This window comes from Malus domestica, chromosome 09 (genome assembly GCF_042453785.1).
Source record: "Malus domestica chromosome 09, GDT2T_hap1".
Lineage (NCBI taxonomy): Eukaryota > Viridiplantae > Streptophyta > Magnoliopsida > Rosales > Rosaceae > Malus > Malus domestica.
Window position 1 is genome coordinate 17,173,844 of NC_091669.1, and position 144,179 is coordinate 17,318,022.

The 144,179-nt window shown below is 38.5% G+C and overlaps 8 protein-coding genes and 2 long non-coding RNA genes across 18 annotated transcripts; 6 read left to right on the forward strand and 4 right to left on the reverse strand.

Annotated features, from left to right (window-relative positions):
• The first annotated feature begins 20,164 nt into the window (after positions 1–20,164).
• LOC139187803 (secreted RxLR effector protein 161-like) lies at positions 20,165–20,666 on the forward strand. Its single transcript, XM_070804399.1, has 2 exons — positions 20,165–20,264; positions 20,356–20,666. The coding sequence occupies exons 1-2, from the start codon at positions 20,165–20,167 to the stop codon at positions 20,664–20,666; spliced, it is 411 nt and encodes a 136-aa protein (XP_070660500.1).
• Positions 20,667–25,732: 5,066 nt separating this feature from the next.
• Positions 25,733–27,522, forward strand: LOC114827005 (dof zinc finger protein DOF3.1). The gene is made up of 2 exons (XM_070827384.1): positions 25,733–25,952; positions 26,084–27,522. The coding sequence occupies exon 2, from the start codon at positions 26,389–26,391 to the stop codon at positions 27,052–27,054; it is 666 nt and encodes a 221-aa protein (XP_070683485.1). The 5' UTR covers positions 25,733–25,952; positions 26,084–26,388; the 3' UTR covers positions 27,055–27,522.
• Positions 27,523–30,937: 3,415 nt separating this feature from the next.
• Positions 30,938–39,569, forward strand: LOC139188292 (uncharacterized). Its single transcript, XR_011571648.1, has 3 exons — positions 30,938–31,213; positions 37,170–37,352; positions 38,449–39,569. It is a non-coding gene; the product is annotated as an uncharacterized lncRNA (long non-coding RNA).
• A 1,565-nt stretch (positions 39,570–41,134) lies between these two features.
• Positions 41,135–51,964, reverse strand: LOC103453665 (ubiquitin carboxyl-terminal hydrolase 6). Of its 2 annotated transcripts, none has more exons than XM_029108305.2 (18): positions 51,718–51,964; positions 50,541–50,686; positions 50,328–50,363; positions 50,090–50,197; positions 44,881–44,981; positions 44,662–44,788; positions 44,375–44,434; positions 44,210–44,277; positions 43,925–43,975; positions 43,508–43,616; positions 43,304–43,392; positions 42,631–42,700; positions 42,335–42,415; positions 42,132–42,227; positions 41,988–42,036; positions 41,773–41,871; positions 41,613–41,687; positions 41,135–41,366 (listed from the first exon to the last, which is right to left on the reverse strand). In XM_029108305.2, exons 1-18 carry the CDS (start codon positions 51,725–51,727, stop codon positions 41,311–41,313), a joined length of 1,431 nt encoding a protein of 476 aa, XP_028964138.1. In that variant the 5' UTR covers positions 51,728–51,964; the 3' UTR covers positions 41,135–41,310. The 2 variants fall into 2 exon arrangements, with proteins under 2 accessions (XP_028964138.1, XP_028964139.1); XM_029108306.2 differs by having other exon boundaries at positions 41,773–41,877; positions 51,718–51,927.
• A 5,706-nt stretch (positions 51,965–57,670) lies between these two features.
• On the reverse strand, positions 57,671–58,177 carry LOC103414781 (phosphoglycerate kinase, chloroplastic-like). Its single transcript, XM_008353153.3, has one exon. The coding sequence runs from the start codon at positions 58,175–58,177 to the stop codon at positions 57,671–57,673; it is 507 nt and encodes a 168-aa protein (XP_008351375.3).
• Positions 58,178–73,057: 14,880 nt separating this feature from the next.
• On the forward strand, positions 73,058–83,197 carry LOC103424144 (uncharacterized). Its single transcript, XM_008362221.4, has 12 exons — positions 73,058–73,572; positions 74,286–74,512; positions 75,035–75,099; positions 75,671–75,745; positions 76,192–76,538; positions 77,746–77,814; positions 77,895–77,983; positions 79,043–81,208; positions 81,334–81,411; positions 81,545–81,653; positions 82,560–82,610; positions 82,761–83,197. Exons 1-12 carry the CDS (start codon positions 73,207–73,209, stop codon positions 82,806–82,808), a joined length of 3,690 nt encoding a protein of 1,229 aa, XP_008360443.3. The 5' UTR covers positions 73,058–73,206; the 3' UTR covers positions 82,809–83,197.
• A 34,064-nt stretch (positions 83,198–117,261) lies between these two features.
• LOC139187804 (uncharacterized) lies at positions 117,262–118,761 on the reverse strand. Its single transcript, XM_070804400.1, has one exon. It carries the CDS (start codon positions 118,759–118,761, stop codon positions 117,262–117,264), a length of 1,500 nt encoding a protein of 499 aa, XP_070660501.1.
• A 7,252-nt stretch (positions 118,762–126,013) lies between these two features.
• On the forward strand, positions 126,014–133,307 carry LOC103424141 (uncharacterized). Of its 8 annotated transcripts, none has more exons than XM_008362215.4 (16): positions 126,014–126,279; positions 127,090–127,684; positions 128,107–128,236; positions 128,344–128,545; positions 128,769–128,855; positions 128,939–128,998; positions 129,100–129,201; positions 129,749–129,820; positions 130,000–130,055; positions 130,309–130,394; positions 131,081–131,171; positions 131,261–131,418; positions 131,532–131,623; positions 132,304–132,387; positions 132,597–132,670; positions 132,831–133,307. In XM_008362215.4, exons 2-16 carry the CDS (start codon positions 127,123–127,125, stop codon positions 132,904–132,906), a joined length of 1,932 nt encoding a protein of 643 aa, XP_008360437.1. In that variant the 5' UTR covers positions 126,014–126,279; positions 127,090–127,122; the 3' UTR covers positions 132,907–133,307. The 8 variants fall into 8 exon arrangements, 7 of the variants coding, with proteins under 7 accessions (XP_008360437.1, XP_028964141.1, XP_008360439.1 ...); XM_029108308.2 differs by having other exon boundaries at positions 132,612–132,670; XM_008362217.4 differs by having other exon boundaries at positions 132,307–132,387.
• Positions 133,308–133,646: 339 nt separating this feature from the next.
• Positions 133,647–138,892, reverse strand: LOC103424142 (uncharacterized). The gene is made up of 11 exons (XM_008362220.4): positions 138,730–138,892; positions 138,227–138,292; positions 138,034–138,101; positions 137,874–137,907; positions 137,618–137,687; positions 137,230–137,287; positions 136,926–137,054; positions 136,276–136,367; positions 134,483–134,567; positions 134,169–134,247; positions 133,647–134,030 (listed from the first exon to the last, which is right to left on the reverse strand). Exons 1-11 carry the CDS (start codon positions 138,734–138,736, stop codon positions 133,948–133,950), a joined length of 771 nt encoding a protein of 256 aa, XP_008360442.1. The 5' UTR covers positions 138,737–138,892; the 3' UTR covers positions 133,647–133,947.
• A 1,107-nt stretch (positions 138,893–139,999) lies between these two features.
• Positions 140,000–142,179, forward strand: LOC103424143 (uncharacterized). The gene is made up of 5 exons (XR_527734.2): positions 140,000–140,138; positions 140,222–140,381; positions 140,487–140,555; positions 140,905–140,973; positions 141,959–142,179. It is a non-coding gene; the product is annotated as an uncharacterized lncRNA (long non-coding RNA).
• Positions 142,180–144,179: the final 2,000 nt, after the last annotated feature.

The window sequence follows — 144,179 nt, forward strand, 5'->3', positions numbered from 1 at the left end:
TAAAAATCATAATTTTTAGGGACGGATCGTTACAAAAAACACAAGCACAAGGTTTGAATAAAACCCTCATCGCCCAGATTCAACAACCCTTTTTCCTAGTTTTTTATTTTTTATTTTTTATTTTGGCATTAGATAGATAATCAATTGGAACCAAAAGCTTTTGTAATAGAGAGCATCTAACAACTTGTCCTAATTTTATCAGAACAAAGGGGGTATTTTCATTAAATTTCACCTTGGGCTAGGTCTTTTTCTTTTAAATTTGGTTTTGGGGTCTTAATTTGAGCCTAAGGGGTCCACCTCCTGATTTGTCCCCCAGTTCCCTTCCCATTTTTCTTTCTTTTTTTGATTTTTATAACTCTTTCTCTCTTTCCTCTCTTCTCTCCCCGTAACCTTATTTTTCTCTCCCTCTTCTTCTGCTCTCCTTCACTCTCCCGTGTGACTCCCGAACTTCTCTCTCCTCTGTGATCTCTCCATCTCTTCTCAAGTGTGTCACTCACATATGCAACAACAACCTCAAACCCACACCACTGGATGTAGGAACCTAGGGAAAACTCAAGCAAACCTTCATGGAACCCCAACAGTGACGGTGTCATTGTTCATCATCTTCTCTAACGTGTTTTGTGTTTTTCCGACATTGGTAAGCTTCTAGAAACCCTTGGGTTATGTTTTAGTGTTAGATCAAAGGTTGTTTTAAGTGGTGTACATTGTCCCTTTTGAGGCAACTTTCGGCCAAACCATGATGAGTGGGCCAATGTGCAAGGTATCAATCTCTTTGTCTCGTTGATTACTACAACTTTCCTTTTTGAATCACCCAATTTAGTTGAGTATTGAAGAAGTTATGTTCATTTGAATCTTACCCAGTTTTCGGTGACCTCCAAGGCTTTCGAGCCATTTTCCAGCCAAAACACAGCGAGTTAGCCATCTTGCAAGGTACCATTCTCTTCGTCTCATCGAGAACTATGACTTTTGTTTTTGAATCACTTGATTTGATTGAGTAACGAAGAAGTTATGAGCCTTGGAAAATCAACCCAGAAACCGGCCAAAAGCTTGGCCTAAAAACGGGTCAACCCAACCCATTTGCCTTGAAACCCAAACCCATTTGGGCTGAGACCTAGCCCAATTACCCCAAACCCAAATCCTTTTAAGTCTAGGCCTTGAGCCAGATTACCCAAGCCCAACCCAATTATTTCTATTTATTTAGTTTTTTGTTTTAAAACCCAAAAACCTTTAGGCCAGGCTTTCAAGCCCCAAACCCTTTAAACCCTTTAACCCAAAACCCCTTTAAGCTCTAACCCATCAACCTAACTTTTAACCCTAGCCCAAGTCCTTACTAAACACTAAACCCTAAACCCTAACCGGTCCAAACCCTTTATGGGGAATATTCAATCAGGGAATATTCTAGGAATATTTTATTGACTTTTACAAAATTTACCCGGGACCCTTCTTAGGGTAATTCGATGTCCTAAATCCATTTCTAATGTCCATTTTCCCAAATTCAATTGTTATAATATAATTTTATTAATTGGACCCTTTATGTGCTTATGGGCAATTATTTGTGATGATTCCGTGTTTGCTACTTTGCGTGGCTCTTCGGCGGCTAAGTATCTATGAGTGAACCTCTTCTAAAAATGCATGTTTTAATAGTAGAAATGCATACATGAAAAGCATGATTTAATGATTACGTTTTATGAAACGTTTTATGAGATAACATGCTTATTGGAGCTAGTTTGAATTATTATTACTTTTACTATAACCTGTGTTCTTTATAGAATATCTGATGGATGACGATATAATATTTAGAACATGTTTCGAACACCTCTTTATAGTATAGATGATGGATGACTTTATACTATGAAGTTGCTTTTCATATATATATATTCAATGGTTTTGTACTTACCTAGTGGTCCCTATTCCGCTACGAGGTGAGGGATAGATTCCGTCACGAGCGAGGTTACGGTGTTGGCATAGGGCCTGAAGGTGATTTTCCTCTGGTATTTGGCACATGGACGGGGAGCTAGCATGGAGCCTGAAGGTGATTTTCCTCTGGCAATTGGCACATGGACAGGGAGCTGGCACGGGGCCTGGAGGGATATTGGACATTCACTAGTGATTACGATATATATGAGATATGTTTTAAGACATTGCACAACATGTTAGGTTTCGGAAAACCTATTTTGATCATGATATATGTGCTTTCATAAAATCTGGGGGTTAGTATATTGATAACGGTTTTATTATATCTATATCAACTTGGTCCACTCATGTTTGTTTTGCGCCCCCTTCAAGACTAGAATCGAGGCATACAATCCCGGCGTCAAGGCACTTCTGCATCGACATCTTCGAGTCCTCTCGATGTAGGACCCATCTCTTTGTTCATTCAATTTTATTTTAATTCATTTAACGTTCTAGATTAGATTTGTACTCTGAACACGTTCCTCATTTGCATATTAATTATATTTAAATTTTTTTATCTTATTCATATTTTAGTCCTCATGCATTCAATAAATGGCTTTCGTCACCCTCGGGTGTCGACCAACACATGCCTATCCTGGTGTTCGAAGAATATCGGGATCGGGGTGTGTCAGAGCAGATGTCAACACCATGCGTGGGGTGTCCTGGAAGGGAAGTCAACCCTATCACCTTGATTGAGTCCTATCATGATGCAATATCTTTGTATTTGAACCTTTAGATGATTCTCTTAGATTAGCTGCAATTATTTTAGACTCCACAATTCTTACCTAACTAGGACTCTTAATTTACTCGAATTGCACATCACTAAATAATCAAATGATTTGTTCCTCAAGTAAACCAATTATCACACATTGCCATTCACAGAACTTTACATACGCATCTATCTTTTTCATCAGTTAGTTTATGTCACAGTGATACCTAAAGATTATAACATAGGTCAGTATCAAAATGCTGAAACGAACAAAAGTTGGAAATCAAACACTGAAAAACACGCATGAATGAACAAAATCCTGCCCACCCTAATTTTCATGACATGATGTAGAGGGAGAGACGTGGAAGAAGGCAGTGTAATAATTTAATTTTGTTTTTACATTTTAAATTAGTACATAGTTAATACTATTTTTTTTTTGTTTACGAATGTAAATAAATTAGGCCTTGCATGTACGTGAAGTGGTTTAAGCATTCATGCATGCACTTCAAAAGAAGCTTAAATAAATAAATAAACCAAATTTGGGATGAATCCAAATCGACCTTCCGTCAAATTGCTGAGCTATAAGATAACTCTTAAAAATTGGTGAGTATATAACCAAGATAATATAATTTATTATCCATTCTTCACTGACTTATATATACTTGTATGTTAAGAGAAATGTTTTCAGCACTCTTCTTGTAGCGGTTTGCACTCTTTTACTTGTTTTGTGTTAATTTACTGTCAATTCATTCAGTGATGGGGTTATAACAAATCGATTCATTCAGTGATGGGGTTATGACAAATCGATTAACAGAAATCGAAAAACAATTGAAGGATGCATAAAAAATGCATAAGAGTGTAAAAATTAACTCTCATTAATTAATTTTGCCACTTAGTATTAAGGTCTGATGATATTTTTCTTTACTTGTAAGTAAGAGGTTGTAAGTTCAAATCTCGTGAATGACAAATTTGATACCAAATTAGATTGTTCATTGTGTGACTTAGCTGGCTTGGTTTAAATTAGTGGGATGTGTATACACCAGGACTATATGATTAATTATCTACTTGCTGATATGTTTGTTTGTCTCTCCGGATAATGTCATTTATTGTCCACTAGTAGCAGCCTGATGATAAACGAATTCCTTCGTAGAAAGACAAATTAGAAAGTATTCATAAATAATTAGACACCGCCAAACAAATGAAAGGGAGCATGAACCAAAAGGGAATTCATCAGCAATGAGAGGGGAAGAAGTTCCAATGGACAGTGTCTGCTGGTCCATTTTGTCCCACTAGTACACTCCAGTTTGGATTCTTCGAACAACTTACTAATTTCAAATCTTAATAGAACTTTGAGTCCCAAATATAATAAACAAAACCGACTACACTAAGCCAAATTTGTTTACAATTCGAACAACGAACTATCAAAAATGATTTTCGCATGCATTTTTTTTATCTAAATGATGATAAAAGAAAATATACAAAAGTAGATAAAAGCAGTGTGCAACCAGAGAAAGAAGGATATTGATAAATCATTATTCATTTGAAAAACCTCACTGTCAACTACTTTGTTTATAAAACCATGTTATCGTTAATTAGACGTGTGACAGATTCTTGGTCTTTGATGGACCTGGAAAGGTCGTAGTATCCAATTTCTTTTCAATAAACAAGACAATAAGAGTCTAGCTTGAATAGTACAATTATATAATTTATTGTTAAATTTGATAATTATATCTTCAATTATCCTAAATACAGTTCAGTAAATTAGCACACTCTTGCCAAAAACTAAGGAACTAAAGGATCGTGGAGGAGGCTTTCTTCTAAATCATCAAGGGCTTTCAATTATTTTCTAGGTTCTTTTAAAATAAATTAAGATATTTGAAACGACCTTGAAGCATGAAAACATTCCCTATGATGCATGAACCCCCTATATTTATATTTTCCTTTCAATTATATATGTTGCATATGTGTTCATATATTTTGTCAATATATATATTTGTTCATGCAATACGCAATTATGCTATATGGAATTTGTGAGTCAAAGCATCGAAAATAATTTAGAAGCACTTAGGGTTTTTAACCCTAGAATTCGAAAAAAAATCTAGGAATTAATGTGGCATAAGCTGCGGCTCACCACCATGCCACTGTTGGCATCACTGCCGTTGAGCACCTTGGGACGACGTCGTTAGACATCTGGACAACACAGCAACAACCCTTTAGGCTTTGCTGCGCATGCATGACACCCAGGCCCTTAGCCTGGTTAGGGTTTTGAAACGGGCCTATAACCTTAGCCCACTCCAACAAGCCTGCATTTAGCTAAAAAGATTATAAATGTTGCAGTCCTATTAGATTAGGAATGTGATTGTGTAAATCCTAGTGTATCTAAGGATATCTTGGAATATTTCATTTAGTAGTTAATATCCTAGTAGAATTGTAATCTTAAAACGGTAAGGATTTAACCTATCCTACTACTATAAATAAAGGCACAATAGGATGATATAACACACACACCTCAGAATTACATCTCTCTCTTCTCTCTCTCTTGCCGTCGACCCTCTCCCTCTCTAGTCCCAAATACAATTCAGTAAATTAGGCTTACAACACGTCATCAGCACACTCTTGCCAGAAGCTAAGGAACTAAAGGATCATGGATGAGGTTTTCTTGTGCAACATCAAAGGCTTTCAATTATTTTCTGCCAATCAAGTTCTTTTAAAATAAATTAAGTTATTTGGAATGACCTTTGTTTGTACTATACTTAGGGCATCCGTATTTAGCCCTCGTATAAATACTCGGGGGACTCAAATGTAAGTATGTAATAAAGGAAAGGGCAAATACGTAATAAGTGATGAGCCCTTATTCTATAAAAGGACTCCTCACTCTCCTCATTAAAGGAGGCCAATTCCTAGGCCATGAGAGAAGCCCTATCACCCTCTCAAAGCTCTTATATTCAGAGCAAGCCCTTTCACCCTCTCAAAGCCTCACTCTCACATTACATAGGCTCTCTCCCTCACAATCCTCTCAGAGAAATACAATATCAGTGTGGACGTAGCCCAAACATTAGGGTGAACCACGATACATCTTGTGTTCTTTACTTTCTTGCAGATTCACGGTCGGATTTACGTTGTTCCAAGACCCCTCCAGTTTTGTGCATCAACATTTGGTGCCGTCTGTGGGAAACGACACAAAAAGCTATGTCGGTTCTCTTTCATTTTTTCATCTCACCACTGTGAAACAACCACCATTGTCCACCGTGATATCTGCAAAACCGAGGAACCAAAACAAAAAGAAATCCAAAAAAAATATGACAGTCCCCACTCTCTCTCCCCCCTCTGTTCAACGAGTTCAACCTGGACCAACTAAAAGCAGAAAAACAAAGAGATAGAGAGGTACACACAGAGCTTCAAAACCCTCGTATCAATGGCAGAGGTCGACGAGGCTGAGGACTTCGGAGACTTCAAGTTCGTTACCACCGTCGATCCCAAGAAATTGCTTTTGCTGCTGCTGCCTCTTCCTATTTTTTCTGGGCTTTTTTTCTGCTCAAAACCCAACTCCAACACCTCCTCATGTGCCGCTATCACCGCTGCTGACCTCGAGAGACTCGAAGTCCTTAGCCATGGAAACGGCGGCACCGTCTACAAGGTCTGCCACAAGTGGACTTCAGCCTGTTTTGCAGTCTTGGAATTACATTATGTACCAACTTTGTCGGAGATTACGTTGTTTTCCAGTGTCTTCACAGACAAACGTAATGTCCTGAGCTCCAAGGTTTCTAGCATATCAGCTGCACCTGCACTTCTTCCAGCCTAGTCGCCGTGTTGAGAATGGACAAGGCGGTACTGCTGTCTGATGTCGTTTCGTACATCAACGAGCTGAAAAGCAAGGTGGACAAGGTGGGGTCGCAGGTGTAGAAAGAAAGTGAAAGTGGGTCTAAGGATTAGGCAAGTGAGCTGGAGCCGCATGGAGTTTAAGATCCACCATGTGAGCTAGTCGTGCATGAACAAGCTCATGCTGCAGGATGTTATGGTGAAGGCCATGCACCCAAACTTCACCCAGCTCGTCGGTCGCAGGTGTAGATAGAGTCCAAGAAAGTGAAAGTGGGTCCAGGGATTGGGCAAGTGAGCTGGGGTCGCATGGAGTTTGAGATCCACCATGTGAGCTTGTCGTGCATGAAGAGCTCATGCTGCACGATGTTATGGTGAAGACCATGCACCTAAACTTCACCCAACTCATCGGCTTTCTCACCCTTCTCGTCTCCGACGCCATTCTCCTCCTCATTACCAGATCGAGAAAGCGGTACATGAAGCAGCTGGTGAAAGCACGGCAAGCTTTGTTGAGAAAATATTTCAGAAAAAGAAAAAATGAAGAAATGAGTAGAAATGAGAAGTGACAGGAATAAAAGAAGAAAATAAAAGTAATGTTTGATGGTGGGGCAAACACATAAATGTATTCTAGATCTCACAGAAGTGGGCGCGCCATTGACCACCCACATGCAAAAGCAAAGAATAAACATCCACACTGCAAAAGCAAGGAATAAACACCCCACCAGAATGATGTGATTTACTTTTCTTGTTTTTGAATAATGTGATTTATTTTTCTTATCTTTCGGAGACATCTGTATAAACCTCATCAGAGGGTAATAATAATAATAATAAATAAATAAAAACGGCAAGCCCAAAATAATGGGCTGGATTGTTATGTGGAGGGCGAAGGCCCATATGCCCAAAAGAGCTAAGCCCTTTATTATCACCAACCAGGTGACCAAAAGTACGTCCACTACTACAAAAAATTATTCGGCAGCCTGCTGCTATTATCACCAACCAGGTGATCAAAAGTACATCCAGTACTCCAAAATTATACATGAGCACTACTCATGTCAATCATACATAAACATTCATAAGGATCACTCATGTCAATCATACATAAACATTCATAAGGATCACTCATGTCAACATTCATGAGCATCACTCGTGTCAATCAGCTTCAAAAACTTCATTTACAGAGCTCTAGCTTCGAAAGCTTCATTTACAAAGTTCCAACTTCAAAGCTTCATTTACAGAGTTCTAGCTTCAAAACTTCATTTACAAAAGCTCCACCTTCAAAGCTTCATTTTCAAAGCTTCACCTACAAAGCTTCAGTGCATGGTATACAAAGGTCGCCTCCGAACAACCGCCATTTCGGCCCATACATGGATTAAATTTAAAGTCTCCAGCCAACAGCCTCTATTGACTGAAGACTTGGGGGACTACACTATGTACCATATATTGGGCCTCATGAAAAATACTTGAGGGACTTAACCCATTATTCATGTATTGAGGAGCGAGTCTATAAAATGGACTCTCTCACCATCATTAAAAAGTATCGCCGCCTGTTGAGCAACCGCCTCGCCGTTATGTATTGAGGAGCGAGCCCTTATTCTATAAAAATGACTCTTTTACCATCATTAAAGAGCATCGCCGCCTGCTGAGCAATCGCCTCGCCGCGAGCATCACTCCTAACCCATCACTTATGTATTGAGGAGCGAGCCCTTATTCTATAAAAGGGACTCCCTCACCTTTAACGCCACAAGCCGAGCCAGCCAAGGCAACATAAGCCACAAGAAGAGCAGCCTCGTAAAATGTGCTACTTCTGTTTGAGCAACATTTCAGATTGGGCACCGCCTCATATCGAGTATCAATTCTAGACGACATCTAGTTACTTCGGCCCACACATGGACTGAATTTCAAGTCTCCAGCCAAAAGACTCTCTTGACTGAAGACTTGGGGGACTACTGTTTGTACCATACTTAGGGCCTCCATATTTAGACCTCGTATAAATACTCGGGGGACTCAAATGTAATTATGTAATAAAGAAAAGGGCAAATATGTAATAAGTGAGGAGCCATTATTCTATAAAAGGACTCCTCACTCTCCTCATTAAGGGAGCAAGCCCTCTCACCCTCTCAAAGCCTCACTCTCACATTACAGAAGCTCTCTCCCTCATAATCCTCTCAGAGAAATACAATATCAGTGTGGACGTAGCCCAAACATTGGGGTGAACCACGATACATCTTGTGTTCTTTACTTTCTTGCAGATTCACGGTTAGATATACGTTATTCTAAGACCCCTCCGGTTTTGTGCATCAACAACCTTAAAGCATGAAAACATTCCCCATGATGCATGAACCCCTATATTTATATTTTCCAGTCAATTATATATATTGCATATGTGTTTATATATTTTGTCAATATATATATTTGTTCATGCAATACGCAATTATGCTATGTGGAATTTGTAAGTCAAAGCATCGAAATTAATTTAAAAGCACTTAGAGTTTTTAACCTTAGAATTCGAAGAAAAAAATATGGGAATTAATGCGGCATAAGTCGTGGCTCACCGCCACACCATTGTTGGCATCATCGCCGCCGAGCACCGTCGTTGGCTTGTAGCCTAGTTGCATGGAGCATATTGGGACAACGTCATTGGACGTATGGACAACACAGCAATAGCTCTTTGGGCTTTGCTGGGCACAAATGACATTGGTTAGGATTTTGAAATGGGCATGCAGCCCTAGCCCACTCCAACATGCAGCTCTGCTGGGCTAGCTCATGTGCCCTTGGCTCATCTTTAGCAAGCCCAATGTTTGATGGGCTCGTCCCCTTCGCCACCTGCAGCAAACCTGTTTAGTTGTTGAGTCCCCATGCCTCGGCCTACGATCCGAAACCAGCCTTTTGGCTGGACTTCTTGCACCCAAGCCTAAACTGAAGCCAGCTTTTGCTGGGCTTTGTAAGCACCCCACACCCAAGCCAGCCCCCATATTGGGCTTGTACTTCTCGCGCCAATTTTGTGGACCAAAGTCAGCAGCTTAGCTCCCAGGCCCGGCCCGTGGCCTGCAGCCATGATTGGGCTGCATTGTATCCAACTCGTGGCCCACTAAGCCCCTTTTTAAAGCCTTGCCTTGCACGCGGCATCCAAGCCCACCAGGATTGGGCTATAATTTTAACCTGAATGTTATTATTATTTTTGTTTCTACGATCAAACCTAAATGGTTACGATCTATTGAATTAATTAAAGTGACCAGCAGTCTATTAATCTGATAATTAATCCAAAATTATTGACCTGAATTTCACTTTTTGGCAATTAACGATTCAATAAATTATTTTGTTTCTTTGAACTGTTGACTATCTTTCGTAGTCCCGATGCACTCACACTTGGGTTCCTGAAGCAATCCACAAACTCACTACACTTTATTGTATATTGTCTTATGTGTTCTTGTAGGTACCCCTATTTATGAATCGAACGTTCATAACTAAATCGAACCTGTAGTTTCGAATTTCATGTGTTTGAAACCCACAGTTTTCATTCAAAACTTACCAAATGCAGCCCATAGCTTTCATGCTTAAATTAAACCAATACATGTCTATAGAACTCGCATGTTTTATGATATATATCTATGGCTTTCTATATGACTAACCATGTTTTTTGTACCCTCTGTTTTAGGGCCATGTCAAGCTTGAACAAGCTCGATTTCACCGCTCTGGAATTCTCTGGAAGAAACTACCTAAAGTGGGTTCAAGACATTAAGCTTCATCTTACTGTAAAAATTCTTAGAGCTACTATCGAGGAACCTATCGGTGACAAACACGTCGACGAAGCTCAGAAAGCTACTGTTATGATCTGCATCCGTATACACATTTATGATGCACTACAGACTGAGTACCTCACAGAGGAGGATCCACATAGTTTGTAAGTGAATACAACTCTGAAGTTTGTAGAATCCGATCACTGCTTAAGTTCTGTAAAGATGACTTCACCAAACAGGATCTCCTAGAGAAGACCTATTCGGCCTTCAATGCCATTAATATTGTGCTGCAGTGTAACGTCCCGTATTTTTAGTTGTATTGGTGGATATTATTATTATTTCTAATTAGAATGGACCTAAAAATAAGCTTTGTTCACGTGTTAAACCTAATAGTGAGAGGTGTCATTACTATTTTTTTTGGACGTGGCATAATTTGGAGCAATTTAGGTTAGCAGTTGTCAAACCCATGGCATGGAGGTATGAAGATTAGCAGGAGGTGGCATATTGATTTCATGCAATTAGCTTGAGGTGGAGCTTTTCAGCCAATACACATATGTTAGAGCTTCTTGGTGTCACCTTAGTAGATAGTATTCATACGAGGCCAACAGACAGCAGCTTAGGTGCTTTAGGTGTCAACTTGCGAATTAGCTGACTCATCACCTTTATACATTATCATATTAACCTTTGATGTTATCTCATGTAGTTTTGCCGCCATCCTTTGACTATATATATAGGACTTTAGTTCTTTGTTTTGAGATAGGTTGGTGATGCATGCGCTGCATGCAGAGCGCATATATAGAGAGAGAGATAGCGAGCTAAGGTTAGAGAGTTTGAGGTGTGTGGAGATATTAGTTGGGTTGTTTTGCCAAAGCTTGGATTATCGAGGTGAGTGGTTTATGTAATGTGTTTTAAAATATTCTTATTTTCGATAAATGAAAACCACGAACTATTGTGGGTTTTATCTATTTATAAATTTGTATCTTTTTCAAGTCAAGCATGTTGGATTTGTTGAAATGTTTCGGAGTTATTATGTATCGTGATATGTGGATTATTTGGAAATGTTCATGGAGCATGAGAACTTTGGTGTTGCATTAATCCGAGGGATAAATGTAAACTGCACACGGGGACATTAGGGCAGATGGCCAATAGGGGTCACGTGGTGAGTTACAATTTATAAAGGATATAATGAACACGTGAAGGGATGATGTGATATGGCATTATGTGTATAATGATTGGATATTATTATCCTATTTTATAGTATGATTAAAATGGCAAGCTTGGCTGGCATATTATATATTCTACTCACTGAGCGACGGTGGTTGTTGCTCACTCCTCCCCTATTATTTTACAGATGAGTTATTTGGCAAGACAGGTGTTAGAAGAGCTGAGGTTGTGATTGAGGAGAAGTTTAAGGATTTTAATTTATTACTTTTGTACACCCTGTAAGGATTACGGAGTTATTTTAATAAGATGATTTCATTTTTCAACCCGTGTCAATTCTCTTTTATTTATTTTTACTTTTACTCGCGTTTCGAACGCGGGGTCTTATTTTACTACCTGACCTCAGGTTCGGGGCGTGACATGCAGCAACAATATAGGGCACAAAAGTTCACCAAATTTTTGGATTTGATATCTGTTTTACTTATCGCTGAAAAGCAGAACTACCTTTTCATGAAGAAGAATCAAGCTCGACCCACAGGCTTGAACACTCATCCTGAAGCGCATGTGACTAATTCTAGCAGCCATAACCGACAGAAACCCCATCGTGGCCATGGAAATGGGTGTCAAGCCCCACCAAGGGCCCAAGGTCAACCAAATAGAGGTCCACCCAAGGGAGGAAATTTGACTCGGAAGCGCCAACCCCTTGTCCCTAAGGCCCTAACTTCAAGAACAAGGGCAAAGCTACCGTTTAATTGGCCTCCACTGAACTAGACATGTTATCACTGTGGATCAAAGGATCGTTGGTCATGCGTATGCTGAGCTAAACCCGAGGCTATTGCCAAGTATCATTCCTGTCGTGAGACCAACTTTGTGCATGTAGAACATCCCAAAGAAACTACTACAACTCAGGAGGCTTTAGATATTTAGGAGGCATCCACTCCCATGGAAGAAAAAAGTTTTATTATGCGAAGACATGTTAGGGTGTTTTACATCCCTAGTGGTTGAACCCACAAGAAGTGATCGAACCCCTCCCCTAAATTTTAGGTCTATGGTTTAATTTTTGGACAATTTTTCTAAGTTTTTGGAATTATTTGTTTGGTTTTGGTTTGTTTTGAATTATGAATATTATTTCTCGAATGATTAATTAAATGAATGGAATTATATTTATGCATGTGACCAATTCAATTAATTTATTTCTAGGTATGACAAGTGGAGAAGTTAGTTGTTTGGCTGATAGTGCCACTACGCAGACCATATTGCGTGAGAAACACTATTTTACTAACTTTGTACCTAAAAATGCACCTCTGACACCCTCTCAGGACCATCCAACCTTATAGAAAGATACGGAAAGGCCCGTATTACGTTGTCCAATGGTATTGAATTAACCATTAAAGAGGCACTCTATTCTCCACGTTCCAGCAGAACATTGCTGAGTTTTAGAGATATTCGAGATAATCAATATCATGTTGAAACCACTGAAGAGAATGGTTCAGAATTTCTTTGTATAACTTCTTAGGAATATGGCCAGAAACGTATACACGAGAAGCTGGAACGTCTCCCAAGTGGGTTGCACATAACAACCATTCGATCCGTGGAGACCCATGACGTGGCCAGCCCTATGATTGGGTTCCAGAACACTCTCCTACTTTGGCATGATCAAATAAAACACCCTGGACGAGATATGATGCACTGTATCCTCAAAGTATTTCACGAGCATCACTTAAAATCTTGTCCCGACCATCCACTTTGCAAAGCATACTCCCTAGGGAAGTTGAACATTCAACCCTCACTTACAAAGATTCTTCAAGACCTCCCTAAGTTTCTTCAGATGATTCAAGGGGATATTTATGGACCTATCCAACCAACATGCAGACCATTTAGATACTTCATGGTGTTGGTTGATGCATCAACACAATGGTCACATGTCTGCTTATTGTCTACACGCAATGCTGCATTTGCAAAACTCCTAGCACAAATTATTAAGCTTAAGGCTTACCACCCTGATTATCCAATCACGTCGATTCGACTAGATAATGCTGAAGAGTTTACGTCACAGACTTTTGACGATTATTGCATATCTGTTAGGATTCAAGTTGAACATCTTGTACCCCATGTTCACACATAAAACGGCCTGGTAGAAGCTTTCAAAAGTGCCTTCAAACGATAGCTCGGACTTTGGTTATGCAAACCAACTTGCCAATATATGCCTGAGGCCATGCAATATTGCACGTAGCTATATTGGTCCGCCTGAGGCCCACTGCTACCCAACCTCATTCACCATAACAGTTGGTTACTGGATACGAGCATGACGTCTCGCATTTACATATGTTTATGTGTGCAGTCTATGTGTCAATAGCGCCGCCACTACGTACCAAAATGGGTCCTCAAAGAAAAATAGGAATCTATGTCAATTATGATTCGCCATCGATTATTCACTACATAGAGCCCTTGACAGGAGATCTCTTTTGTAATACCTTGAAAATTTAAATATATGAATTAGATATTCATAATTATGAATATGTGGAGAAAATAAAAAATCAATCGATTTATTGTTATGAAACTTTAATATAGAAATTTTAAAATTTGGTTATGGGAAATTATTATAATTTACGTCGTAAAATTTATCGATAAGTGGAAAAGACGAAAATGACCCTATTGTATTAAACGGGATTCTTCATGGACATATTTGATCCTTTCATGATTTTTTAGATTTCTTTGCATATTTGGGTAGTACTCGTCGATACAAACGTGTGAGTGTAAATAGAATGTAATTTGGAGTTATAATGAATAGATTAGAGACGTTTTAGTTGAAAAAAAATTGAAAAAAAAAAAAGAAGAAGAAGAAACTGCTAGATGGCAACAGGAGAGAGGGGAAAAGAGAGAGTTGCGAGAGAGAAAAGGAGAAGGGAGGGCCAATCAAGAAGGGGGAAATTAAGGGAAATGAGCGAGAAGAGGAATAAACCGGATTCCCTTTTGACCCACAGACCGACCCGACCGTATCTCCCTCATCCGACTTCCGTTTTGGGTAATCTTGGTGTCCATGGAAAGCTCTCGGTGAGCCCAACATCCCTATGGTGTTAGATTTCTAAATTTCTAACCCACGTTTACAAATCGAAGCCATAAAGTTCCAGTTTGTCTGGTGGGTTTCACCCTTTTTTGGTGATTCCGACAACGATTACCGTCGATCCCCACCACCAATAGACTCCTCCTCAATCCTAAAAGAAAGGCCCAAGCATTGGTTGTAGCGTTGAAGTTCGTTTTGGCGTTGAATCAAGAACACCCATTTCTAGGGTTTCCAATGGTGCGAGGCCAATTTCAGGTCCTTCCCTGCCGAATTGAACTTCGGTCCAGGTATGCAAGTTATTCCCCTCATTGAGCTCTAACTTCTTGTAAAATTTGGTAATTTTTAGAGTTAGTCCGAAAAAATGGATTTCTGGCAGGTTGAGGCAATTTCCGACGTCTTCCCGACCAAATTGGACTTCGACACAAGTATGAAAGTTGTTCCCTTTGTCGTTTTCTACAAGTTTGTAAAATTTGGTAACTTTTGGAGTTCGTCGGAAAATTGGATTTCCGTTCGCTGGAAACCACCACATGCGGCGAGGCATGGCCAGTGGCCGATGCTACCTTTGTACATAGATTTCGATATTCTGAATTTTTTTTTGGGTATCCATTTGATGTGTTTCAATTTCTAAATATGGTATTGAATATTTCCTCCACTTGAATATTTTAGGAAATGGATTAAAAATGAAAGATGAACTACGAATGGCTTGATCCCTATTCAGGGTACGTAGGCAGTCTAACAAGAATTTAGATGTAACCATAAAATAGCTGAGATTAATCTTTTATTAAAAATTTGTCTAAGAAATGGAATTGGGTGATTAATAAAAATAAATCTTAGGGTTTACTTTCTTTGGGCCTACCATAGTAATTATCTTCCGAATTAAGAAATTGGGTCATTACAAATGGTATCAGAGCAAATGATACCACTTTACAATGTGAGATAATATTGATGGTTGTGGATGTGAATTGTGAATTGTATTGATATTGCACTATTTCATAAGTTCTCGACTAATGATGAATTTATGTGAAATGCATATATTGTGAATCACTATGAAGTTAATTGAATTAAGAAGGAGAAGAAATTTTTAAAATGTCATATTTTACGTATAGCTTTAAGAATGAGTGTTTGGTTTAAAGTTCCGGATTAATCTTGAATGGAGTTGATATTATGTTATGTATTACGAAAAATTTGAATGTTAGGATGATTGTGAAATTGAGACAAGTAGAAGGAAAAGTCGTATTATACTTGTGCAATTGAGAAATATTGATTTGGGCGGAAATGGCCCAAGGATGATGAATTGGACGGAAATGACCTGAGGATGATGAATTTGGTGAAAAGGCTCATGGATGTTGATTAGGGCAAAAAAGGCCTGTGAATGTTGACTTTGGTGAAAAGGCCAGTGGATGTCGATTTGGGCATGATGACCCGTGGAATGGGAGGAATGTCTAATTGGGCAAAATGGCCCGTGGATGTGGAATTGGGCGGAATGACCCATAAAATGTGGAAAAGTGGTTGAATGGGCATAAAGACCCAGTGTTTCCAGGAGAAAAGCTCTATGTGTGGCCTGTGAGAATGAGTTATCAATGGGATGTGTGGGAAGGTATAATTGCCGAGTATATTACAACTCTTTCCAGACTGCTAGTCACTTGTTGGAACAGAAAGAAAATCGTGGTAAAATCTTTGCTTGACCAATGATGATTATGCTTAGGAATTCTTTATATTTGTATGGCCAATGATAATGTTGGATGGACATTTTAATATTTATGAAAGTCATAGTGGTTTATCGAATGGGAATGAAATTATAAACTGCGGTTATGGTTTGACCATTATAATTGGAATGGCGAAAAGACCATGAAGAATTTTTTTCATTTATTATTGGTAGACATGAATGAAAATATGGAATGAGATTTTGAGTTCGTTTAATATAAACGTTTTCCCAATTGAGTTTTATGTTTGATGAAAAGAATTGATGAGGAAAGTTTATGATTACAAATTTGATTGGTTTGGTTGCCATACTTATGAGTTGTCATTGTTGGATTTGATATTACGAACAAAATTGATGACGAGCACATATTCTCGTGGCTTTGTGATTATTAAGGTTTAGTTTTGTTGGCCAATGGAGTTGTAATATATTTAAATTTCTCTTGTTTGGTTGATGAAATGTGAATAGTACTTTGGAAGTGCGAGTCACTCATTTATTCGATCTTTAGCTGCACTGTGAAGCAATTTAAAAGAGAATCAATTGAAAGAAAGATTTGAAAAAAATAATTCTGATGTTTGGTATCGCCCATGAGTGCAGTTAGAAATTTTGAGGTAGAATTGTTGTAACAGCAATGTATAGCCAATGATGGTACGTGGTTTACCAATGATTGTGGTAATTATGCTAGTATTTATCAAGCCAACGGTATATGTGGTTTGAGATTCAGGTATTTATTTAGCCAATGAGAATTATGGCTTGATGTTAGATATTATTTTTGCCAATGTGTACAGCTAGAAATTCTGATATTTATTCTGCCAATGAATGTGCTGGGAATCTAAGAATGTGGGGGAGAATCACGATTATTATTCGTTGGTTGCTTATTTTTGGACCCTAAATAAAATCGTAGACTGAGATTATGATTTTATTCATCATTAAAGGAATGGTGGGAATGGTTCTAATTCCTTTTCATAACTCGATGGTTGAAATCTCGGGGATGAGATTTATTTTAACGGGGGGTGAATGTAATACCCTGAAAATTTAAATATATGAATTAGATATTCATAATTATGAAAATGTGGAGAAAATAAAAAATCAATCGACTTATGGTTATGAAAAATTTAATCGAGAAATTTTAAAATTTTGTTATGGGAAATTATTATAATTTACATCGTAAAATTTATCAATAAGTAGAAAAGACAAAAATGGCCCTATTGTATTAAACGGGATTCTTCGTGGACATTTTTAATCCTTTCATGATTTTTCAGATTTCTTTACATATTTGGGTAGTACTCGTCGATACGAACGCATGGACGAAAACAGAATGCAATTTGGAGTTATAATAAATAAATTAGAGACATTTTAGTTGGAAAAAAAAAGAAAAAAAAAGAAGCTCCCAGATGGTAGCAGGAGAGAGGAGAAAAGAGAGAGTTGCGAGAGAGAAAATGAGAGGGGAGGGCCAATCAAGAAGAGGGGAAATGAGGGGGAAGTGAGGGAGAAGAGGAATAAACCGGATTCACTTTTGACCCGTCGACCCGACCCGGCCTTATTTCCCTCATCCGACTTTCGTTTTGGGTGATCTTGGTGTCCATGGAAAGATCTCGGCAAGCCCAACATCCCTATGGTGTTAGATTTCTAAATTTCTAACCAACGTTAACAAATCCAAGCCACAAAGTTCCGATTTGTTCGGTAGGTTTCACCTTTTTTCGGTGATTCTGACAATGATTACCATCGATCCCCACCACCAATAGACTCCCCCTCAATCCCAGGAGAAAGGCCCAAGCATTGGTTGTAGCGTCGAAGTTTGTTTTGGCGTTGAATCAAGAACACCCATTTCTAAGGTTTCTGATGGTGCGAGGCCAATTTCAGGTACTTTCCGGACGAATTGAACTTTGGCCAAAGTATAAAAGTTGTTCCCCTCATTGAGCTCTAACTGCCTGTAAACTTTGGTAATTTTTAGAGTTAGTTCAAAAAACTGGATTTACGGCAGGTTGAGGTGATTTCGAACATCTTCCCAACCGAATTGGACTTCGGCCCAAGTATGAAAGTTGTTCCCCTTGTTGTTTTCTACAAGTCTGTAAAATTTGGCAATTTTTGGAGTTCGTCGAAAAATTGGGTTTCCGTTCGCCTGAAACCACCACCTATGGCGAGGTGTGGCCAGTGGGCCGATGCTACCTTTTTTCACATATTTCGATATTCTGAATTCGTTTTTGGGTATCCATTTGATGTGTTTCAATTTCTAAATATGGTATTGAATATTTCCTCCACTTGAATATTTTAGGAAATGGATTAAAAATGAAAGATGAACTACGAATGGTTTGATCCCTATTAAAGGTACGTAGGCAGTCTAACAAGTTAGAAGCAGCCATAAAATAACTGAGATTAATCTTTTAATGAAAATTTTTCTAAGAAAATGAATTGGGTGATTAGTTTAAAAATAAATCTTAGGGTTTAATTTCTTTGGTCTACCATAGTAATTATCTTCCGAATTAAGAAATTGGGTCGTTACATCTTTACTGCACGTTTTACAGATTGTCACTTTAATGAGACAGTCTTCCCGTTGTTAAGGGGAGATAAGATCACTAACGTTCTTGTAGAATGCCGCAAATTATTATGGATTACTCCCACTATGTCCCATTTAAATCCCCGCACCCCGTAGTCTGAGACTGAAGTGTGACGTATTCTAGATCTTCAGAGCATCACTCAAAGCATGCCGGATGCTTTTACTGATCTAGCAAAGGTGAGGAGATCACATATACCTGCTACAAACGCACCTGCAAGGATGGACTTACTCAACGTACACAGTATCACCGCCTTGGAAGGCCGGACCATCCTCGAGGGTGGGGCGGCCGTACCTCCCCCACAGCTCAGTACATTGACGGCTAACCAATCACCCGCTCCTACCCTGAAGCGTGGCAAACCCCCTAGTTCAAAGGGTTCACAACCACGGAAAAGGAAAACATCACAATGTAGTAACACTAGTCTGAATCCGACCATTGCTTAATCATCTGTTCTAACACATAAGGTTATTCTAGATTATGGTGATGTCTTAGACGAGACATTTCGACCTCCCGAGAATCATGAGATTTTGATCCATTACGTAATATTGGATAAGGTTTGGAATCAGAATGAGATGATTGTCGATTATGCATTTGTGTATACATTTGTTTCCGACGTCATGCTTAGCAATGACATTGAACCACGTTTCATTGATGCATGTCAACATACATTGAATTGGTCAAACTGGAAACAAGCAATCTAGGTCAAACTCGATTCGCTTGCGAAAAATAAGGTGTTTGGGCCTGTAGCTCATACTCTATCACATGTGAAGCCCGTGGGCTACAAGTGGGTTTTCGTGAGGAAGCGTAATGAGAAGAATGAAATAGTGCGATACAAAGCATGCCTCATAATGCAAAGCTTCTCTCAACGCCCTGGGATTGATCACGACGAGACATATTCCCCCGTAATGGACGTCAGAACGTTCCGCTACCTTATTAGTTTTGTAGTTTCCGAAAAAACTGAATATGCAGCTTATAGACGTGGTAACCTCGTATCTCTATGCAAATCTAGATACAGAAATCTACATGAAAGTTCCAAAAGGACTTCCATTGACTGGTTCAAATAGTTCTAGACCATGGAACACTATCTCGATTAGATTGAGGAGATCACTTTATAAATTGAAACAATCCGGGCGGATGTGGTATAACCGTCTGAGTGAATATTTGACAAGTCAGGGTTATGTGAACAACGAACTATGCTCATGCGTGTTCATCAAGAAGTCACATTCCAAATTTTTAATCGTTGCAGTTTATGTCGATGACTTGAACCTCATTGGAACTTCCACAAAGCTTGAGGAAATTGTCGTTCACTTGAAATTGGAATTTGAGATGAAAGATCTTGGGAAAACTCAATATTGTCTCGGCCTGGAGATCGAGCATTGTTCGTATGGAATCCGAGTACATTAATCGAACTACACCTAAAAGGTATTGCAACGTTTTAATGAGGATAAAGCAAAGCCTTTGAGTACTCATATGGTCGTTCGGACTCTAGATGCTAAACGAGATCCCTTTCGTTCCAATGAGGATGAGGAGGAGATTTCGGAGCTTGAAGTTCCATACCTTAGTGCAATTGGTGCTTTATTATACTTGGCTCAATGCATTAGACTCGACATCTCCTTTGTTGTTAATATTTTGGCTAGATTCAATAATGCGCCTACACGCAGACACTGGAATGGTGTTAAAGATATTTTTTCGCTACCTCAAGGGTATGACGGATTTGGGCTTGTTTTACACCTATGAATCCTTGAGAGGAGTCACAGTCCCTCTCGGTCCTCAGGTTAATTCTCGCCTCGTTAGTTACACAAATGCTGGTTATATGTCTGACCCATATAGAGTAAGTTCTCAAACGGGCTATGTCTTTACCATTAGAGACACCGCTACATCTTGGAGGTCTACCAAGCAAACACTAGTTGCGACTTCTTCGAACCATGCTGAGATTCTCGCCTTGCATGAAGTATCATGTGAGTGCTTTTAGTTGAGAGCAGTCATGGAACATATTCGAAGCACTAGTGGTCTTACTTCTGTCCTATGACGATCTTTGAAGACAATGCAGCATGTATCAAGCAGTTAAAGAAGGGATACATCGAGGGAGACAACACCAAGCACATAACACCAAAGTTCTTTTATTCTCACTAGCAACAACAGCATCAAAACATTAAAGTCAAGCAAATCCGTTCCCAGGACAACCTGGCCGATCTCTTAACCAAGTCATTGCCCAAGTCTACTTTTCAGAAGCTCGTCCAAGGAATCTGTATGTGTAAATTATCTAAGTTGAACTGCTTGTAGTTCTCTTATTTGGAAGTTTATGTCTAACTCAGGGGGAGTATCTTGAAGCATACTCACTTGATCTTAATATACTCTTTTTCCTACAATTATGAGCATTTTTCTCACTGAGTTTTTGTTGCCTAATGAGGTTTTAATGAGGCACCCATCCTGGGATGATCATACTCCATTGAGTTCACTACTTTCGTCGTGTTTGACGTTTGTTTTAGACATTATGCATACTTCTCACTTTTCTTCTTAGTCTATGGGTTTTTCATCTGTCACAAGTCTTACCATAGCGAGGTTTTGTGAGTTTTACTACCCATGCATACTTTCTTTTAAATTTGAGATTCGCATGCACTCGTTGTGTCGACGACTTCATCAACTGTTCTGCCTTTTCTACTAAAGATCTGATGCGATGTTTTGTTTGAGTATTTACACACTCAAGGGAGAGTATTGCAGTCCTATTAGATTAGGAATATTTCTTTTAGTAATTAATATCCTATTAGAGTTGTAATCCTAAAGGGGTCAGAATTTAACTCATCCTACTACTATAAATAAATGCATAATCATTAATTGGCCAAATCCCATGAAAAATATGTAAGAAAAAATAATTAAAAGAAGAATAAAATAAGAGTATAAAAGTATTCGCAAGTGGATGGAGAGTGATAAAATTTTGCTCATATTTGTTGCTACTTTTTTAGTGGGACCTACTGTTTTTTGTGATTAGATATAGTCCAATTTTATGCTACTCAATAAAAGAAGTTGCTAGCTCAAATGATGAATTTAACCCTATTTTGTGGTTCATTAAAGATGAAATTTCTCATTAAAACTTAAAATGTAGTAATCTCTTTAAAAATAAAACCTGATTGAGGATGCACTAATGGACAGTGAATAAGGGGCGCGAGTGAATAATGAGTAGAGTGGGGTTTACGTTGGTGGATTCATGATTCAAGGGTTTAGAGGAAGAGACGAAAGGGCACGCCAATCCAGCCGTGTCGCACTCTGAACCGGCAAAGAAAGGACATGTCCATGCGTGTCACTCCCCCACCACCACTATCGCCACTTCCCCCCACCATCAAATCCCATCATACTTTTTGGCTTCAACATATATTAACAGTTTGATTGCTTGTCGCTTGCAGCTGCAAGTCTCCACCGACCTAACTCATTACTCGTGCATGGTTTTCTTCTGCGGGACCCACCCTCAACAATTTCCCTCCATTCATCACAACCCCATAGAAACCGTGCACTCCCGTGCTCTTGCGTGTGCATTAATTACTAACCCTAGATATTATACATTGCCTTATTCTCCGTGTTTCCTTCTCTTGCTACGTTGGAACTTAAGCTAGAGGTCATGAGGTCCTACAACTTAAGGAGTGAACGAACTACAGCTAATTTTAATGCAAATATGTGTGCTTCGACAAAGAATAGTTATCAATTGTATTTGTATCATCTTAGTTGATATTTCAGAATATCAACCTTCTTGATTTTATCTCTATAAAAAAAATGATATAATAAACGGTTAGTTAAGAGGGTACGTATTCATAGTAAATTTATTTCTTTTAAAAAATTGTTGAATCATAGGTTAGTTAGATAAGAAACAAAAATGATTGGTTTCATGTTGCAACTGTAGTCGCTATTTGATAATCGTCCATTGGATTCTCTTGTTTTAGCTTAATTATAGAGATTTTCTCTCAAGAAAACAACAATATGAACTATGATATGTCTACAAGGATAATAAATTCTAGATGATAGTTTGGAAAGTTATAGTTTGACATAGGACAAATATTTGATTATTTTGAATTGAATAAACAAAAAAATGGCGCTTAATCGAAAAAAATAATTGAAGAAGAGACAATTCAAGAAAAGAGGCGCTAATTGTGTTTAATTTTATTGCATCTAAAATAATCAAATTTTTGTTTTATGTTATAATCTTTCTTTTGATTTGACAGACTTCTACCTGGGTATTTTTTTTTTTTTTTGGGGAAAACTCCCTGGTTTTTATACAACTGTAATTTTACATTAAAATGTGAGGAGATTTGAGCTAAGCAACAAAATAAAACTGTAATAATAATACTGTATCAATTGTTATAAATTTCTTATTTAAGTGTGATTGTGTTCCCTCATTCTTAGTATAGATAATATCGTTTGTTAAAAAATATGATTATATAAATCGTAGATTAAATTTAATTATAGTTATTCTTCCCTATTAGGATTTCTATTCTTTGAAGGAGAATGATTTCTTCTCTTATTACTATAAATAAAGGCAATACGTAGGGACAATAACACATCATCTATACAACCCTACAAACACATCTCTCTCATAGTTTCTCTTTGCCGCCGACCCCTCTTCCTGACAGTTAAATATAGGCCACAACAATCATTATTCATGATAATTGACTTGAAATATCTCACTTACAAATAAAAACAATTATCGTTATTCAAAGTGGCAAATTTGTTATGCTCATCAATACCTCCCTTGACTTAGGGACCCAATTAAGCCTGCTGCCCCAACACGAAGGAAATGAGTATATTGTCCATGTATTCACAATATATGCTAATCATATCCCTCTAGCAATTCTTGCATTTTTGCATGAATTTGGTGAGAATCGAATTTAAGATCTTTCGATTACAAGTGAAAAGAAATATCATTAGATCATAATACTAAGTGGTCGATCGGTGCTTAATTAGACGAACGGTTTGAACAGGGTATTTGGTGTTAGAGTCTATTTATATTGTTACACGTCTATTTTTTTTTTAACAAGCGATATTATCAAACATTAAGAGGATGGAAGAGTGGGAAAATGGGCTAAGCCTTGCAATAGATTAGCAATAACATGGTTCAACTTTGCCTTTAAAAAGAATCGAACATAAGACCTTTCATTTATCAGTAAAGAAAAATATTGTTAAATTGTAATTTTAATTGGATACTATCTGACAATCTAACGCGGAAGTTTCTCGTCGACAACAATACATGACTAAAGTCACACAAATGGCAAAAGGGGGCTTTAGACCAATGATCGGCCATGATGTCATTCTACTTTCACAGTCAAACTATCAGAGCCGTCGCTCTATATTTGAATCGGTAGGACCAGATACTTAAACGACCCACAATGATCAGTCAACAAAGCCAGTTTTGGGGACCATTTTCCTTGGTGAGGGGAAGCTTTCGCAACTTCGTTTCTTAGTAGACTGGGATTTGAATTGGAGGAAACTGATCAATCCAAATCCAATCAAATTATAAGTCAAGCAAATACATATATACTTTCTTAATACGAATTAAAAGTTAAGCAGAGGTAGATGGAAGTGAAGATGTTATATACAATATTTTAGAGATTTTGTCATGTTAAATAACAAATACTAGTCAACTATACCTCGATTTATTTTATTGATAGCGCCAAATTACTCGTCGTTACCAAAACCATTAGTTGTTTATGTTCACAGATTTCATATGCTTTTAACTTGACAATGTACGTGACAAAAGTTTTGTAATTTACAAGAATATATATGGTTTAATATAAAGAACAAGTGAGAAGTAATACCAAACAAATACTTTTTTTTTTCTCTATAAATATTCCTGATACAAGTTTTTGAGGATGATATTTTTTATATATGTAACTGACTTTTCCTTGATGAGTTTGGGAAAATTTTATTAGACACATTTGTTTTATTCCTACACTCAACTTTTTTTTTTTTTTGAACAAAATTTCTACACTCAACTTAAAATTTCTTTAATGGAATTCCAACTTTGTCATTAAAAAAAATGATTTGTTAAAAAAAATATGAATGGTCACTTAGTACTACAATTTAATGGTATTTCTCTTTACTCGTAAGTAAGATGTCTTAGATTCGATTCCTCGCCAAAAACGAATATGAACTACATTATTGCTAGCTCATTGTGAGATTTGGCATACATCACTCCTTTAATGTAAATAATATCATTTTTCATAAAAAAAAATTGAAAAAAAAAAGAACGGAAATGAGTCACCAACTCTAGCGCTAGGGTTAGGATAAAGATATCTCACTAGAATTTGATGCCATCGTTAGTTAACACATGAAGCGTCGCGATGCTGCCACCTCAAGAATTGGCTGCAAAGGTTTGATGATAAATTCATCACTGCTTCCACGCTTTGTTTGCACGCAAGCTTTTTTCAAGGCTTGGACTCGGCTTGGCTTAATGCTCTCATTACAAGCATATTACTAGCATAATTAGATAACTAATATCTTGCTCTTAAGTTGAAGCTACATTGGCATAGTTATTTGTTCTGTTTTTTAACACAAGCGATATTATTGAACAAAAAATTGAACTGCAAACACGTTCAATTCTAAAATGATCTCACGTAGAAAAAAAATAATCTTAAACGTTTGAATTGCAAACAATTTCAATCCTAACATAACTTTAATCATAATTCTGACATGATCCCACAAAAAAATAACTACTCTTATTAAATGTTTGAACTGCAAACAATTTCAACTCTGACATGACTTTAATCATACGTGACAAATACAGAATATAAGACTTTGAGGATTTCATTTCAACTATAATTTTTTTTCTTTTTTATTTTCAAATATGGCTAATCATTCCAACTGCTTAATATATTCACATGTTTAAGGTTAATGAGAGCATTTTAATCATGGAGGTTGACTTTGGTTTAAGAATGTTTGCAATGTAGCATTTCCCTAAAATCATTGACAAAACAAAGTTTCGCATGCTTCCCAAAGAATGAGAATAATTAGAATAAAAAATACTCTTAATTAACTAAGTGATTAGTGGAAGAAGCTGTGGGGCTGAACTACAATATATGGCCACTGTCTGATCGTCACTCCCACGCGGACGCACTGACAGACAGACAGATTTTCTTTCTCCTTCCTCCTCCATCTTTCACTCTTTGATTTCACACCCATGAGAACATTTCCCAGCTGAAAAACTCGGGCTTTCTGAATTCTGCGTTAAAATTTCAAAAATCCAATCTCTTTGGGTTTTCTGCTTTGTTTTTTAGTATGGTTTTTCTCACTCTCTCTCTCTCTCCACCCAACATGAAAGTTCGAAGATTGTAATTTTTGGATGTTTTCAATGAAAGCTCATATCTGGGTCTGAGAAAATATCCCACCTTTCTGTCTTCTTTTCAGGTTTCTGCGGATTTCTCTGCTGTTTTTATTTAGCCTCTTGACAGTCTCAAAGGTATCACGTATCAAGGCTCTGAAAACCCCAGTTCAGATCCCCACTAACCTTCTGGTTTTCAGTTCCCACCATCCAATCTCAACCAAACCCTCCAAATTCCACAAACTTCATTCTCTTTTGGTCTCTAATCAGACTTCGCAATCTGATATCTGATCCAAAAACTCCGAATTTGTTTCTATAAACAAAACCCAGATCATCAAATCTTCCATTTTTCTAGACTTTGGTTGACAATAGGAACTTGGGGTCTCAAAAAATGCAGGACCCTGCAACTTTTCAGCCCATGAAACCCCAATTTCCAGAGCAAGAGCAGCTGAAATGTCCGCGCTGCGAGTCCTCCAACACCAAGTTTTGCTACTACAACAACTACAACCTCTCGCAGCCGCGCCACTTCTGCAAGAACTGCAAGCGGTACTGGACCAAAGGCGGCGCTCTGAGAAACATCCCCGTCGGCGGCGGAAGCAGGAAGAACACGAAGAAATCGTCCTCGTCAGCTTCGAAACGCTCCTCATCGTCACTGTCGAGCTCATCAGCAGCAGCAGTTCAAAACCCGGATCCGCAGCCTGACCGGACCCGGGTCTGTGCCCCGAAAGTCGACCAAGACCGCGGGGTGATGGATATCTCAGGGAGCTTCAGCTCACTCCTGGCTTCAAATGGGCAATTTGGATCGCTTCTGGAGGGTCTGAATCCAAATGGGTCGGGTCTGAAACTGATGCAAATGGGTGATTATGGGGAGAACTTGGATGCTGCAGGTAATGGGTTGGATTCGGATCCGGGTCTGGGTTTGGAGGGCCAGGGCAATGGAAATCCAGAGAGCTATATGGGGTTGCAAAATGGTGATTCTTCAACCTCGAGCTGTTGGAATGGGGGCAATGGGTGGCCTGACCTTGCCATTTATACACCAGGTTCAAGTTTTCAGTAGATATATTAAATAGATGATTATGCTGCTCGTAATCTGCTTTTCTTAATGATAAATTTGGTACTTGTGATGACAAGTGGAGCTGAATTATGTCTCTAAATAGGCTTATTTACTAAGCTAAAAGCAGCTTCCCAAAAGCTGATTTATAATTTATTGATGTCGTAAGAGTGTTGGAGAAAAACATCACGGAGCCATACCATTAGCATTCCAATGTGTAATGGTTGCTACTTTTCACTTGGGTGTGTGTGCGTGCGTGCGTGTGGTTTTTTATTTTATTTTTTTATGTGTATCTGGAGTTATAGCCTCTAGTATTATTGATTTTGCGGGTTTTTCGCGAGATAGATTCTACCGTGTAACCGAGCACAAATGAGAGAGAGAGAGAGAGAGAGAGAGAGAGAGAGAGAGAGAGATTTTTACAAAATCATACCATGTGCTTGTTATAATAATTGTGCTAGGAGTTTGTTGTATGCATGTGCTGTGATTGTTTGGATTCCATTGGATTTCGGTAGTTCTGGCTTCAAGTCAGTTTAATTGCAATTTGCAACCGCAATATCTCGTTAGAAGACATTTCGACGGCTCCCCGCATCATTCTCATTTTTAAGCTAAAATGAGGGTCCTGTTATATAAATAAATAGGAAGCTTTTAAGACTTACTCCAACCCTTGAGTAAGTCTTAAAAGCTCAGATTTTAAGTTTTAAATTAATTGCAAGTTCTCTAATCCTTGAGCCAAATGTGGGTTTTGACACAAAATTCATTTTTAGCCCATATTTAGGCTAGAATTTTTCCCTGAATACGGTTGGTCTATTATATATATGTATTTTTTTTAATTTTATATTTATAAATTCATTAACGCAACGATTAAAATCTACTATATCAAATTCAATGGTAACGAAAAAAGTCTAACACGGGGAAATAATTATAAAAATTCTCTATGTTTCTTATTCTTTTAGTATTTCAAGAATTTCATGGTGTCGGTTTAGTGAATTTTAATTTATTGGATTCGAAATATTATTAAGTAAAATGTGCATAAAATTAAATTAAGATTATCTACATAATGTTTTTTTTTAAATAAATTACTTTAAGAAAAATTATTCTAAATTCATTCTTTAATAATTGCGGGTTAAAAATTTAATCAATAAGGGTCGAAGCAGAAAAATTGTTCTTGGTTAAAAACTAAATTTTTTAGGTTAAAAATTTTAGATTTTAACTCAAAGGTTGCAGATGGTCTAAGAAAATGGATCTTTTTTTTTTATTTATTTATGAAAATGGGATTAGTTATGGGGCCTACATCACAATGTATTTTAACGATCTGAATCGTCTATTTTTAAGTTACACCTTATAGATTATTCTAGCAAAATATTAGACAAATTGGAAATATTTGATGCAACTAATTAAGTTCAAAGAAATTAATGAATACTTTGTGCTCTATAAGACATTGAAATCTCATCATAATAATTAAATAGGCAAAAGATTTTGAATTAAAATGAATTTTTGCGAGAATAATCTATAAATCGAGACTCACAAAATAGACGGTCGGTTCGGATCGTTGAAGTTTGATGTGGAGTAGGTCTCACAATTAATCCCTATTTTTTGAAAAAGATGGGAAATCTCTTTTCTTAAGGAGCCTATAAACAGGCAGAGAATAATATGTATAAAGATAAATAACACTGTAATTATGAATTGGAATAAACAAAGATGAAGTAAAGGATAAGTAAAGATTCCAATTAACAACGTCTAATCTTGTTTTAATTTTTTTTTATTAAGTTTATAAACAGGCAAGGAATATACGTATAAAGATAATAAAAAAATCACTATAATTAAGAATTGGAATGACAAAGATGAAATAAAGGATAAGGAAAGATCGCAATTAAAGATGATAAAATAGGCATAAAGTAGAGAAGAATAAAACAAACTCACATTAATTTATTCATCATCAAGGTTACAGGGACGCAGTCATCTTCATTATCATCACCGAAATCTTCATCCATATTGTGCTGGAATGATGCGGCTTTAGACTCTATTTCCTTGTCATCTAATTCGTCGAGTTCAAGAATTTTAAGAACTTTATCTTTCAGATCTTTTTTTTTTTTTTTTTTTTTTAGCAAGAAGGGTTGGACTTGATCAAAGACTTAAGCTTTTCAGTCTTTGAAAATAATTCAGAGGTTGAGTAAGGTAGTTCAGCTACAACTTGCCTATGAGGCAAGATTCTTCTGGCTTTCAAAATTGTTGGCTTGAGATGATTAAGGTGGAATTTATCCCATCAACGAATAAAAACATTTCTTTCAAGTTGGTGGACAAAATCCCAAGCACCATCATCGTCTACGAAATCATAATTCCATTTCAGGATCCACGGAAGTTCATAAATTATCATGAAACAAAGAAAAAACTTCATCTTTTCAGGATAATCATATTTCTCTTTTCTAAAGTTTTATGGAAAATAATCAATTATTGATTGAGGCAAGTAATCCATATTAGGACCCCCAAACAATGAATCACGTTCTGAACCAATTTGGTTCCTCTTTCAAAGATCTAAGGCGGAATTGGATAAACCAAATATGGGAATAGCAGATGTTTTGAAAACATAGAATTACATCCCATGTTTTTTGGTAATCTCAGAAATTATAGCATGTAGGACTCCAAAGAGGTTCTCCTTCATCCTCCCATCCAAAGTTCAAATCCAATTTCGACTGCTCTCCCTTATAATAAAGGCAGGGAGAAGGCCATCGTTGACAAACCTTTCAAGTGGACCATGGCAATTTCTCTGATAAACATAAACGATTCAGACTTATTAATATCTTCCAGACAAGTTGGTAAAAACACCATTGTGATCATATCCGTCATTTTCACAAGCCAAGACACTCGTATGAACGATTTCTGATAGAAACAGAATCAGTTGATATTGTCACAGATGTTGAAGTGAAACAAATAATATAATTGCATTCTCAAAAATTACGACACTAAAACTTATTTCTCTAGAAGAATGGGGAAATAGCCCCTACCACATGCGATTACACTCTAGCCCTGTTATGAGAGGCTATAATTTTTGGGATTACCAAAAAGTATGGGATATAGTTCCATGTTTTAAGAAATCCGCCATTCCCATACTTCGTTTCTCCAATTCCGTCTTAGATCTCTAAAAAGAGGTTCTAAATTGGTTCAGAACATGGTTTTTTATTTGGGGTCCTAATATGGATTACTTACCTCAATCAATAATTGATTCTTTTGTAGAAAACTTTAGAAAAGAGAATTCTGATTAACTTGAAAAGATGAAGCTTTTTCTTTGGTTCATCATAATTTATGAACTTCCATGGATTCTGAAATGGGATTATGGTTTTGTAGAAGATGATGATGGTGCTTGGGAATTTGTCCCCCAACTTGAAAGAAATGTTTTTATTTGCTGGTGGGATAAAGTCCACCTTGATCATCTCAAGCCAACATCTTTTAAAGCCAGAAGAATCTTGTCTTATAGGCAGGTTGTAGCTGAACTACCCTGCTCAACCACTGAATCATCTTCAAAGTCTAAAAAGAATAAGTCTTTGATTGAGTCTGGCCCTTCTTGCTCCAAGAACGATCTGAAAGATAAAGTTCTTAAAATTCTTGAACTTGACAGATTAGATGACGAGTAAATGGAATCTAAAGCCGCATCATCTCAGCACAATAGAGATGAAGATTTCAGTGATGAAAATGAAGATAGCTGCTATGGAATTTGTCCTCCAATCCGTCTAAAGAAGTAAAGCATGAAATGATTTTTCTTTGTTTAAAGAGAAAGTGTTAAAGAAAAGAAAAGATGTTGTTTGATATCGAAACGCCAACAATTATTCTTTTCCTGAATAGTTGTCATTTGTTCTCGTAGCTATTTGTCGGTGTGCTTCTATTTCAAGAATCTTTCTATGAAACCATGTGAAGCTGAGTCAATGCCATTTCATAAAGTGAAGATGCCTCCCAATGTTGTAGGCTACTTTATGTTGCTCCTCTGCCTGTGCGACACCTGGTCCTTCAGTTTGCTTTTGATTTTTATTTAAAGAGCTATCTAGCTCAGATGTATGTACACTTAAGAATTTCACTTTGTAAATCACTATGTTGAGTGTTTTCTTTTTCAGTGCTATTCTTGTATCCAAACTTTGGAGTGCTTCCCTATAACCTTGAAGATCAATAAATTAATGTGAGTTTGCTTTATTCTTCTCTACTTCATGTCTATTTTATCATCTTTAATTGCAATCTTTACTTATCCTTTACTTCATCTTTGTTTATTCCAATTCATAATTATAGTGTCTTTATCTTTATACATATATTCGCTGTCTGTTTATAGGTTTATAAAAAAATTAAAGCAAGATTAGACGTTTTTAATTACTCTGACGTCTATAGGGCCATATTTGGTCTTGCTCATACGAGCTTGATTCAGATGTTGTTTTTCTTCGTTCTGAAAAGTTTAGACCTAAGGGAGTCGACACTCGTTCGGGGACATAAACATAACAAGGGGCCAATTTATTTTAATTGTTACCTGAACTTTTCAATGTCGTTATCCGACCCCAAAATTTTGAAAACCCCTTACCTTAAGCATGGATGCCCAAGGGTATAATATAGACATGTGTTGATGATTTGATATTTTGTTTGTCCATCAATGTTCCATTCAATAATGGATCGTCCATCATAATGCACCTTTTCACCTGTATCATTATCCTCGAAATGAAGATCCACTTGAGTTGGCCTAGGATAATAATTTTTTAAAATGGGTGTTCTTGTGACTCTATGTCCTTATTTTATCCTATTCACTTGTGGGTCTAAGGTTGAATCGGCAAATTGCTCTTCCAAATCAACAATTTATGCCTCCGTAATGACTAAGACACTTAACTCAGTTAACTTCATTAAGCTCAATCTTTTTGCCAAAGCATCAACAAAATTATCATCTGTTAGGGGTTTTCCTAGCTTATATATATTTTTTACAAAGTGAAAATTAAACGTACAAACAACTGAGCTAAGAAGCCTTATAAATAGAAAACTAAAAGCAAACTGAAAAACCAGATGTCGCAAAAGATGAAGGGCACTATAATGCAACCTTGCACATTAGGTGGCATCTTCACTTTATGAAGTGGATCTGACTCAGCTTCATGGGGTTGAACATAAAGATTCTGAAAATGCAGCACACCGAAAAAAATCTACAGGAATCAAAGACATTATTCAAAGAATGAATAATTGTTGACATCTAGATATTAGACAGCGTATTAACTTTTCTTTATCATTCTCTTTTATCAGAGAACCACTTTCACTTTTATCAAAGAAAAGCATTTCATACTTTATTTCTTTGGACGGATAAGAGGATAGATTCCAAAACAGTCGTCTTCGTTGTCATTTCTGAAGTCTTCATCCATGTGATTCTGGGATGCAACTTCTGACTCTATATCCTCATCATCTAAGTCGTCGAGTTCAAGAATTTTCAAAAACTTTTCCTTCAGATCTTTTTTAGAATAGGAAGGGCTGTATTTGATTAAAGACTTAGGTTTTTCAGTCTTTTTAAATGAGTTAGGGGTAGAACAAGGTAATTCAACTACAAGCTACTTATCAAGCAGGATTCTCTGGGCTTTGAAAGATGATGGCTTCAAATGATTGGAATTTATCCCACCAGTGAATAAATAATTTTCTTTCAAGCAATGGAACAAAATCCTAAGCATTTTCATCATCGTCAACAAAACCATAATGCTATTTCAAGATTCAAGGAAGTTCATATATCATCATGAACCATAGAAAATGTTTCCTTTGCTCAGGATAATCAGAGTTTTCTTTTATAAAATGATCTAGAAAAGAATCAATATTTGTCTGAGGCAAGTAATCAACATTAGAACCTCAAACAATAAACCAAGTTCAAAACCAATTTGGGACCTTTTTCAGAGATCCGAGACGGAACTAGATAAACCAAGTGTGAGAGTAGCAAATGTTTTGGAAACATAAAACTATGTTTCACGCCTTTTGGTAATCCTAAAAGTTGTAGGCTCTATGACTCATATCAGTACTAGAGTGCAGGTGAATGTAATTGGGGTTATTTCCCCATTCTTTTCAAGGAGATGGCTTTCAGTATCTAAATTTTGGAGAAAGTAATCATGTTGTTGGATTCCCTTCTATATCTATGAACAATATCATCTGATTCAGATTCAATCAAAATTCTCTCATACTATTATCTTGACTTATAAAAAGGACGAATATGATCATGGTTCACCAACTTGCATAGGAGATAAAGATAAATATGAATCCTCTATGTCTGTTAGAGCAATGGCTTTTCCTTGCCTTTGTTATAAGGAAGAGCAGTTGAAATAGGGTTTTGATTTGCCTGGGAGGAAAAAGAAGAACGCTTCTTAATAGAGGCGGAACTTCTTCTAAAGAGATCTAGGACTTGCTCCTTCTTCTTCATGTTTGCCCTGTTAAAATTCACGCGTTAAAAAGTCAAGCAAAGATTTTAATTCATCCTTAATATATTCAATAACAAAATCAAATAATGACAAGATTCCTTGTTATCTAGCAAATATTTGTTTTGATGCTAAGATTTTAAAATCTTTTGACTAAATATCATTGGCAACCTTATAATCCACGTTAATCAAGAAACGCTTGTTAAGAAGATGACTTTCAAATTTAATGGTTGCATGAACGATCGATAAAAGTTTCTTCTTAACAGTAGAATAATTTTTTTGAGCTAACTTCCAAACTCTAGAAGTAAAAATGAACTAAGGATTCGCTGCCATCTTGGGTCATTTGCATCAAGACTCCTCCATAACCTTCGTCAGAAGCATTAGTTTCAACAATCTTGAAAGCTTTTGGATTTGCTAAAGCTAGATACAGTAGTTCTTTGACTCTTTTTTTTCAAAAGTCTCACTGCTCGAGTTTGTTGGTCAATTGCACTTTGCAGGCATTGAGAAGTTTTGAGAAGTATTTGGTGGGTACAACTCCTTCATTTATATACATTAGGTCTGCTCCAGAATTAATGAGTGTTTATATTGAAAACCTAAAAGTCTTGTTAACAACAAAAGTAATCATAGAAAACCATTTTTGAGAAATTACCTTGTCAATGCTGCTACATATTTCAAGTGTTGAGATGCTATTGTTTGGATCGATTGGTTTCAAGACTAGTTGATACTCTGGAGGCTTATACTTCTTCCTTTCTACAAGGTCATCTATTAGATGTTGAAACTCGCTTTCCGTTTTAGTTTTATTGTCTTGACTCTGAACATAAAGGCCAAACATCATCTAAAAAATCTTTTAGGAAAACCAAGAAATTTCACAAAAAATATTCGAAAAATATTCCAGGAAAACCAAGAAATTTCACAAAAAATATTCGAAAAATATTCCACATAGATCCTTAAAACCTTATAGGACATTTCGCAAACGAAAAATCCATCATAGTAAACAAGAAGGAGTGAAGAAATGATTGGATCAAGAGCCCCTTGTTTGATATAAGTGTAGAAAGTTGGACATATGAGACGTCAATGTCAGATGAAAGAAAAGATTAATGATCTAAATCTCAATGAAGGTCTAAAGAGACAATCGTTCCAGTTAATGCTAAAATCTTTTGATTCTGAAGAAAACGAAAATAAAGTTGCAGTTCTTGAAGATGAACTGTTTACATCAACAACCGAAGCCAGCAGTTCTAACTCAAATGAAGAACAAACTTAAGCAATAAGACTTTTGAAAATAAAAGTCAAAGAACTACTATGTCTAGCTTTAGCAAATCCAGAAGCTTTCAAGATTGTTGAAACTATGCTTCTGGCGAAGACTATAGAGGAGTTATGAAGCAAAGGACCCAATACGGCAGATAATCCTTAGTTCGTTTTACTTTTAGAGTCTAGAAGTCAGCTTAGAAAAACTATTATACTGTTTATAAAGAATTTTTATTGATAGTTCATACAGTCACAAAATTTGAAAGTGACCTTAACAAGCGTTTCCTGATTAGGGTGGATTGTAAGGCCCCAAAGATATTTTGTTGAAAGATGTTAAAAACTTAGTATCAAAACAAATATTTGTTAGATGGCAAACAATCTTGTCAGCATTTGATTTTGATATTAAATATATTAAGGGTGAATCAAACTCTTTGCCTGACTTTTTAGTGTGTAAATTTTTGCAAGGCAAACATGAAAAAGAAGGAGCAAACCCTAGCACTCTCTAGAAGTTATGCCTCTAAAGGGTTCTTCTTCTTCCTCTCAGTCAAATCCAAACATATTTCAATTGCTTTCCTTTATAACAAGGGCAGGGAGAAAGCCATTGCTAACAATTCTTTCACCTAGTCAATGGCAATTCCTCTTATGAATATAGAGGATTCAGATTTATCTTTATCTCCAAGGCAAGTTGGTGAAAAATATCATCGTGACCACATTCATCCTTTTTATAAGCCAAGATATTGGCATGGGAGAATTTTGATTAAATTTGAATCAGTTGATATTATTCATAGATACATAAGTGAATTTAACAACATGATTGCTTTCTCCAAAATTCAGATATTGAAAATCATCTACTTGGAAAAATGGAAAAATAGATCTTACCACATTCAACGGCACTCTAACCCTGATATGAGTCCTAAAGGCTACAATTTTTTGGATTACCAAAAGGCGTGGGACATAGTTCTATGTTTCCAAAACATTCGCTACTCTCACACTTGGTATATCCAGCTCCGCCTCAGATCTCTGAAAGAGATCACAAATTAGTTTCGAACTTGGTTTATTATTTGGGTATCTAATGTTGATTACTTGCCTCAAACAATTTTTTATTCTTTTTAAGAAATTTTAGAAAAGTAAACTTTGATTATCCTAAACAAATGAAACTTTTTCTATGGTTCATGATAATATATCAACTTCCTTGGATCTTGAAATGGGATTGTAATTTTGTCGACGATGATGAAAATGCTTGGGATTTTGTTTCACAGCTTAAAAGAAAAATATTTATTTGCTGGTGGGATAAATTTCATCTTGATCATTTAAAGCCATCATCTTTCAAAGCCTAGAGAATCCTGCCTAATAGGCAGCCTATAGCTAAGTTACCTTATTCTACCTTTGATTCATCCAAAAGACTGAAAAACTTAAGTCTTTAATTGAAACCACCCCTTCCTTCCTGTTCTAAAAAAATTCTGAAGGAAAAAGTTTTGAAAACTCTTGAACTCGATGGCTTAGATGATGAGGATATGGAGTCAGAAGCCACGTCATCCCATCATCACATGGGTGAAGACTCCAAAGGTGACAACGAAGGCAACTTTTTTGGAATCTGTGATCCTATTCGTCCAAAGAAATAAAGCATGAAATGTTTTTCTCTGATTCAGTGATTCTCTGATAAAAGAGAAAGTGATAAAGAAAAGTTAAGATGCTATCTAATATCTAAACCCTCAACAATTATTCTTTTCTTGAATAGTTGTCCTTGGTTCTTGTAGATTTTTGTCAGTGTGTTTCTTTTTCAGAATCTTTATGTTCAACCTCATGAAGCTGAGTCTCCACTTCATAAAGTGAAGATGCCACCCAATGTGCAAGGCTGCTTTATGGTGCCCTTCTGTTTTTACAACACCGTGTTTCAATTTGCCTTTAGTTTTCAGTTTATAGAGCTTCTTGGCTCAATTGTTTGTACACTTAATTTTCATTGTGTAAAATATTCTCTTTGAGTGCTTCCTTTGTTGAGTGCTATCTTTGTACCAAAACTCTGAAGTGCTTCCCTGTAAGTTTGGGGATCAATAAATAAAGGAAATTTTTATTTTAACTCAAATAATCTTTTTCTATACCCAGCTTACTCTCTACACCAATATTATTTTTTACTAAACTAAAAATACCTCTTTAAACCTAAACTTATTACCTAAACTTCACTCACAAACCCAATTCAATATATAAATTTATATTTACACCCATTCAAAAATAAAAAACCACATAAATTCATTAAACTTTTAAACTTTCCGGGCTGAAATATTTACTTATGCAGTAATGTACCTAAGAACGATTTCTCATACACCGAGTGATATTATCAATCAAAATAACCTTTTGGATTATTTGTCTCAATGCAGTAGATCCTCATAACCATATATATGTCGTAAAGTTCAACAATTTTTATTTGAAAATGATGGTTCAACCTATAATAGTCTATTAACAAGATGTTTGGCTCAGTTGAAACCTCTGAAACTGTGTCTCCAATAATAAAGGATCCAAGGGAAGTAGGAACTTCACTTGTAGAATACCAGCTAGAGGTGCATGATGAAATGACTAAGTCAATGAATGTTGTTCTTGCAAATGCGATATCTGGCCAATTGTACAATCAGGATTTGCGAATGAAGTACCGAAGACTTTGAGGTAACACATTATTTTCTATCGTTAATCCATTGACAATTTGTTTTCCCTAAAACATGAGAGAATAGACAAAATAAAACACAATTTTGGTAGGGGTGGAAAAAAATACCGAAAATCCGAAACCATACCGAAACCAAACCGAAAAAAAAACCATACCAAAAATCCCGAAAATTTTGGTACCGAAACCAAACCGATCCCGAATTTTTCGGTATGGGATTCGGTCTCACACTTAAAATTGTTCGGTATTCCCATCCCGAACCGAACTTTAAACCCTATTGTTATATATATGTTGGAATATATGTATATGGCCTATTTATATTATTAGAATAACTTAAGTGTGGGGATAAGGATCTGATTGTGTGCCTGGCGCTTGAAGTTTTATCAAAGCACATGGGTGCTGTCTGCTGCTCTCTCTCTCTCTCTCTCTCTCTCTCTCTCTCTCTCTCTCTCTCCATCTGCTTTGCAACCCAGAAAGGCGAAGCCACCAAAACATTCCTTCAACTCAATTCAAACCCAAGCCGACACATCCATACTCACTCTCTCTCATTTCTCATCTTTGGCCTCTCAGATTCTCTCTGTCTCTCCTTCTCGAATTCGAAGCCTAGCAGCCACCACCCTCTCACAGTCTCACTCCGACGAACTCTCTCCCCTCCAGCCACCACCACACATCACGGCTTCATCCCCACCTCCGATTCTCTCCATTGATTCTCTATGTGGGGTTTCAAATTAGGGTTTCGAATTGGGGCTTAGGGTTTCGAATTAGGGGCTCGGGTCAGGAGGAGGACGAACTATCTCTTCACTCTGTTTCTCTATCTCCCATCAATCTTCACTGATTCACTGTCACTTCTCTGATTTCATTTTGGGTTTTTCATGCAGGTTCGAATGTTTTCGATTTCAATTAGTTGATTTGGATTTCAATGCAAGTTCGGTTTCGGGAAATCCCGAAATACCGAAATTTTTTTGGGAATACCGAAATTCGGGAATCCCGAAGTTTCGGTTTGGGATCGGTCCTCTTATTCTCGTCCCGAAAATTTTCGGTTCGGGATTTGGTATGTCATTTTCGGTTCGGTATCCCATACCGAACCAGCCCTAGTTATAGGGATCATCAGGCCTGCTTTGCATGTGTAGATGGAAAACCGGGTAATGCGGCTGAGTTGTTTGAGAGGGTTTCACAAAAAATAAAGGTGAATCATTATAGTGAGGCACATAATGATCTTACGCCACTATAGAGGCACACCCAAAACTATTAGAAGCATATTATCGGTCATCTGTTATTCGTTAGATCGATATGCAGATACTTTTTAAATAATTACCATTCTAACAAAATAAATTTGGTTTCGTTGAAAACTGTTCCATCATCTGTAATTTCTATTTGAAGTTTTGGAGAAAATTAGAATGTTACAAGTAATTATTGACTTTATCAAATTTACGAAAACAAAACTTGCATAAATTGATTTATAGCTTAGTTTGAGGATTCAAAACTTCAAAATCATCATCCATCAGTCAACAAAAGCTTGTTTTTCTCTATAAGAGCGTCTTAGGGTTTTAGGTCCGAGTGAATGGAGGATAAAGGTTGTATGAGGGTAGAGTTTGATTATTGGGTGGGTTTATTGCTAAATTTTAGTTTTGTTGTTAATTTGATCTTGTATTTGATGGTAATTATGCAATAGGTTAAAGAAGATAATTCACATTTAAAATTTAAGTTGGATGTAGAGAAAAGTTATATGGGTTCAAATAAAATTTCTCATAAATAAATGTGAGTTTGCTTTATCTATATCTACTTTATGCCTATTTTATCTTTTCTAATCGCAGTTTTTAATTATCCTTTACTTCACCTTCCTTTGTTTGTTCCAAGTTTTTTTACCTTCCTCGTCCCTCAGAGTTTAAATGTTGAGTTGGAAATAATTAGGACCAGTACAAAAGAAATAACAATCAATATTCGTAGCCAAATGTTTGCATAAGTTACATCGAAAATCGAAGAGAAGTATGTACCCTACACCTGCGAGGAGCTTCCAATGTTTTGCCAAGATTGTCTGAACACTGATGAAGGAATATACAATTGCCAAGGTATATGATCGACTGCGAGGAGCTTCCAATGCTTAATAGAGGGAGAAGGAGTTGTGTCTTGTTTGGTTTGATTGCTTCGAACCGCTTTGTTCCTCAACATATCAAATTGTGTCCTTTTGATTTTTTTGTCAATACCATAAATCCTTTAGTTCATGTTGACGTCTAGCTTTAACATCTGCAGATTGCCAAACACCTATGAAAATCAATTCCCTAAGTATGGACATGTTTGCTAATGATTTGCCCATAAGCGCTTTAATATATAAGAACGTCGAAATTTAGCCAAAAAATCAAGCGCTTCTTGAAAAAAGTACTTGGAAAAAGAGTTTCCATCGAAAGCAATTGTTAGTTCTTTGCTTCTCAAACATATAAGCACTATTAAGGCTATATTAGGGTGAAGGATTTCCAAGTTTCGATGGATTGAAACCAAATTAGTTAGTAAGAAATTGACTATAAAAAGTTTGATAGAGGAACTATAAAAGACAATCATGAGGACTTTTATCTAACCCGGTCTGTAAAACATTTTGTAGTCTATTCCTTACTAGCTTATCCTCAATCACTTGAGACTTGGAAGTCCGTCATCCAAACACATTCGTTTTGCGAAACCCGTAAAAAAGAATTCGATTTTTTAAAACGCTTTGTATCCTTTATATATACATACAATACAATCCCTTGAAGAGCAAGAAAATGTATATTATATATATTATAATACTTATGGAACAAGGAATCCTAAAGAAGTATTTTACCACGCTGAGGCCCAGAGAAGTATTTATCAACTTTTTTTATATGCAACGATATATGGAATTTGATATCGAACTCACCATCCATGTGATTCAAACCTAAAACATGTCAAAAGAAAGCCACTAAATGGCTTCTTTATATAACTTTAGCATATAGAGGCCACTAATACGATAGAATCTTTCTGATATTGTTTTTGTTACGTATTAGTATTCCTAGATGTCTAATTTTTCTCTTACGCTTGCGTGTCTTTAAAATATAAGTTATATAACATAGAGACAGGAGGTAGATTGCAGTCAAAACTATCAAAAACATCGTCTTCTCGATCATCATCGAATTAGATGAATGCTAGTAATTTTGGCGATTTCCCTGACGATTTGTTAACGGAAATTCTTTGTCAGCTTCCAAGCAGTTGATTCGTTTTTCAATGTGTGTGTCCAAGTGATAAGCTTAGAAGGGGAAGACTGACATCGTTGTCGTTAACAAATGTGCTACTGCTAGCTCCACTGTTTGAAAGACGAGTTTCCACGATTGAAAGAAGATCCAGTTGTGGCAGGGACATATAATGACTTGGTTTTGTGCCGCAAAACCAAATATTTCCCACATGCTTACTACATAAGCAATCCACACACCTTGAGCTAGGTTGTGTGATGATTTACTTCATGGGTGAGGTCTCTGGTTCAAGTCCAAGATGGCCCAGCTGCGCCAAGGAAATGAATAGAAGAAGCATTTGACTCCCTCATGCATGCTCCACTTGGCTCGGGGGGATAGCGTTTCCCCCAACCCCTATCCGAAGCCACAGCCACAGGTTCAGAGTCGCAGAGTGGGATTCGTCTGCGATATGCCCTACTATAACCATGAGGAAGCTGATAAGAAAGGACAACGTGTCGTGCAGCTTAATTCGACTTTCACCGTCGCTATTTTGTTACAGTAAATCGAGCATTCCGGCAAAACATGCAACACATTTAGGACAAACTTCAACGTAAACCAAATAAATTTGCTTACATAATTAAAAACACGTCTAAAATTCCTGAATTTTTCCTTGGAACACACAGTGGGGACAAATTTCAATTGCACACGATGCAGTTGTGTAGAATCTAATCCCTGTGAAATGTAAACTGGAAAAGTGTTTCAATTTCAATTGAGGTAAAGGAAAATATCACATGCGGATGGTACGGGCCTTGTACAAGCAGATATAGGCCATATGCCAATCACCTGACACAAGCAAAAACGATTAGAGTGACGGCAATATTAAGGTAACCAGATAGATGCCAAAGCGGCGGGGTGCAAGCAGAAAGAGTGTTGCCCAAGACATCAGTAAGTAGGTTTAGGCACTGCTAATTGACAAGTTCACGGGTGAGCCGCTCGGCTGTTAGAGATCTATATATGCTATAAGATACATAATGGCATCACATGGATTTTTATCAACTTTCTCGTAAGAAGAATTTTCAGCAATCATACCTCCTCCAGAGAGTTTGGTGATGTCTTCCTCCTTCTGTGGGTAGGGATTGTCATCGTCATATTGGATCCATTTCCCTTGACCCAACAAAATAATTCCATGAGTTAAAAGGTTTGAATTTATCACATGCAGACAAACTAGCAGTTATTCCAGAAAACTTACCACTTTCTTGCTTGACCCAGGCAACATAATGGCCAGAGTCTGCACTACGACCCTTGTGTGTCAGCACAGCAACCAAATCATAAATTCCAGTCATAGCACCTGCAGCTAATGGACGGCGAAATAAGTGCTAACTAAGGACTCAAACAACCAGAGTGAAAGAAAAAAAGAAGAAAAAAATAACAAGGTTGAACTTATGAAGGTTGATTGATTTTTACCTTCATCTGATGTAGGATTAGATGATTCTCCCCTTCTGTTTGAGGATCCCTGCACGCAGAGAAGAGGGTGATGCTTTATACGTAATCAAATAGGCAGTTCATGAGGTTTCTGAGAAAAAGTGTATAGCTAGGTTGTATAATCACCTCCACATCAGACATCTCGATATCCTTGTCTTTTGAATCAGAGCTCTTTTCACTGGGTTTCAAACCAAGTTTTTTACCTTCCTCATCCCTCAGTCTCTGAAAGTTGAGGTTGGAAATAATTAGGACCAGTACAACAGAATAACAGTCAATGTTTTTTACCAAATGTTAACATAAGTTCATCAAAATCAAAGAGAAGTATATACCTGACGAGGAGCTTCCAATGTTTTGCGAAGATCATCTGAACACAGATCAAAAATATCCAATTGCAAAGGGTAATCGACTTTCTAAGACAAGAGAAAACAGTTTATTAGGCAGTGTTGCTAATAACAGTTTCATAATAAGATAGCACTGCAGTAAACTTGCAAAAACAAAAACTGTAAAGCATACTCAACACATACGCAGAAACTCTTTAAGGAAATAACTTCTTTTTCCACCTAAAATGATATGGAAGGAGACAAACGACAAATTTGTACATCGGAAGGAAAAAAAAAGGCATTACCCGCAAAATCTTGGCCTTCTGATTTGATTCCCTCTTCCAGAAAAAACGTACAAACTGAATGGTCAGGTACCTAGACGGAAAAAAAAAACTAACTGTAAGATTCCCCTTTTGTAATATTTTTTTGAGTTAAAAGTCAAAGGGGGCAGACTACACACAATTAGCCACCCATCCAGAACTTGGGGCCTGTTTGATAACCATATCGATTTTAGCTCATATTTTTTATTTTTTGTGCTAGAAATAGAAATAAAGCATAGGGAAGAATGAGGAATGGAAAGGGATGAATGGAGGTGGTGGGAAGGAGAGAGAAATGAAGATTGTATGAAAACAAAAACATGAAAGTGAAAACAACTTGGAATTATTTCCAGTTTTTGGTTGTTTAGTTTTCATTTTGTGTGTGTATGGACTCCTATGGAGCATTTCATATATATTCCTTTTTGCATTTCTTCCACCATACTTCCTTTACCGTTCTTTATTCCACCTTTCTCCTACATTCTTTTCCTCTCTCCATAGCACAAAAAATGAAAACTAAAACCGAAATGATTATCAATAAGAACCTTAAATAAGCGCACAAGATACTAAACGGACTACATAATAGTGCAAATCATTACATGTTGGTGACTAACAGGTTAGAATCAAGAATAATGCATTAATATACATATAGTCATTTTTGTACCTTGGAAGGCCATTGATAAGAGACTCCTTGACATAGATGGCGCTACGCCCCAAGGAAGGAGAATTTTTTTCCAGTTCTGATTTTAAACCCTGCATGAAGCAGTGTAATATATGAGGACCCTGTAATTACTATCGAGTATCTTGATAATATCATCACACGTTCTAGCACGCGCACACAAAATGAAATGAAGAAGATTATTCTTACATGTTTTAACCCTTCATGCAAATGGTTCACCTCATGTGATATGTGGCACTTCAGAGAATAAACTGACTCTGCTTCTGAGCTCTCTTCCCCACTTTCTACGCAGTGCACCCTAGCAGTCCACCACATCAATAAATATAACAAATGGTAGAAAAATTTCAGCTTCATTAAACTTATAACTCATAAATGAAATATGAACTTCAACAAGCCAGTAATATATCAAGCCAGCAAGAAGAAACTGAACAAATTATGCAAACGTTAACTGTTAAACAAAATTTAAGCCAGTCATCCAGAAAACTTAAGTATGTATTATTAATTTCATAATTACAATGAAACATGTTAGGTAATCTCAGACTGCAACTGAGTGTTAGTCAATATCTAATTAGAATACAGTAAATTGATAAGTTGCAGATGTCTAACCTGCTAACAAGTTCAATTCCGAAAAGTGCTTTAACAGAGTCTGGACTTTCACTGCAAGAGAACATTATTCAGTATAATTTCCAATATATGTATGGCAGAACAAAGACTGGCAACCAAAACAAAGAGAACAAAAATTGCTACTGGACCAAAAAGAACTTAGGAGTTCAAAGAAAACAAAGACAAAAATTGCTTACTCATTAGTTTAAGCCTAAGGTCATTAAACCACTCTCAGTTCCTAACTTCCTACACATATCTAAAACCAGAAAAATAAAATAAAAAACACACCTAGAACCGGACGATCTTAGAGATTGAGAAAGGGTGTATAAAAGCTGTGACCAACATTCTTCAGCATCCTGTTATGCATTAAGAACAAAAAAATCAATAAACTACCAAAGTAGCTAGACCGAAAAAACGCAGCCTTACAACAGGATAAAAACCCAAATTGAAAACCTGTTGCATGAAGGTACCATTATGCTGCTGACCAAATTGAGGATATTTTTTGCGCAATACCTGCAGATATAACAAAAAACCAACTTGTTATTTGTTCGGCCTGTACTAGTAAGAAACTACCAATACACTAATGATTATTAGGCTCCATGACATAGTTTCTACGCAAAAGTAAAATGCAAAAGTAAAATGCAAGAATTAAGAATATACAGTACAAGTTTCTCAAGCTTCATGGACAGATGAAAAGTGGTTCAAGAATTTAATTAAAACAGTGAAGAAAGATAACAAACCATCCAAAATTGCATGGGTGCCACAGCCTTGACACTTTTATCCAGTTCACTAAATAAACCACGAGTTGCAATAGTCAACATATGAGAGGTCTGATCCACATCATTGCTTCTTTCAGAATGTGAATACCTGAAGAAATAATACATTGTCATCACTAGTCTGATAGGAAAAACAATTGTAAGAAATTGAAATGCATTCTTTAACTGAAGAAGCTAACTTACTTGATCAAAGCTGATTTCAACTCTGGAACAGAATGCAGACATTGTATGGTGGAGTTCATATAGCAGGTGTTTCCCAAGTTAAATAGACCAGCACCATAACCCTGGAAATAAAAGTAACATAGGTCAAAATAATTTATACACATGGCAAAAAGAAAAGGAAAAAATATTGAAACCCAAAATAAAATCATGAAATTCAGAAACACATAAAAAGTCTACAACAACAACAACAACAACAACAAAGCCTTTCCCCACTAAGTAGGGTCGGCTATATGAATCCTAGAACGCCATTGCGCTCGGTTTTGTGTCATGTCCTCCGTTAGATCCAAGTACTCAAGTCTTTTCCTAGGGTCTATTCCAAAGTTTTCCTAGGTCTTCCTCTACCCCTTCGGCCCTGAACCTCTGTCCCGTAGTCACATTTTCGAACCGGAGCGTCAGTAGGCCTTCTTTGCACATGTCCAAACCACCGGAACCGATTTTCTCTCATATTTCCTTCAATTTTGGCTACTCCTACTTTACCTCGGATATCCTCATTCTCAATCTTATCCTTTCTCGTGTGCCCATACCTCCCACGAAGCATCCTCATCTCCGCTACACCCATTTTGTGTACGTGTTGATGCTTCACCGCCCAACATTCTGTGCCATACAACATCGCGGCCTTATTGCCGTCCTATAAAATTTTCCCTTGAGCTTCAGTGGCCTACGACGGTCACACAAACACGCCGGATGCACTCTTACACTTCATCCATCCAGCTTGTATTCTATGGTTGAGATCTCCATCTAAGTCTCCGTTCTCTTGCAAGATAGATCGTAGGTAGCGAAAACGGTCACTTTTTGTGATCTTCGCTAGATTGCTCCGGTCATTAGTGTGGATAAGTATATAAATGGATAGAGATAGGAAAGCAAACACAAGATGTACGTGGTTCACCCAGATTGGCTACGTCCACGGAATAGATGAGTTCTCATTAATTGTGAAGGGTTTACACAAGTACATAGGTTCAAGCTCTCCTTTAGTGAGTACAAGTGAATGATTTAGTACAAATGACATTAGGAAATATTGTGGGAGAATGATCTCGTAACCACGAAACTTCTAAGTACCGGAGTGTGGTATCGTCTTGACTTGCCTTATCTGTCTCATAGGTAGATGTGACATCTTCTCTGGAAGTACTCTTCCTCCATCCAGGGGTGGTATCTGTAACTGGTGGAGATGGACAAGGTAATGTATCAATTTCACTTGAAGCTTACTTGTAGTTTCAGGCTTGGTCAAGCGCGATACAAACCATGTAGTAGGAGTCCCCCAAGTCGCCGAGCTAGGGGATCTGCTGAAAGAGGTGACAGACAAGGTAAGCAATCAGAGCTCTGGCTGATTGTTCACATTCTCCCTATCTTGCCGGCAGCATGAAGGATAAAGAGAAGAAAAATGAGAAGAGATGATATGGGATACTTTTGCTTTTGAAGAAGTAACTTTCCACAGGCTTATTCTTGAACTGGGCTGGAGGGTTTTCTGGTTTCCTCCAGAGTATAAGGCCGACTGAAGAATTTGAGGGTCAAAACAAGTCCATCAAATCTAGAGTACGTTCGACCCTGCTGATATGGGATACTTTTGCTTTTGACAGAGTAGTGGATGTATCGGCACGTGTGCTGTTACGCTTGTCTCCACATGCTTCCTTGTATCCTTCTCACTTGCCCTATCTGTTCCTCAGGCAGATGCGGTATCTTCCCTGGAAGCATAAGATGTTGAAGATGAGTACTCGAGAGCAATGCCAGGTAAGCAATCAGGTAAGGGGTTCCAGGCAGTCAGTTCCTGGCTGGAAGCTTGATTCCAAGTGCTGACTGATTGCTCTTATTCTCCTTGTCTTGCAGGTAAGAACAAGGCCAAAGGAAAAGACAGGGAAAAAGCATGATATGGGATACTCTTGCTTTTAACCCTGATGATATGAGATATTCTTGCTCTAGTATAGCTTGTTTACAGAGGTGTTATCGGGGGGAAAGAAAGCTGAATATTTCGAAAGGCTTCGTTGGGAGTGCCCTCTCAGATAAGAGGAAGGGTTGAGCATTTTTGCAGGTCTGCCTGTCCGTTGAGGATGGAGGTCGACATATATAGGAGTCTCCCTAACATCAAGTAATAATGCTATTCCTTTACCCTGCTTGGTCATAGCACGGTAGTGGGAGCTGCCAGCTTCACATGTTTTAACTCTGTCAGAGCACTTTGAAAAAGTGGTCTGTAGTATCTGGAAAGCTGATGTTGCGTGTGAAGATTACAGACAAGCTTTATCCAAGGAGATCCAGCTCTTGAAGTTGGGAAAGTGGTGCCTCTTCGGTTTTTGAATAAGCAATCCTGTCGGGGATCTAGCTCTCGAGATTCGGAGAACGATGCCTTTCGATTTTTGAGAAAGCAATCTTGCTGGGGGTCTGGCTCTCGAGATTCGGAGAGCGGTGTCTCTTCGATTTTTGAGAAAGTAATCATGTTGGGAGTCTGGCTCTCGAGATTCGGAGGGCGGTGCCTTTTCGATTTTGGAGCAAGCAATCTTGTTGGGAGTGTTTTCTCGAATGTGAGTAAAGGTTGGGCATGTTTGCTAGTCTACCTTGCCACGAAGCACAGAGGTTGACACACAGGGACTTTCCAATTATCCAGCAGTGGTACTGTTCCTTTACCCTCTCTTCGATTTTTTAGAAAGTAATCATGTTGGAAGTCTGGCTCTCGAGATTCGGAGGGCGGTGCCTCTTCGATTTTGGAGCAAGCAATCTTGTTGGGAGTGTTTTCTCGAATATGAGTAAAGGTTGGACATGTTTGCTAAAGGTTGACACACCGGGACTTTCCAATTATCCAGCAGTGGTACTGTTCCTTTACCCTTGTGGGTAATAATATGGTAGCTAGACCTTCAAAATTTATGTGTCTAAACTTTGTTAGTGTTGTTTCTTTGCTATTCTTTTACCCTTCTTGGTCAGAGCGATGTAGTGGGAGCTGCAAGCTTCACGTGTCTCAACTTTGTCAGAGAACTTTGGCAAAGTTATCTATGGTACCCATGAGCTACTGTTGCGTGTGGGAAGTGGGTGATTGAACAGTACGATTCATGTACTTTCTACTTCGCCAGAAATCTTCGACAGAATGCCCATAATTTCCGCAAAGTTGAGTGTGCGTGTGACAGGTGCTGACAAGGCTGGAAAAGTAGGTGCCTCTTCGATTTCTGAGATTGGCCCTCGTGGTCTCTGAGCAGCCCAGCTTTTGAGAAAGCAAGCCTCTTCGATTTCTGAGATCGACCCTCGTGGTCTCTGAGCAGCCCAGCTTTTAAGAAAGCAAACGCCTCTTCGATTTCTGAGCAGGCGCCTCTTCGATTTCTGAAGCTTCGTCGAGTGCAGATTTTTATAGGGGCTGGCATTAAGTTCCAAAGCACACTTGAATATCCACCAGTAGAAGCTCCATTCTTGCACTTCTAAGATCTTGATTTGTCCGACCTCTTCTCTCTTCAAGACCCTTGAAAATGTCTGGCCCCTCCGACCGTCGTTTTGACTTGAACCTTGTTGAAGAGGCAGCCTCGCCTTCTCCAGACAACATATGGCGCCCATCCTTCGTCTCCCCTACTGGTCCTCTTACCATTGGGGATTCCGTGATGAAGAATGATATGACCGCTGCGGTAGTGGCCAGGAACCTTCTCACTCCCAAAGATAACAGACTACTTTCCAAACGGTCTGATGAGTTGGCTGTTAAGGATTCTCTGGCTCTCAGTGTTCAGTGTGCAGGTTCTGTGTCTAATATGGCCCAACGCCTATTTGCTCGAACCCGCCAAGTTGAATCATTGGCGGCTGAAGTGATGAGTCTCAAACAGGAGATTAGAGGGCTCAAGCATAAGAATAAACAGTTGCACCGGCTCGCACATGACTATGCTACAAACATGAAGAGGAAGCTTGACCAGATGAAGGAATCTGATGGTCAGGTTTTACTTGATCATCAGAGATTTGTGGGTTTGTTCCAAAGGCATTTATTGCCTTCGTCTTCTGGGGCTGTACCGCTTAATGAAGCTCCAAATGATCAACCTCTGATGCCTCCTCCTTCTAGGGTTCTGTCCAGTACTGAGGCTCCGAATGATCCCCCTCCGGTGCCTTCTCTTTCTGGGGCTCTACCGACTGCTGAGACTTCTCCTAAGCAACCTTTGTGAAGGCTCCCTTTTGTTTGTTTATTTTGACTCAAGTATATGTAGATATTTGTAACTTATCGGGGATATCAATAAATAAGCTTTCCTTCATTTCAACGTATTGTGTTAAATACACCAAAGCCTTCTTCGCTAAGTTCTTTGAATTTTCTTTTGTTGAAGCTTGTATGTTGAAGCTTTGTGAGTGGAGCATGTAGGTTGAGGTAGTGTTCCCTTAATTTCCCGAGTGAGGAAAACTTCTCGGTTGGAGACTTGGAAAATCCAAGTCACTGAGTGGGATCGGCTTCTGGGGCTCTACCGACTGCTGAGACTTCTCCTAAGCAACCTTTGTGAAGGCTCCCTCTTGTTTGTTTATTTTGACTCAAGTATATGTACATATTTGTAACTTATCGGGGATATCAATAAATAAGCTTTCCTTCATTTCAACGTATTGTGTTAAATACACCAAAGCCTTCTTCGCTAAGTTCTTTGAATTTTCTTTTGTTGAAGCTTGTATGTTGAAGCTTTGTGAGTAGAGCATGTAGGTTGAGGTAGTGTTCCCTTAATTTCCCGAGTGAGGAAAACTTCTCGGTTGGAGACTTGGAAAATCCAAGTCACTGAGTGGGATCGTCTAACAAGTTAAAATTACTGAAATAAAAAGAGAAAAAGACACAAAAGTTCATTTTACGACTGAACCTTCAAACATATAAAAGTGGCATAATTGAGAATGCTCTGAAGCCATTATTTCTGATAATGATTCACATGCAAATGAGAATAAAATAATGTGTTGGCACTACTAGCCAACAAGGAAACTTACCAGAAGAGTCCAACACAAAATCCTAATTAATGTCAAACTCACAAAAAAGTAAGAAAAAAAATCAAAATGTTACAGAGTTACCAGCATATCATAATAACAGCACAAGGTCAAATTAAAAAGATAACAGAAATTTGCAAAACTCTAAATGAAAGAGATGGGAGAAGTTTGCAGAAAAATATCACACATGTCATAATAACAGCACAAGGTCCACTAAGAAGAAAAGACAGCTTTTTAAATCTGCAAAACACAACTGCATAGTACTTACCAAGTGAAGAGCTTGTTCTTCTTCTGGGAGATCTTCTGCAAATACAATAGCCTTCTCTGGAGCCTTGACAACCTCATCTGCTGTCCCCATCATCATCAATTTTTGACCCTACAAAATGTATTTATTATCGATCATTTCTTTTTCTTGTAGGAAACATTAAAGATTTGTGATTAAAGAAACAATAAATAAGAAGAAGATATATATAATACTAATTGTGATTCGCTTAACAAAAACCCACATCTTTTACTCCTAGAGTCGACCAGTCTGCATCATCCTACATTTAAAAAACATACAAACACAAAAAAGGTTAGGCATATAATATCCAAATTCATCTTTATACAGGAAGTTCTAATTGGTGTGTGAAAAAGGATTTACTTGACAATTCCAGCATCAAGAACAAGACATATATGTATATATGGACAAAATCACTACGCCTGAGCGATCTATTTACCTTCAATAAACCACCTTTAACCATTATCTTCTGTCTTTCAGGAGGTACCCCTGTTAAGTCGTATAGTTGGCATTTAAATACATAAGGTGGCTGAGTAGTATCAATTTCCACAGCTTTCAACAGCTCCTTTTGCCATTTTACACTCACTGCAAATGAGTCACAAATCACAATTGTCAATAACAGAATCTACAAACCCAAGTAACAAGTTACAAATCTGCAGGACAACATATCTTATAAGAATCCATCTATACCATTCTCAGATTAAGCTAATAGCATCTGGAAAGAATAAAAAAAAATTCAGTACCGAACTAAGACTAGTTCATTCGAATCTAACAAGAGTCTGGAGTCTAGTAGCGTGGGCTTGTAATGAAATGGGGCATTAAAGCAGTTGCGTTCTTGATGGAACTTAAACCGGATGGGTAAAGGTGTTGCGATCTGTTCACTGTGAAGTCGTATAAGCATGCCCTATGCCACTCAGGTTAGTACAGCACCACACCCTTAATGTTTGGTTGGTAACCAAAACACACGCGGAATGTTTAATTAAAAAAAAAAAAGTCTGGAGTCTTGTAAAACTTGTTTTCAGCAACACCTTAGATTCTTCACTAGTATGCTATGCAACATTGTTGCATAAGATGAATACAGCAAAGAGAAACCAAAATTAACTGAGAAATTTATATGTGCAACTGAACCGGTCCACTTGATATTAAAAAAAAGCCCACTTGAGAAATCCCAGATTCGGATAAGTTAAAACTAGTTAATCCTCTAATGGGATTCTTCGATTGTATGTTATGAACATTGTTGCATAAGATGAAATAGCAAACACACCTAATTGACAGAGAAATTTATATGCGTAACTGAACCACTCCACTTAAACACGAAAACCCACATCAGAAAACCCAAAACTACAAAGACCCAGATCCTAATTTCCAAATACAACCTACAAATCGAGCTCAAATTACTCAAAAAAAAAGACGGACGAACAAACTGCTTAGGCGCATCAAACACCACAAATCTCCGGTAACCTAGATCACAGAACTGAATGAAAACCCCTAAGTTCGCCGCCAAAGTGAAACATTACACGCCAGAAATGCTCGAAATTAAAAACAATCATAAATACCAATTTGAAATACAGATAAAATCAATAAAATATAAAATTAAGCTCGAGCAGCGCTCTTACCGTTAAGCATGGCGGAAAAGGTTTGGAGCTTCGAAGATCGGTGAGCAACGGAGGTTCGGGTTTTTGCAGAGTTGATTAGCTTGTAGAACAGGCAAAGAGAAATGTGCTTCAATGTTTCAGGCTTTCTGGCTTTTGTCTTGTAGAGGGCCAGTCCGACCCGACTTTTCGACTCCGTATAGGTAAAAAAATACCTAACAGCATCTCCAATGTGAAGACAAACTTAAGTGGAAATGTCACTACCTATCTAACATAGAAAATTCTTTCAACCGAAATGTTATTTGCTGACAAAATTGAAATCTTTATGAATATGAATTATTTGACGTCGATGTCCATTCATTTTTTATTGGTTTAATGATGGATTTCCTATTTCACTAGCATTTCAGCTAATAAAAATTTTGTTTCAATGACAATTTAGTTGGAGAAACCAAGGAAGAAAATATCAGTAATATCGGAAATATCGGTAGTCCGAAAACACGGAAATATCGATGGAAATATCGGTAAAATATCGATATCGATAAAAATTACATGGAAACCACGGAAATTGTAAGAAAAACTTGGAAATTTTAATTGAAACTTTGCAAGATGTTTATTTAGTCAATTATCTATTAGTTTATCACAAAAAATTGGAAGGAAATGCATTGCATGATGGATTTAACATTATCAAGTTGATTATATAGCGAGCTGACAAACATTGTGAATATAGAAAATATGTAGTAATTAATGAAAGAAGTTTAAACACACCCAAAAGATTTTGTAAATTCGCATTTTTTCCCCCAAAAGGTTTATTAAATTTTGCATTTTAGTCCCATATCTTCATCCAATCAAAATCTCCTTTTCAGATTTTCTAAACCTGTCCTCCTATCAGTGCTTGCCACGTGGCAAGCACTCACCTATCTCTCTCTTCTCCCCGTACCAACTCTCATTTCTCTCTCTCAAGTCTCAGCTAACTCACATCTCTCTCTCGTCGATCGAACCCACACCCACACACCGAGGTACCAGAGCCACCCCGACGACGGCGCAATAGCACCACCACACGCACAGAGACTCTCAAAACTCTCATCTCTCTCCGTCCTTTCTCTCTGCAGTCTGCACCGAGAGTCCGAGAGTCCGAGATTCACACATGCTTCAGGAATACACCCCACCCGCTTCGACGACGGCTTCGTCCCACACCCTCACCACCACGACGCCAGCGAGAAGCGAACATCGGCACCCATTCTCCTCCTCCCCCCGGAGCCTGCCCCGCCGGCGCCGCGCTCGCCTCCGTCTCTGTTCCGCATCTGCTTCAACCCAAGATCAGCCAGATCCCTCTTCGTTTCCTCTTACTCATTCTCCCTCCGCCGCCTCCCTTCCTCCTCTTCCTCCTTCGGCTTCATCACCATCGTCACCGAGATCAGCCAGATCGGCATCGTTGAGGCGCAGATCTTGGGTTTGAGCATGGATTGCAGAGAGATCTGGGCAACTGGGGGGACGACGCAGCCTCGGCTGCCTTTCCGACGACGGATCAACGACGATTTTTTCGATAATATCAAAAATATCGCGATATTATCGATATTATCGATAATATCGCGATATTTTGACGATAATGAGACGGATACCTCAGAAAATATCGGAACCTCAGAAAAACGATAATATCGGCGAAATATCGCCGATATTATCGATATTTAATTCCATGGGAGAAACACAAAATTTAACATAGGATTTCAGATTGCCACATTAACTATCAATTGAAATTTGACTACTTAATTTGACATTTCCATTGAAAGTGATCTAATGAGATTTTTTTTTTTTTTTTTTTTTTTTTTTTGGTTTCAAAAAGTTTAGGTGAGAGGAGGCTGGAACCTATTAGGCTAAAAGAGTAATTGATATTTTTGAACAAACTATATTATCTACACTAAGAGGTGAGAAAGTGGAATAAGTCTCACAACGGATTAGTAATAATGTGATTCAAATTCACAATTAATAAAAATCAAACCTAAAACTTTTCACTTATAAATAAATCAGTAATGAATTTGTCTTTATTAACAATAACATGGCCTATGGATAGTTTGGTTTGGTTTGATTTTGACCATACCACTATTGAAACCAAACCAAACAAGTCATTATTAATCAGTTTGGTTTGGTTGGTTTAAACCTATTCCAACACATCAATTAAAATGTCCAGTATTTTATATTTTTAATTTTCTGAAATTCAAACATCTCAAGCATTCCAATTCAATCAAAATATTAAGTTTTTGAAACATAAAATTTACATCAAATCAACAAGACTAAGTTTTAGCTAAATTAAATTTCACGTTAGCAAACAATTTTGTTAGTTGCAATCTCATATAAGCATAAAATGCAGACAAATCTCTAATTGTTACAGGTCATTACAACTTGTAATATGTGCATGACAACACATCAAAATAACCTACGTACATTGACATTTGTATAATAAATAAAACAAATAATTACAAGAGATATGATAGGTTCGGTTTAGTTTTGATCAGTTTTAAAAGTATAAAAATCGAACCAAACTAAAAATAAATCGGTTCGGTGTGGATTTAAATTGTTTGACTTTTCTATTAGTCAAAATCAAACCAAACCGACCAAAATGATTCTAATTTGTTAGTTTAGTTGCTTCGGTGCCCACCCATAATTTATTTGTTCAAAAAAGCACTTACATATTGTGTGTTTTGAGCTTAGATGTGCTCATTGTTGGAATTTTTATTTATTTATTTATTACTTACATGTTAAGGCTCACGTGGTTTGATGGTGTCAACGCTAATTTTAGTGATGGAAAGGGCGGACACTGGATAACGCGGTTCAATATGGGGTTGGAATCACAGTTGGTATCGAAAATTTTGATGCAATTTTGGTCGGAAAGTTTCCTGAAATTGACGATAGTTTCTTGTGATTAATAATTCTAATTTCACTTAAGATAAACACCACATCTTAAGGTTTGCATGGTTTTTTAAAGGGTTTTCACAAAACATAATGAGCCTCTCATGTTCATATTTGATCCAAACATCGGAACGAATTGTATATTAGATATACATTCTATGTTGGAGGTTCCAAGTATAATATATATTAGGAAAAACATATGACTGCTAGGTGATGGCGGAACCTAGTGCTTTTATAAATTGGTATTTAAAAACTCTTTTCTTTTATTAATTTTGGGCGAATTTACTATTTTTTTAATTAAAATTCGTTTTTAATATTACATGTCACAGCCAGTCCTGAATTATTTTTATCGGTGGTGTGAAAAGTCTAAAATGCCGTTGAGCGTTGGGTTGTGTTTGTGAATTAAGCTAAGGTTTTGGACCAATTAAGTTCATTTCCTAACTGATTAGACCCAATTAGATTTTTTTTAAGTTATTTGTCTTTGGTTGGGGACCAATCTGGACCACACACACATACCCTTACCCTATCCTGTTGACTCTCTCTCCTCCCTCTCGCATTTTCTACCATTCCCGTACAATTGTACAGACAAACCTTGAACCTTCACTTCCATCCTTAGATCGAACCTATGGAGACCATTTTTAAGTTCCTTGTGAGGCCAGGAACCCATTGATACTATTATTTGGACGTGAAGCCTTTATTTTCCTGAAAAACCATAATCTATGATTTGAGCACTCTTGATCCACAAAACGGAAGGTCTTTGAACAACGTAAATCCGACCGTGAATCTGCAAGAAATGTAAATAACACAAGATGTATCGTGGTTCACCCCAAGGTTTGGACTACGTCCACACTGATATTGTATTTATCTGAGAGGTGAGGGAGAGAACCTCTGTAATGTGAGAGGGGATGTAAGGAGGCTTCTGAGGGTGAGAGGGCCTAGGAATTAGCCTCTCTTAATTGTGAGGGTGATGAGTCCTTTTATAGAATAAGGGCTCCTCACTTATTACATATTTACTCATTCCTTTATTACATAATTACATTTAAGTCCCCCAAGTATTTGTACGAGATCTAAATACGGAGGCCCTAAGTATGGTATAAACAGTAGTCCCCCAAGTCTTCAGTCAAGAGAGTCTTTTGGCTGGAGACTTGAAATTCAGTCCATGTGTGGACCGAAGTAACTAGATGTTATCTTGAACTGATGATCGATATGAGGCGGTGCTTAATCTGAAATGATGCTCAACAAGAAGTAGCACATGCTGCGAGGCTGCTCGGCTCGTGGCTTATGTTGCCTTGGTTGGCTCGGCTTGTGGTGTTGAAGGTGAGGGAGTCTCTTTTATAGAATAAGGGTTCGCTCTTCAATACATGAATGATGGGCTAAAGTTGATGCTTTCTAATGATGGTGAGGGAGTCCCTTTTATAGAATAAGGGCTCGCTCTTCAATACATAAATGATGGGCTAGAGTTTATGCTCGCGGCAATGCGTTTGCTCAGTAGGCGGTGATGCTCTCTAATGAAAGTGAGGGAGTCCCTTTTATAAAATAAGGGATCGCTCCTGAATACATAAATAATGGGCTAGAGTCCCCCAAGTATTTTTCATGAGGCCTAGTTGAGGCCCAATATATGGTACATAATGTAGTCCTCTAAGTCTTCGGTCAATAGAGTCTGTTGGCTGGAGTCTTCAAATTAAATCCATGTATGGGCCGAAATGGCGGTTGTTCGGAGGCGGTATTTGTATACCCTGCACTGAAGCTTTGTAGGTGAAGCTTTGCAAGTGAAGCTTTGAAGCTAGAGCTTTGTAAATGAAGCTTTTGAAGTTAGAGCTCTGTAAATGAAGCTTTTGAAGTTAGAGCTCTGTAAAGCTTTTGAAGCTAGAGCTCTGTAAATGAAGCTTTCGAAACTAGAGCTCTGTAAATAAAGTTTTTGAAGCTAGAGCTTTGTAAATGAAGCTTTTGAAGTTAGAGCTCTGTAAATGAAGTTTTTGAAGCTAGAGCTCTATAAATGAAGCTTTCGAAGTTAGAGCTTTGTAAATGAAGCTTTTGAAGCTAGAGCTTTGTAAATGAAGTTTTCGAAGCTAGAGCTCTATAAATGAAGCTTTTGAAGCTGATTGACATGAGTGATGCTTATGAATGTTTATGTTGATTGACATGAGTGATGCTCATGGATGTTGTCATGAGTGATGCTTCTGAATGTTGACATGAGTGATGCTCATGAATGTTGACATGAATGATGCTCATGAATGTTTATGTATGATTGATATGAGTGATGCTCATGAATGTTTATGTATGATTGACATGAGTAGTGCTCATGTATAATTTTTGAAGTACTGGGCGTACTTTTGATCACATGGTTGGTGATAATAGCGGCAGGCTGCCGAATAATTTGGAGTACTGGCGTACTTTTGATCACCTGGTTGGCGATAATAGCGGCGGGGTGCCAAATAATTTTTTATAGTACTAAGCGTACTTTTGGTCACTTGGTTGGTGATAATAGCGGCGGGGTGCCGAATAATTTTTTTGTGGTACTGGACGTACTTTGGTCACCTGGTTGATGATAATAGCGGCATGGTGCCGAATATTTTTTTGTGGTACTGGACGTACTTTGGTTCACCTAGTTAGTGCTATTTTGGGCTTATGGGCCTTCGCCCTCCACACAACATTCCAACCCATTTATTTTGGGCTTTGCCGTTTTTTTTTTAAACCCTCTGATGGGGTTTATAGGGATATCTCTGAAAGATAAGAAAAATAATTTACATCATTCAGAAACAAGAAAAGTAAATCACATCATTCTGGTAGGATGTTTATTCCTCACTTTTGCTTTCTCTTTTTGCTTTTTCTTTTCTGCTTTTGTTTTTGGTTTCGTTTTCTCTTTTCTTTTATGCTTTTGTTTCTTTTCCTCAGGCTTTACTAGTGGTCTCCCCGCTCCTTGCTTTTGCTTTCTGTATTCCTTTTTTGACAGCACTTGCTTTTCTTGCTTTTGAGATCCACCTTGACCAGAGCATCAAATGCATTGAAATGAGTCATGGTCCCGCCCTTCACATGGTTCAGGGACAATGATTACTTCACATGGTCTCGCTCTTCACATGTTTTTCTTGCTTTTCTTCCCATTTTTGTGGTTGAATGATTTTTCTTCACCAAACATACAGGGTGAGAATGCCGAACTGTCAATCACTCCGATCTTGGATGAGACCTTTGAACCACTAACAATGGCAGCAAATGGCCTTTTGGGGCTTGATACTGCCCCAACGAGATAGTCGAGTTCCTTCTGCAAAAGGAAATCGGCTACAGATGGCCTCAAGAATTTTGTGATTCCCTTAGTTGAGGCATGAGCTCTATGTGCAGTCCCAAATGCATCGTTAACATAAAGATCTGCTAAAACGACAAGCTTTTTTGCATGCTCAGGATCATTCTTCTCTTCTTCCTTGTAAAACCTCACATTTTCAAGAAGAAAAACACCACCTTTAAGAAGTGAAGCCATCAGCTTCTCTACTTCTGGACTAATAGAATCCTCAGCGTCGCCTTCGTCGTCCTCGTCGTTATCGTCGAGAAGCTGTTTCTCCAACTCTTGCAGCTTTTTGCTAAACATCTTCTCGGAGTCCACACCTCGGGTCTGAACCGGGTTGTTCTAAACCGGATTGTTGGGAACCAGATTGTTAACATATGACATCGCCGGTGGTGCTGGCTGGTTAATGGGCTGAGGTCGGAGCTGCTGAGGCATAGGCAACCCGAGTATTTGTACAAGATCTAAATACGGAGGCCCTAAGTATGGTATAAACAAGCACTGTTTATGCAATCGTAAATGTGAAGTTTTTAGGAAATTTTAAGCTGCCAGGAAGCTTTAGGACGTCTTCGCGAAGCTCGAAGAAGAAAAATGAAGTGTTTTGGACGTCGGGAAGTTGAGTTTGGCAAGTTTCAAGTTTGGTCGGAATATCGAGGCTTCTTCAGCGAAATCCTGTGGATTTCAGGGCTTAAAATTGGTAAGGTTTTGTTTTACTCGTTGTAAGCTTCATTTTGGTACAAATAATTTTGGTTGAGAAATGAAGAAGATATTGAAGTTCTAAGATTTTCCAGTTTCCAGCGATCGCAGTGGCACCGACGAACCAAGGAAGAAAGAGGAGAATATTCCGTCAAGACGGAATATTCTAATGCTGTCAGGTATAATTAACAGTATATTCTAGTTGTTAACGGAATATTCCCTAACAGCGTTAACTATTCTGTCCCATGTGCCAGGCACGTGCCTGCGCGTGGGCCGTTCGTTTGGCCGTGCCTTGGTTAGCGCGTGGGGTCACGAAATTATTTTCTAAAAATATGGGGATGTTCCTGAGGTTGAGTAGGTCATGGTGGTATATTCAAATACCTCATTTGAGCAATGTATGATAAGTTATTTCCTAGTTTTGTGTATGTGCTTTAAATAACGTTTATTCAGTTATTTTTTTCATATAGGTGAGACCTATCCTGAGGACAAGCGCCATTAATCGAGGCTCGGGGGCTACGACCCTTCGACATATTAGTGAGTGGGCTTTTGGTTTTCAGTATATACTTATATACTTGGTATTTTTTCCAGAAAATGTGTTTAAATGAAATTGCGTTTTGAAATGCCATGCAAAGTATCTGTTTATTTTATTATGCATTAGTAGTTGCATATACTTATGATTGGTGCTGCGGATGCACAGGTAAGTTCATAAATTAAAGATATGAGATTGCTTCAGTTATGCAAGATATGATGTTGTTGGAAGTATGCCCACAAAGCCACTCATTTGATGTAATAGCTTTTTGGAATACTTATTGTGTTAAACTTTTATATGTTTAATGGGGGGCAAATCTTATTGTTAATCACTATTTATTGTATCATGTGTTTAAGCAATAAGGGAATCCAAGGAATGTATTTGTTCTAAGAGATAAGTGATCTAATGAGTTAGATTATCGAGACCTTTCTCTTATGTTCATTCCTAAAATGTTCCTAGCCATAGGATTGCTAATTGGGCATTGACAATCCGCTAAGGCTAGTATGTGTTATGTTGACTCAATCGTGAGTATAACTAGTCTCAAGTCATTTGGTGTTGGACACTAAGACAAACATATAGGTGCTCAAAAGAGTACTCGAGTTCACTGAACTACGATCAAAAGAGAGTTCGAACATACATGTCATGTATGAACTCTAAGGTTGCAATATGCAAATTAGTCCTTTGACCTGAGGCATCATAGATGTCTAATGGTTAGGTCCTTGATCTTTGATCATGTCAACGGCATTCCTTTGGAGTGTCCACGGCATTGTTGGGGTCAAGCTATCTAGTCATGTAGGCATATGAATGTACAACAAGGGATCTCTAACCTTCCATGGTGGAGGGAGAATACTCTGAGATATGATTCTAAAGTCTTTGGCCAAAGCAAATGAATATGACTTAGGAAGTTTGTTCCAAATCATATTCAAGGGAATCATATAGGAAAGTATCACATTGGATAGTAGACATGAAACAAACTATCACTTAAACAATGTGATTAAGAGTATTGTATTAGAGAAGGACCGTATTGCATTGTAGTTGTAACTGGATAGGTTCTCCAACCAATTCTGCTTAGCTTGGGTAACCATGATATGCTGCTAGGCGTCACTCATGGTTTGTGGAAGCCCTAATGGTTAGCAAACACTAATCAACAAAAAAAAAAGGGAGAATTGAAATGTGGTTTCAATTCACAATCGATCGTTAAGAGTAACATCGCCCACTGCCTCACTAATTGGAACCTAATGGATCGTACACCGAGTAAGGATGTATGTGAAGAAATTATATGAAATGGATAAGCAATTAAATGGTTTAATTGAAGAATGGTAAAGATTAATTAATTAGTTAATTAATTATACGAAAGGTTCGTATTGGGCTTATATGTTGGTTTTGGGTTACGGGGCCCAAAAGCGTTTTGGTCCAAAAGGCCCATTATGTTTAAGTTGTATGACAACTAAAACAAAATGGGCAAATTAGCCCAATAACAAAGAATGGCCGGCCATTTAGGGTGAATGGGCAAGTTTGCTTAATTGCAAGTTTGCCACTCACCAAAGAAATGAAGTATAAAAGGAATTTTATAGCTTTATTTTTATTAAGGGGTTTTCTAGTTGAAATTGGGGGAAACGTTTACTCCATTTTCTTCCAAGAGGCCAGCCACTAAAGGAAGGGACATCTAGCAATCTCTTCTTCCTTAAGTCATCCATATCATCTTCACAAAATACATCCTTGGTGTAGAGACTTAGAGACATCAAGCTTTTGGTGTTTTGGAGAACAAATCCTTATTTCCTCAAATCTTCAAAGGAGCACTAAAGGGAGGAAAACACAAGGAGGATTCAAGGAGCTTGGAGGTGACTTGAAGGCCCTCCACTTGGGTGAATCCCTTGTGTAAACAAGGATGAGCTTCAAGGGTAAAGAAACTCTAAATCTTTACTTCTCTTTAATGTTGTTAAAGAGTTTATTTTGGTTCACCATATACTAGGCTTTGAAAGTCATGGGTTTTATGAATTGTTTTTGGATGCATGACTACTTTAAAGTGTTAATTGCTAGCATATGTATTCAAATGTTCATACTTGTTCTTAGCTAGGACAAAATATTTCCTTCAAGTGGTATCAGAGCCTAGGCCTAGTTTATGGTGAATCCTTTTGGGTTTTGTGATGTTCATATTTTGTGAAATGTTGTAAATGTTACAAGCTTTGTTCTTGCTTTTGAATATATAAATTTTGCTAGAAAATTTAGCATCTCAAATGTTGTAGATGTATTTCATTTAAGCATGAATATTGGAACTAAAATTTGGTGCCATGTGTTTTGGGAAATTCGGCCAAATCCAAAGGGTGATTTTTTGGGTTCATGTTTGTCTTGTTAAAATGGTTTTAAAGTGACTTATGGAACCCCTAAGTACCCTAGGATATAAGCCCTCTTTTGAGTGGTGAAAAATTGAGTTTTGGTGAGTGAAAACATTCATGGAGCTATTATGAGTTTTCATGGTGTTCTTCAATGTTCATGAAGTTCTTGCCAAGAACATAAAGTTTTGAAGTTTTGATTCAAAAGTTTTATGTTTTTCATAAAGTTTTGGTTTATAATTGATGGGTGATGATTATTGATGAAGGATAATATATAACTTAATTGTTAGACAAAATTTCATTATTGTTTGACAAAAATTTCTTACAAACTTATCCTTATCACATTTACATCACCTAATAAAATCAACTTGCAAAACTTTTTAGAAAATTTTCATTTATCCTATCCTTGGCCGGCCAACCTTGCAAGTGGGGTATTTTTGGGCCTTTTGTGCAATTACATAAAGTTTTGATACTTTTGTGTATTTGCATTTTGGCCCAAAAGTTTACGTTTTTACGTTAAGGCCCAAAAACTCTAAAGGACAAATTGTTTTGATCCTTTAATGATGGTTTTGCATTATTAAAATTTTGGGATCTAGTTGTAATTACATGAAGTTGTGGACTATTGTGTTTTTACAAAGTGACCCCAAAAGTTTTTGTATTTGCATTATGGCCCAATTGTTGTGGTCATAGTTTCCTATTGGCCCAAAAGGATGAGAACAAAATTGTTTTGTCTCTTTAATGAGAATTGGATTTTCATTTCATATTAGTTCCATTTAAATCAATTCTATGGATCCAAAAACCAATTGTTTAAAGTTGTTTTCTTAGTTAATATGATTGATTAAGAAAAGGGTGATTATGAACCAAAGGCCACGATAATTGAGCTATGTGATTGGCCGATAAACATTATGAATGTTTGGGTTTTAGTAGTGTAGATTTGAATGTAATTTGATTAATTCAAGTTGTTGTAAATGGACATAAGTCCATTATTTGATTTGTGTTGTAAAAGGGCATAAGCCCTTATTATTATTTCATGTATTCCTTTTGTTTATTTGTATGCAAAATGGAATAGTTGGGTCCAACGCCCAATAGGAAATAACGGTTTAATTGGATTAAACGCGAAACTAAAATCAACAACTATCTACCTTAAACCCAAGGTCCAACACAAGGCTCGTGTTGGATCAAATCGAACGGTTCATAATCATCCTAAAACCTAATATGACTATATAGTCCATATGAGGATGCAATGCATTCGTTAGTAGTTCCATATAGTCTCGCTTGTTTCAACGAAACAGTGGGAGTATTATATGCTACTAATTCATATTAACTTGGACCAATGGTTGTGATAGGCCCAAGTTCTTTTAATGTGATTAAAATGTTTTGATGTAGCCCAAAACTACTCCCTCGACAAACGAATATTAAGTTGATAAGCGAGAGATGTTTTGAACATCTCTTCATAGGCCTTCCACCGTGGTGGGCTTCAATCGTTTGTGACTCATACACCGTATTCGTCCAGTTCTGGGGTATGCAAAGTATGTGCTTACATTCAGGAGAAGCCCATAAACATATGATGAAGTGAAAATAGGCAACGAGTATGGCCAATATGGAGTTCTTCTGAGGTCAGTCTTGAACCCCTACTTGAACTAGCATGGTGGGAATAACTTAACTAAGTGCAATGGTGCTAATATGGAGTTCTTCTGAGGCATCATTCTCTAGAGGCCAAAATAGATGGGTAATTACAAAAGTTGTAAATGGATAATGCGTTATCCTCTCATCATTATTGTTGCTAGCCAATATGGAGTTCTTCTGAGGTGGGCTTGGTAATGGTGAGTCTCCCATAACCCGCTAAGAGTTCAATATAACTCTCGAATTCTATTGAGGGATGTGGAATTCGCCAAAAATAGTGGGTGGTACTATTTGATTCAAAGACCCAATCAAATAGTTTTAAACAAACAATCTAATACGATTTCTGTTATGTTATGTAGTGAACGACATGCCTAAAATTATACCCACCATTATACTTGACAAAAGGGGCCTTAAGGGCCATCGTTTCCTTGCTTGGTATCGCCATATTGAGAATGTCTCAAAGGTGATAGACATATTGTATGTGCTTAAGCAATCCCCTCCTCATGTACCTCCTACGAAACTAGCTTCAAAGGAGGAGTGTCAAAATTATGTTAGACACTATGAGGATGACTTACAAGCCAAATGCTTAATCCTTACTTCACTTAGTGAGGAGCTTATGAAGCTACATAAGCACATGGACACTTCTTGTGCCATGGTTGAAAGTTTGCATAAGATGCATGACATTGAGACTAGTAATGTACGATTCTCAAATGTTTGTAGTCTAATGAATGCCAAGATGGCAAATGGGACATCGGTCCATGAACATGGACAAAAGATGGAAAAGATATTTAAAGATCTTAAAAGTTTAGGAACTTCCATCGATGGGAAAATGGCCCAAGACTTTTTCCTTGCGTCTCTCTCGGATGATTTCACTAAGTTTATTGTAAACTATAAAGTGAATAGATTCGATCATTCTTTGAAAGAGATGATTGACATGTGCTGTAGATTTGAAAAAGGTTTCAAAATGGACAGTGGAAGTGAGAATGCAAACATAAGGAAAAGGTTGCATAAGAAGAAGGCAAAGAAATCCAAAGGAACATGCTTTCATTGTGGAAAGGATGAACATTGGAAGAAGAAATACAGGGTGCGCATTGCGAGCCTCATGACAAGAACTTTTGAAGAGACTATTTCTGTCATAGAGAGTTCTTTTACAGTGAGCTCCAATTCCTGGATATTTGATTCAGGCGCTAGTCAACATATATGTAATACGATGCAGGGACTAGTAGGGAGCAAGTCACTGAGCAATAGGGAGATAATTGTGCGAGTTGGGAACGGCACTAAAATCTCTGCAAAAGCAATAGGCACCTACATGCTTAACCTACCCTCTGGGGAAGTCCTGGAACTTAAAAATTGTTTATATTTTCCTTCATGTATAAAGAATTTGATTTCCATCTCTAAGCTTTTACGAGATGGGCACTCAGTATTGTTTGACAAAATGAGTTGCACTTTATACTTGAACGGTCGTATTATCTCTCATGGTAATATGATAGAGGGACTTTTTCACCTAGAGACGAATAGTGGGTTGCACTGTATTGAAAGCAGAAATACCTCAAAACCCAAAAGGGCTAGAGAAGAAGTTAACCAAGAAAAGATGTGGCATCTTAGACTTGGACATGTGAACCTTGATAAGATTCGCAAGATGTCGAAAGACGGATATATCCGCCCATTAGGTAATGACCAAATGGGTACTTGTGAATGTTGCTTGAAAGGGAAGATGACCAAATCTCCATTTACTGGAAAAGGAGAGCGTGCCACTGAAATTCTAGGGTTAATCCACACTGACGTATGTGGACCTATGTCTACTACGTCGAGAGGAGGCTTCTCATACTATATCACATTCACCGACGATCACTCTCGATTTGGCTATGTGTATCTTATGAAGTACAAGTCAGAATCCTTTGAAAGGTTCAAAGAATTCAAGAATGAAGTTGAGAAGCAAACTGGGAAACAGATAAAGACCCTAAGATCGGATCGAGGGGGTGAATATCTGAGTAATGAGTTCCTAGATTATCTCAAAGAGTGTGGAATTGTATCACAGTGGACTCCACCAGGAACTCCTCAGCATAACGGAGTTTCTGAACGGAGAAATCGAACCTTGATGAACATGGTTCGTTCTATGATGAGTTCTGCTAAACTACCAGTATCATTCTGGGGATACGCTCTATACACAGCAGCTTACTTGCTTAATAGAGTACCTTCCAAGTCAGTTTCACAAACGCCATATGAGATATGGCATGGCAAAGGCACAAATCTTAATCATATTAGGATTTGGGGTTGTCCGGCTTACGTTAAAAGGCTTGAAGCTGACAAGCTTGAAGCAAGATCTGTTAAGTGCTATTTTGTAGGGTATTCCAAACAGACTTTGGGATACGAATTCTATCACCCTGACGACCAGAAAGTCTTTGTCGCCAGAACTGCTATATTCATGGAGGATGAATTTGTTCTTAATAGAACTAGCAAGATAGAATTGAAAGAAATTAATGAGATTAATGATGAACCACAAACCAGCACTCGACAAGTTGACAACCCTGTTCCTGAACCCCTAGCTCCACGTAGATCTGAACGGGTTAGTAAGCCACCTAAGAGGTATGGCTTAGACAATGACTTTGATGAATTGTACCTTCTAGGTGACAATGAAACAAAGGAGGACCCTAGAGACTACATTGAAGCAATGTCCGACATTGATTCAAAGAGATGGCAAGAGGCCATGAAATCCGAGATGGATTCCATGTATCAAAATCAGGTCTGGACTCTTGTAGACCCTCCAGAAGGTATTGTACCTGTTGGAAACAAATGGGTCTTCAAGAGGAAGATAGGCGTTGATGGGAACGTGGAGACTTATAAGGCTAGACTAGTAGCCAAGGGTTACAGGCAAAGAGAAGGGATTGACTATGAAGAAACCTTCTCTCCTGTAGCCATGATTAAGTCCATTCGGATTTTGCTTGCGATAGCTGCGTACCATGATTATGAGATATGGCAAATGGACGTGAAGACGGCCTTTCTGAATGGCTACCTAGAGGAAGAGCTCTATATGACTCAACCCGAGGGTTTCGTGTCCAAGTCTGAAAAGACTAAGGTATGCAAGCTTCAAAGGTCCATTTATGGACTTAAGCAAGCCTCCAGGAGCTGGAACATTCGTTTCGACACTGAGATCAAAACGTTTGGTTTTACTCAAAACGAAGACGACAATTGTGTTTATCAAAAGGTCGTTGGGGATGCAGTTGTATTCCTAGTGTTATATGTAGATGACATATTACTATTCGGGAATGACACTGCAGTACTTTCTTCTGTAAAAGTGTGGTTGTCCAAAACCTTCCACATGAAAGATTTAGGAGATGCATCTTATGTACTTGGGATAAAGCTCTATCGTGATAGATCCAGAAAATTAATTGGATTATCCCAATCTATGTACATTGATAAGGTGCTAAGTAGGTTCCAGATGGAACAATCTAAGAAAGGTTTTCTTCCTGTTGGACATGGAATTCACCTTTCTAAATCCATGGAACCTAAAACTCCTGAAGAGATACGGCAAATGAGTTGTGTTCCTTATGCTTCAGCCATAGGAAGTCTCATGTATGCCATGATATGCACAAGGCCAGATATTGCATATGCTGTGAGCATTACTAGTCGATATCAATCTAACCCAGGATCAGAACACTGGGGAGCTGTCAAGACGGTCCTTAAGTACTTAAGAAGAACTAAGGACATGTTCCTCGTGTATGGAGGAGCATCAGAGTTGCGAGTGGAAGGCTATACAGATGCAGATTTCCAATCTGACGTCGATGATAGAAGTTCCAACTCCGGATATGTATTCACTCTGAATGGTGGGGCTGTCAGTTGGAAAAGCAAGAAGCAAAGTGTAATTGCTGATTCCACGACAGAGGCTGAATATGTCGCTGCAGCTGAAGCCGGCAAAGAAGCGTTCTGGATGAAGAAGTTCATCGCTGAACTTGGGGTGGTTCCAACCATTACATCATCAGTAACTTTGTACTGTGATAATAGTGGGGCGATAGCTCAAGCCAAGGAACCCAGGGCACATCAAAAGAACAAGCATATTGACAGACGCTTTAATATCATTAGAAGATATGCTGCCGAGGGGAAAATCAATATCCTCAAAGTTGCTTCAGCCGATAACATAGCAGATCCACTGACAAAGCCAATGTCTCAAAACCAGCTTGACCGTCATATGGAAAAGATGGGTATTAGATACATGGGAAGGTGGCTTTGAGTGCAAGTGGGAGATTGTTGGAAGTATGCCCACAAAGCCACTCATTTGATGTAATAGCTTTTTGGAATACTTATTGTGTTAAACTTTTATATGTTTAATGGAGGGCAAATCTTATTGTTAATCACTATTTATTGTATCATGTGTTTAAGCAATAAGGGAATCCAAGGAATGTATTTGTTCTAAGAGATAAGTGATCTAATGAGTTAGATTATCGAGACCTTTCTCTTATGTTCATTCCTAAAATGTTCCTAGCCATAGGATTGCTAATTGGGCATTGACAATCCGCTAAGGCTAGTATGTGTTATGTTGACTCAATCGTGAGTATAACTAGTCTCAAGTCATTTGGTGTTGGACACTAAGACAAACACATAGGTGCTCGAAAGAGTACTCGAGTTCACTGAACTACGATCAAAAGAGAGTTCGAACATACATGTCATGTATGAACTCTAAGGTTGCAATATGCAAATTAGTCCTTTGACCTGAGGCATCATAGATGTCTAATGGTTAGGTCCTTGATCTTTGATCATGTCAACGGCATTCCTTTGGAGTGTCCACGGCATTGTTGGGGTCAAGCTATCTAGTCATGTAGGCATATGAATGTACAACAAGGGATCTCTAACCTTCCATGGTGGAGGGAGAATACTCTGAGATATGATTCTAAAGTCTTTGGCCAAAGCAAATGAATATGACTTAGGAAGTTTGTTCCAAATCATATTCAAGGGAATCATATAGGAAAGTATCACATTGGATAGTAGACATGAAACAAACTATCACTTAAACAATGTGATTAAGAGTATTGTATTAGAGAAGGACCGTATTGCATTGTAGTTGTAACTGGATAGGTTCTCCAACCAATTCTGCTTAGCTTGGGTAACCATGATATGCTGCTAGGCGTCACTCATGGTTTGTGGAAGCCCTAATGGTTAGCAAACACTAATCAACAAAAAAAAAAGGGAGAATTGAAATGTGGTTTCAATTCACAATCGATCGTTAAGAGTAACATCGCCCACTGCCTCGCTAATTGGAACCTAATGGATCGTACACCGAGTAAGGATGTATGTGAAGAAATTATATGAAATGGATAAGCAATTAAATGGTTTAATTGAAGAATGGTAAAGATTAATTAATTAGTTAATTAATTATACGAAAGGTTCGTATTGGGCTTATATGTTGGTTTTGGGTTACGGGACCCAAAAGCGTTTTGGTCCAAAAGGCCCATTATGTTTAAGTTGTATGACAACTAAAACAAAATGGGCAAATTAGCCCAATAACAAAGAATGGCCGGCCATTTAGGGTGAATGGGCAAGTTTGCTTAATTGCAAGTTTGCCACTCACCAAAGAAATGAAGTATAAAAGGAATTTTATAGCTTTATTTTTATTAAGGGGTTTTCTAGTTGAAATTGGGGGAAACGTTTACTCCATTTTCTTCCAAGAGGCCAGCCACTAAAGGAAGGGACATCTAGCAATCTCTTCTTCTTTAAGTCATCCATATCATCTTCACAAAATACATCCTTGGTGTAGAGACTTAGAGACATCAAGCTTTTGGTGTTTTGGAGAACAAATCCTTATTTCCTCAAATCTTCAAAGGAGCACTAAAGGGAGGAAAACACAAGGAGGATTCAAGGAGCTTGGAGGTGACTTGAAGGCCCTCCACTTGGGTGAATCCCTTGTGTAAACAAGGATGAGCTTCAAGGGTAAAGAAACTCTAAATCTTTACTTCTCTTTAATGTTGTTAAAGAGTTTATTTTGGTTCACCATATACTAGGCTTTGAAAGTCATGGGTTTTATGAATTGTTTTTGGATGCATGACTACTTTAAAGTGTTAATTGCTAGCATATGTATTCAAATGTTCATACTTGTTCTTAGCTAGGACACAATATTTCCTTCAGATGTGATGTATTGAGAGCTCATAAACCTGCACCCTGGTGTTAGTGCTCCCGCCTAGAGTTAGGGCACAATCCTTCACATGATGTTCACCTCCCGCACCATATGCTCACCTTGGATTCAAGTTAGGTGCACATGCTTGTCGTACAAACCACTTTAGGTGGTTCCGACTCGTAGGTGACCCGCGATTATTCGCACAATCTTCACGTGATCGTAGCACTAGAGAATATTTATTTTACACCTAGTCTTGTCGTACAGACCACTTTAGGTGGTTCCAACTCGTGTGCATGATTTGATTTGATATGATTGAGATTGGTTATGAGCTATATACTCAGCCGTATAGGTCAAGTTAGGTAGATCCGGCTGTTATGATATCTGGCATTGATATATCTTAACTGGGTTACTTATGACATTTCATTGAGATACTTTGGCACGATATATTTCTATGGATTTCATCTTGAGCATGAATTCTGATATAGCATATATTATATTTTTCTAGGAAAATTATACAGGTTTTACGGCGAGGGGTTATAACTTTTGAGAAATGAAATGATTTTGAAAAGCTTTGTTTTTGCCCATTCACACTTTCTGTTTTGCGCCCTTCCAGGTTTTAGGTAGAAGTGCTTTGCTGGATCACGAGGATTTCGACGAAGGTTCTGACAGAACATCACAATGTAGGATCACCCTTGGGTGTTGTATAATTAGTATTTGTCCTGCTTGACTGCACTTAGGCTATTTATGCTCTGATTGTGTATTTCGCACTTAATCTTGCACTTACACCTTATCTTATCTAGTACTCTAGTTGATTTGTTTTTTGTTTATTCATAATTCCTTATATCTTTATTGCTTCCGCACTGTGCACATGGTTACGTCACCCTCACGTGACGGCCAGCATACCCTGATTTAGGTCAGAGTGTGTCATTACCCAATTTCCAAATCATACTACTAAATTTTTAGTTTTAAGTAGTTAATTAGGATTGTTTTTACATAAATTATTTAAATAATCCTTGTGGAGAATGACCTTGCATTAGCATTTATACTACAACATTCTTGTACTCTTGCAAGTATTTTGTGTGATTTTAACCTTCTTTTCGTAGGTACTAAAAATCATAAACGACGACGTAGGGATCATAAACACGTCTGATTAACTAGGAGAGCAACATACTTCTAATTTAAGGGTGGTGCTATCTGTATACTATCCTTTTTTTTTCTGAACAAACACTAGTATCTACACTAAGGGAATGAGGTGGACATAGCTTTACAATGAGTTAGCAATAATATGGTTCAAATTCGCCTTTTGATGAGAGTCCGAGAGTCGAACCTAACATATTTCACTTGCAAGTGAATAGGAATACCACTAGACCGTAGTATTAAGTTGCATCTGTATACAATCTTTTAGCTTCCACATATACCATCAATTTTGAGTATCAAAATTTTTAAATATTTTGTCATCAAATTGAATGAATTGAAAAATTATAAAAATTAAAAATAAATTAAAGGGAGTTGTCTTTATGTGAAAAAAAGCACTACCCTTAATTTTTTAGAAAAATTATTGAAAAGAGCTTGGAAACTGAGCTCACTAATCAATGAATCTGGACCGTTGAAATTTGATCAAATGGCTGCAATTATTATAACTTTTAGAGGGGCTCCTGTTTGTAGCCGTTGGATCAAATTTCAACGATCCAAATTCATTGATTAGTGGGCTCAGTTTATTGGGATTTGGTTTCGGGCAAAGGAACTAGATCCCCTCCGGATCAAAGAAAAATTGAGCCTACTAATCAATGAATCCAGACCGTTGAAATTTGATCCAACGGCTACAATTATTATAACTTTTAGAGGGGCCCCCTGTTTGTAGCTGTTGGATCAAATTTCAACGTCCCAAATTCATTGATTAATGGGCTTAGTTTATTGGGATCCAGTTCCTTGGGCAAAATAGAAGTCTGCCATCGAACGTGTGGAATACATTTGTGTTTCCAAGTCGACAACTTGAAGGTAATTTCATAAAAATAATAAACAACTTGGAAGTAACTCCAAAGTTATTGAGGACTTGTTTTTGAAATTGAACCAAAATAACCTACATTATTTTTGAAACTGAACAAAAATAATTCACATTATTTCTGAAACTACAGCAAAATGATACACTATTTCTAAAATTGAACAAAAATAGCCCGCACTATTTCTTAAATTACAGCAACATAAAGCACACTATTTTTGAAAATGAATCAAAATAACCCACACCTATTTTTGGAAGTGAACCAAATAAACATTATTTCTGAAACTACAGCAAAATAACCCACATTATTTCTGAAACTGAACCAAAATAACCACACTATTTCTGGAACTACAATAAAATAACACACATAATTTTTTAAATTGAACCACAATAACCCATACTATTTCTGGAACTACAGCAAAATAAACCATATTATTTCTAGAACTATAGCAAAATAACCACACTATTTCATAAACTGAACTAAAATAATCCACACTATTTGTGGAAGTGAACAAAATAAACACTATTTCTAAAAATACAACAAAATAAGAACGATGTTGAATGACAAACACCCAAAACAAATCCAAACAAAAAATCCTTTTCTTTCCCAAAACTAGAAACAAAAAGAAAATTAATTACCAAATAACTGTTAATGTGCCAAATGTAGAGAGAAAGAGAGATTAATTGGGAAAATTCTATTTCCAGAAAATTGTTGCAAAAATATATATAATTTGAGAATTTAATTAATTAAAAAAGTTGGGAGGAGTTGGAGAGAATTAGAAGCTTCCAGGTGTTGCCACACAAAAAGAAATGGCCTAATCAGATAAACGGTCCCGTGGTGATAAGGTAATCGGAAAGTAGCCCCCGTGGTAAAAAAAATTAAGATTTAAACCCTCGTGGTGTAGTCTGTTAGCAAATTTAGTCCAAAATTGATTTTTCCATTAAATATCTGTTATATGCAAGGGTAAAAATGTACATTTTACCCTACTGCATTGGCACCCATGTCTTTGAGCTTCTTCATGGTCAGATTCACCAACTGGAACTTACTCAGACCTTACCTCTGGAAAATCCTAACAAACTACCCCTATTCCTAGTGATGCTAACCACCTGCTTAACCCGCCAGCTTTATGAAGCTTCCTCTCAAGATTCATAGCTCTCAGCTTTTGATTCCGTAGCATTCTCTGATTAAGGAAAATACTCGGGCCATGTCGTAATTTTCTTGGCTGAATGATGGCTTTTGAGGTTTTAAATACTCCTGGTGTTCTATGAGACTATGAAGAAGAAGACACACATCAATGTACATTTTTACCCTTGCATATAACAGACTTTTAATGAAAAAATTACTTTTGGACTAAATTTGCTAACGGACTACACCACGAAGGTTTAAATCCTAATTTTTTTACCATTGGGACTACTTTTCGATTACCTTATCACTACAGAACCGTTTATCCGATTAGGCCAAAAGAAATAAACAGAAAAGAGACCCTTGTGCAATAAAAACCCAGATCAAATTCCAAAACCTCCTCCCACCACTCCACCTCCATCTCCGTGCGTAAAATTACAAGTTCCATGCTACTTTCTGTCCTGCCTAGTGTCAGTTTATTGTAATTCCCCCACCTCTTCCTAGAGCTAATTGAAATGCGTATGGCTGCGAACAAACCCAATGGTACCTTTTACCCAATTGAAAACCGATAAGAAAAAAAAGGTGAGTCGCTAGTTAGTTAAGGATAATTATGGAAAAAGAAACATTTTATTGCAGGTTGGGCTTTAATTCGGTCCGTATTTTTAATGTTTGTAGGGCCGGTATATAAATAATTGTGTTCTTATGGTTGAATCTCAAATCCTTTTAATTAAATAAAAATTTAAGATGATTTTTTATTAAAAAAAAAGTTGCCCCAACCCTTGTTCATTAAAACTCCCTAGTTTTTTAAATTCCACTTGGTTCGCTCTGTTTGTGACTCGAAAAATTCACAACAAGAATCCCAATTCCACGCCAATTCCAAATTCCAAATCCAATTCCACGTCCCGTCTTCCCTAAACCTCTCACCAATGTACTCATCCAAGTCCGGCCGAGTTGGCGGCGGCGGCGGCTCAGGCCGCGGACCCGGAGCCGGCAAGCTTGGCCGACCCTCCTTCCCTCCACCCCACCGCTCCTCCGCCCACACCACCAGCCGCCTCTCCCTCGGCGGCGGCTCCAATCCGAGAGGCCGCAACTCAGGCCCCCCCACGGCATCAGCCGCCGCCCCGCCGGCCGTGGAAGAGCAGTTCAGTTTAGTCCCCGGCCGCAACCCACTTGCTTTCTCCGTGATCATTCGTATGGCGCCGGACTTGGTCGAAGAAATCAAGCGCGTCGAGGACCAAGGTGGGGCGCCCCGCATCAAGTTTGGTCCGTTGCCTAATAACCCAATGGGCAATGTGAGTTTCTTGTATTTGAACTGGGAATTGCTTAAATTTTGCTAATTTTGTTGGGTTTTGGATTTCATATTGTTTGTAGTTTGCTTGTGTGTGTCTCTGGGTTGTGTTTCAATTGTTCATTGCTCAAGTTTTTCAGTATCGTGTCAGTTTTTTTAAATCTTGTTGCTTTATGAAGTTTCATAGAGAAGAAATTTTGGGCATTGCTTAATTTCTTCAATTTTTCATTAGGTTCTGTACATTCTGGTTTGTGGGAATACTATTCATTTTTTTTCATGAGCTTATACTTGGTTTGTGTTCTTCTTAGTTAGTCTTCAATTGGGTTTTGCATAAATCAGTTTTATACTTTTTCGTTTGGGTGTATTGTGGTTTTTTTTTTTTACTTTGAAGTTATTCTTATATTTATTTCTTGGGAACTTTGAGTTCTCTTGTGGAAGTTGTACATTCGGGTTGGCATTGCTTATATAGGTGAAATGTTGTTCCTTTTTGGGGTTATTTGTTACTCCTATGCAGAATTATTACTTTGAAGTTATTCTTTTGGCAAGGTTGATGTTTTGCAGAGTTTTTGCTTTAGTTTTGTCATGGCCACATAACAAAATTTGAATGCTTTTAATTCTCTCCATTGGAATATGGAAATTTTGTTAATACTTGTTAATCTAGATGTGGCAATTAATCTTAATGTTTTTATTGCTTTGAATGGTTCAATATTGCTTCAGGTTATTGATCTGGGTGGGAAGGAATTTACATTTACATGGGACAAGGAATTGGGTGACCTCTGTGACATTTATGAAGAGCGTGAAAGTGGTGAAGGCGGAAATCGTTTGCTAGTTGAATCAGGATGTGCATGGCGCAAAATTAATGTGCAGCGTATCTTAGATGAGTCAACCAAGAACCGTGTTAAACAGTGGTCAGAGGAAGCTGAGCGCAAGAATAAATCCCGCAAGTATGTAGTCTGATTGTTACTGTGGAGTTCCTTCGCTTTTTGATTATTCAGTAGTTTTATGCATTTTCATTCTTCAGTTTCTTTTACTTTGGCACTATTAATTTTTTTTAACTGCATCTGCTTTGGTTGCTTCTAGAGGTTGCAATATAGAACACTATTTTTGGTGGTACTTAGGTGCTAATACTATCATTATAACTGCCTTTAACATCCAAAATTCCTCTACACCCATTCCAAATGATAGAACAACTTGTTTTTCATCCATTTCAGAAGATTTTTCCTAGCACATCTTCAAAATCTATCTTCAATTGCCATCATTCTTGTGTAGTTCTGGTTACCAATTAGTTGCGTTTTTTTCTAGAAGTAATTTGATGATTTTAGTTTCATGACTAGTTTTAAGACTTATTTTAGTACAATTATCAGAAGGTTGAAGTCTTTTGTTTTGCAACCGTCAACTGTGTTTTGCCTTTGAGTTGTTCCGACAGGTGTCTTATCCCTTTAATTTGTTTTTGTTTCTGAAAACAGAGCCATTGTGCTAGAACAATGTAAAGCTCCAACAAATCAGTTAAAGCAATATGATACTACAGCAGGTAAGGTTTTCAATCTGAGTTTCATATATTTCCATATTTTTTAATAAACTACAGTCATTTTCTGATTTTAGTAGAAGTTAATAGTTTAGTGCAAAGTAGGAAAACACTGAGCTTGAGATGTGCAGTTAATGTAAATTTTTCCGCTATAGTCTACATTGCCTTATAAGCAAATCAGATTGAACTAGCTAGAAATGCAGTGTCATTAGGACTGATAAATTTTTAGCCCCAGTCTAAATTGAAGAACATTCATAAAAATGTTATATATGTTAATGAAAAATTTTTAAATTTTTTTTCTACTGGTTGTTGTTGGTTTTGTTTAAATGACTGCTGATCATGTATGTTCAGTTAACTATTATTTATTGGTTTTAATTTGGGAACAGTTATTTGCACTCCAAAAATCTCATTTTGCACTCCTCTCAAGTGTGTTTTTCTTTCTAAATATAGAAAGTTTGGAGTGCAAAATGAGAATTTTGGAGTGTCAATAACAATTCCCTTTCATTTTTATGGAAAGATTACAATTGAAGCCACTGAACTACATAACTGATGCATCTGATACCTCACTTATTTCCAGCTAATCAACCATGGAGGAATTTCAAACATAAAATAGAGCCTCCATTTAAGAAGCAGAAAGTTGAACTGCCTCAAGGTGAGTGGAGCCTTGTAGAAGCTTTCGTTTTCTAACCCTTTTTTTTTTCTGTTGGGGTGGTGGTTGGCTGTTTCTTGTGCCTTCATGCACATGATGCTGTGATTCTCTAATGCCATACCTCTACTACCTAAATGATCCACCATTTACACTTATCTTGTGCCACTGTCCGTACAAGAAAAACTATTTCGTCCGAACACCCTAATTCAATCTTCTAGGATTCCTCTTCTACTTCCCCAATTAGCTCATCATAATAAACTTTCGCCGAAAATTTCTCTTACAACTGTCCCTTATATTGAACCTTGTCTCTATCTCCGGCCAAAGTAAACCTTGTAACTATCCCTCTTCCCTCCTTTTCACTATTTTATATTCTTCCAGGCTTACAGCTGTAAAATTGTTTTATTTGAGTTTAAATTTTCATTGAAGAAGTCTATTATTTGAATTTTCAGCTCCCCCTAAAACTACATTTAAAACTGGAACGTCATCAGCAACTACTGCAAAGGGCAGGTACTCATCGTCACCTCTTCCAACTCTACCTGAGCAATCTGGGGCTCTATCATCTCCATTAAAAACTGGAAATAGTTTGAAGAGTCATGCAAGTGCAGAAGATGTTATACCCTTTCAAGTGACTAGAAAAGATAAGCCTGCTCCGAGCTCTGATAAAGAAATCCCAATCAGGAACAGTACTGCACCACGACAAACAGTGGGCAAAGACAATAGTGGAGCTAACCCTACAGATTTGCAGAGTATGTTGATTGTTTTGCTCACGGAGAATTCCAAGGGGATGAGAATAAAGGTATGCTCTAAAAAAAATGACATTTAATGTATTTGGTATTGGCCATATCTCTACTTTTAAATCGTCCAATCTTATAAGGTTGTTTTATCTTGATTTATTTTAGACATAATATACTCCAAGTGGACAAATGCCACTGTAAATGATATATTCCCAAAAAGGACATATGACTCATCCCACCACTTCACACAAGATGAGTGGATGAGAATTCTAGCCTGCCTGATGCAGGATATCGATGGGAACCCCCTGGGCTTTGCCACAAAAGCTGCACATACATTACATATTTTTTATGTAGTTGCTGTTCTTAAGTACCTAAAACCCGACTTTATCTCAATAAATGGAAAATAAGTTTTCCCTAAACAGTTCTGAAACCATCAGATATCCATTTCATAAATTTGACTATGATGCCTGCACTGCATGTTTATTTCATTTCAAGCTATAACTAAAACAGTTTTATTCTTATGACAAACAATTATTTCTCAACCTGTTTGAACAAAACCACTTTAAAACCTTTTTTCAGAAGAAAAAAAACCAATACACATCTTCAAACAGATTTCTCAACACTTTGAATCACATGCTTTGTAAATAAAATCTATTGAAGAATATTGTTTCAAATATCTATTGAAGAATATCCTTTAGAAAACATGCTTCCAACTAGATTCTTTGCCATGCATGAACTATTGTTTTCATGCATAATAATAGATAATCATATCATGAAACTACTATCCAAGAACGAGTATGAGTTCCCATACTTTATTCCAAACACATTTTTATCAAAGCACGTGGTAGCTATTTTCCTATTTCCAACTGCACAGCCAAATGTTAGTTTCGTACTGCATTTGTTACTGTTTTAGCAGGGGGTACTAAAATCTGATACACTTTTATATTGTCTGATTGTGTTACAGATATTTGTAAAAGGCAAAATGATAGACTAAGTATTGAATTTAAAGGGATCCTTTGAGTGGAGCATAAGAATGAATGCCAGTTGTTGGGGAGGGTGTAAGAATGCAGATAAGAGAGACAGAATTTAAAACTTTTTTCTCCAAGCAAAATTATGTTAAATAGAAATGGGAAGGGAAACAATCAAATGACTTTGGACATTGTGATAGTTCATCTGGAATTCTACAGTATCCAACTGTGTTATAAATTCAGACAATGTCTTGTTTTCTTCTCCTGCTACTTATCTATCTCAATCTTGCTTTTTTAATAGGATTTAGAGAAAGCTATTGCAGATTCATATCCAAACTCTATAAAGAAAATTGAGCCTATTATTAAGAAGGTAAGTGACGAAAATCCTTGATGCTATTATTTGAATATCATTAAGTGATATTATATCTTCTCATTCAATTTTGACATCAGATTGCTAATTATCAAGCTCCAGGGAGATATGTTTTGAAATCAGGAGTGGAGTTAGAAAGCTCAAAGAAACCTTTGTCTGAAAGTGGAAGGTAATCTAATTCTTTTCCCTAAGGCTTAGTCTGCATGATCAAGTCAATTAGTGGCAAACTTGTTTTCCTGTTATTCTTTGTCTTTTAACTTGTACCGATATTGGTCAAGAAATAGATGACTTGACACTACAATAAACCAAAATATCTAAGAAATATAGAAGGAATGAATGTATTCCTGATACACAATAGTATTAAAGTTAATTTGTAGAAATATAGGAGGAAAATGGGCATAGTTTATGCTGTTCATATTCCCTTCGAGCTTGCATAGTATTATTAGAGATGCTCTACGAGTTATCTCCATGAATTGTCACACAGTTTATTTATATCTTGCTTGCATGCTAACTCCAATCATTCAGATTTGAATATCTAAGTTTTATGAATCTGAGTGGTTTTCAATTCTTAATTCGAAAATTGTAGTTAAGGGTTTTGAATTTAATATCCTTATGCGATCTCTTTTTTCCTATTTAAGGATTTTTAGTGCCTTCCAAGTTTTGTACAATTTGTTCGACACATTCTTATCCCAAACTACTTTACCAAGTATCCTTTAGAATATCTCAAAAGTACATTCTTTTTTATTTACTTTGATGGCTTAACCTTTTAACAATAAATATCCGCAGACTGTGGTTTTTCTTTATAGTCTATTGTGGTTGTACTTGTATCTTCTTTTGTAAAAACTGATTATAGTCTATTGCGATCTCTTTTTTCCTATTTAAGGATTTTTAGTGCCTTCCAAGTTTTGTACAATTTGTTCGACACATTCTTATCCCAAACTACTTTACCAAGTATCCTTTAGAATATCTCAAAAGTACATTCTTTTTTATTTACTTTGATGGCTTAACCTTTTAACAATAAATATCCGCAGACTATGGCTTTTCTTTATAGTCTATTGTGGTTGTACTTGTATCTTCTTTTGTAAAAACTGATTATCAGTGGATCAAGCAAGGATTCCCTACCATAGATATTGATGCAAGTTACATCACGGTGTATTATATAATCATCACTCTTGTGGAATTATATATCGTTCTCTATCTGTCATAATGTGCATTTGTTTATTTTCAGTTCTCCCGAGGAGAAACTTCACCAGGAACCTGCTCCTGATGGTAATCGTGATCAAATGCCTGTTCAAGCACCACACTTTGAGGAGAAAGTTTCTCCTAATGGGTTGGAGGAGCAGGTTCACGAACAATTGAATGCTACAGTTGGTCAGGATTCAAGTGTATTGATTAAAATTGATAACCAACAGCATTCCCTTGATTTGTTTGGTGAAAAAAGGGGCTCCGACAATAATGAAGCGCTAGTAGGAAGCTCTAGCGATACTGGGAGTGACAGTGACAGTGATAGTGACACTAGCGATACCGGAAGTGACAGTGGCAGTCATAGCAGAAGCAAAAGTAAAAGTCCAGCACGAAATGGGAGTGGGAGTAGTAGTGATAGTGAAAGTGATGCATCTTCTAATAGCAAGGAAGGTTTTGATGAGGATGTGGATATTATGGCAAGTGACGATGACAAAGAACTGAAGCATCAATTGCAAGACTCTGAACCAGGGTTTTCTACTTTGCCCGTCCCATGGAGAACTCTTGATGGCAAAGCTGTGCAGAGTGGGAATGATGAGAAGCAAGATGATCATGAAGTTGACGCAGTTGAGATTGAAAAACAGTTGCTTGATGCCGATCAGGTTACTGAATTGGCTCCAGTTAGTAACTCTAATCATAATAAAAGTGAACCTCGAGAAGAAACAAAACCCTTTTCACCTGAGCATGGTGAGCTGCAAGACCACCAAAGTTTGGTAGATCCTTTGTATGGAGGGGAGAGTACAGCCAAGGATGACTTTAGGTATGAGCAGTCTGACAGCTCTGAGAGGATATCTAAAGGTACATCCAAAATGGCATCTGGGATAAAGCACTCTGATGAGAAATCTGAACGCAAAAATAGATTAAAAACAGACGTATCACAGCAACCTTCTCACAGTTTGTCTCCTGATAGACTTTTTGAAGGCTCTCATAAGGACCCTGTCTCTCAAACGATTAGTAGAGATGATAGGGATGGGAATATTGAATCTGGATCCCTAAAGGCTTGCAACCAAGCATTTTCTGGCAGATATACTTCAGAGTTTAAACAATCAAGTCGGAAGTCTTTTGATCATAATTTACAGACAAAAGTTCCTGATTCAGCAGAAAGACCAGATAGATATGCTGATAACTTAGGGCATGGCGGGAAGTACTCTGAAAAGAGCTCTCAAATGCATGAAGGTTTCCTCCTGCAAAAAGATAAACTTCATAGAGATACTCAAAATGAGGATGGTTATGCTAATGAGAGAAAGGTTCCAAGAAATTCGAAGGAAGGTGGTACCCGAGGCAAACAGTCAGTGCCCTTGGATCCTCATTACCAGAAAGACGGTGATGTGGCTGGAAAGATGAAGGGGAATGCACAAGTTTCCAGCCTGTTACTGGGGAGTTCACCAAAGGATAACAGCAGAAATGGTGCAGACACATCCCCTGTTGTTCATGGCAGAGGCAGTAAACTCCAAAGAGAGTTTTCAGACTTGGAGTTGGGCGAACTTCGTGAGCCCTTGCTTGAGGAAACGACAGTTAAGAAGCAATTTGAGAGGAAAAGTTCTTTTAAGCAGTCAGATAACAAAACAAGCACTTCAGAGAACAGGGTTTCTGAATTCAGTAAAGTGCAACCTGCAGGAAAGGCAAATTTTGATTTGGGAAGGCCATCCCCTCCAGATAAGCTTCCAAGTAATCAGGAAGGCTTGAATAAAAAGAGGAACTATGAAGATCGCATTGAGGATTTAACAAGGTCGCAACAGAGAGCTGTGCAGTCTCAGTCGCAACACCCATCACGAGTAGATCATCCTGATGTGGGGCGTTCGTTTAGCAAAACAGTGGATCTTACTAGTAAATCTCGACAGAATGAAGCTGGAGGCAGACAAGCAATTGGTGTGGCTGGACATGGAGAAAGCAATAAGAAAGCAACCTCAAGTGCTCCTCAGCAGCTTGACTCAAAGCGAAGGCTAGTTTCCCACCCCATACAAGAAAGTAAAAGAGATGCATTCAATATAATGGTGGATTCAACTGATGTACCAAAGAAATCAATGGTGGCAGAGGGCATTGACAGTGATAGAAAAAAGAGGGATTCTTCTTCAGATGAGAATAGTTGTTCTTATTCTAAGTATGAGAAAAATAAGCCCGAGTTCAAGGGACCAATAAAAGATTTCTCTCAGTAAGTGAACATATTAAAGCTTTTACAATAGTGAAAACCATCGAACCAGGTTTTGGGTGTGTTGTATTTAATCCTGGTTTTTGACATCTGATTTACTTTATACATTTTTCCTTTTCTTATCTTAGGTACAAAGAGTATGTGCAAGAATATCGTGATAAGTATGATAGCTATTGCTCGTTGAACAAGACCCTAGAGAGTTACAGGTCATTTGAAGATTCCTTTCACTTCTTTTAAGGCAATATTTTTTTATTTTTATTTTAGTACTTGTTTGATTAATTGCTTTCTATTTTTTTTATCCAAAATTGTGTCAAAACAATTTATTCATGCTCAATGTAGAAATGAGTTTGAAAAGCTAGGAAAGGACCTTGATTATGCTACTAAAGGCACAGAGAAATATGAAAACATCCTGAGGCAGCTGAAGGATTCATATCGTCAATGTGGAACGGTATGCTCTGTTCTTGATTTTCTATGAAGTGTGTAGATGATTGAACTGTGAAGTAATTCAGCAAGACATTCTCACTGTTTTCTTGGTCAGATGCATTTTGATTATGTATCAGTTGTACATACTTCTGTTTTCATGATTCCCTTATAACTTAACAAATCAATTGTTGTTTGCTACCTAGCCATGGTGGATAGGGTTTGCCCTGTGGGCTTAGGGCCAAACTTAGCCGCCACCCTCCACAAGGACCACAACGAATCACTTTAATGCACTGCTTAGTATGATAGACTTATTGGCTTCCGATTTGGCTTGATAGATATAACAGTGAAAATTTAATAGATGAACGCACCTTTTAACTTCATCCGCATGGCATATGTGAATTCCAGGGGTTTGCTGATGTTGAAGATGCTTAATGAGGCTGAGCCAATAAGATCATATTATAAATATACACTTGCATATGTCTTGGTGGAGTCCAATTATTTACACGTGCTTGCTAACATGTAGAAACTTTAAATTCGTTCTTGAATTTGTAGACGTTTTGAAGTTCGGGTACCCAGCTCACCAGATAAGCTCAGTAGTGCATGTGTTTGGATTAATCCTGTATTTGATGAATAAGGAAAAATTTGAGACAAATACTATGATCATATATGAATAGCTAACATCGTGTTGCTAGTGATGTGGTGTTGGTAACTATTATTTTAAACAGAAAATTTAGGTGCTTAAATTATGTGTATTTCTGTTTTGTTTTTCTGGAGTATTTACAATACATAAAGTGTAAAGTGCTTCAGAATCATTCTTGATTTTGTTACCGATAACTTTAAACTTAACTCTTACGGTTTAATTTTTATTTGTCAAATAACTAATATGATGTTGAGCTTTTTGGTTTGACTCAAGTAATATTGTTGCTTGCAGAGACATAAGAGGCTGAAAAGAATATTTATGGTACTTCATGAAGAATTGAAGGTGATTCATTCTATCCTCGTCAACCACCATCTTTGAATTAATGCCGTTATGTGTTGGAGTTAGTCATAGGAATTATCTACTTTGCAATTATCATTTGAGTTTTAAATTTTTTGTAGTGAGTGTTGTGAATATTTTCGCGTCTTTCTGCAGCACCTTAAGCAAAGGATTAAGGACTTTGCAGTCTCATACATGGACTGAAAGAGGGAATCTCATCCTCGTCATTCACTATAATTGAAACCTCTTCCTTCAGGCCCGAGGGTGTGACTAGGAAGTTATATGTTGAAAACAGCACAACAGAGTCCTCTCTCTCTGAAGATGAACGCTCATGTCACAATGAGAGAGCATCCGCAGTTTTGCCGTGCCCGCCCAGTTTACCCGTAAATAGCATTTAACTCGTATGTACATTAGTTTTGTATTCAGGTCAGGCCTTTTGTTCTTGTTTTGCCTGACCAGTTCAGCCTATCCAGTTTATTCGGGCTTCTTGACATTGTGCTCTTTGTGCATATAGTTGTATATCATAACACAGATGGTAGGAAGAACTCAAAGAGTTGATCAAATAAGACTAAATCATTGATACCATTCATGCAGATATTGCCTTCTGTGAAACTCACCTTTTGTGGAGGGTGAGATTCAAATTCTGTTATTCATTGAGATTGGCTCCCTTGGCTATATATAGCGGAGGGAGTTCTGAATCTGGGACGCACGGGTAGATACTCAACGTCTTATCCATCAAGATATTGGATCACGCGCAAATGGTTTTTTTTTTTCTTCCGTAATTTATTTTAGCTTTTCATACAATGATTTTGTCACACTGTTTTTCTCCTCCTACACTCTTGTTTATTTATGTTCTTTAGTGATTTATTCAAGGGAAAAAAACTTTATAAAAAGATGTGTAGGGAGAAAAAAGAGACGTGAAAACCACTTTCCGAAGATTAATGATGTTAATATCGGTTTTTAAACGCTACACTTTTGTATTCACTATTTACCAACCCACTAGTTGTACTTCTTTTTTATCCAACGATATTTTACTCTGGCAGCGTATGATAAAGCCCCATAATGTGAGTTGCACCCTTCCTTACTTTGTTAGCTCCACATAAAGAGTTGCATTAAAGTTTGCAACTTTTTACATTTTTGTAATACGATATTTTAAACTACTCTAATTCACTGAAGGGTATTAGAAGTTGAATATAAGAAGGTGCGGTGTGAATATTGCCTTGACCAACTAGTCCGGTCCTATTTTTTTCACATTAAGAAAGCTAACCCAATTGAGAATTCAAGGTAACCCATTTCACCTTAAAGAGCAAAGCTTTTTTGAACATAGCATATCCATACAAACTTTTCTTAGGCCTTTTTCAATCACATTAAGGCCCCGTTTGTGATTGAGGTGATTTTAAAAAAAACCACTGTGAAAAAAAGCTGAGGGTCATTTTTGTGTTTGGTAAACTGAAAAAAAAGGGCTTATTTTGGAAGCTGCTGTGAGAATAAGCTGAAAATCAAAGGAAAAGCTGAAGCTGCTATTTGCTACTTTGAAAAAAAGCCAGTTTTTTCAAAGCACACGGAGCTACAGTGCTCCTTTAATGAAAAGACACACTATCATCCTGCTTTTTTTTTCCCAAAAGCACTTTCACAAAAAATTTTACCAAACACTCTACTGGCTTTATTTCACAGCCGCTTATTCTCACAGCAGCTTTTTTTCAAAGCACAGCAATACCAAACCAGCCCTAAGAATGCTACTCAAAATTTCACTCCAACATGACTTTATATGATTTTTCATCTACCTTGGCTGAACTGGTGCTTTGTTGAGCCTTATAGAGCTCTTACCAGAAAGTTTATTCACGACAAGAATTTAACGCTTTTTGACATCATTTTGTGACTATACACAATTCAACTTTTGTTTGGGCTGAATATATTAACTAGTTTTGTTTGTAAAGGGTTATGTTTTATTTTCTTTGCTACTTTTTTTCTTTGATTTATTAAGTTGTTTTGGTTGTCCTAACAAAGAATAGAAAAATAAAAGAAGAAATTATTTAGTGGAGCTTCTTCCACATAAAAACATAAAGTTAACATATTTGCAGTTTCCAGAGACATAAACATTATTGCTCTTTGAGAATAATAAATATGTGAAATTCACCTCCGATGTATAATTAACAGTCTCCCCGCACCCAAAAATATAAATAGGGAAGATTTTACGGTACCTTATTAAAAAAAAAAGAAAAAGGTATCGGTGGTATTTAATTTAATAAAAATTACATTTTAAAGTCACATAATTATGATAAGGTTCGAGTTAATAATAAGAGTGACGTGATTATTTCAATAGCAAGGTTAATAGCCACATTGTGTACGTTGTGTTATATTATCAAGGTAGGTGTTAAATTATCTATGTTTAGTATTACCCCCAATGAACGTACTGTTAAAATAGAGACGAACTTTATGAACTTACATATCATCGTAAACATACGATGATCCTGAGTCAGACGTACAATAAGCCTAGTATAGGCATAGGCCCAATTCCAATCACTCATCTTAAACTAAGTTTAACATCTTATTTTATAAATAAAAAAAATCAATAACTCTTAAAATCAAAATATAAAGTCTGATTTAGTTTTATCAAAAAATATTCTCTCACGTTGTCCAAGCAAAGAATAATAAACTTTGAGTTTTTCCTCCTTTCCTGTTTTTTTCTTTGAACAAATATGATATATTATCTATACTAAGGGGTGGGGGAGTAGGCTAAACTTTACAATGGAGTAGCAATAATATTGTTCAAATTTGTCTTTGGAAAGAATCGATCTTAATACCTATCGCTTACAAGTGAAAAGAATACCACTATACCATAGTACTATGATGCCCATAAGGCACATTAGGCACATACAGCTGAACATGTTGGTTATGAGGCCTCTGTGCCCCATGAAGCACATGACCCTGAATTGGTGACTCACTGCCTGGTGGAAGAGCATCATCACATTGTTCACCTTCATCCTCATTAGCATTGGCATTCACTTTTTCCCCTTGTTTTTCTTCTTATTACCCCCATTGCCACTACCACCACTAGCTTTAGCTGGTGCACCACCACCTTCATTGGATTTGTCCATATTACCACCGTCCACCTTCTTACTAGTGCTACCACCTTCGTTATTGTTCTTCTTAGCAAAGTCCTAAACTTAAACAACTTCAACTTTAACTGTCTTTTTCTCATTATCACCACTAGCAACACCAACACCATGGTTGCTTTCCTCAGAGCTTTCATCCTATCTTTAATTTTTTTTATTAATTACTCTCTATATTGACTTGATATTGGAATGCTAATTTAAACATGAAAAAAAGCATTTAGCACCTCAAAAAATCTAATTTGCTCACAATTCCAAGCATATATTCTACTATCTTATAAATATTGTTTTTTAACATTTATGTGAGGCCCCTCCTCACGTAAAATCTTTACTCCACCACTGACAAAGTTTAAAGTAGGGTTGGGCAATTAAGAAAAAAAAACCAACTAAACCTACCAAACCGCACCGACGGTTTGTTTGTTTTTTGTTTTGTTTTGTTTTGTTTTTTTTTTTCCGGTGAGTAAACTTGAACCGCACCGACTAAGGTTGGTTTGACGAGTGGTTTCTATATTCTTGGACATCGGTTAACCGAACCGACCCGCGTGTTTGCTTTTATTTGTTTTAATCATAATAGATATACCATGTACCCACCACAGCAAAACAAAACGTGGTAGTTTTGCTAACTTTTGTGCAAAGCTTATGCTTTTGTGTTTACATAATTATTACATGGGTAGATTGTTGGAGTGTAGGAAGTGCTGGGAAAGTTATTTGAGGCTTGGAAGTATGGAACTTTTGGAACTTTTTGATCTTTTAGAAGTTTTGGGACTTCAATTCTTAATTATTTATATGTAATGCTTTCTCCAGTAGAACTTTTGAACTTTAAGAATGCCTTAATGTCATATTTAAGTATCTATATGTAATGCCTTCTCCAATAGATCTTTTGGACTTTGGAACTTTTGGATTGTAATATTTTGAAAAATTGGAGCTTTGATGAATTTCTTTTTTGTAACTTTAAGAATGTTTGAATGTTAAACTTTGAATTTACCTAGTCTTCACACAAACCGAAAACAGACTCAAACCAACTTGCCATTATCGGTTAATCGACATGATCGGTTTTAGACCTGGCTTGATCGGTTTCGATTTGCAATTTTGGCTCCATCGACTAGGTCGGTTTGGTTTCGATTTTGGCCCAAAACCGACCCAACCCAACCTGCACCCACCCTTAGTTTGAAGGATAAATTAGGTTCTCATTTTTTTTTTCTTCTTCTCATTAATTGAAACCTTATTCCTTTTGCATTTTTTATCATGGTCCCTTGACTTTTCTCCATAACACTATTTAGATATTAAATTATTTACATGTCATTATATTGTCAATTTTAAAAATAAAAAACTTATTAATCATTTTAAAAAATATATTTTTAGTATTTTTTTTTCCATTTATAAAATTAAAAAAATATGTATTTATTTATAAATATTAATATATTTTTTAATTTATACCAATATGCTTTTTAGTTTTGGTTTGTACACATAATTTTGAATTTTAATATGTACCCATAAATTTTTAATTTTAATATGTATCCATATTTTTTTTTATGAATGTACCCATGCTGATTATATGTATTTGTTTTTTGTTTAAAATATATCAATAGTTATTTCTTAAACTATATTAATAATTACGTGGGCACAGTAAGTTTTTGCTAGAATTATGTGAAGAACAATATTACTCTATTATTTATTTTTAAAGTTATTGTTATAGTGTTAAAATATTATTTGAATTTGTTTAAATTTCATAATTTGTGGATATTGAATGCATAAATGACACATCCCGACCGAGATTGAGGCATGCTAGCCGTCACGTGAGGGTGACGTAGCCATATGCCTTGTGCAGAAGCATTAACAATAATGGAGAATACCAATAAATAAGAATCAACTCAAAAGAGTACTAGCTAAGATAAGTGTTAGGGTAAGAGTGAAAATACAATCAGAGCGTAAGTAGCCTAAGTTCAGTCCATAAAACAAATATTAAACAAACGACACCCAAAGATTTCATACATTGTGATAGTCTATCAGAACTTCCGTTCAATCCTCGTGAACCACCAACGAACAAGCTTACTTAAAACCTGGAGGGGCGCAAAATAGAAAGTGTGAGTGGGCAAAAACAAAGCTTTTCAAAACCATTTCATTTATCAAATGCTCTAACCCTTCATCGTAAAACATGTATAATTTTCCCAGAAATGTAATAAAAAAAAAATATATATATATATATATATATATATATATATATTTCAAATCATGCTTCACATATCCATATTCATAAGTATACCATGCCAAATATATAACAGAATGAGTAACTCAGGTGAAAATAAGTTCATGGAAAACGTCATATTAGCCGAAACCCCTGCAGAGGTCTGTACATCTTAATTCATAGCTCATTGAACAAATCTAGCCGGAGTCACCGAAGGTGACCTGTACGGCACTACATCTGCACACGAGTCGGAACCATCTGTAGTAGTCTGTACTACAAGACTGAGTGTAATACAGTTATGCTCAATGCTACGCTCTCATGATAGCTGTGCGATAAATCGCTAATCACCTACGAGTCGGAACCACCTATAGTAGTTTGTACGACAAGACTGTGCACCTAAATTGGATCTAATGTGAGCATATGCTGCGGGAGGTGACATTCTATACAAACATGTTGTCACAACCCTTCCCGGAAATGTACATTATTTTGTTATCGTTGATGTGAAAATACTAAAATGCCCTTGAACGTTTGTGGCATCGTGGGACTAAGTGTGGTTGTGGTTAAGGACCAATGTATTAAGTCCCTACTAATTTGGACCCAATTGGAAGTAAGAAATTTTTTTGTTGTGATTGGTGTACACTTTGGAACCACACACTCACATCCATACCCTTTCTCTCTCCTCTCTCTCGTACTCTCTCTCAGACTCACTCTTTCTTTCTTCCCTCTCCTCCGTACGGACAAGGTCGAACCAAGCCAAATCATCACGGATCGAAGAAGAAATTGGTACCATTGTGTTCGTGAGGACCATACGAGTACAAATGTACCCATTTCAGGGAAGAACTCATTCGATTTCACTTTGAAAACTCAAGCTCCGAATTGAGCACTATTCATGAACTTTCGAATGGTTGTATTTTAGGACAATCCAAGCTCATAGCAAGCTTAGTGAGGTCCCAAGGAAGCTTAGAGTGCTTCGTTTGAAGGTTTTGGACGTCGGGATCACGAGGTTCGAAGGTGGCCGGTTTTGGTGAGATTTTTCCGACGTGTTTTCGAAGGATTTGAGGCTCCAAAGAGGTATAACCTTCTTCAAATTTGTGACATTTGGGTGAAGATTTCATAGAAAATGGTGCAAAAATGAGAGAGAAATGGGCAGTTGCAGGTCTGCCCAGAATCCAGCGTCGATGGCACTATTCCGGCGTCTGGAGGTTGAAGGTGATGCGCGTGAGGGCGTGTGAGCTATAGGAAATTTTTTCTAAAAATATCACAATGTTCAGGAGGTTGTGTAGGTCGCGTTGGTATATTTAAATACCAAAATTGAGCAATGTATGAGAAGTTATTAGCTGGTTTTGTATATGTGCTTTAAAATAACGTTTTTATGGTTAATTCGCATATAGGTGAGACTTATCCCGAGGATGAGCGTATCCACGGGCGACTCAGGGGCTACGACCCTTCGACATACTAGTGAGTGGGCTTTTGTTTTCAGTATATACTTATATACTTGATATATTTCCCAGAAATGCATTTTTAAGGAAAGTATGCTTAGAAATAATATGCCAAATGCTTCTATATTTTGAATATGCATTGCATGGTTGCATATATATATATATATATATATATATATATATATGAATGTGGTGCTGTGGAGGCACATGTGAGTTCAGGTAGGTTATGTTTGGTTGGTGAATCATCGATGATGTGATATGTGATTAAGTAATGTTGAGCTCAAAAGCTGCACCTAGGGTGATTGTGAATTAGCCAGAGATATGAATTACAGGACTGTTTATTTACGTCACCTCCCGCACTATATGGTTATATTGGATCCAACTTAAGTGCACAGTCTTGTCATACAGACCTTATTCATGGTTCCGACTCGTAGGTGACTAGCAATTTATCGCTTGACTATTATGAGAGAATAGAGTTGAGCATAATTATATTACACCCAACCTTGTCGTACAGACCCTGTCTAGGTGTTCCGACTTATGTGCAGTACATTGCCGTATAGGTCATAGTAGTGACTTTCGCTAGATTGAGTTTGAGCTATGAATTCAGCCGTACAGACTACCATAGAAGTTCTGGCTAACATATCATATTTCTCTGAAATTATTATTACCTGGATTGTTTACTTTGTTACATTTTGGCATGGCATACATATGAATATGATTATGTGAAGCATGAACTGAATTGATATAATTTCAGATATATATATATATATATATGTATATGCTTATATTTTGATTATGGGAAAATAATACATGTTTTACAGCGAGGGGTTAGTATATTGATAAATGAAATGATTTTTGTAAAACATTTGTTTTTGCCCACTCACATTTTCTGTTTTGCACCCCTCCAGGTTCTAAGTAAGCTTGCTGTTGATGGCTCGGGATCGTCGGCAGTTCTGACCTATTGAATAATAGTAGGACATTTCTGGTACTGTGTAACTAGTACTTGTCCTACTGAACTGCACCTAGACTTTTGATGCTCTGATTAGGAGTGTTTACGGTTGTAACTAACTCCTATCACTCCCTGCTAGTAGTGCACTATATTAATTTGATTTTTTAATTATTCATAGATTTGCTACCTTTATCGCTTCTGCACTGTGCACATGGCTACGTCACTCTCACCGCCTTGACCTCGGTCGGGGTGTGTCACCTGTGCCATATCTCTAGCTAAATCACTAACACCGGGGTGCAGGTTTATGAGCTCAAGGTTTCTCAATTAATCATCACCGTTATTCACATTCACAATTCATAAACTCACTTGGGACTTACCTGAGCGTCCACAACACCACAATTATATATATATATATATATACACACACACATATACATATATACTGAAAACCAAAAGCCCACTCACTGATTTGTCGAAGGTTCGTAGCCCCCAAGTCGTCATTGACTGCGCTTGCCCTCGGCATAGGTCTCCCCTAGATGCGAAACAACTATAAATACGTTAATTTAAAGCACATAAACGAAACTAACTAATAACTTCTCAAACATTGCTCAGATGGGATGTTTGAATATACTATCGTGATCTACTCAACCTCACAAACATCCCCATATTTTTAGAAAAATTTTCCAACCACCCATGCGTTGGCCAAGGCACGGCCAGACGCGCTGCCCATGTGCCAGGCACACTGACGGAACAGTTAACGCCTTTAGGGAATATTCCGTTAAAAGTAGCATATTCTGTTAAAACTAACCTGGCGCCGTTAGAATATTTCGTCAAGTTTGACGAAATATTCTCTGTCTTCTTCCTTCGAACTCCAGTGACCGTTGTCGTTGTCGGAAAACTGGGAAATTTTCAAAACTTAATATCCCAGTCCATACACAACCAAAATCCATGAAATTTGTACCAAAATGAAGCTTACAACGAGTAGAACAAAACCTTACCTTTCAAAAGTCCTAAAACCGACGGAAATTCACCGGAAAATCCCTCGATAATCTGGCTAAACCTGCAACTCGTCGAAACTCAACTTCCTGACGTCCAAATCACTTTATTTTTCTTTTCCGAGCTTTGTGAAGACAATCTAAAGCTTCCTATAACCTTAGAATCTTCCAAAAACTCCACGTTTACGTGTGCATGAGCAGTACCTCGAATATGGGTTTCTGGTTCTCGGGTTTTCCGACGGCTTCGCGTCCTAAAAATGGTACCACTTGACTCCTAAGCTTGTAAGGAGTCTAAAGACACCAACCAAAACCTCGATCCGCTATTGGTTGAAGGGTTTTGAGGTTGACCATACGGTTTGTACGGAAATGGAAGGAAATCCTAGAAGGAGAAAAAAAAAGGGCCAACGGGTGTGTTTGTGTGGGTGTGTGTGTGGTTCAGTTTGGGTCACCAACCAAAAACAAAAGAAAACTTAGTCCTAATTGGGTCCAAACAATTAGGACTTAAGATAATTGGCCCATTTCACACACTCACAATCCAACACTCAAGGGCAAAATCGACATTTCACGCCATCGATAAAAAATAATTCTGGACGGGTTGTCACAATCTACCCCCTGAAGGAAATTTCGTCCTCGAAATTTATACACAACAATACATCAATAACCATAAAACAATCGTGGATACATCACTCTCATCTGATCTCTGTCTCCCATGTAGCATCTTCCACTGAATGATTTCTCCATAGAACTTTCACCAGGTGCACGGTTTTATTTCTCAAAATTTTATCTTTCCAATCCAAAATAGTCACTGGCTCCTCGTCGTAAGTCAAATCCGGATTAATTTCCAATGGTTGAGGAGGTATCACATGCGAAGAATCTAAGACATAATGTCGAAACATAGAAACATGAAACACATCATGCACTTTAGACAATTCTGGAGGCAATTCAAGCCTGTAAGTAACTTCACCGACTCGCTCGGTGATCCGATACGGTCTGATGTACCTAGGACTCAGCTTACCTTTCTTCCCGAACCATACAATACCTCTCCACGGTGATAACTTTAAAAATACCCAATCACCAACTTTATATACTCTATCAGTAGCATGCTTATCTGCTAGACTCTTCTGACGATCCTGGGCCACTTTCAGGTTAGATTTAATCACCTGAATATTCTGAGTAGTTTCATCCACAATCTCTGGCCCCACCAAAACTCTTTCACCAACTTCTGACTAGCTTAATGGCGTTTGACAAGACTTTCCATAGAGTGCCTCAAAAGGTGTCATACCAATACTTGAATGGTAACTGTTGTTGTAGGTGAATTCCATCAAATCCAAACAATCATGCCAACCATCGCCAAATTGCAGCACTGAAGATCTCAGCATATCCTAACGTCTGAATAGTCCTCTCAGATTGCCCATCTGTCTGAGGATGATATGTCGTACTATAAAGTAATCTCGTACCAAGAGCTTCCTGGAATGCTACCCAGAACTTAGAAGTGAATCTAGGATCCCGATCCGAGATAATATCAACTGGAACACCATGGTACTTCACAATCTTCGATATGAATAACTTAGCTAATCGGCTTAATGAGTATTTTTCCCTAACTAGAATAAAGTGTGCTGACTTAGTAAGCTGATCAACTATCACCCAGATTCCATCATAACCATTTTGTGTACGAGGAAGCTTATACACAAAATCCATGATAATATTTTCCCATTTCCACTGTGGAATGGGAAATGGCTACATCAACCCAAATGGCTTCTTCCTTTCAGCTTTAACCTGCTGGCAAATGGCACACCTACTCACATACTCAACAATTTCTCTTTTCATACCTAGCCAATAATAAAATGGTCAAATGGTAAGATATATCTTGGTACCTCCTAGATGCATTGCATATGCCGAAATATGCACTTCATCAATGATTTCTTTCTTTAACTCTGCATTATTTGGCACATACATTTTGTTCTCTTGCATAAGCATGTCATCAGTTTCTTGAATTCTGAAATCTTTCTTCCTGCCTCGACTTTTTGCCTGAATTATTTCCTGGGTCTTTCATCATCCATCTGAGCCTCGAGTATTTGATCAATTAATATGGGTCTGATTTGGAAATTAACTAATAAAGCTTTATCTTTATCTTCCAATCCTAACCTCACTCTAGTGGACCTCAAATCTACCAGAAGAAGAACATGACAAGCATAAACGGCATTAAGCCTAATTGGAGTCTTCCTACTAAGTGCATTTGTTACCACATTTGCACGACCAGGGTGATACTCAATCGTGCAATCATAATCACTTAGTAATTTTATGCATCTTCGCTGACGAAGATTAAGATCTCTCTGGGTAAAATGATACTGAAGACTCTTATGATCTGTGAAGATCTTACATTTCTCACCATAAAGGTAATGTCTCCAAATCTTCAAAGCAAAGATGATCGCCGCTAGTTCAAGATCATGAGTAGGATAATTTATCTCATGAGGTTTCAATTGGCGTGATGCATAAGCAATCACCCTACCTTGTTGCATTAATACACAACCCAAACCATTCAATGAAGCATCACTATAGACTTCAAAATCACCACTATCGTCAGGAAACATCAAAACAGGTGCATGAGTGAGACAATACTTTAATTGCTAAAAACTTTGTTCACAATTATCATCCCACTCAAACTTAACATCCTTCCTGGTTAACCTCGTCAAGGGTAATACAGTAACTGAGAAATCTTTAACGAACCATCTGTAATAGCATGCTAAGCCAAGAAAACACCGTACCTCAGTGACGGTTCGTGGTTTTTCCCAATTCTCCACAGCTGCTGTCTTTTGAGGATCTACTTGAATACCTTGAGCTGATATAACATGTCCCAAAAATGCTACTTGGTTTAACCAGAATTGGCATTTGCTAAACTTAGCATACAACTGGTGTTTCCTCAATCTCTTCAACACCAGAGTAAGATGTCGAACATGCTTTGCTTTAGACTTAGAGTAAACCAGAATATCGTCAATGAAAACAATGACAAACATGTCTATATATGGCTGGAATACTCGAATCATTAGATCCATAAAAGCCGCTGGAGCATTAGTCAACCTGAATGGCATCACAAGAAACTCATTATGATCATATCGAGTCATGAATGCTGTTTTCGGGACATCTTCACTTTTAATCTTCAATTGGTAGTAACCAGACCTCAAATTAATCTTAGAAAACACACAGGCTCCTCGAAACTGATTAAATAAATCATCTATACGCGGTAATGGATAACGGTTCTTAATTGTTACCCGATTTAATTGCCTATAATCAATGCATAGCCTCAAAGTCCCGTCTTTCTTTCTTACGAATAAAACTGGAGCTCCCCAGGGTGAAGTACTAGGCTGAATAAAACCTTTATCCATTAATTCCTGCAACTGAACTTTCAATTCCTTCAATTCAGCAGAAGCCATTCTATAAGGAGTCAAAGGTATATGATCTATACCTGGAAGCAAATCAATAGTGAACTCTACGTCTCTATCTGGCGGCAATTCAGGCAAATCATCAGGGAACACATCCGGAAAATGCTTGACCAAACATACATCCTCCACACTACTAGGAGCATTATCATTCAACACCACATGAGCCAAATATCCCTGACAACCTTTTGTTAACAACCTTTTCGCTCTCACAGCCGAAATAATGCCATGCCTCACCCTACTACGCTCGCCCACAAAAGTAACCTTAGGTAATCCAGCACGATGAAAAGTGACTGTCTTTCCATAACAATTTATCATGGCATGATTGTAGTGTAACCAATCGGTGCCCAAAATCACATCAAAATCAACAATGTCTAACGAAATAAGGTTAGCTGGCATAACTATATCCTCTACCATCATTGGACATCCTAGATATACTCGATTAACATAACATATCTCCCCTCTAGGCATAGAAAACTCTAAATCATATCCTAGAGGTGTAGGATGATGTTGTGTCACTTAAACAAATGTATGAGAAATAACATAATGCGTAGCACCACAATCAATTAATATTGTTCATGCACAAAATCAGTGAGGACTTTGGTACAATAGAAAGTGTTAAGTTTGTGACCTTCGCTAGATTGCTCCGGTCACTAGTGTGGATAAATATGTAAATGGATAAGGACAGGGAAGCAAACACAAGATGTACGTGGTTCACCCAGATTGGCTACGTCCACGAAGTAGAGGAGTTCTCATTAATTGTGAAGGGTTTACACAAGTACATAGGTTCAAGCTCTCCTTTAGTGAGTATAAGTGAATGATTTAGTACAAATGACATTCGGAAATATTATGAGAGAATGATCTCTATTTATAGAAGAGAGATTCTAGTTTCATTCTGACATTGACACGTTTCGTGTTGTGATTGGCTTTTGATGTTGACACGTGTCGCGCTATGATTGGCTTCTGATGTCGACACATGTCGCGCTGTGATTGGCTTCCTGGTTGAAGGGAAACTCTTCTAGGTCCTTGACGGTATAACGTTGACCGGTGCTTAGTAGTTTCGGGATTGGTCAAGTATGGTACAAACAGTGCTCTCTTAAGTTTTCGAGTAAGGGAAGTTCCTTGGTTGGGGACTTGCAAGATCCAAGCCATTGAGTAATCACGAAACTTCTAAGTACCGAAGTGTGGTATCATTTTCACTTGCCTTATCTGTCTCATATGTAGATGTGGCATCTTCTCTGGAAGTACTTTTCCTCAATCCAAGGGTGGTATCTTTAACCGATGAAGATGCACAAGGTAATGTATCAATTTCACTTGAAGCTTACTTGTAGTTTCGGAGCTTGGTCAAGTGCGATACAAACCCTATAGTAGGAGTCCCCCAAGTTGTCGAGCTAGGAGATTTACCGAAGGAGGTAACAGACAAGGTAAGCAATCAGACTTCCAAGCAAGCAACCTGGATCGGAGGTTCGACTTCGACTTCCGGTTGATTGTTTTCCTTCTCCTTGTGTCGTAAACAGCAACAAGGATAAGGAAAAGAAAATGGAGAAGAGATGATATGAGATACTTTTATTTTTAAAGAAGTAACTTTCCACAGGCTTATTCTTGAACTGGGCTGGAGGGTTTTCTGGTTTCTTTCAGAGTATAAGGACGACTCACGAATTTGAGGGTCAAAATAAGTCCATCAAATCTAGAGTACGTTCGACCCTAGTGATATGGGATACTTTTGCTATTGACAAAGTAGTGGATGTATCGGGACGTGTTCTGTTTCGCTTTTCTCCACATGCTTCCTTGTATCCTTCTCACTTGCCCTATCTGTTCCTCAGGCAGATGTGGTATCTTCTCTGGAAGCATAAGATGATGAAGATGAGTACTCGAGAGCAATGCCAGATAAGTAATCAGGCAAGGGGTTCTAGGCAGTCAGTTCCTGACTGGAAGCTTGATTCCAAATGCTTACTGATTGCTCTCTTTCTCCTTGTCTTGCAGGTAAGAACAAGGCTAAAGGAAAAGACAGGGAAAAACATGATATGGGATACTCTTGCTTTTAACCCTGATGATATGAGATACTCTTGCTTTGGTGTGGCTTGTTTACAAAGGTATTATCGGGAAGAAAAGAAGCTGAGTATTTCGAGAGACTCTGCTGAGAGTGCCCTCTCGGATGTGAAGAAAAGTTGAGCATTTTGTTTTATTTGCAGGTCTACCTGGCTGTGGAGGATGAAGGTCGACATATATAAGAGTCTCCCTAACAACAAGTAGTAGTGCTATTCTTTTACCCTTCTTGGTCATTGCAATGTAGTGGGAACTGCAAGCTTCACGTTTTTTAACTTTGTCAGAGCACTTTGAAAAAGTGGTATGCGGTATCTAGAAAGCTGATGTTGCGTGTGAAGATTGCAGACAAGCTTTATCTAAGGAAATCTGGCTCTCGAAGTTCAGAGAGCAATGTCTCTTCGGTTTTCGAACAAGCAATCTTGTCGGGGATCTGGTTCTCGAGATTTAGATAACGGTGCCTCTTCGATTTTTGAGAAAGCAATCTTATTAGGAGTCTGACTCTTGAGATTTGGATAGCAGTGTTTCTTCGATTTTTGAGAAAGTAATCCTGTTGGGAGTCTGGCTCTCGAGATTCGGAGGGCGGTGCCTCTTCGATTTTTGAGCACGTAATCCTGTTGGAAGTCTGGCTCTCGAGATTCGGAGAGCAGTGTCTCTTTGATTTTTGAGAAATTAATCCTGTTTGGAGTCTGGCTCTCGAGATTTGAAGGGCGGTCCTCTTCGATTTTTGAGCACGTAATCCTGTTGGGAGTCTGACTCTTGAGATTCCGAGAGCGGTACCTCTTTGGTTTTTGAGCAAGCAATCTTTTGGGAGTGTTTTCTCGAATGTGAGTAAAGATTGGGCATTTTTGCCAATCTGCCTTGCCACGAAGCACGAAGGTTGACACACATTGGGATTTTCTAGTTATCAAGCAGTGGTGCTGTTCATTTACCCTTGTGGGTAATAGTAGGGTAGCTGGACCTTCAAAATTTATGTGTCTAAACTTTGTCAGAGATCTTTGGCAAAGATATCTGTGGTACCCGAGGAGCTGATGTTGCATGTGGAAAGTGGTGCCTCTTCAATTTTTGAACCAACGGCCCTGTTGCCTTTTCTTTTATAAAGGCACCAATTATGTGCAAGAAGTACATTCAGAGAGTTATTGCTTGTAGGAATTTTCCCCTTGGGCGAAGGGTCAAAGGCAAGCCAAAGCATCTACATGATTGTTTGCCGCTCGAGGAATTTGGGTGATCTGGTAGTGGAAGTGCTTGAGCAAAAATTGTGTTTGTGCCAGATATGCTGTCATGGAGCTATCCTTAGCGTCAAAGTTGTTGGTGACCTAGTTAACCACCAGTTGGGAGTCACTGAAGATATCAATTCGTTTAACCCCAAGGTGTTTGGCCAAACGTAAGCCTGCTAGGAGGGCTTCATATTCGGCCTCATTGCTCGACGCCTTGAATTTAAAACGAAGAGCATACTCCATCGCCACTTTATCAAGGGTCGTAAGGACTAGTCCTGCTCCACAACCTTGTTGGTTGGATGAGCCATCAACATATAGACTCCATACTGTGGCTGTTGGTTTTATTTTCTGAGCTTTCGAGGGTAATGAAACCACTTCTTTAGGAGTAGAAACAATGTCAACAGGATATGTGAAGTCAGCAATGAAGTCTACCACTACTTGGCTCTTCTCAGCTAGCTTTGGTTGGTAGGAGATGTCAAACTCACCTAATGCTATCGACCATTTGATCATTCGCCCAGAAGTGTCAGGACTTTGGAGTATCTGTCGAAGATGATGATTGGTAAGCATGATGATGAAGTGTGCTTGGAAGTAAAGGCGAAGTTTTCGAGCAGACATGACCAATGCTAGAGCCAATTTCTCAATGTTGGAGTATCGTGTCTCCGTATCTTGTAAGGCTTTGCTAGCGTAGTAAACAGGCCGTTCGACATTACCATCATTTCGAATGAGAACGGAACTTACTGCTGAAGTCGATACCGACAGATAGATAATGAGAGTGTCACCAACCTCAGGTTTGGAGAGCAGAAGGGCTTACTCATGTAGTCTTTGAGGTTCTTGAATGCCTCAGCACATTCATCAGTCCATGTAATGTACTTCTTACTTCCCTTAAGTGCTTTAAAGAAATGAGCACATCTGTCTGTGGCCTTAGAGATGAACCTAGTTAAGGCTGCCACCTTGCTAGTAAGGCTCTGGATGTCTTTTGAAGTTACCAGTTCCTTCATGTCGAGGATTACTTTGATCTTCTCGGGATTAGCCTCAATGCCTCGTTGGCTTATCATGAAGCCTAAGAATTTGCCAGAGCCTACGCCAAAGGCACATTTGTTGGGGTTCAACCTCATCGATACCTCTTCAGAATGGTGAAAGTTTCAGATAGGTTGGTGATGTGTTGGTCATCATGTTTGCTTTTGACTAGCATATCATCAATGTAAACTTCCATGCTCTTCCTAATCTGTTCGGCGAACATTGAATTGACCAGTCTCTGATAAGTCGCTCCTGCATTCTTTAGGGCGAAGGGCATGACTTTATAGCAATATAGTCATCTGTCAGTATTGAAGGCTGTGTGTTCTTGGTCTGGAGGTTTCATGAGGATTTGGTTGTATCCTGAGTAAGCATCCATGAAGCTCAGGAGTTCACACCCTGCCGTAGAGTCTATAAGTCTGTCCATAAAAGGAAGAGGAAGCTATTCTTCGGGCATCCTTTGTTTAGGTCGGTGTAATCGACACACATTCTCCACAAGATCTTTTGGAGCATGAGACTTTCATTGGTCGGATTCTTCTTAACAAGGACAACATTTGCTACCCACGTTGGATAATTGACTTCGCGGACGAAGCCTATGCCTTTGAGTTTTTCAACTTCTGCCTTCATTGCCTTGTACCGTTCAGCGTCATAAGATTTTCGCTTCTGTCTCACTGGCTTGGTCTTGGGGTCAATACTTAAGTGATGACAGATGATATCGGGAGAGATGCCTAGCATGTCCTTGTATGACCAGGCGAAGACCTCAGTGTTCTGTTGTAAAAAAGAGATCAATGCCAACTGAATGAGTGGTGACAAGGTGGTGCCAATCTTTACCATGCGATCCAAATAATCTTTTGAGATAAAGACCTTCTCCAACTCTTCAGCGGGTTGTGCTTGCTAGGTGAAAGAGTTATCTCGAGGATCATTAGGTTGACTGTTGCCACCGTGAAGATCCAAGTTGGCTTCGTCTAGGCTGGTCTTTATGACTTGGTCATGTATAGAAAAGGTTTCCTTGGGCACAGGCAGGTGCTGTTGCTTGACCAAAATGTTGTAACATAATCGTGCACTAAGTTGATCTTCTTTGATGTAACCATTGTCATAGGGGGTTGGAAATTTCATCAACAACATATGAGTGGATACCATGGCCTTGAGATCATTGATGCATATGCGTCCGAATATGACATTGTATGCCGTTAGGCATTCAACCACTAGGAAGTTAGTGGTAATGGTAGTTGTGTAAGGGCTTGTACCAATGGTAAAAGGTAAGTGTATGCTCCCCAAAGGTTGCACGATATCACCGGAAAAGCTTATCAGAGGGGAAATCGAGCGATCGAGCAAGTGTTCAGCTACATTAAGTGCCCTGAAAGCTTCAACAAACATAATATTGACCGAAGCCCCCGTGTCTACCAGGATTCGTCGTACTTCAAAGTTGGCTATGTGAGCTTCCACGATCAGTGGGTCGTTGTGAGGGTAGATGATACCTCTTTCTTCCTCAGGGTAGAAACATATTGGATCCCAGTTAGGCTTTTGATACTTACATCCCCTGATGTCTTCCATGTGAAACACTTGGTGGCAAGACCTTAAAGCTCGTTCATTATTTTTCATGGCCCTGTTGGAAGATTTAGATATGGGTGTGCCACCACTTATGGAATATATCACATTTACCTGGCGTTGGTTACAGTTACCCCTTAGAGGGTGAAAGAGGAATTGATTAATTTTTCCTTCATGTGCCAAAGCTTCAATATGATCACGAAGGGTGATACATTTCTCACCGTCATGGCCGTTATGCTCGTGGTAGCAGCAAAACGTGCCCGTGTTCTTCGTGGACTTGTAATCCGGGTGCCTCGGCTTTGGCTTCGGTATCAAGTGTGCTATGCTGGGGTAAATGGCCACGCATGTGGCATTCAAAGGTGTGTATGCCTCATACCTCGGGGTAGGGGCTATCCTGACACATGCTTGACCCACTGTGTTGACTACCTGGGGTTGGGGATTATCATGGCAATACCCTTGGTTATCGCGGTAGTGTCCCTTACTTCTTTTAATAAAATGAGACTGGTGAGGATGGAAATCTTTCCTTTTGCCCTGAGATTGATATGTCTGTTGACTTGGCAAAGTATTAAGTAAGGCAGGGGGAGGCACCGCTGCCGTTTGGAAGGTCGAGGTCTTCTCATTTGGTTGGATCTGGCTTCCACTCCCTACTTGCTGATAATGGGTGGCTATAGGGGGTTTCACTTGATATGTCATTGCCTCGGTAGAGGCATGGTTGTAAGCATGTGCCATCACCTCAGAGTAAGTCTTCCAAGTGTTGGCATTGATCATGTACTTGAAGAAACAGTCACGTAGGCCTGCCGTGAAGGCTTTGAGAGCAGTCTTGTCATATGCCTCGGCACAATAGGAATACTCATGGTTGAAATGGCCAGCATACATACGTAATGACTCGTCTAGCTTCTGGCGAATATTGTACAAGTCATCTGCAGGGTGCAAGCGATTGGTCTGGAAAATGTGTTGAGAAATAAACAATTTCCTCGATTCCTCAAATGAGTCTACCGTCTTAGGTGGAAGATGGCAATACCAGCTTAGAGCTCCACCAGAGAGGGTGGAGGGGAAGAGAAGACATCGCTCTTCGTCGGTATGCATCCGGTATGCCATAGTGGATTCAAAAAGGTTAAGGTGTTCAATCGGGTCCTCATTTCCAGTATAAAGTTGCAAGCCAAGCTTCTACTTTGTTTTTTCTTGAAGGGGGTGTCGAGGATCCTCCTTGTAAGAGGGCCAGGCCTAGGTTGGTTCCAATCAGGTATCTCAGCTTGTCGTTAGACCTTCAACTTGTTTACTTCTTTAAGAAGTTGTAGGATAAGAGGATCCTGAGTAGAGTTATGTACCACTGAAGCTTTCTTTCGTAAATCTCCATCTCCTCTTCGAAGTATAAAGGTTTGATCAAGAGCATGTGATTTTTCCCTGGACTCGCCGTACTAACTTCCAAGGTATGTCTGTCGGAACATCTCTGAGTCCCCTATACCTTCGTGTTTCTCTAGGACTTGTTGCCCCTTCCCCAAATTGGTAGTCGGCCTAGGACATGGGAGGGGACCGAGTTTTTTTAGAGACCCTTGGGTCATTGATCTTCGAGCTTACATGGATGAGATTGTCTCGACGTTGCTTTAGGAAATCTCGACAGTCGCGAAAGACGGCTTTCAATCTTTCCATTCCTTCTGTAAGGAGGTGTCTTCCTCCACTTCTCCTACTTCGGGTCGAAGCAGCTGGGTTGAGAGAAGTCTTATATTGATCAATGTTTTGATGATTAGCTCACTCCTTATCAGGGATACCCATGTCGAAGGAAGGTGACCCTTCGTGTTGTGGGGCACCCAGATGATGGTTGATGTCAACAGAGGTAACGAGCTCGCGTGTTTGAGTACGCCTAGTTTCGTGGAGCGTCTCAAAGAGCTTTTCATACTGTTCCTAAATGACCTCATTCTTCATTGTTATCTTGGTGTTCTGAGCTTCTAGCTCATCGACTTTAGCTTGAAGAGCAGCCCCCTTTCATTTTTTCTTTCGTTGCCTCGCACCAAGTGCAAGAGGAGTGTCATTCTGCGTGATGTGGCTTCCTTCGTTCCCCATGTTGGAGAGGAATGCCTGGTCAAAAGAGAGTGTACGAATGGTGGAAACCAGCTTAACAAAGCTGAAGAGAGTGGGAATAAGTGTCGTTTCCCACAGACGGCGCCAAATGTTGATGCACAAAATCAGTGAGGACTTTGGTACAACAGAAAATGTTAAGTTTGTGACCTTTGCTAGATTGCTCCGGTCACTAGTGTGGATAAGTATGTAAATGGATGAGGACAGTGAAGCAAACATAAGATGTACGTGGTTCACCCAGATTGGCTACGTCCACGGAGTAGAGGAGTTCTCATTAATTGTGAAGGGTTTACACAAGTACATAGGTTCAAGCTCTCCTTTAGTGAGTACAAGTGAATGATTTAGTACAAATGACATTCGGAAATATTGTGAGAGAATGATCTTTATTTATAGAAGAGAGTTTTTAGTTTCATTCTGACATTGACACGTGTCGTGTTATGATTGGCTTCTGATGTTGACATGTGTCGCCCTATGATTGGCTTCTGATGTCGACACATGTCGCGCTGTGATTGGCTTCCTAGTTGGAGGGAAACTCTTCTGGGTCATTGACGGTATAACATTGACCGGTGCTTAGTAGCTTCGGGATTGGTCAAGTATGGTACAAACAAATACTCTAACAAAATGACCAAGAATGTTCAACGTACCTATAATTAAATCAGGATTGTTCTGAGCATCATGCAATGTCATATTGTGGATACGTCCCTAGCCTGTTGTCGTCCACCACGACCTCTGTTAGCATGAATACCTCGTCCTTATCTTGGCTGACCAGATTGCCTCGAAGATCCCACATTGCTAGCAACAATCTTTACCTGCTGGGGCTGTCCCTCTGGTACCACTGGGATCTATCTGTTGAATGTGGCTGAGATGGCATAGAACCTCCCAGATACTGTGGGTAACCACCCTGATAATGAGGGTCATACGAATACTGATACTACCATGTAGCATAAGGAGTGGCGTCCACCTGATAATGATAAGCACCACCACGACCAGTCTGAGCATAACCACTAGGTCATGAAGCTTGTTGGATCGGCGCAGGCGGTGGTAAGAAAGGCTGTTGGGGCCTCTGCTGATTCTGAGGGCAATGTGCAACCCTATGCCCTACCTGTCCATAAGTATAGCATCCATTGCTGTATCTCCTACACTCCTCAAAATGCTTATTATTACGTCTACGGCATAAATGAGCACTTGAACCACCAAAATCCCTTTGCCTCTGAAATCTAGGGCTTCCAGAAAATCTACCACCTCTCATATGTGCATTAGAGCTCAAACCTCCACTAGAAGAGCTGGAACTGACATCATTTCTCTTAAAACTCTTAGTTTTACAAGGTCTCTGAGATAATGGACCTTTACTTTTATCATCATTTCTCTGATTTCCATCTTTTTCTTCTTCTTCCTCACTCTCATTGGGCATATTCTCTGAATCCTCAATCCATAGTAAAACCTCATAAAACTCTTGGTAAGTGGCACAGGGAGTCGATGTCGCTATAGAACGCCATTTCTTTTTAGTACCCAACCTAAAGCGACGAAGCATCTCAACCGAATTAGCAGCAACCTCCGTCTCATAACGAGATAAATCAGTAAATCTCCTGTAATATTCATTCGCTGTCATCTTTCCTTGTTTCAGATGCGTAAATTCTTGTTTATTGCGATCTATATACTCTTGAGGAACGAATCTTTTCTGAAACAACTGCTTAAACACTTCCCAATCAGCTGCTACTTCTGGTGACATCTGATAAGACTTCTGTCTCCACCAAGATGCAAGTTGCTCTCCTAAAAACCAAGTAGTTGTCTCAACCCACCTACGTGGAAAGCTCCCCTGACTCTACATCATAAGAAAAGTCTTCTCGACATGATTAAGCCAGTTCTCCGCTCCCTCATGTCCTTCATTACCTATGAAATGATTCAACTTCAGATTATACACATTCTCAAGAGATGTCATTTGAGGAGGACGGAGCGAAGGCTGAATGACATTAGCTATAGCTTCCCCTAACTGAGCAATATTAGGGAAACTAGGCTCAGCTGAGTGACGTGGCTCTCTACGAGATGGCATAGTTCTGACAGAAGACACCACAATGATTAGAATATTCACGAGTTATACATGACTGCTAAATCTAGACCCTGATACCAAATTGACACACCCCGACCGAGATCGAGGCATGCTGGCCATCACGTGAGGGTGACGTAGCCATGTGCACTATGCGGAATCACTAACAATAATGGAGAATACGAATAAATAAGAACCAACTCAAAAGAGTACTAGCTAAGATAAGTGTTAGGGTAAGAGTGAAAATACAATCATAGCGTAAGTAGCCTAAGTTCAGTCCATAAAACAAGTATTAAACAAACGACACCCAAAGATGTCATACATTGTAATACTCTATCAGAACCTCTGTTTAATCCTCGTGAACCACCAACGAACAAGCTTACCTAAAACCTGGAGGGGCGCAAAACAGAAAGTGTGAGTGGGTAAAAACAAAGCTTTTCATAAGCATTTCATTTATCAAATGCTCTAACCCCTCGTCGTAAAACATGTATAATTTTCCCAGAAATGTAATAATATATATATATATATATATTTTTTTTTAAATCATGCTTCACATATCCATATTCATAAGTATACCATGCCAAATATATAACAGAATGAGTAACTCAGGTGAAAATAAGTTCATGGAAAACATCTTATTAGTCGGAACCCTTGCAGAGGTCTGTACAGTTTAATTCATAGCTCATTGAATAAATCTAGCTGGAGTCACCAAAGGTGACCTGTACAGCACTACATCTGCACACGAGTTGGAACCACCTGTAGTAGTATGTACGACAAGATTGGGTGTAATATAGTTATGCTCAATGCTATGCTCTCATGATAGTTGTGCGATAAATCGCTAATCACTTACGAGTCGGAACCACCTATAGTAGTTTGTATGACAAGACTGTGCACCTAAATTGGATCCAACGTGAGCATGGTGCAGGAGGTGACATTATATACAGGCCTGTGCCATATCTCTGGCTAAATCACTAACACCGGGGTGCAGGTTTATGAGCTCAAGGTTTCTCAATTAATCACAATCGTTATTCAAATTCACAATTCATAAACTCACCTGGGACTTACCTGAGCGTCCACAACACCACAATTATATATATATATATATATATATATATATATATATATGCAAACATCATATGCATATTCTAAATGTAAAACATTTGGCTTGGCAATTCAAATCATAACTCATTTGAATGCATTTTCTAGGAAAGATACCAAGCATATACATATATACTGAAAACCAAAAGCCTACTCACTGGTATGTCGAAGGGTTGTAGCCCTCGAGCTGCCCTTGACTGCGCTTGTCCTCGGGATAGGTCTCCCCTATATGCAAAACAACTATAAATACATTAATTTAAAGCACATAAATGAAACTAACTAATAACTTCTCAAACATTGCTCAAATGAGATGTTTGAATATACTATCGTGATCTACTCAACCTCACAAACATCCCCATATTTTTAGAAAAAAATTTCGACCACCCATGCGCCATCACTCGCCTGCCAAGGCACAGCCAGATGCGCCACCCACACGCGGGCAAGTGCCAGGCACACTGATGGAACAGTTAACGTTGTTAGGGAATATTCCGTCAAAAGTAGCATATTCTGTTAAAACTAACCTGACGTCATTAGAATATTCCGTTAAGTTTGACAGAATATTCTCTGTCTTCTTCCTTCGAACTCCGATGATCGTCGCCGTCGCCGGAAAATTGTGAAATTTTCAAACCTTAATATCTCAGTCCATACACAACCAAAATCCATGAAATTTGTACCAAAATGAAGCTTACAACGAGTAGAACAAAACCTTACCTTTCAAAAGTCCTAAAACTGATGGAAATTCGCTGGAAAATACCTCGATAATCCGGCTAAACTTGCAACTCATCGAAACTCAACTTCCCGACGTCCAAATCACTTCATTTTTCTTCTCCGAGCTTCGTGAAGACGATCTAAAGCTTCCTATAACATTAGAATCTTCCAAAAACTCCATATTTACGTGTGTATAAATAGTACCTCGAATCTTGGTTTCTAGTTCTCGGGTTTTCCAACGGCTTCGCGTCCTAAAAATGGTACCACTCGACTCCTAAGCTTATAAGGAGTCCAAAGACACCAACCAAAACCTCGATCCGCGACTGGTTGAAGGGTTTTAAGGTTGACCGTACGGTTTGTACAGAAATGGAAGGAAATCCGAGAGGGAGAGAGAGAAAGGGTCAACGGGTGTGTTTGTGTGGGTGTGTGTGTGGGTCACCAACCAAAAACAAAAGAAAACTTAGTCTTAATTGGGTCCAAACAATTAGGACTTAATTTCACACTCACAATCCAACACTCAAGGGCAAAATCGACATTTCACGCCATCGATAAAAATAATTCGGGACGGGCTATCACAATAAATTTATGAGTTAAATTCTTTGAATAATGTCAGGGACCTCGATAAAACTATTCAAACAAATAAGATTTCATTCTAACAATTAGGTTGACTAAGGAACGAAACCAAAATGACCTTAGTTTAAAATTACACTCGAAAGTTACATATAATTGTAATCGTTGTCATCTACGGTGTGGACTTTAGATTACACTATTAAATTAGTATATTAAAGTTGAACTTTATGTTATTACAATATTAACGTTCAAATTAAATGGTATAGATCCTTTTTTTCTTTTTTAATAAAGTATTGTACATGGATTATCAAAATAATAAAATTTAGGGTAAATTACATTTGCACCCTCAAGTATGGGTGTAATTATAACATCATACATCATCTTTAAAACATTACAATTTGATGCACCAAATATGATTTTGTTGCAATTTCATACAATCCGTTACATAATCAGTTAGATTGGTTGTTAAGTGATGATGTAGCAGATATGGGACCCATGTTTTAATGAGGTGATGTAGCATATTTGGTGCCATGTGGATAAAAAAATTAAAAAAAATTAAAAAATATATTATTAAAATATTTAATAAATTATTACAATATCCAAAAAAAACATTAATCACCCCCCACCCCACTCCACACACACCCATACTAGACCCCTCTTCCCTCTCCGATCCGTCATCCAGCATCATAACACATCTTCTCCCTCTTATCAACCCCATCTTCCATAACCACAAACAACTTGTCTCTCTGTCACCATTAACCCTCAACACCACACCCTCACCCATGACCAAATTGCAGTAATTGATACCCATCAATTCAAATATGATGTGGTTTGAAATTAGGAATTTTTTGAATCCATCAAAATCAAAAGCCTTCGTTGTTGAAATTTAATGGGTCTGGTTGTGAATCGACGGAGAAGGTAGCGGTGGCTCTGCCATGGTGACAACTCTAAGATGGGTGGGTTCTTCTTGTCCTTTAATGGGGAACCCATCTGGAACCATATGGTGTTGGTTTTTTTCCCCCACCTTTACACATCCCACTCTAGATTCGTTGATCTCCATCCCAGAATCCCAAAAATGAAAATTTATAGGGTGGGGTAGAGAGTGATGGGTTGTGAGTTGGTTTGGGGAGATGTTGCAACGAGGAATTTAGATTTGGATTTGCTGGGTTTTATTAATCACAGGGATTTGTAGTGTGTTAGGCGAGGCGAGGGAGAAGGAAGAAGGGGTTGAAGATTTATAGGGTGGGGCCCACTATTTTTTAGAAGAAAAAAAATCATATTTTAGGTTTTCTTTCTTAGAATTACATTTCTAAAAAAAAATTATTTTTTGTTTGTCCCATGTGGCATATTATTGACTGCCAAGTCAGCAAAATAGTGGGACTTGTAATTGCCACATAGTTACTTAACGGTCAAACTAACAATTTGACTAAAAGATGTATAATATTGAAATAAAATCATAAATAACGTATGAGATTCAAATGTTTTAAAGATGTTGTATGAGGTTGCAATTATACTCAAACTAGAAGGTTGGAATGGTCTTAGCTCCTGAATGGTCATCAAACAATAAAGAAAAAAAATGATTGAGACAGTTATGACTTCCATTATTGAATTTCCTTTACTTGATTGAACAACCCAAAATTCAGTTATTTCAACTACATCAAGTGATTTTTCAAATTGGTCAAGACTCTCCAGTTTATGGCTGCTTCTCTATGGTACCAGTTGTTGCTTCATTAATAGGCTCACTATTCGAATTTCATCATTATGGACTGGTACAACGATCCAGTCCTAGACATGCAGACCTAATTTTAACAGCAGGTGTGGATGCAAAATTTCTCCTCCTCGATCTTGGACGATTTTGCACCTACAAAACAACTAGCACCTTAGGTTAAGGCCAAAAGCCTCACGCGCCCACGATGAATGGGGGGGGCTTTGGCCGAAGAACCTCCGATGCCAAAGTTAGAATTTTGGAGAGAAATAGTGTTTAGAGTGTTTGTGATTTTTTGCAAGAGGTTTTGGATTAGTGTTTTGTGAAAATGGTACCCAATTTATAGGAGAGGAAAGGATGATTTATTTTGGGGGGTTATGGAGATAGTGGGCTAGTTATTTTTAGGGAGTTATGGAAATAATTGGCTAGTTAATTAGCAAATAGTAATAACCTAATTTACTAGCTATTTGAATGTCACAAAAAGGGGGAGAAAATGGCAGCCACCAACAGGAAATAAAGGGCATGACCGGCCTAGTGGGTTTTTGGTTAGTTTGTGGTTTAATTAGCCACTTTAATTGGCTAATTAAATATGAAAAGAAATGTTATAGTAATTATGGTATTGATTGGCTAATAAAAGGGAAGAAATGGTGGGAAAAGGTAACAAAAAAGGTAATGGTTTAGGTTTTGAATGGGATAGCCGGCCCTCTAGTATTTTTAGGTTTGAGTGGATGTTTCAAATTGATAATTAAGGGATTGATTAGGTAATTAATCCCTTAATTAGTCAATTATTATGATTTGAGGAAATATGAAAGCAATAAGTATATTATTTAGCTAATTGATTAGCTAAATAATGAAATGGGAAATATATGAATAAATTAGGTTTTAAGTTGATACCTATTTTGGGCACTTTTGACTTGGTTGAAAAATGATTGCCTACTGCTCGTGCGTAGGAATCCCGGTATGCCTCAAGGGTATTTTTGTCCTCTTATGTTCAAAAGTCCACGTGTCGCCTAGTGAATATTATTTGCTCCACAAATGCCCCCACACCTGTTGGGCTGCTCGCAAAAAAAAAAGGGCAACAGGTGTAGAGATTTTCTTGCTTTAGGAAACTTTGAATTTGTTTCCCTCTTTGATGTTGATTCTCTCTTCTAATAGGAAATTAGATCCTTCTAGGAAAAGGAAATAAATTCCTCTCAAAGTTTATTTAAATCCACCTTAAGTGGATTATTAAATCAACTTTTAGAGAAAAATTTATTCTACCTTACAAGAGAGAAAGAGCTTAGAGAATATTTGTTCCCCCTCCTCTAGCAATTTTCTTCATCTTGCTCGTGCAAAGGACCGTCTTTCGTTGCTTGCTTCGTCTTCTCGTTGTTTCTAGGTAAGAAAAAATTATTTTTCTTGTCTTCTTGATTTTCTGGAATCTTTGGATCTTGACTCTTGGCTTGATGGGAATCGGAGACTTGTTATGGGTTGATCTGGTGAACCATGGCATGGTAATGCCGTGAAAAAATATATATATATTTTTTTTCTTGTTTTTCTTGCTGGGCGCTGGGGCGCTGTTTTTCTTGCTGGGCGTTGAAGCAAGCCAGGCCGTGGGGCTTGGCAGGTTTGCTGGGTCCTGCGGCTTTAAGCCTTTAAATTTTTTTTATTTTTTGCTGCCGAGAGCTGTTTCTCTTTTTTTTTTTTTTTTTTTTTTTTTTAAACAACTCTTTAACAAATCTTCCTTGTACTTTTGTAGAATTTTCAAGCATGTCTTCCTCGAGCCGTAAGAATGATGATGGTGTGCCCCCGTTGTATCGTCAAGGCGGGTCTTTGAGCAAGATTGGCTACTTCAAAGCTGCTCACCTCAAGATTAGCTCCGACAATTTGTTTAGAGATTTTCTTGAAACGTATTGGCATGCCATTCCGTCGGGAGTGCGTGTGAGGCGAGTTAAAGATGGTAGCAGCCGAGAACCATGCAGTGGAACTCGGAGAGCTATCAAGTTCCATCCTTACTATTTTGTGTTAGGGTTTACTTTCCCTATGCCGCGTTTCTTCCAAGAAGTGCTTTGCTCTATGAAATGTGCGCCTGCCCAATGTTCCCCGAATGCGGTCCGAGTGATGGTGGGGTTCCACAATTTGAACCAATTCTTTGACTTGGGACTAACCACCAACGAATTTTGGTATTTCTTTGACATAGGTCGTATTGATGGAGTTGGACAACTGCGAATCCGTCATAAGCTTTTTGATAATTCGAGCAAAGGAGATCATGATTGGGCCAAAGAGACTTTGGAGATAAGTGGATAATGGGAATCTGATTCTTCTCCCGAGCTGCGTGTATCAACGGTCTTCATAACTGGTAAGCAGACTGCTTAGTCTTTTCGGTTGCTTTGCTTTAGTGCCAAATCATTCTTCAATTTTTTGATTGTCTTCTGTTTTTTTTTTTTTTTTTTTTTTTTTGTAGATTCGGAATTTGGCTCAACTCCTAGGGTTTCTCCAGATATGAAAAAAGTGCATGTCGCTCTGGGTATTCCTTCCGAGTATCGTGAGTGGCGTTGGCTGCTTAGTCCTCTTCGTAGGAAAAAAGGTGGACTACCCCCAGAAGAAGAAATAAAACGGATCAAGGCAGACGCGATGGTTCGTCCTATCACTGTGATAGAGCCTACTACCAATGAAGGTGGGAAAAAGAAACATTCTCCGCCTGCTCAAGAGATGCCTGCTGAGAAGAAAACGAATACTGCTTGTGGGGATTCTCTTGCTGCTCCCAAGATTGTGATTGACCTGACTTCCTCTAAGGGCGAGAAAGAACGAACTGCTACATTTGTGCCGGTAACGCCTATTGCCTCAAAGGCTGCTAGCTCGATTGCTGAAAAAATTGCTCAGCGTAAAAGTTCTTCCGTGCCTTTGGTACCGAAGTTTGTGCCGAAACGTCCGTCCGGGACTAAACCTGACTTACCCTTGAAGAGACTTGCTACTATGAAGAGTGATAAGGTGCCACTGTCTTCTAAAGTGGCGCCGAAAACTGCTTTCTCCGCTGCTGCAACCAACTCGTCTGCTGATAAGAATGAAGCTGCTCGCTCAGGCAGGCTTGAAGAATCCGCCAAGGCCGTTTCTGGGGAGGCTACTAAGATTTGTGCGCTTTTGAAACCAGATCTTCTTGAAGACATGGATGTATGTGCCCAGTTTGTTGATGGCGTCAAAGAGATTGTTGGTCCGAGTCTTTTTGCAAAGCACACACCCGAGTATAGGAAGACTGCTCTGCTAGCCATGATGCAGAAAACAACAATTCTGGCAGCCGAGTCTATGTTCCTTGACCAAGAGGACACCAAGGCTGCTAAAGAGATGGCAAGAAATATGGCTGCCGAAGCTTATTCCTCGGCCGAAAAAATAAAAAAATTGGAATCTGAGCTTGCTACTTTGAAGGAATCTAATACTTCTGCCCCCACTTCTCTGCAGCTTGAGGCCGCTCACCAGGAGATCATGGATTTGAAGACTAGGTTTGATGCGATCCAAACAAAGAATGAAAGTGCAGAGAAGGAAATCGAGCGTTACATACCTCAGATTCAAGATCTTGAGCGTTCCATATCTGAACTTCGCTCCGCTGCTTATGCAAAGGATGAAGAATTGATTGCTACTTACAACCAAGCGATCCACTTCAAAGAGGTTGTTGACAGGCTTGAGCCTCAAGTGTCGGAACTTCAAGGTGTTTTGAAGACCAACGACAATCTGAAGAAGGAAATTGAGGAGTTGCAGCGGGTTCGTGCTTGCCTGCTTGAGGAGAATGAGCAGTTGAAGAGTGAGAAAGATGGTTTCGAGGCTTCGCTTATTCAGAACCAAACCGATTTCTACAAGCTGGGCTATGTAGATCATCTCTATGGGCGGCCGTCTGACTTTGAGTTTTCCGGTAAAGACTTCGAGACCTTCTCTATTTCTCCAGAAGACTTGCTCGATTTTACCTTTGAGTCTTCTATCGGTGAAATAGTTGGAGGAGTTGATACCCAGGCTGGAGCAGTCGAGGGTAAAGATTCGGAGGATGCCGCTGCTGAAAACACCAAGGCTGCTGAAGGTGTAACGACCGAGCAGCTGGGAGATGTCCAAACTACTGAAGAGTAGTCTTCTAGGTAGCTTTTAGGGTTTCCTTTTCTTTCCTTTGTTGCTTTTGCTTGAACTCCTTCGGTATTTGCTTGTTGTTTATCAATTTTGCTATAAAATTTAATAAACTCGCTTCTTTTGCTTTTCCCATCCTTATTTTTTTTTTTTTATCCTAACCTTTAGACCTTATAAGCCAGTGGCAGGCGTGCTACTTTTCTATAAGCAGACAAGCCCACATAGCCTATGCAGCCGTAGGTGTTGATGTAGAACTTTTGCAAAGTTATTAACCATAGGGTTGGCAGCTGGATGCCTTACTTACAGAAGCAGACGAATCCGCGTAACCACTTGGCTATTCAACCTTGGATCTTTCCAATTCCGTAGGCTGTGTAGCAAGTATCACAACACTTTAGGACTTGGTGTAGGTTATTCTGCGTTTGACAGAGGTGAAGCTTATCAACTACGTAGCATGTCGGCAGTGGATAAAATCTTCGTGTGTGCACGCTAACTTGTTTAACCTTTCACAATAATGTGCGGTTGCATAAGTCTAGCGTGGTTCTACTGCTCGAAGGGCAAGCCGTAGGCAGTCTTCTAGAAATCCGTAGGCTACCTTAGTGCACTCGGTAGCAGCTTTAGGTTTCCAGGGCAGCCGCCCATTGGGTGTGCTGCATAATGTGCCCCCTCCGTCTCTAGGGCCCGGTTCCCTGCGGATTAAGCCGATAGACCCATAATCCTTCAACTAGCTAAGCCTTGAAACAGACCATTATGGCTACTTCTAGGAATCCCGGCGTAAGCCATCATGCACCTAGTTATTCTAGGGCAGCCAAGCTCATCCACGTCTGGATATTCGGAGTGTTGAGTTTATCCTCCCTCATTGGAAAGCACAGTTGGTCCCTTGGGGGGTGTAATCTTCTTTTGAAGTGCAGAAAGAAATAAGTTGTTGTAGACATATATTAAAGCCAAATTACAAATTACTTTTGAATTCTTTTATTGAAAAATAAAATAAGCAAATAACTTGGTTGCAAAAACTGCATGATGATTGGATAATCCTCGGTTTACGAGGTGGTGCCCGTTGAGATGCTCGAGTCTTCGGGTCTTGATATAGTGTGAAGTCACACATGGTATTTCCTCAAATTGTAGGCGTTCCATTGCTTTTCGATCTCTTTATCATTCATGGTAGCAAGAGTATAACTGCCTTTGCCGCCGACTCTGTTGATCTTGTAAGGACCTTCCCAGATGGGGTCCATTTTTTTCGAGCATTCTCTGCGGGCAGTGATGAAAGCTTTTCTTAGGACTAGGTCTCCGGGTTGGAACTGCCGGATCTTGGCCCTTTTGTTGTAGCTAGAAATGAGCTGCTGCTGGTAGGCTGCGATGCGGGTGATGGTTTGTTCGCGCCTTTCTTCTGCCAGATCTAAATCTGTGGCCATCTCTTTACTGTTATGCTCAACGTTTGGCAATAGAGTGTTGATGCTTGGCACGATGATGTTGGGAGGTATGATTGCTTCCGAACCAAACGCCAAAGAGAAAGGAGTTTCACCGGTTGCTCGTCTTTTGGTGGTGCGATATGCCCATAAACATCCTGGGAGCTCATCTGGCCATTTCCCCTTTTTGTCGGTGAGGGATTTCTTGAGGCAGTCGAGAATCGTCTTGTTGGATGCTTCAGCCTGCCCATTGCCTTGAGGATATCTTGGTGTGGACATGTGTTGTTTGATGCCGTATTTTTGGAAGAACTTTGCCAAATCTTTTCCCACAAATTGAGGACCGTTGTCAGTGACGATGGACTGAGGGATGCCAAATCGGCAAATGATGTTCCTCCATATAAAGCGCTCTATGTCCGTCTGAGTCGTGGTTGTCATGGGTTCTGCTTCTACCCATTTGGTGAAATAGTCGGTTGCCACGATCATCATGCATCTGCCCCCCGTAGCAGGCGGCATAGGCCCTACCAGGTCGATTGCCCACTGCATGAATGGCCAAGGACTCGTTTGCGGGTATAGCTCACTGGCGGGTAGTGCTGGTACTGGTTTATAGCGTTGGCAACGGTCGCACTTTTGTACTAACTCCTTAGCATCTTGGTGCATGGTAGGCCAGTAATAGCCTGCGTTAAGAGCCTTTTGGGCTAAGGATCGACCTCCAGAGTGATTCCCACAAACGCCTTCGTGGATTGAGCTTAGAACCTTCAAGTCATTGGGAGGTGCCAGGCAGCGGAGATGTGGTCCGGTGTAGGATCTTCGGACGAGAATGCCATTCCATATATAGTAGCGTGCCGACTTAATTTGGAGCTTCTTTGACTCCAATCTTTCTGTGGGTAATGTGTCGTTGACCAAGTAGTCTATAATTGAACTTTGCCAAGTGGGAGTTACACTAACCTGTGACACTTCGGCTATCGACTTCATCTCTATGCTTGGCTTGTCTAGATATTCCACCGGAATGGAGCGTTTGAATTGGTGGTCAAGGGCGGAGCCTAAACCAGCTAGTGCATCTGCATGTGCATTGTCTGCCCGCGGAACTTGAGTGAGAGTGTAAGTCTGAAATGCTTCAAGCTGCTGGCGTACTTTCTTTAGGTATTGTGCCATCCTTGGGTGTTTTGCCGTGTATTCCCCAGTAGCCTGGCTGGTGATTAGTTGGGAATCAGAATGAATTGCGAGTTTCTTCACCGCCAAGTCTTTTGCCATTCGGAGGCCTGCTAGTAGAGCCTCGTACTCTGCTTCGTTATTGGATGCTTTGAAACCTAGAGTGATCGCCTGCTCGAGCATTGAGCCATCTGGAGTAACAAGAACTACACCTGCTCCCGAGCCTTTATAGTTGGATGCACCGTCGACATGCAAGTTCCAGAAATCTTTATTGGATGGAGTAAGTGTGGCTAAGGTACTCTCGGCTGCTTCTGGGGCGTCGTTGGGCCGCACTGTTGCGTTGCCTAGGCTAGGTGTGAATTCTGCCACGAAATCTGCCAAGGCTTGGGCCTTTATCGCTGTGCGAGGTTGGAAAACTAAACCATATTGGCCAAGTTCCAATGCCCATTTCATCACTCGTTGAGAAGCGTCCGGACCATGTAATATTGATCGTAAGGGATATTGAGTCATAACAATGACTGTATGAGCTTGAAAGTAGGGTCTGAGCTTCCGAGCCGCAACAACTAACGCCAAAATTAATTTTTCGATCTTCGGATATCTTGTTTCTGCATCGAGAAAAGCTTTAGAAGTGTAGAATACCGGCAGTTGGGCCCCCAGCTCTTCTCGTATGAGAGCATAGCTCACTGCTACCTCGGAAACTGCCAAATAAATATATAAATCCTCCGCTGCTTCCGGCTTGGATAGTAAGGGAGGTGATGTGAGATAATTCTTCAAGTCTTGGAAAGCTTTTTCGCATTCTTCATCCCATTTGTCTCTTTGTGCCCTCTTGATAGCTTTGAAAAAGGGTTTCCATCGATCGGTGGATCGTGAGAGGAAGCGATTGAGGGCGGCTGCTCGTCCGGTCAAGCTTTGGATCTCCTTCAAGGTAGTTGGAGATTTCATCTCTATGATTGCTTGGATTTGCTTGGGATGTGCTTCAATTCCTCGTTGGGTTACTAAGTACCCTAGGAATCGACCTGAAGATACTCCAAACGTGCACTTGGTGGGGTTGAGCTTCATCTTGTACCTTCTAAGGATATTGAAAGTTTCTGCTAAATTGCGAATGTGATCTGATCGTTGCTTGCCCTTTACCATGATATCGTCGACATAGACCTCCATGGTTACCCCAATTTGCTTTTTGAACATCATATTTACTAGCCTTTGGTAAGTGGCTCCCGCGTTCTTGAGGCCAAAGGGCATGACCTTGTAGCAGTAAGTGCCTCGCTCTATCACGAACGCAGTTTTCTCCTTGTCGGGCCCATGCATGGCTATTTGGTTGTAGCCGGAGTATGCGTCTAAGAAACTAAGTAACTGGTTTCCAGAAGTTGAATCTACTAATAGATCAATCCGGGGGACAGGATAATGGTCTTTTGGGCATGCTTTGTTGAGGTTGGTGTAGTCTACGCAAACCCTCCATTTGCCCTTCTCTTTCTTCATGACTAGTACGACATTAGCAAGCCATGCCGAGTGTGCTACCTCTTCTATGAAATCGGCCTCCAATCGTTTATCGATTTCTGCCTCGATGATCGCTACTCGTTCGGGAGTGAAATGTCTTCTTTTTTGAATTACCGGTTTGGCAGTTGGATCGACGTGCAGCTTGTGGCAGGCCACTTTGGGATCAATACCGGGCATGTCGGATGGTGACCATGCGAAGATATCTCGGTTTTTCCTAAGGAAAATTGTGAGTTCTTCCTTCTCGTCTGGGCTTAGTCGTGAGCCAATTTTAGCCGTCTTTTCCGGCTGCTGGGGATCAAGAATGATGTCTTCGGCGTCCTCTTCGGGTTTCCATCCTATCTTGTCTGCTTGGGTGCCATCTTCTCGATCCACCTGCTGTAATTGCTATTTGGCAATTTCTTTGCCCTTTTGGACTTCGGTAACCTCTACGGGGGTAAATGTCTTCTTCTTTGTTTCTTTTAACATTTGCACAGTGCATCGTCGGGATGAAGCCTGGTCAGACTTGATCTCTCCGACTCCTCCTCCCGGGATGCGAAATCGGATTTTTTGATACTTGACGGAAGTGACAGCATCCAGCTTGATCAACCAAGGTCTCCCAAGAATCCCATTGTAGGGAGATGGGTCGTTTACAATCGTGAATGTTTGCTTTGAGACGACTGGCGGTGTTTTTACGTCAAGTATGATATGGCCGATGGCAGTTGAGGTGTGTCCGTTGAATCCAGTAAGTACCTCTGCCCGGCGTATGATTGTACTTTCCAGGCCCATCTTCTGAATGACTGAAAGTTGAAGTAGGTTGACCGCACTTCCATTGTCAACCATCATCCTATCGACTATAGCATGGGCTAGTTGGACAGATACTACTAATGCATCGTCGTGTGGGAAGTCGACTCCTTCTGCATCCTGCTCCGTGAAGCCAATGATAGGTCCAGGTTGGGTATCGACTGCTTGAACTTGTGAGATTAGTAAAGCCTGCTGGATCTTCCTCTTTTTGGAGTTATTAGTAGCCCCTAAGTGCTCGGATTCAGCGAAAATGCCATTGATTCGAATCGTCTTAGTTGGTGGCTCCTCATCTCCGTTTGCATTCCTTTTTTGCTGCTCAGCTGGCTTGTCCAAATATCTATCGACTTTGCCTTCTTTCACGAGTTTCTCTAGGTAGTTCTTCCAAGTGTAGCAATCGTTGGTTGTGTGACCGGGACCTCGGTGGAATGCGCAATACTTAGTGTGGTCCAACTTGGAAGTATCTCCTTTTGACTGCTTCGGCAACTTGAACCATGGTTCATTCTTGACGTCACGAAGGATTTGATGAATCGGAATTGAGAACTTAGAATAGTTGTTGGTCATCGGGCCTTCTTTGGTCGTGGGTCGGTCCCTGCGCTTGAACTCATGTCTGCCCTTGTTGGGTTGTTTTTCATCCTTCTTTTGAGCAGCTGCCAACTCTTTTCGACGCTGTTCGGGAGCCTTTTCTGCTTGTCGAGCCTCGTCCCAAAGCGTATGCTTTTCTGCGAGAGCAAAGGAATCTGCTAGAGTTAGGTCTTCTTTCATGATCATTTCTCCAAACAGTGGGTGGTCTGCTGGTAGTCCTTTTTGGAAGGCTGCACTTGCTATCGAGTTGTCGCATCCGACGATCTTCGCCTTCTCTGTTTTGAATCTCTTCACGTAATCGCGAAGCGACTCTTTTGGGTTTTTCTTTACGTTGAACAGGTGATCGGACTTCTTCTTGATCGATCGATAAGATGAGTATTCTTTGGTGAAAACCAAGGAAAGATCATCAAAATTCTGGATGGATCGTGCCGGCAAGGTATGAAACCAATCTTGTGCCTCGCCTTGTAAAGTAGTGGCGAATATTTTACACATAAGGGCGTCATTATTCCGATAAAGGACCATCGCACTTCGGTAATGCTTCAAGTGTCTTTCGGGATCCTCATCTCATTTGAAAGATGTGAAGTGCGGCATGCTAAACTTGCGCGGAGGCTCTGCCTGCTCGATCTCATCCGCGAAAGGTGACCTGCTCATGTTGGTCATATCTCGCCTTAGTGCCTCATCAACCATTTCGTTGCACCGAAAATCAGGCATCCGTTCATTGAAAAGCCTTTCTACCTCTTCTTGGATTTGCTTTTGTTGGGGTAGCGGAGTTTTTGGCTGCCCTTGGTCTTTTTCTACCGGTCTAGGCTGCTCTTCTTCTCGCTCGGCTTGTCTACGCTGTGGCTGCAATGGATGAGATAGATTCCTAGCAGGCGAGGGATTTCTTTGCAGGCTACCGGTTGAACTAGAGCCAGATTGAACGATCGTTTCCTTCCGTTTGTCAGGCTGCCTGCTCCGATGTGATGTAGAGGATACTCCTTGTGAGCCTAATCGCGAATGAATGCTTTGCCTGGAAGGTTGCCCATGTTGATTATCAAAGCGTGGCCCCAACAGTGAATGCATACTTGCTCGTGGGCCTAACCGAGAGTGCACGCTCCTCCGCGCGCTAAGACGGGAGTATACGCTATTTCGGGGGCCCAATCGAGAGTGTGCACTGTCTGAATGCTCGACTTGTGATGGGTTGAATGGCTGCTTTCTAGGACGCTGTTTAAAAGGCTCCTTGTCTACCCTTGTTCTACTTCGGGAAACTTCATCGTGGGCGCAATGCATCTCAGTGCGTTGTAAAAGTTGATTCACCAAGGTAGTTTGTTGTGCAAGGGCGCTCGTCAATTCTATGACTTGTCGGGACAAGTTTTGTTCGCCATTCGGATTGGAAGAACTTGGATGGAATGCACCTCTTTGAACAATGAAAGGGTGGTTGACTCCAAGTGCGAGATTTGAGTTGGGGAATGTCAAATCTGCGGAGAAATGTGGTGAAAACGCCTCAGCCTCGATGATTGGTCCGGATGGTTGAGATTGTCTCGGGCGGACTTGGGCAACTTGGGAAACCATGAAAGCAGGCTGGGCTGCGGGGGCAGGCTGGATCACTGGGGCAGGCTGGATCGTTGGAGCAGGCTGGGCTACAAGAGCAAGCTGGATCACGGGAGCAGGCTAGGCTACAAGAGCAGGCTGGATCACGGGAGCAGGCTGCTCAATGCGCGGTGCATGTGAATGCGAGGCTTGGGCTTGGGTCCACGTAAACTTGGATGGCACGGCTCGGGCCGTGGTGAAGGCTCCATGGACCTCGCCACGAGTGGCTACCGAAGTAGCCACCGCGGTGGTTCCCATGGTGGCCGTGGTGAAGGCTCCATGGACCTCGCCACGAGCGGCTACCGAAGTAGCCCCCGCGGTGGTTCCCATGGTGGCTGTGGTGAAGGCACCATGGACCTCGCCGCGGGTGGCTACCGAGGTAGCCATCACGGTGGTTCCCATGGTGGAAGCTCGTGGTGATGATGCCGCTCCCCTTCTTGTCGCATTTTGCCTCATGGATCTCCGCAATCCCATTTCTTGAATACTAGAATTTTTACTTGCGGAATTTTCTAAATTTCTAGTCATTATATTTTTCTTATACGTTTTATCAAAGAACCTTTGCAAGTAAAAAATTCTATAAATAAGAACGTATGAAAAATATTCAAATGGACTAGAAAATAAAGAAAAACCTTTTTGCGCGAGAGTCTTTTACGAGTATGGATAACAACTCTCAATGAAAGCACCAATTTGTGGATGCAAATTTTCTCCTCCTCGATCTTGGACGATTTTGCACCTACAAAACAACTAGCACCTTAGGTTAAGGCCAAAAGCCTCACGCGCCCACGATGAATGGGGGGGGCTTTGGCCGAAGAACCTCCGATGCCAAAGTTAGAATTTTGGAGAGAAATAGTGTTTAGAGTGTTTGTGATTTTTTGCAAGAGGTTTTGGATTAGTGTTTTGTGAAAATGGTACCCAATTTATAGGAGAGGAAAGGATGATTTATTTTGAGGGGTTATGGAGATAGTGGGCTAGTTATTTTTAGGGAGTTATGGAAATAATTGGCTAGTTAATTAGCAAATAGTAATAACCTAATTTACTAGCTATTTGAATGTCACAAAAAGGGGGAGAAAATGGCAGCCACCAACAGGAAATAAAGGGCATGACCGGCCTAGTGGGTTTTTGGTTAGTTTGTGGTTTAATTAGCCACTTTAATTGGCTAATTAAATATGAAAAGAAATGTTATAGTAATTATGGTATTGATTGGCTAATAAAAGGGAAGAAATGGTGGGAAAAGGTAACAAAAAAGGTAATGGTTTAGGTTTTGAATGGGATATCCGGCCCTCTAGTATTTTTAGGTTTGAGTGGATGTTTCAAATTGATAATTAAGGGATTGATTAGGTAATTAATCCCTTAATTAGTCAATTATTATGATTTGAGGAAATATGAAAGGAATAAGTATATTATTTAGCTAATTGATTAGCTAAATAATGAAATGGGAAATATATGAATAAATTAGGTTTTAAGTTGATACCTATTTTGAGCACTTTTGACTTGGTTGAAAAATGATTGCCCACTGCTCGCACGTAGGAATCCCGGTATGCCTCAAGGGTATTTTTGTCCTCTTATGTTCAAAAGTCCACGTGTCGCCTAGTGAATATTATTTGCTCCACAGCAGGCACAGTAACAATGAAAATGGCTCCTTCTTTAGTAAGATTATATGAACAAATGCCTGAGCCAAAATATGTTATTGCTATGGGAGCATGCACAATTACAGAGGGGATGTTCAGTACCAATTCTTATAGTACTGTTCGGGGAGTTGATAAGTTAATTCCTGAGGATGTCTATTTGCCAGGCTGTCCACCTAAACCGGAGGCCATTATAGATGCTATAACAAAACTTTGTAAGAAAATTTCTCGAGAAATCTATGAAGATCGAATTAGATCTCAACAGGAAAATCAGTGTTTTACTACTACCCATAAGTTTCGTGTTAGACGCAGTACTCATACTGGAAATTATGATCAGGGATTACTCTATACTGGAAATTATGATCAGGGATTACTCTATCAACCACCGTCTACTTCAAAGATCCTTCTTGAAATATTTTTCAAATATAAAAGTTCAATAACTTTCTCTGAATTAGTGAATTAGGCAGGATCCTTTTGTACAGAATAACAAAGCAAATAGAGAGTCAACTTTCATAGATTTCATCGTAAATGTGAAATACTTATACAAATAAAATACAAATCAAAATGTAGGAGAGATAAAAAAGATGCAAGGTCGTTTATCCGCTTCATTAGTCAAACATGGGTTAGTTCATAGATCTTTGGGCTTCGATTACCAACGAATATAAACTTCACAAATAAAACCCGAGGATTGGTATTCAATTGCTATCATTTTATATGTTTACAATTATCTACATTCCCAATGTGCTTATGATGTAGCACCAGGTGGACAGAGTTGAGACTAAAAGGAATGTATAAACAATGCTTCCATGGATTCGATCGTGGTTTACAATTATAGCTTCCACACTTGTTTATTTGGGATCGTCTCTTGGATAAATAAAGAACAAGAGTCAAAGAAAAGGCAGTGATTCAAATCAAGATTTATCTAGTAACCCATCGAAAAATTACAAAAAGAAAATAAAAATGAAAAGTACGAGGTAACAGGTATGCATAAAAGTATTTGCCCCAGGGAGAATCCTAGAATTCTGTCTTTTTTGGGTTTAAACAAGTGTGGATTTTCAAGAAAGGAAATCCTAGGTCTATCCTGTAGAGGTACTCAAATTGGATAAGTAATCGATTTATAGGTTTCGTCGTCAACCTAATTGGTTACTTCCAATTACGTAAATCAATAGTTCAAACCGCCCTCAAAGGTAAGGCATTTTCCATTTTTATAGGAACTTTTGTACCAGAAACAATGATATCTCCAATTATAGCCCCTCTGGGATGTAAAATATATATTTTCTCACCATCGAGTGTATGAGACAAATGTATGCATTTCGATTAGGGTCGTATTCTATAGTTACGATTCTACCATATATGTCTCTTTCATTCTGTCAAAAATTGATTTTACGGTATAGACGCTTATGACCTCCTGTCACAGCCTGTCCCGAAATTTTTTTATCGGGAGCGTGAAATGATGAAAATACCCTTGACGGGTATTAAGGTACGTGTTTGACATATGTATATATTTTATGGACTAATTATCATCCCTAAACTTTTGGAGAAAATTGAGTTGTAAATTTGTGTGGTTAGGGATTGAAGTGGGATTGTTTTGGTTGGACCACACCCTCACTCACGGACTCACCTTTCCTTCCCCCTCTTCCCCGTGTCTCTCTCTCTCCTCCCTCACGACTTTCTCACTCTCTCTCACCCTCGATCGTACGGACAACACCAAAACCCTCCAAAACTTCGTGGATCGAAGCAAATAAGGTATGATTCTTCACCCTCTTGATGTTATGAGTTGATTGGTATTAGTTTTAGGAAGTGAAACCCTCGGAATCGTCGTGAAACCCTAACCCCGAAAATGTGCATTGTTCATGCACACGTGAAATCTTGCATTTCAGGGAATTTCAAGCTCACAGTGAGCTTAAGGACATCCTCACGAGCTTCGGGGTACTTCGTTGTTGATATTTGGACGTCGAAGGACCGAGAACGGAGGTTCTCAAAATTTCCGAACTATCGTGCTTCCCCAGGTAAAATCTAGTGAATTTTAGACCTTGAAACTAGTCCATCGTGATTCTACATGTTGGGGGCTTCAAATTGATATAACATTCGAAGAAATCGGTTGAGAAACGAAGGAGAACAAGCATTTTTAAAACTCGCCGGAGTCCGGCCACCGGAAAAACCAGTCCGGCGACTGGCTGAGGAAGATGATGCGCGTGGGGGCGCGTAGGCCCGTGCCACCCACGGCGCGTGAGGGCGCGTGGCAAGCCTAAAAATTTTTCTAAAAATTTCTCGACGTCCGTGACGTCAAGTAGGTCGATGTGGTATATTCATATACCCAAATTGAGCACCGTATGAGAAATTATTTCGAATTGTTGGTTATGTGTTTAAATTAACGTTTTTATAGTTATTTCGCATATAGGTGACACCTATCCCGAGGACGAGCGCATCCAGGGACGTCACGAGGGTTACGACCCATCGACTTACCATTGAGTGGGCAGTTTTGTTTTTGTATTACCTATATACTACTGTTTTCCCAGAAAATGCAATTATATGAAAATATGTTTTTTAAATGCCACGCATGCAATTGTTGAGATGTTTGAACTGATAATTGATGCATATATATGTGAATTGACGTTGTGGACGCACATGTGAATATCAGGTGAGTTTATATGGTTTATACGAATGAGTGATGATGTGAATTATGTTGGAAGCTCATAACCTGCACCCTAGGTGTTAGTGCTTATATTATTCACCACACCGCACGCTCGCCTTGGATCCAAGTAGGTGGATGTCGTACAGACCACTAGAGGTGGTTCCGACATGCCAGTTGTACAGACCATTAGAGGGGTTCCGACTGGTAGGTGACCTTAGATTATGTGCACAGATGATTGATGAGAGAAGCACTAGAGCGTATTATTTCACCATCTTAGTCGTACAGACTACTATAGGTAGTTCCGACTTATGTGCAGTGTAGTGCCGTACAGGTCATAGTTGGTGACTCCGGCAGGGCCGTATAGGTCACAGTTGGTGACTCCGGCTGGATGGGATAGTGAGCTATAGAATCAGCCGTACAGGACCACTGTAGGGTCTCTGGTTGATTTATTATTTCACCTGAGTTATATTGATGCATTCATATTATATTTTGGCATGGCATGGCATATTCTTTCTGAGATGTTATGTTGATAGATGGTGAGCGGAGTTTTGATGATATATGTATATATACGTTTATATACTATTTTTCTGGGAAGTATACAGGTTTTACGGTGAGGGGTGAGAAACGTTTTAAATGAAATGTTTTTGGAAAATCTTTGGTTTTACTGACCCACTCATCTTTGTTTTGCGCCCCTCCAGGTTCTAGTTAGCAATTGGTGGCTCTCAAGGTCTTTTTCGGCATTCTGACAGACGTACTGCATGTAGGACTCACCTGCGGGTGTTGCACTTTTAATTATAGTCCTACTTGAATGCACTTGTTACCTACGCTCTGAATTCGTGTGTTTTACTCTATAACTCTCTCTTGTATGCTAGTAGGTTATTCTTCTAGTGGTTGGTTTAAATTCCTTCATATTTCTGTTATATCTTGCTTCCGTGTCGCACTTTTGGCTACGTCACGCTCACGTGACGGCCAGCACGCCTTGATTCTAGGATCGGGGTGTGTCACCTCCCCCTCTATGCCACGCGGTAGTGATTCCTCTAGCATTACGACATTTACCAAAGACTTATATAAAGTATGAAATAAATATGAAATCTACTACAAAAAATTAATATTTTTTAGGAATTTAAGGCGGAAATGGACGTATTTTTTCTTTTAATAAATATCTATTTTGTACATTTCAATTTGAATTAGGAATTCCGCGTACAAGTGGTAAGTCATTAACTACATATACACATCAGGTCATATAAATGTATTACCATTATGTATTACAAATTACAATAAAATTACAATAACGAATACAAAAAGAGGAGTTTTTAAAATGCGAGATCTAAAAACATATCTCCCTGTGGCATCGGTAGTAAGTACTCTATGGCTCAGGTCTTTAAGCAGGTTTATTGATAGAGATTAGTCGTTTTTTTCCAGATGCATTGATATTCTCCTTTTTCTTTTTTCTTTTTTTCATTCTAGCTATTGATATGGGAAGAGGGAAGAAGATAGAGATGCAATCAAATATCTGTGACTAATCCCTATCCATCTCTTCTTTTTTTCTTTGGTTTATTTTTTTCACTTATTCTTTCAAAAAAAAAAAAAACCAAACAAAAAGCGGTTTCACCCTCAGTGAAAAAAAACCTCTCTGTATTTTCTTTTGTGTGTTATACAATGTTTGGATGAAGAAATTTAAGATTACTAAAGAATTTTAAAATAACAGAAATTGAATTGACGGGATTTTATTTTCTATAATTTGTGAATTTTCTTGTTTGGTTAGCCTAAAAGAACAATGGAATTGAATACGAAATTTGTTATTTTTAAGCTCTCAATCATAAAAATTAGGAAATGACATCTATGTATATGGAATTTAAACTTGAGAATTAGAGACTCCAAATTCCAAGTCTTTTTTTGCACATAGAAATTTAGTATTTATGAATCCAAACAACAGAATTTTTACATGTGAATTTACAAATTCTTACTTTTATACCGTTACTGTCGTACCATACAACCTCTCGTCTCCTCTTCTCACTCAAGAATCAGATCGAACGAGTATCAGACCCGTTGATCTCACTCTCTGCGTCCTCCTCTTCGACAATTCCCGCGACCCTTTGCAGAAAGGTTCCAGCTTTGGTGAAGAATAACTGCTCAACGACCCCACTTCGAAACTGCAACTTGAAAGCTTGAAACTTTTCGAGTTCATCCTTTTGATCCTCTGTTCTCACGGTACTCCACGACGTTTTTGTTCTGGATTCTGGTTTTGTTTAAAATTGAGAATTAAGGGTGGGTATTGTTGAATTTTGAGAAATGAGTTTTGGGATGTTTGGAAATGGAATTCTGTTAAATTTTTGGTTTGTGGGGTTCCTTGATTCTTATCTGAGAAATTCAAAGTTCATGTTTTTTGTACGTAATTTTGGATTTGTCTGTGTTTTCAGCGTAATTGAATGATTAGTTTCATTTTTTTTTAAAGTAATTTTGGATTTCTGGTGTATGGCTGTGTTTTCGGCGTAATTGAATGATTAGTTACTTTATTTGGGGTTGATAGAGTTTCTAAGGATAACTGAGAAGATGATGTTGTGAATTGGTGCTTTGGTTCTTGTTGTTTTGGCTTCTAGGAAGTCAGAACTCTTATCTAGTATGCTTTTTTAGGCTCAGTGTACCGGAGTTTTTCGTTTCTTTAGGGGGCAATGAATCCTAACTATGAAGTCTCGAGGGTTTCATAATACCACGTGCACTGGATTTTATGTGCCTTTGTACACTCTTATATTGGTTATAATATAGTTAGGATAAGTGAAAAATATAAATAGAAGATTTCATGCTATATGTTCATTCATACCTTATGATACATAAACCTCAACTTGGCTACTAGTGTTGTAAGGTTTGATACGTTCTAGGTTCTGAATGAATGGAGTTTGTTAGATTTTTCTGATTTTTTGGTTATATTATTATAGTGAAATTATTTAGCTTTCTAATTGGTTCATTTAGACAATTGTAAAAGGAGTTAATGAATCTCCCCATGACAAACGGATGCTGCAGGATTTTGGGTTTCGGTTAAGTCTGTCATGCTGAATGTTGCTACCAGGAGGTGGAATAAGGATGAACTCCATGATGGATGATATGAACTTGATTCAGCAGGCACAGAGGCATCACTTAGTGGTTCGGGAGCTTGGAGAAGAGATTGATTTAGAAATTGGAACTGGGGATGATGATCCTTCATTTGCTAACAACCCCCTTATTGGTGGTCCACCACGGGAACCTTCTGTTGAGGATAATGACGAGAGTAAGAATATGGTAATGGCTTCTCACCTCCCTAGTGATGATCAAGACATGTCAAAGGGACAGCCAGTAAAAAGGAAGAAAAAGGTTGTGAAAAGATGGAGAGAGGAATGGGCTGATACCTACAAATGGGCTTATGTTGATGTCAAGGAAGGGACAGCGAGGATTTTTTGCTCTGTTTGTAGAGAGTATGGTAGGAAGCATAGAAGAAACCCCTATGGAAATGAGGGTAGCCGGAATATGCAGATGAGTGCACTCGAGGAACACAACAATAGTTTGCTTCACAAAGAGGCACTTCGCCTTCAAATGGCCTCCAAGGATAAGGTCGTTGCTGACAAACCCATTTATGTTAAAGGTTAGCACGTTCTGCTCAATTTTCTTTGGTTTGCTTTGGAAGTTTCAAATAACCACCGTCTGAATTCTGCACAAATTTTTTGCGGAGTGTCTCTCAGGAAATTCTTTTCGCAAAGTTACGTTATTGTTAGTTTTCATGTTTATGAAAGTATCCCTTGCAGTTAAGTTTGCATTTAGGATTTTTAATTTTTTAGCTCGTTGCTGAATGAAAACTTTGGTTCAGTTGAATGCTATATTCAGCAGTTCACCATGCCCACACCTAAATGCTTCTTCCAGCATTATATGGAGTTTGTTGACATTAGTTTGTTGATATTTGCACATATTTCACACCATCATATGATTGAAAGAAATGAATTTTGAGTTTAATTTTTTAATTGTTTTCCCGTTTGGTTGATTTGTCTTTGGAATTACTCTTAAATGTAGCTCTTATGTCAAAAACGGCTGGATCAATTGTTGAAGCTGCACTGAAAAGGGATCCTCATGAGGTTGAGTTCATACAATCGGTGCAAGAAGTTGTTCATGCTTTAGAAAGAGTGATTGCGAAAAATTCTCAGTGAGTTTCCTTGGGATGGAGTATTGTTTTAGTCGTGCTGGTTAAGGGAAACAAAGTCTTATTTCTGATTTCTGTAAAATCTTATCAAGTGAATTTTCTTTTTTCAGTTATGCAAGCATCATGGAGCGCTTGCTAGAACCTGAGCGCATGCTTGTTTTTCGAGTTCCATGGATGGATGATAGAGGTGAGACACATGTTAACAGGGGCTTTCGAGTACAATTTAACCAGGCCTTGGGTCCATGTAGGGGTGGTTTCCGGTTTCATCCTTCTATGAACTTGAGCATTGCCAAGTTTCTTGGATTTGAACAGGTATTAGTTGTTTTCTTGAGTTCCTTTGAGTTGACTTGTCTTCTTTAGGTTGGGTCAAGCTTTTGCCAAATCTTTTTCTTCCTGTGCCTCTGTTGATTGTGTATTCTAGTGATTGGTGCTCATAAGAACACCAAGCTAAATACTAGTGATGAGGTTAATCCCTTCAGATTGGAAGTGACTGTCTTGTGACGGATTTGCATTGTGCTATTTACCTTCTCTGCAGACTTTAAAGAATGCCTTGTCACCGTACAAAATTGGAGGGGCAGCGGGAGGTAGTGATTTTGATCCAAAGGGAAAAAGTGATAATGAGGTAAAAGTCTTCAATTTGTTATATGTGTTTCATCATTTTTAACCTCCTCAGAAGTTGTGAATGACTATTTTCTAAGCTGGCAGGTTATGCGTTTTTGCCAAAGTTTTATGAATGAAATCTATCGTTATTTGGGTGTTGACAAGGTAACTTCAGCAAGATTCCATTCCATGAATATTTTTTTTCCTCTATATGGAATTTCAATGCTGTATCCTGCATGTCTGGTTTAATGCTGTGTACACTTTAGGACCTTCCTTCAGAGGAGATGGGTGTTGGTACTCGAGAAATGGGATATCTTTTCGGACAATATAGACGTCTAGCTGGTCACTTTCAGGTACCAGAAACACCGGTAACAAACTATTTCTGAATTTAACTTCTTACCTTTTGTGATGTAATTTAGTATCTAGATGCCATTTATGACATTGCTTTTTCTAAATCTGTAGGACCACAGGATTATGAAAATTCGGAAAATAGTAATTAAACAAGCAATTCTATTGTTCTTTTCTATCCTGACAAAGAGTGTTACTCTTTTCTATCCTGACAAGGCCATTGTTCTTTCTATCCCAACAAAGTCTATCGTTCTTTTCTTTCCCTACAAAGTCTTGTTTTTTATCCTGACAAATTCTATTGTTCTTTTTTTATTTCTGTCCATCTGAAGTCTACTGTTATTTTCTATCGGTACAAAAGTTAAGTTTATGCTTATCTGTTTATCATGGAAGATAATTAAGTGATAAGTCTTTTTCTTTCGTTGTTTTTTTGGTCGAAAGTGGTACATCTTCATCTATTCAGTGTTCATTTCTCTCCGTACAAAAGTAAAGTTTCTGCTTATGTGTTTCTCATGGAAAGAAAGTTAAGTAATGTCTTTATGTTTTCATATGTATGCCTTACTTATGCAGGGAAGTTTTACAGGGCCAAGGATATTTTGGTCTGGCTCTAGTCTTCGAACTGAAGCTACCGGATATGGACTGGTAACTAATATCACAACTCTCCCATGCTCGTGTTCGGGCTTCCTCTTTTTCTATTTATTTTTTGCTTTTTGGTGAGAACTTAATAGATGTGTCTGTATTTGTTGCGGGTATTATAAGCTCCCTATGTAATTTTCATCTTCATTTCCGATGATGTGAACAAAGTTCCCATGCTTCTGCAGGTTTTCTTTGCACAACTCCTACTTGCAGACCTCAATAAAGATTTCAAAGGATTAAGGTACCTTTTACCTGACATTCAAAACTTTTAAAATTTTCACAAAACATCATAGGATATTGACATAGAACAGCACATGGGAGTTCTTTCTGTTTACGTAGCGTTTTGAAGAATCCAATCCTGTTTAACATATCTTTTAACTTTTGTGTGCTTATATGTATCTATGTATGTGTATCCACGAGAGCATATAATTTGTGATTGCTTATAGGTTGTTTTGAAAATTTATTATTTTGAAGATATTATAGTTTCCCTCCAGGTGTGTTGTAAGTGGTTCTGGAAAGATTGCATTGCATGTCCTGGAGAAGCTTATCGCATATGGCGCGATTCCCATTACAGTTTCAGGTATTTTCTTACAAGAAGTATTTATGGGACTACTTGAATTAGGTCTTGTGATGGAAAGGTTTAGTAATATACATATCTGGTTTGAATGTTTCACATGAAAAAAATTCCAGATGTCATACTAGTGTAGGAACTGCTTGAATTATGACATAATTTACTTGCTAAGAATGTTAAAAATTTATATGTTTGACGTGATCATATCTATTAGATACTTGAGTGATGATTGATCTAGAGAACAATCATGCTGTCAACAATGCTCCGAGCACTTCATCCAAAAGATTATAAAAACAATGAACATAGCACTTACGTAAAAACCAGAGGTTGCTAGTAGTCAATTTGCTTGTATCTTCTGTGGCCTTGATTGGTTTGTATCTTAGGTTGTAAAGATCATATGTTAACATCTGTGACCGTATTTATATCTAAATAACAAAATAAATTATTTTTCCTGATTGCATCTGAAGAAAGAAAGACGATATGAAGAGCTAGAGTACTTGTGCTGTGAATGTGGTGTTAATTTTTTTTCCTCCACATGGCTATTTCATTTTCTAGTTCCATGCTCTTATTTAGATTCTCTAGTGCTTTGTGTCAGGAAGTTACGATTTCCGAGTCGTAAACATTTAGAGTGAATAAGACTTGTTATCAGCATTTAATGAATCACATGCCTTTTATCTTCAAATCATTGCATATAGACTCGAAGGGTTATTTGGTGGATGATGAAGGATTTGATTACATGAAAATATCATTTTTGAGGGAGATCAAAGCTCAACAAAGAAGTTTGAGGTCTGCTACTTGCTGTCTATTTTGCATCTGTTGATTAAATAGCTTGGTATAGTTACCTTCAGGATTCATTGTTTACATCTCATCTGCAGAGACTATTCAAAGACTTATGCTCGCTCTAAGTATTATGATGAAGCAAAACCCTGGACTGAAAGGTGTGATGTTGCGTTTCCTTGTGCTACCCAAAATGAAATTGATCAGACTGATGCCATTAATCTGGTTAATTCAGGTTGTCGTATGCTAGTAGAAGGTAATAATTACTGGTAACAACATGCATGGTCGATTTTAAATTTTGGCGTTTGTTTTCATATTCACTAATGTTAGCTCTGTAACACCTCTTATTTGTTCTTCTTTTGTATCTAGGTTCAAACATGCCATGTACACCTGATGCTGTTGATATTCTGAGAAAAGCTAATGTTCTAATTGCTCCTGCAGTGGCTGCTGGTTCTGGTGGAGTATGATTCTTATCTTTACAGTACATGCTTGATAGATATGCTTTTCAACATGTGCTGGGACAATGCTATCACGAAGTTTATACGTATCATGTTTTTATTGGCACAAATTTAGGCTAAGTTCAAGCTAAGCTTGTTTGTTTATGAAAATAAATGGATCTATTTGGTCTAAAGAAAAATGGAATTCATGTGCTCATGAGATTATTGTTCAAAATCAGTTTCTGTTAAGAATCTAAGAATCTTACATAAAGTTTTCTAATCCATCTATCTCGATAATGAAATCATGAATCTCTCAGTTATGCTTTGATTATAACACGGATTTGGGGGGTCTGCTAATCTATGCGTTAGGTCTAATTTAGCTATGCATGCTCAGCGTCACCAGGGGTGTATTGAATACAAAAATTTCACATCAGGTATTCTAAGCTTGCTTCTAATATATGAAATCACGGGCCCTCCAGTTATTGCCAATTGATTTTGGGTTGAATACTTCAATGTTAACATGTTCGAGATCTAACATCGGGTATTCTAAAGAAGTGACATTTGGGAGTTAAAATTTAATTATTTTTGTCTGGCATTTGATGGACCAGCATGAGTTAATATATTTGTATCATTTATATCAATATGACTTCCGATTATCTTCTTTTCCCTTAAATTTATGTTATCCCTTTGTTGTTTAATGATAGCAGGTGGTTGCTGGAGAATTTGAATTGAACCACGAGTGTAATTCAGTGAATTGGTCTCCCGAGGACTTTGAATCCAAATTACAGGTGACACTGTTTATTTTATCTCGCTGGTATAAATTCTTTAACTTACTTCTACGAAGTGTCTTAATGACTTCTGGTAGTGTAAGAAACAATATCTTTTAGAAAAGCTAAGTAGCCAACACCCCTTCAATGTCCGTCTTAAAGTTTGCTCAAGGTCTTGAGCTGGTTTGTTGTTTTTCTCTATGATATCTGATTTGCATTGTAACTCTTAGGAATCAATGAAACAGACTTACCAGAGAACCCTTAAAGCTGCAGCTGACTTTGGTTACCAGAAAGAAAGTCCTGAGTAAGTGTGTTATCGTATTGACGCTTGCCTTATCTTTTCCTCTTGAATCTTTGAAGAAACTAGATAACCTCTGGTTGTGACTTGTGTTTGGCCATGTAAAATTGCGTACCATTAACGTTAAACACTTGAAGAATCAAACTTTCTTTTACGTGCTTGACAGATCTTTGGTTCACGGAGCCATCATTTCTGCTTTTCTGACTATTGCGCAAGCCATGACGGATCAGGGATGTGTATAGAGTGGAAGAATATTGTACAATTATTCGCACGCTCCTCAAAGCTGATCGGTGTCATCAACAATGAACAATTATCGGAGGTGCGCATACTGACGTTGGCAGTAAATTGTAGATCTTTACCGGCTTGACTGTGCTGGTTTCGAGATCAATGTGGTATGACAGATATACAAGGTTCGATTGTAACATAAAAATGTGTAATGTTGTAATAGCCGTGACTCGGAAAGAGTGAGGAAACGTTATAATAGGAAGAGTGCAAGTGAAAATTGTGTAGTAGGTGAGTAGGGTTAGGGTTAGGATAGGAAGCACTTGTGAGTTGACTCAGTTGAAATTTCATAAACTACTTGTTACTTGTGGAATATTTGGATGCTGAACGGACTTTGGAAATAAAATTTATTAATTTGCTATTTTCACGTCCCGACTGATGAAAAATGATGTTATTTTCATGTGTTTATTATTATTTTGTTTACCTACTGGCTCTTAGTCTAGTAGCAATTCTCTTTCCGATGTTTGAGAAATTGGAAGTCCTCAATTTGACTCCCTCCCGTCCCCATATCTGATTGTTGTGTTGTTGATATTTGATTTTAACCAATTAAGCAATAAAAATTTAATTTTTGATCATTTTAACCAATTTCTCCTCTTTTTGGCTGATTTTCTCGACACCAGTGTCTAAAATATATTGATTTTTTTGTTTAAAAAAAAATTATATATACATATTGATTATTGACAGACATCAAAAGCACAAGTTTACCTACCAAGATGCGGTTATTTTCTATATTGCAATACCATATCTTCTCCTTTGCTCTCTACAAAAGCTAGAATGTCTCTGTGAGTCTTAACAGCTCCCAAAATGTGAACTGCCATGGCAAAGCCACCAATTGGTTCCCTTTAAAAAAAAAATAATAATATAAAAAAAATAAAACCTACAATCTCCTCTTTGTCCTCGAGGCCTAAAGTAAATATAAGGCACGAAATACATATGAAGACAGAGCCAAGACTAGGCACATTGTTCATCAGATGGTGCTCCCGTTCGGTTGTTTCTAGACTCTAGTTAGTGACCCTCTTCGAAGAGTGGGTTGATGAGTCGGACTTCTCGGCCAAATAGTGTTCCAACATATCATCTTCGTCATCTGCCATTAACCACAAGACAAGATGGTTTCTTCATCAGATCGTGAACACAACCTTCCTTCGTATTTACAAAATTATGCAATTCGACTAATTTTGGTCTCATCAACATAAGACTATATGCGCTATAAGGAGAGAATCACCTTCAAAATCATCAGAATCGAAGTCAATCTCATCCTCATCCTCTTCATCGGACCCTTCACTGGCTAGAGCTGCACCTTTCTATGGAGGGGAAAAAGTCACTCATATTATTGTTTTTTCTTTGAAACTGAGAAATTATACGTTCCAACAATAAAATCCTCACTTGTAATAACCCCAAACTTCCCCTCGTATTACCCCTCAATAATATACCATGAAACTAACTCAACCATCAAATCAGACCAGTACAAATTAGTTTAGTTTTCACTGTATTTACTTGTTTTGGGCAAAACTGAACAATGTAAAATGAATTAATTACCGCAGCATGCCTTCCGGTTTCAAACCACTGTCTACCTGCGAGCCTCTTTTCCTTGGGTGCTGAGAGTGCAGACTCGGGCATTAACCTTGAAAATTGATCACTACCCATCAGACATGAAAATAAAGACTGCAAGCAGAAATATATAATGATCTACTATTGGGAAACTATTAAATTTCAAGCAATGTTTTAAAAGGCTCGCCTTGGGGCGCGCCTAGGCGCCCTGTGAGGCTAGGCTTGAGGGTTGCCGCCTCTGTTTTCAGGGAGTGGGCGGAAGGCGCTGCCGGAGCCTCCTAGGCGCGCCTCAGGGGATTTTTTTTATTTTATTTTATTTTTTTCTCCCAAACCCAAATTTTGGGTAGAGTTTTAACTACCTCATACCTCATCCTTGCACTATCAGCTCTCTGCCTTGTTTTCTGATTTTTATTTTTTATATAATAGATGTGTGCGCCGTCTGCGTGCATTGTTATATGTATGCTCATTGTGCTTTTCATCCTCTATTTTATATATATAATATAATATATGTATATATATGTGTGTGTATATGTATTTATAATATATGTGTGTGCTTAGGATGATTATTGATTAATAATCTTCTTCTTTTTTAATATAATATGTGTATGTTCAATGTATATATTAAAAAATTTAGGTCCCGTTAGGCTTCGCCTCACACTTAGGCTGGGCTATCCCTCGGACACCTCGCCCACGCCTCACGCTTTTAATACATTGATTTCAAGAAAGATTCCTTGGATTTATATATTTCTTGATGACCTGGAAGTTTTGGTTAAAGTGCTAATGAACCGTCACAGCATCTTTTTTCCTTGTTTTCTCATAACAACTTTTTAGTAAGATTTGAACCTACAACTAATCCTAACCATCCCACCGCATAACCTGCTAAACAAAGACCATGGTCTGGTAAATGTCTTTTCCCTCTCTAATGTCATGTCTATCGTGTAGCACAACATAATGTCCTAAAGTCCATGTAGAAATGAATTCCATATCTCACGCCTCTCCAACATAATCAGATTTTTCTTCCCCAAAATGTAGAATTTTTTGGTGAAAATATATCAAAAACCAAAACATTTGTACGAACCAATTGTAGGAATCCCACATTGGTGGGTGCAAAAGAAAATAATGGGTTTAAATATGATTACCCCACTCTAACTAATATTGAGATCTTTTCTAATAAAACCCCACACCTGACAGATTGGGCAGGTGGTAAAGTTGGGGACAGTATCGGTGTTGTTAAAGTGGGCCCCACAGGCCTGCCGATCCAAAAATCCAACATGGTATCAAAGCCAAAGATCAAAGCCAAGGTTCGGGCCCGTGCAGGCTAACAAGCTTGTCACCAAAGGAAACAAGCCAAGACTCATAATAGAGAGCCGGCCTTTGAGCTCCATTGAAAACAAGTCTGGGCTCTTAACATAGAGTTGACCTTTGAGTTTCAATTGCCGTTGTGTAGATCTCCACGTGTGAACCACTAAAAGGGGTTACACGTGAGGGGAGAGTGTTGGAATCCCATATCGGTGGGTGCAAAAGAAAATAATGGGTTTAAATATGATTACCCCACTAATATCGATGCCTTTTGTGATAAAACCCTACACTTGACGGATTGGGCAAGTGGTAAAGTTGGGGACAATATCGGTGTTGTTAGAATGGGCCCCATGGGCCCGCCGATCCAAAAATCCAACACCAATATTATTGATCACCACTTTCACATGCTTTATAGTGAAAAAAAAAAAAATTCTGAGTTGACGAAGATAACCTTACTGAAATTATAAAACGATAATACTTACTTGGCTCGTTCCAGTGCCATCTCTGCTTCAAACATCTCTCTCCATGCCAGAAATGTTTCAACTGTAACTGGTTCTCCATGTGGTATGATTACCTAAAAGAGGAAGGAGCAGGAAAATAAGAAGCAGCTCCTTCAGACTATCTTTTTCAGGTGAACAATCATTACCAGAGATGCAAACATACAACTTTGAATGAAAAAAGTAAATCCCATGGGAAAGTGTGAAGCTGGTTATGCAGTTTTTTTTCACTAATATTCACGAACAGTTGCATCAGATTCATGCCGAAAATTGCAAGATGCACAAGAGAAAAGATGAACACCCTTAAAATATGATTAATCTTCTAGAAGCTTCACCTTTCCAGATACACAACTCCTGGACCAAGGAGAAAGAAAGAGGGTCTCTTAGAGAGAATAGCTAGCAGTTTTATTGACAACCTCAATGATTTCATAACTTGAACTTCTTCCAGCCATCCTTAGACACGTAAAAACCTCAGCAAGACTTAACTACATTTAAATATGAAGACGTAGGTTTTGGGATCTTGAGTGTATAGTTTTCCAGGAATGCTAGAAGGTAAACTCCCTTTATGCTTCGAGACTAAGAAAGCAAATAGCCACAAGATGATTAGATATGACGACGTAGGACAAAAGGCATACATCATCCTTTGCTGCTTCTTCTGCTTCAGCATCCTCAAGACTAGTGTCTTGACAATATTGTTCAGAAAGCCATTCCTTGGCTGATGTAACTAGTGTGTAGATCATAGCCATACCAAGGTTTTCAGATGCCTGTAAAACATATAGATATTGAATTAAATTCGGTATTTTTTGGATAACTTCACATTATCTAATGAGTTGTATTAGAACAGAAAAAATATGCTCACTAATCTTTAGATGTATTAGGACAGATAAAAAACGACACAAGAAAAAGCTGCATAGAGAAGTAAAGAATGCCCAAAATTACCTCTTGCAGAAGCTTTTCTTTCAAAATTCTTAGATGTTCTCCTTGTATACCACGTAAACTGAAGGAAAAAAAATCAACCATTAGAATAGTTCCTCATAAACCATACTGCATCCACACTTCTGACTTTCCCGCAGCCTTGCTTAACAACACAATACTGACGGAACTATTATAGCTGAACAATACAGTATTAATAGCAGAGACTCAAGGATATTTTTTCTCGAACTTCTTTCTTTTCTTTGTAGCAGTATTTTATATATGCAGTTGCAAGAAGGTTCAAGTAGAAGTTATATTTGCTTTGTCCAAAAGAAAAAGGCAATGAAAATGATCAAGTTCTTTTCCATCATTACTAACAATGAAAAGTGGAGAACAGCAATATTTTGCACCATACCTATTCAAATTCAAAAGTGGAGGCTCATCTGGGTATCTTTCTGTGTGCGAGAAAATCAAAGCCAGCTGAACTGAAACAGAAGTTTCCAAAACAGCTTATCTCCAAATGAAATGTAAAAGATACAAAATACAAAAAGTAAAAAAAAAAAAAGAATAACTCCTGAAAATTTCTAGATAAAAAACAAATCAAGTTATCCAATTAAGAAAGTAACAGTAAGGCATTATTCAAAACATCGTACAATGCAAAAAGAAAATACCTGGAGTGGTTGTAAATTCATCTGATTCATCATCCTGTTGAAACGAAAGCAAAGAAATGCACATAAGGAAAACCTGAACATATGTCTAGTTAAGACGTATACATCCTCAGCTTGACATGAGGTTGTTATAACAATTATGCCAGTTAGAACGTAAACCTACCACTGGAGATACTTTTATTTGAAAACACCTCTTGGAAGTATTTAACCCACTCTCACCCGAGTGTATTTCTGGCACATCAAAGACAACAGAAAAGAACATTCCTATTAGTTTCAGTACTCGTGAAATAAAAACGATAACATATAACAAATTTTATAACAAATGTTGGTCTGCAGAAGCACCACATAGCAGATACCTTTGAAGTCATCCGCAAGTATTGCTTCCAACGCTTCGATTTCCATCTCCTGCTCTTGTATATAGTCTGTAAACATAGTTGTAAAACACACGGTTAAGTAAATTTCATTGCTTGGAACATATTTAAGTAAAATTTAACAGCCTTCTGATAAACTTCATACATTTCGACAAATCCCATGTCCCGAAAACCTCAACAACAAAAAAGTATGCCATTGAAGCTTCTGGATTACTTTAAATTCCCCCAAAAAGCAATCTAAGATACCAAAAACAATGACAAACTCCAAAATCAACATAAAAAATCGAAAATTGCAAAATTTTAATTAAAACTACATATCACAATAGAAATTCAATCCTACAACCCCAATATTAACAAAAATTAAGAATATATAGCTTAATCACGCTGCTAAAAGTTATACAATTAACTTAAATCGCGACCCTTTTAGTTCATAAAATCGATAAGAAACAAAATTTACTAGAAAAAATAGAGTAATTAGCATCAATTACCCGTCATGATTTCGAAGTTCTTCTCTGATTTCGTCTCTTCTCGCTACTCAGAGGTATCTCCGAACCAAATCAGCTACACTCAAAGAGCGGAAGAAAACCTAAGCTATGCTGAAACGCCGCGTTTTGTGCTTCTTATTTCCTTATCTATTATTTCAATTTATACAGTCTTTTTATTCATTTATTTATTTATTTATTTAAAGTAAATGGTTCTATCAAAACCGGAAGGGGAATCAGTTAATCGTGGCCGTCAAATGTGGTGGGCCCTCGGCATGCATGTGGGACAAGTGTAGGGATTTTAAAATATACCTGTCCGTGTAGAATCTAACCACTTCTTCTCAACGAGTTAGGGGTGGGTTCGGTACGGTTACCGTACCAAAGTCCTTGTACCAATTACCGTACCAAACTTTCGGTTTGGTAAAATCTATTACCATTACCGTACCAAACTTTCGGTATACCGAAGTTCGGTATTGCCAAAAGTTTGGTTGGCATGGTATGACAATGGTAATTGCCATTTTGTTTTGGGACAAAATATGTTTTTGTTTTTTTAACCCAATTCAAGGGCAAAACTTTTTTTTTTTGTACCTTTATCTCATACATTATAGATTAAATTCATCTATTATTCATCATTCACAATTCACACACATAATAATTCAAATGAAGCATCAAGATTCATCATGAAAATTAAGCTTACAATCCAAATAGAAGTTACGAACCAAAACAAATAGAAGTTAACAATCCAAATAGAAATTAAAGTTTCAAACCAAATGAAAATTGGAAGTAAACTTCAAAAATGAGAATTTATTGATCAGTTATTCAAGCTTGAGATGTCGAAGCTTTTGGAGGAGGCATTGAACTTGTAGAAGATTGAGTTTGTGTCAAGCCTATATTACAAACAAAGAAAACATATTAATTAGTAGCAAGAAGAATTAAAGTTGAAAACCATTTAATAACAAATTTACTAAAAAAATTAAAGCATATCTTTCTTGTTTTCTCTTCTTCTATTTCCTTGTAAAATTGAAGCATATCTTCCGTTGGTCCTTGTAGAAGTTTACTTCATCTGCCCTAATGTCACAGCCCGTCCCGGAATTTTAATTCCGAGGACGTGAAAAGACCAAAATGCCCTTAAGCGGGACTAAGGGGCGAAAATTTAACAATTAGATTTATATTTGTGTGTGTTAAATTGTGTTTGGACTTAGGTAGGGCCTCCTACCCTCAAAACATTCCCTAAAACCCGTAACCTTTCCTTCTCTCTCTTTTTCTTCTTTCATCTCAGAAAACTCTCTCACTCTCTCTCTTACTCTCGAACATACGGACTCACACCCAACCTCAATCAAACCTCCACGAACGTTCCATTTAAGACCACCATCGTGATCCTGAGGACTTCACGAGATCGGGGATACCAAACTCAGGTGAGTTTCACTTCGAAAAACCCTAGTTTCAGTGTCACCGTAATATTGCACTGTTCACGAACTTCAAATTGGCTTTGTTTTAGGCCAAACCAAGCTCACAGTGAGCTTAAGGAAGTCCCAAGGAAGCTCGGAGTGCTTCGTTGGAAGTTTTTGGACGTAAGAACACGGAGATCGACAAGTTCAAAGTTTGGCCGGAGCTTTCGAGGCTCTTTCCGGCGAATCCCCGGCGAGTTAGGAGTTGAGGTAGGTATCAATCTCTTCGTCTCGTCAAGTACTACAACTTTCCTTTTTGTTTCACTCAATTTCGTTGAGTATTGAAGAAGTTATACTCATTTGAAAAATACCCAGTTTCCGGCGACCTCCGAGGCTTTCGAGGCAGTTTCCGGCCAAACCACGGCGAAATAGGTGTTGTGCAAGGTACCATTCTCTTTGTCTCTTCAAGGACTACAACTTTCGTTTTTGAATCACTTGATTTCGTTGAGAAATGACAAAGTTATGGCAATTTGAAAAACGGCCGTCGGAAAAACCAGTCCGGCGACCCAAGGAAGAAGATGATGCGCGTGGGGGCGCGTGGGCCGTGCCTTCCTTGGCGCGTGGGGGGCGCGTGCTACAGTAAAAAATTATTTTAAAAATATGTCGACGTCCGTGACGTCGAGTAGATCACAGTGGTATATTCATATACCCAATTTGAGCAATATATGAGGAGTTATTAGCTAAGAGTGGGATTATGCGTTAAATAACGTCAATTTGGTTACTTCTCGTATAGGCGAGGATTATACGGACGTTGGGCATGGCTAAGGGAGGCTCAGGGACCTTCGACACGTCGATGTATTCTGTGAGTGGGCAGTTTTGTTTTCCGTATATATATATACTTGACGTTTCCCAGAAATTGAATTGAAATGAAAATATGTTTAAAATGAAATGCATATGAGTTATGTGGAAAAACGGGAAGTGAAATACCATGCATAGAATTGATATGAAAAGTATATAGAAATGTGAGTTGAACTGCCATGCATGAATTAATATATGATGCATATGTATGAATTGGTGCGGTGGACGCACAGGAAAGAATTGATTTATGATGCATATATATGAATTGGTACGGTGGACGCACAGGTAAGAATTGATTTATGATGCATATGTATGAAATGGTGCGGTGGACGCACAGGTGAGTATTTATTTCTGTTATGATGATGTTGATGTATATTGAGCTCAAATCCTGCACCATAGTTTAGTGCTTATAGTATTCACCGCATCGCACGCTCGCCTTGGATCCAAGTAGATGCTAGTCGTACAGTCCACGCGGAGTGGGTACGACAGGCCAGTCGCGAGAGTGTTAGTGAGATTCCGACTGGTGGGTGACCTTAGATTATGTGCACAGATGATTTATGAGAAGCACTAGAGCGTAACTTATGTGCAGAAGGCCGTACAGGTCACGCGGAGTGACTCCGGCAGAGTGTGAGAGTGATAGATTTTGAGCTCTAGGTTCAACCGGGCTAATAGAGGGCCTCCGATTGATTACTTTATTGCACCTGATATGATTTATGTTGATGCACTCATACCTTATTACTGTTGAGATGATGTGGCATGGCATAATTAATATGAGAAATGTTGAGATGATGTGGCATGGCATAATTATGATGAAAATGTTGAGTTAATGAATTGAAGTATTGAGAATATATATATGTATATTTATATTTTATATTTCTGGGAAAGTATACAGGTTTTACGGAGAGGGGTTACAACGTTTTGAGAAATGTTTGGATTTGGAAAAGAATTGTTTTACTGACCCACTCAATTTTGGTTTTGCGCCCCTCCAGGTTCAGGAATCACAAAGGTGTGGTGACTACGAGGAATTTGACGGTGTTCTGACAGATTGGACAAAATTAGGACTCACCTTCGGGTGTATCAACTTATAAATTGTATCTTAAAGCTTCCGTACTGTGTAAATGGTTACGTCACTCTCACGTGACGGCCAGCATGCCCTCCTTCGGGACGGGGTGTGTCAGTTGGTATCAGAGCATGGTTGCAATCTTGGACATCTTGAGAAGTTTCTAGTGAATTCTGTCAGAACTACACCGCCTCGTAGCAAACCACGTAGTTAGAGGAATTTAGTCTCCCTAATATAGCGGTTTAGGGAAAACTATTATTATGGTGATTCAGTCTATTATAAAAAGGGACATTTTAAGACGGGTTATGAGTCGAATTTGAATCACCTTATGAAATGATGAACCTGAGGGAGTGAAGTAACGGTTTAACCATTTGGAAAAGATGTTTCAGATTATGCAAGTCAAAGGAAATTTCCTTCTGACAGGTGGGTCGAGACGACTACCTGGTTTGAGTTATGAACGTGTATGCTGATGGAAGCAGGAGTATTAATTGTTGTCACCAGAGGAAGCAGCCGATTTAAAATTGTTTAAGGACTTGTTTAAGGAAAAGTTTATCCCTCCGGCATTTATCGATGGTAGTAAGCAAGAGTTTGCAAATGTGAATCAAGTAAGTTGACGATAAATGAATATTATAGAAAGTTTTCAGACTTGCCTCGTTCCATCCAGATATTGTTGTTAATTTGGTGGAGGTGTTATGTTGTTTTAAGCTGGGTGGCAAAAAGGGAAGTGGTATTTTGGGTGACCACTATCCATTGTAGTTCTTATCAGGAGTATGCTAGATGTTGTTGAGCCTTGAGGACTCTGAGAACATGATCAACGAGAGTAAAGAAGAATAAGAAATGAATGGGAATCAAAAGAAGACGATAAAGTTAATGATTCGTCATATCAAGGATATAAAAAGATTCAGAGCTTCGAAAGAAATAAAGCTAGAGTTAATTCTTCCAGCTGAGGTTTTAATGTCGCTGGTCAGAGTAAAAGTGATGGATATACTGGTAATCCCAGATATTTGAGACAAGGTGTCTCGAGTAAAGGAAATGTACCTTGTGCAGCAGGTACAAAAATTAACACTTTGAGAAATGTGAAATCAAGGAATGTGTTTATGTGAACAGAGGGGACGCAGAATTGTGAATTGTCCCTAGAATCAGTTGTACTCAACAATTTTCCATGATATCATAGTGTCGATTCAGCAGAGTTATGGACTTAGTAGTTTGGTCGGATTGACCGTGAGTACAGAGAGATTTGATGAGTTATATGTTCAGCCGTACAGACCATGAGAAGTGGATTCGACTGACACATGAGAAATTGGTGAGTTATAGGCTCGGCCGTACCGACCACGCGGAGTGGATCCGGCCGATGTATTATTGAGATAAGAGTTGAATCAGCCGTATTGATCATTCTAGTTGACTTCGGCTGATATATTTCTTATTATGTATGTTATATCTTTGAGAGTGGTTGCCTACTTATCGAGACAACGATGATTTATCAGTATTGCGGGCTGCAGACCGTAATATTAATAACTCATTCGTGGATTCGTTAAGCAAGCAACCCGGTAGATTATTTTATGTTAGTATTGTACTTATTCAGAATGTTCAGTAATAATAAAGTATGTATTGTGTCAGTTAATTCTGTTCCATTAGATTGATTGTTTATAGTTGTGACTAGATGGAATGTTACGGGAAACCAGTTACTTTCCATCGAGTTGATTAATTAGAGGTTACTTTGGTGGGCATACAAAGTGAAATGAGTTCAGCCATTATTTATGCTGTGAAAGCAAAGATATTGTTTTGAAAGGCTGCCCAAAAATACTTAGTTCATGTGGTGCTAAATGATGTTGTTTGGAGTAGTGTGAATAATGTCGAAAGGGTTAGACTTTTCTTGATGTCTTCCCTGAAAGTATACCTGGATTGCCTTCAGGCAGAGATATGAGGTTCACTATTGAATTGTTGCCAGGTATAAATTTATGTTAAAGATTGGTTCATGATGAGTTAAAGGAATTGGAAATTCAGTTGAAAGAATTGGTTGATAAAAGTTTTATTCAACCTAGTACAACGCTTTGGGGGAACCCCAGTTTGTTGGTGAGGAAGAAAATGGATCTTGAGACTGTTCATTGATTATAGACAATGGAGTCGGGTAACGATTGAGAACCGTTATC

Coding starts and splice junctions, on each gene's coding strand:
- LOC139187803 (XM_070804399.1), top strand. CDS start 20,165: ATGGTCGTTCGGACTCTAGATGCTAAACGAGATCCCTTTCGTTCCAAT. Junction 20,265..20,355: donor TCCATACCTTAGTGCAATTG/GTGCTTTATTAT, acceptor GCCTACACGCAG/ACACTGGAATGGTGTTAAAG.
- LOC114827005 (XM_070827384.1), top strand. CDS start 26,389: ATGCAGGACCCTGCAACTTTTCAGCCCATGAAACCCCAATTTCCAGAG.
- LOC103453665 (XM_029108306.2), bottom strand. Junction 42,701..43,303: donor CTTATCAATGGCCTTCCAAG/GTACAAAAATGA, acceptor TTTTCCGTCTAG/GTACCTGACCATTCAGTTTG. Junction 41,367..41,612: donor CACCAAACTCTCTGGAGGAG/GTATGATTGCTG, acceptor TGCTTGTGTCAG/GTGATTGGCATATGGCCTAT.
- LOC103414781 (XM_008353153.3), bottom strand. CDS start 58,177: ATGTTTAGCAAAAAGCTGCAAGAGTTGGAGAAACAGCTTCTCGACGAT.
- LOC103424144 (XM_008362221.4), top strand. CDS start 73,207: ATGTACTCATCCAAGTCCGGCCGAGTTGGCGGCGGCGGCGGCTCAGGC. Junction 77,815..77,894: donor TTGAGCCTATTATTAAGAAG/GTAAGTGACGAA, acceptor TTTTGACATCAG/ATTGCTAATTATCAAGCTCC. Junction 77,984..79,042: donor CCTTTGTCTGAAAGTGGAAG/GTAATCTAATTC, acceptor GTTTATTTTCAG/TTCTCCCGAGGAGAAACTTC.
- LOC139187804 (XM_070804400.1), bottom strand. CDS start 118,761: ATGGTCCTTTATCGGAATAATGACGCCCTTATGTGTAAAATATTCGCC.
- LOC103424141 (XM_008362215.4), top strand. CDS start 127,123: ATGTTGCTACCAGGAGGTGGAATAAGGATGAACTCCATGATGGATGAT. Junction 128,856..128,938: donor AGGGAAAAAGTGATAATGAG/GTAAAAGTCTTC, acceptor CTAAGCTGGCAG/GTTATGCGTTTTTGCCAAAG. Junction 131,624..132,303: donor TGGCTGCTGGTTCTGGTGGA/GTATGATTCTTA, acceptor GTTTAATGATAG/CAGGTGGTTGCTGGAGAATT.
- LOC103424142 (XM_008362220.4), bottom strand. Junction 137,908..138,033: donor AAATAAAAGTATCTCCAGTG/GTAGGTTTACGT, acceptor TCGTTTCAACAG/GATGATGAATCAGATGAATT. Junction 136,368..136,925: donor AAGAAGCAGCAAAGGATGAT/GTATGCCTTTTG, acceptor TTCCTCTTTTAG/GTAATCATACCACATGGAGA.